General features: G+C 43.7%; 3 protein-coding genes and 1 long non-coding RNA gene across 5 annotated transcripts; 1 reads left to right on the top strand and 3 right to left on the bottom strand.

Moving 5' to 3' along the window:
* The first annotated feature begins 24,133 nt into the window (after positions 1-24,133).
* Positions 24,134-125,259, top strand: LOC122462365. 2 transcript variants are annotated; one of them, XR_006284868.1, is made up of 4 exons: positions 24,134-24,679; positions 98,156-98,318; positions 98,937-98,983; positions 123,006-125,259. It is a non-coding gene; the product is annotated as an uncharacterized LOC122462365 (long non-coding RNA). The 2 variants fall into 2 exon arrangements; XR_006284867.1 differs by lacking the exon at positions 123,006-125,259 and adding an exon at positions 113,898-114,108.
* Positions 29,096-42,952, bottom strand: LOC102947342 (inducible T cell costimulator). Its single transcript, XM_007071842.4, has 6 exons — positions 42,680-42,952; positions 35,613-35,657; positions 34,386-34,724; positions 32,576-32,688; positions 31,726-31,816; positions 29,096-31,179 (listed from the first exon to the last, which is right to left on the bottom strand). The coding sequence occupies exons 1-5, from the start codon at positions 42,735-42,737 to the stop codon at positions 31,727-31,729; spliced, it is 645 nt and encodes a 214-aa protein (XP_007071904.1). The 5' UTR covers positions 42,738-42,952; the 3' UTR covers positions 29,096-31,179; position 31,726.
* CTLA4 (cytotoxic T-lymphocyte associated protein 4) lies at positions 63,659-68,234 on the bottom strand. Its single transcript, XM_037913092.2, has 4 exons — positions 67,957-68,234; positions 66,212-66,562; positions 65,657-65,766; positions 63,659-64,617 (listed from the first exon to the last, which is right to left on the bottom strand). The coding sequence occupies exons 1-4, from the start codon at positions 68,012-68,014 to the stop codon at positions 64,519-64,521; spliced, it is 618 nt and encodes a 205-aa protein (XP_037769020.1). The 5' UTR covers positions 68,015-68,234; the 3' UTR covers positions 63,659-64,518.
* Positions 105,254-119,931, bottom strand: CD28 (CD28 molecule). Its single transcript, XM_007071843.4, has 4 exons — positions 119,699-119,931; positions 112,861-113,220; positions 112,463-112,581; positions 105,254-108,777 (listed from the first exon to the last, which is right to left on the bottom strand). The coding sequence occupies exons 1-4, from the start codon at positions 119,751-119,753 to the stop codon at positions 108,637-108,639; spliced, it is 675 nt and encodes a 224-aa protein (XP_007071905.1). The 5' UTR covers positions 119,754-119,931; the 3' UTR covers positions 105,254-108,636.
* Positions 125,260-132,966: the final 7,707 nt, after the last annotated feature.

The raw sequence follows: 132,966 nt of genomic DNA, 5'->3' as shown, positions 1-132,966 counted from the left end.
GAGGGCAGAGAAAGACTAAGGTCACTGGGCTTGTTTAGCTTAACAAAACAAAGGCTGAGGGAAGATAAGATTGCTCTCTATAAATATATCACATGATAAACACCAGGAAGGGAGAGGAGTTATTTAAGTTAAAGGTCAATAGTGACACAAGAACAAATGGATATAAACTGGCCATCAACCAGTTTAGGCTTGAAATTAGATGAGTTTCTAACCATCAGAGGACTGGAGTTCTGGAAGAGTTCCAAAGGGGGCAAAAAACCTAACTTGTTTCAAAACTGGGCTTGATAAGTTTATGAAGGGGATGGTATGATGAGATGGCCTACGGTGGCACATGGCCCATCAGCAGCTGCTAGTCGTAAATATCTCTAAAGGCTGGAGATGGGGAGCTAGATGGGGAGGGCTCTGAGTTACCACAGAAAATTCTTTCCCAGGTGTCCGGCTGGTGGGTCTTGCCCCCATACGCAGAACCTAACTGATCATCACGTTTGGGGTTTTGAAGGAATTTTCCCGAGGTTAGATTAGCAGAGTTCCTAGGGATTTTTCACCTTCCTCTGTAGCATCAGTGGCGGATCAGCCACTGGGCCAATAGGGCCTGCACCCGGGAGCCCTGGAAAAATGGGCGCCCCCGCTTCCCGACCCCCTCCACCTGCCCAGTGCTCCTGCTGGGGAGTGGGGTCAGGCAAGGGGGCCTGCCCTGGTCTGCCCACCCGCCATTCCAGCCGGGGCAAGCCCCCAACCCCCACGCCCTGGCAGGAGCACTGGGGGAAGGACTGCAGGTGGAAGGGGGGGGGCTCCCACTTGCTCTGCCCCATGGTCCCACAAAACTGTAATCTTGCTCTGTGCAGCACTGGTCACCTGCTGGTTTGAACTAGACCAAATGGTAGCTTCTCTGTAACCTGAAGTCTTTTTAAATCAAGATCTGAGGACTTCAGTAACTCAGCCCGAGGTTATGAGCCTATTGCAGGAGTGGGTGGTTGAGATTCTGTGGCCTGCGATGTGCAGGAGGTCAGACTAGATGATCGTAACCGTCCCTTCTGGCCTTAAAGTCTGAGTATGAGGTGCTCCTTGACCTAAATCACTTGTGGGTCCCAATCTGGTAGGTATGGTTAGAGGCCTCCTAACTCCACACACAACAGCCAGCAAAGGAAGAAGGACTAGCCTTTAGTCAAATGGTTAGAGCACCCACCTGGAATATGAGAGAGCATCGGTTCAAATCCTTCCTCTGTCTGATGAGAGAGGATTTGAACAGGGATCTGTCACCTCTCAAATTGGTGCTCTCACCACAGTTATAGGATATTCTGATGTAGGGCTCCCTCAGTCTCTCCTGGTGAAGTTGTTCCACTTTAATTAAATACTAATTAGGTCAGAGTGAGTGACTATAGCCCAGGGGCTAGAACATTCCCCTGAGAGGTGGCAGATCCCTGTTTAAATCTCTTCTCTTCCTCTGTCCAAGGCGGACTTCAACTGCGGAAGGGGGAGTTGTCTCACACCTCAAAGCCCTCATCACTGAGCTAAAGGCTCTGAGGGAACTGCTGCTCCTTCTCCCATTGTTTTGCCTGGAGTCAGGTGGCCTCTGAGCATGCCTATTTGATTGGGTCCCAGTGTCCCATGCATGACTTAGGCTGCTGAATACCTATCTTCTCCCCCACGCCCAGGCTCTTGGATCACTAGCAGAGACCGGTGCCTCCCTACAGCCCAGGATTAGGTGCTGATCTCCAAGGGAGAGGCAGGGCTTAGGACATGCCCCTGCTCTCAGCATCTCCCACTGGCTAGCTTAGGTGGCTCCCTGTTTAATGTGCTGACTTTGTGGATCGCTTTCTAAGGTGTGTCTCTCCCTGTTCATTGTGTATGGAGCCTAGGTGCCCAGCTCAGGCTTTGTGACTTTCTAGGTGCCTAAACCCCTTTGTGAATACAGGCCTTACTTCCCACAAATCTGTGTTTGAAGAATGAGCATTTTAAGTTACTGAGGCAGCATCAGTTTGCCAGAGGATCCAGTATTGGCTTGATACAGTAATCAGGGGATCTCGCTGCAGTATTCAAGGTCTGTGTGTCAGGCCACCGTCTCCCAACTGCTGGGATAGGACGGTGGTGTTGTGGGTAGAAGTGGAAATCAAGAGAATAGATGACACTGACATGGGGAGGTGTAGGAGGGAAAGGAACAGGTACTAAAATGTGAGACCCGCCAGCAGGTTGGAGTGAGAAGGAAAGGGTGTTTGTGAGGCCCACAAAGGCTGCGGGGGATGTGTTCAGGGTTTTGTCTGAGGAGAAGCTGGTGGCTACATATTTGCACACCTTGCTCAGACAAGCTAGCCTGGCAAGCACCTTCTCATTGAATGAATGATTAAGGCGGTGGCCATAATAATCTTCCCTAGCCAGTCCTGCCAATGAGCCTTATCTCTAATTTTAGAGCGACAAGAGCTGTTAAATTTCCATGTCTGTTCAAACCTGAGTTCAATTGCTACTAGCAATCCTCAAGCAATTGTTCCCTATCCCATTTCCTTCTGGTTCTGTCTCAGATACATACATAGTCACAAGGTGTGTGTAACAGTCTGGACCCTTATGTTCACCAATTTGTATGAAATTTATCATAGTCTGGTAAAAGTGTGCCTTGAGAGGTATCCTTTGCTGATCATTATTTGTTCTGGAAAAGTGTGTGACAACATTGTATGTAAAAGTGATAAGATTCTAGTGCATGATATTGCTAGCACATGCTCCAAGTTTACAAAAGCAGGTACAAAGCAGTTCCTCAGAGTCAAAAAGCAAAATGATGCCTCTGCCAGGTGTCAACATAATCAAATGGACCATTACCGGGTTAAGGGGCCATTCTTCAGCAGGAAGAAGGGTGTGAGTGAGAAATTCACATCTTGGCAAAGGAACAGCTGTGGTTTCCCATGCAAACAGACTTTGTCTCCTGAACCTCAGCTGGAGATGATTTTCAAAGAGGAAAATAACTATAAGGGGTGAGAACAGAGGACGCACCTTCTGTCTTCCCTTTCTTTCTGTGCACAACATACACAACACCTGAAAGACAAGGAAAGGCGTATTGGACTGAGAGGGGTCCTGGCTGAAAGGCATCTAGCCAGTAAGACTGCTAAACCATGTGGTGAGAGAGACCTTTGCTTTGAATTCATTTAGCTTGTTAAGTTAGGTATTAGTGGTTTTGCCTTGCCTTTTATTTTCTTGTAACCAAATTCTGACTTTTAGGCCTCATTACTTGTAATCACTTAATTAACTACAGAAGATTGATTAACTTGTTTTGTTTTATCTAAATCAGTGTGTTTGTTTGGGAACCTCCATTTGAGACAACAGGGTTTGTGCATGACACTTTCTATTAATAATAAAATGATGGACTTTCTATGAACTTACATTGCCTAGGAGGGTACTGGGTCAGAGGCGGCAGGTTTGTATAATTTTTGGTGGGGCCCAGAATGGGTCTAAGCCCTAATCCCTGCCTTGTAATAATGTAATGTAAAAATAAAATAAATGTAAAAATGGACTGGAAACAGAAAGCATTTACAATGTCCCTTAATCGCTCACTATCATCAGAAAAAAATATTTAAGAATATCAACTTTATTAATACTCTTTTGAATATAGAAACAACCAAGTGCTTTTGAGTCAATAACCCTCAAAGCAAATTTCTAAAATGAAAACATATATAGCCCCTTCTTTTACGATGTTTTTAGGAGGCAGCAAACACCTTTTGTCGTTGTTTGGTTCTTGAAATGGCAGTCCTCCGGGAGACTTGCAATGTCCAGTTCAGAGGTAGAGTTCTTACGATGTGCAGAAATGCCAAGTGATTTAGATGTTCTTGGTCCATTGTCGTTCGCAAATAATTTTTCAGTCTGTGCAGGCAACTGAGTGATCGCTCAGCGGTGCACACTGTAGTCAGAATTGTGAAGAATAATTTCAGGAGAATTGTAACTTCTGACAACATGTCACTCAAGCCTTCATTTTGTTTCAGAAATTGCTTCACTTAGCTCCCCAAATTAAGCTGGCAATTTCTCGATCTGCAAAGATCACTCAACATTTCTAAATGAAGAAATAGCCTCTCCATGTTAATGTCACCATGGAAAGATTCACTTATTGGGACAATGTCCTGTTTCGAGCCATTTGCTGCATCAGTGATATGCCTCTCCAATTTTACTGCAAATGTAAAGCTTTCTGTTGAAAACCTCTGTTCAATGGCAACTTTGCAAGCATCAATGATCCTGACCTATATCTGGTGAAAATACCTTCTGTGACCCCAAAGATTATGAGGAAGGCTTCCATGGTCAAGCCATCTCAGTAGCTTGCATTTTCTCAGGAGTGCAGGATCATCTAATTAAAGATTTCTTGCCTTCTCTACAGTTTCCCAGAAATGATTGTATGAAAAATCGGTGCGCATCCTGCTCAACACCTCTTGTAAGATGCCAGCTTTCTTCATAACGCTTGCCAATGACATGTTTGGGCTTTGAATCTTTGCATTAGCTTCTTCTGCAGGACCCATGGCTTTCACAAGAACTGTCAGTGTAAAGTACACTGAAAAAGATTGAAGTTGCTTCAAGAATCCACTACATTTTGAGCCAAATTCATCAGAAGAGTAACTACATTCATCTGAAACCTACATTCATATAGGCAGTTCATCATGGCCTCGTAGCTGTGGAGCAGTGATTTAATGGTACTGATCCTTAGTGTCCATCTTGTTGGGTACAATGGTCGTAAAGAAAGCTCCCCTTCACTCTGAAACTCATACACTTTGACTCCCTGAAGGCATCGATGAGATCTTTCACCATCAAAAACATATCATAACGTACTTGAATATTATGCAGGGCATCCTGTGTGGCAAGGTTAAAGGAATGTGCAGCACAGTGCACAAATTCTGCTCTCGATCCTTCACTCTGGCTTGGACCCCAGTAAATTTGCCAGAGACATTACTGGCTTCCTCGTAACACTGCTGCCGGCAATCAGAAAAGGGCAAATCACACCTGAGACACGTGTCTTCCACAATTTTGAAAAGAGAAGCAGCCTCCATCGTGTCAGTTCGGTAAAACCCAATAGACTCCTCATAAATCTGCCAGTCTTCACTAGAAAAGAACCTTAAAGGAAAAGCTTGCTAGTTCTGTTCTTGACAAATCAGTCTCATTACAATGGCATAAAACTTTGAAGCCTTTTTTTTTTTTTTTTGGCACAATTTGTCTTAGCGCCATTGTTGCCATTTTGGTTATTTTGTTAACCTCATATGACAGCCACTTGTATTTTGTGCGACTAAGCCACTATCTCGGTTCCTCTGAATCTGTACTGCTTGGCAACAAGAGCTGCATCAATTTGAATCACTGTCATTATGGCCACGTGATGCTATTCCTTGTTCACCTAGGTACTGAACACTGTTAAAAATGTTGTGTAGTGCATTCCTGGCTGATTGTGATTCTTTTCTGTAACTGGCCGACATTAGCGCAGAAACATTTACCTGCGATTGCAGAGCAGCAGACTTCACTACCACTTCCCTGTGGCAGGAGGATTTTTTTGTGTGATGTAAAGCCACGCAATGTGTCTCTCCCATCTTGAAATCCAGACAAAATAAACATTGGTTTGGCCTTCATAGAAAATACTAAGATCTTCTTTTAAGAACTTTTTTTTTTCGCAGACTGAGCAAAACGCTCTGTTTTAATTCGCTATTATACTCCAACCACGTGAATCTTGGTAGCCAAGATTGCTGAAAACTCCTTTTCTTATCTTGTAGATTTGCCACATCTTTCTTTTCTATAGCTTCCGTTTGAAAGCTAGGTGTTGAACTCAGGCTGTCACTTGATGAATTACCCTTTTTCTTTTTCTCTGGGTAACTTTATTAAGAATTTATCCATTGTTGATAATTACGGGTCCTACAACTCAAGAATTTGTTGCTGGGATAAAATGAAGTTACAACGCGCCGGTGCCACAAGATTACAAGGGCCAATTAAAAGTGGAAAGTCAGCATCAGCACTCGCCTACTTCAGTACATTATATTTTGTTGTACCCGTATACAACCAATTATATACTTCTTTTAAAGGGTATTAAAGGGTAAAGGGTATCAAGTATTGTGATAGATACGATCATGCCCCAAACTGACCGCCAAATTTTAAATGGTATGTTTTTTCCCCCAGTTGAGGGCTCTGGGGTGGGGCTGGGGATGAGGGGTTCACAGTGCAGGAAGGGGCTCAGGGCTGGAGCTGAGGGTTGGGGTGCAGGGGGTGAGGGCTCTGGCTGGAGGGGCAGGCTCCGGGGAGGAGGAGCTTGGGGTGCAGACTCCCCCCACCCCTCTCCCCACTGGCAGCAGCAAGCTCTGGGGGAAGGACCCCCCATCCCCCCGGCAGCACACTCACCCTGCCCCACTGTCGCTGTACGTGCTCCTAGGGCCTCTCTCAGGTCCAGGCAGCCCCCTCGCCTCCCCTATGGTGGGTGCGGGGCTGGGGGCTACCATCATGTGTGCGCCTCCTCCCCCTCCTCAGGTGCAGCAGCAGCCTGCCACCTCAGCCTGCTGCCGGCGCCACTCTCGTGCTGTAGCCTCGCTTAGGCAGCAGTGGCACAGGTGAGGGAGAGCAGCATGGTGCGGCAGGGCAGCCGCCCGCTTTCAATCAGGCAGAGATGCTCTGGGGCCCAGGGCAGGCGTGCGGGGGCGGGGTGGCAGGTGGGGCCCAGGGGATGCTCCAGGCAGGGCCGGGGGAGAGACAGGAACCCACTGACCCCTCCAAAAAGATAAGGATGACCATACATAATAGAGATGTTTTAATTGAACCAACGTGTACAAGGAGATAACTAGCCACATCAGGGGGGCCGTAACTATGTCAGAGGCAGTACGTAATTTGTTTGTATCAGGGTATGAAGCTGTCTCTCAGAGGGAGTATCTTTGTGCAGCTGGGGGGGGGGGAACGGAAAGTCCTGCCATTCAGTGAGCTGCATCCATTGTCACGGGCATACATGTCTTAGGCTCCTCGTAGAGTCTGCTAGGTGCTATAACCATGCTTTGTCAACAGTAAACTGGTCTGGTGCCTTCGTACCTTAACGGATCCTGTAGTCATTGGGCAGTTTGCTCGAGGTCTGCTGTACCAGCTGTCTGTGCAGAGCTGGGGCAGCACACAGGGAAAGTGCACGCACGCACACATACAGCCGAACTTCTAACCACCCTGGGCAGTTCAGGACACACATTTCTAGGGACAAGATTGGGAATTTGCTGATGTCACTCTGTAAGATAATTCAAGAGTGGCTAGCTAGAGTACTCATCATACAGCTTGGAGTGATTTACATGCTGAAGGCTGTCTGAGCAGACCAGGAGTGGTCGCTTTCACAGCGAAGCAATATAAAAGACACCCCAGTTTAGAGAATTGAGGGGACACAGCTGTTCAACAGTCCAGATCATACCATGGGTAACGTCAGTGTGTAATGCCAAAAAGAAATGAATTGACCTAGAAAAGTTTGAACCTATTTTTGATCTTACTTGAATCTTATTCAAATTTATGTAAAACACTTACCCTGCACACAATGCATGGTTACTGGCCTTGTGCCATTGCATTTGCATCAGTGACCTGTGGTTCCCTTGTCATCTTTCTGAGTCAACTCACAGGAAAAGGTATGATTGCCTACCTTGTTCTGATAATCTTGATACCACATTTTCCTGTTGCACAAACATCATGTCAGGGTGAGTTATCTAAAAGTGTTTCCTTTTTAGCTGGTTAAAATGTAAGTTCGCCACATTTGTTTTAAGTAATCTAGCACACCAAGTGGGCCATCCATTCTAACTGCTGTTCCCTAAAGTCAGATGACAGCAGCAGGGTGAGGGAAGGAAGGGTTTGGAGGCAGCAGACCCTCACATCCCTTAAAAACAAAACTGCTTGACTCCACACCCATTCTCGTAGGACACCTGATTGCTTACTTGGCAAACAATATTCACAACCGGTTTCAGAGGAGCAGCCGTGCTAGTCTATACCCGCAAAAAGAAAAGGAGGACTTGTGGCACCTTAGAGACGAACCAATTTATTTGAGCCTAAGCTTTCGTAAGCTACAGCTCACTTCTAGTTCATGAAAGCTTAGGCTCAAATAAATTTGTTAGTCTCTAAGGTGCCTACTAATATTCCCAACAATCTATCTTTAGGTTCTGAGCTGGTCCCCTTTACCGTCTTCTCAATGTGTTAATGAATTTATAAATTATATAATGAAATTATAAAAATGTTGGCATACTGTGGGGCCATGTGAAGCTCTCTACACCAACATTCCACAAAAAGATGGACTACAAGCCGTCAGGAACAGTATCCCCAATTAATGTCACGGCAAATCTGGTGGCTGAACTTTGTGACTTTGTCCTCACCCACAACTATTTCACATTGGTGGACAATGTATACCTTCAGGTCAGCGGCACTGCTATGGGTACCCGCATGGCCCCACAGTATGCCAACATTTTTATGGCTGACTTAGGGGACGAGAGCTGAGGAAGCCTTGTTCTAACACCCCTACTCTACTTAGGCTACATTGATGACATCTTCTTCATCATGTGGACCCATGGAAAAGAAGCCCTTGAGGAATTCCACCGTGATTTCAACAATTTCCATCCCACCATCAACCTCAGCCTGGACCAGTCCACACAAGAGATCCACTTCCTGGACACTACAGTGCTAATAAGCGATGGCCACATAAACCCACACCCTATACCGGAAACCTACTGACCGCTATACTTACCTACATGCCTCCAGCTTTCATCCAGACAACATCACGGGATTCATTGTCTTCAGCCAAGCTCTACCATACAACTGCATTTGCTCCAACCCCTCAGACAGAGACAAACACCTACAAGCATTCTTACAACTACAATACACACCTGCTGAAGTGAAGAAACAGATTGACAGAGCCAGAAGAATACCCAGAAGTCACCTACTACAGGACAGGCCCAACAAAGATAATAACAGAACGCCACTAGCCATCACCTTCAGCCCCAACTAATCATCAAGGATCTACAACCTATTCTGAAGGTTGTAGATCCTTCTCACAGACGTTGGAAGATAGGCCAGTCCTCGCTTGCAGACAGCCCCCCAACCTGAAGCAAATACTCACTATCCACCACACAACAAAAACACTTACCCAGGAACCTATCCTTGCAATGAAGCCCTTTGCCAACTGTGTCCACATACCTATTCAGGGGACACCATCATAGGGCCTAATCACATCAGCCACACTATCAGAGGCTCGTTCACCTGCACATCTACCAATGTGATATATGCCATCATGTGCCAGCAATGCCCCTCTGCCATGTACATTGGCCAAACCGGACAGTCTCTACATAAAAGAATAAATGGACACAAATCAGATGTCAAGAATTATAACATTCAAAAACCAGTCGGAGAACACTTCAACCTCCCTGGACACTCAATTTCAGACCTAAAAGTGGCAATTCTTCAACAAAAAAACTTCAAAAACAGACTCCAACGAGAGACTGCTGAATTGGAATTAATTTGCAAACTGGACACCATTAAATTAGGCTTGAATAAAGACTGGGAGTGGATGGGTTATTACACAAAGTAAAACCTATTTCCCCATGCTAATTTTTTCCCCTACTGTTACTCACACCTTCTTGTCAACTGTTTGATAATCGGGATGGCCCATTTCACTACAAAAGGTTTTTTCCCTCCTGCTAATAGCCCACCTTTAATTGATTGGTCTTGTTACAGTTGGTATGGCAACACCCATTTCTTTGTGTGTGTGTGTGTGTATTTTCCACTGCATGCATTGGATGAAGTGGGTTTTAGCCCACGAAAGCTTATGCCCAAATAAATGTTGGTCTATAAGGTGCCACAAGTACTCCTCATTGTGGGTTGGGTGTTTTGTTTGTTTGTTTTTTTGCTGATACAGACTAACATGGCTACCACTCTGAAACCTGTCATAAATGTTAGTTAACCATGGAGGGGGGGCACTTGACCCAATCATTGAATTTATTTTAAATGATAACATTTGATCCTGGCTCTTTCTACTGCTAATGACACCTGGGAGAAGAGTTACAAAGTTGTCACCACCATATTAAGCTCCATCTGAAGTAGTGACCAGGGGCACTTGAAGATTCCTTCTCCTCTTCTAATATCCAGCCTCATACTTGGACCTTAGGGATATTTTTAAAATTGAGCCCATAATATATACTCTCCTTTTGAAGGAGCTTTAATGAGTCTGACAAGACACCAAGAGGAAAATGGTAAGGTAGTATGGGCCAAGTCTTCCTTGCTTTACTCCACACTCCCCCCCCCCCCCCCCATTTTCCATTCTGCTGTTTTCATAAGGGTCTTAAGAAAACTGAAATCTATGTACAGATTTTAAATGTGAGGAAGATGTTGTGCTTGTACAGCTTGTGGACTGGGGGTATATTGTGCATCTCAGCATGCTGGTGTTATAACTGGTCTCATAATATAGCTCCAATACTTGATATGTGACTTTGCCACTAGCCTTTGGCCTCTTAGAAGCCGTATCTGAGCGGTTTGTCCGTGTAGATATACTAGCTTTGTGTCCAATTACACTTTGATAAAGGATGGGGAATGACTGGACAAATGGCATGCTGAAGGCAATCAGGAATTTGTAATGTACATCTTTCATGGAGGACTGGATATGCCTGGAAAAGCTAGCACAAGAACTGTCGGCGTTTTGCAGTTTCATGGTCAGTGAAGAGTCTAAAGAGTTTATGGGTAAATGTTATCTTGGTTTATTACTTTTAGAAGCAACCAGCCTGGTTATGTCTACATTGCATCGTAAACCAGAGTCTGTGGGACCCAGGCTTATGCGCTCAGTGTTTCCAAGTCCATGCTTGAGCGTCAACAGTGCATTGTAAACCTAGGTTTAAGATTGCTGGACCTGGGCCTCACAACCATGCTAATACATCCCTACTGCACTACGCAGATCTTCTGACTTATGCCTGGGGCTTGAGATGCAGCCACACTTCAAAATAATAGGGGTTGGACCCACATCCTGAATCAGACAGACTTGTGTGTGGCCAGTAGGGAGACCTGGGCTCAAACCTGAATCTGAGCCCATGTTTACAATGCAGACACTACTCTACTTTCAAATTTGTAGGTTTCTTTAATTTTTATCCTTAAAGTTGATTTGCTTTCAGGTCTAATGACTATATTTTTATCAGTAGAAAGCATTTAAGATTTTTTTTTCTGATCTCTTCCCATCCTTAACTCTAGCTTGACAAGTATTTTGTTTTTAAAATGTCTGACATACAGTGGAAGATGGGGAGTAGTAGATCTTACTCAGTTCTTCAGCCCCTCTTAGCACTAGGAATGGGGGCAGCCACAGGAGCTCAGAGCCAGGAGAAGGTAGGAAGCAGAGAAACCTATGGAGCTTGGAAACTCTTGCATGGTCCTTGTTTCCCTGCCAGCTATACCTTCTTCCCACCTTTCCCCCGCAGATTCCAGAGCTTGATTCCTGCTCTCCTTCCCCGTTTGCTCTGGCTTCTGTTGCCACAGAGTCTGAAGTCTTTAGTAACCTAGTGAATTGCTCACCTGGCTCTTTGGTTTCTATCAGCTGTGGCTCCTGTAGACTTTCAAAACTCCACTGGGAGGCAAATCTGGAACTGGCTGAAAGAATCAGGGTATGAAACCCAAGGAGGCAGATTTAGGGAGGTCCCCTGGAGAGTTGGCAAATCTTCACTAAGGCTAGAAGTTTACATTTGGTTATACAAGGAAAGTCTTAGGAGGCTTATATAGCCCTATGTAGTCTTCCCAGTCTGAGGGTTGGCTCAGCCATAGTCTCTTGCCCCTGGGTCCCCTATGGGAGTCCCTCCTCCTGGGCAAGCTCACTCCTGGCGGACTTTCTGGGTCTAATTACCTCCAGTCCATGGCACTGGTCCTCAGGTCCAGCTACTGGGCACTGCTGGAGAACAAACATCTAAAGCCCCTCTGAGGGCTCCAGTGTCTGTCTGCCCTAAACAATGTGTGTGCGGGGTGGGGGGGGGGATGGACGGATGAACACTTCAATATCTTAGATTCATTCTGTGCAGATCAAAAGCTTCATGTGCTTTTGTAAAATCTTCCTTTCAAGACGTGGGGGTTTTTTTTTGTTTGTTTTTTGTTTTTTTTCCTTTTGGTTAATTTAGTTTCTACAGTTTCAATTCCTGGAAGCTGTGTGGTTAATCGCTCATTTTAATATATCTACTTGCATCTTGCTAGTACTGAAATTAATGCCCTCAGTATATAGCTAGCCTTTCAATCTTGATAAAAGATCCTGACCTAATTGCTTCAGTGAAGATGGGACTTCCTGATGCTGCTAATCTTGATCCTGGAGTTGTCTGAAGAGCTGTCTGGGCTTATTGAGAGAGAGAATACTGGCGAAAGTGGCTTGACTGCTTTGAATGTACATAGGGTGATGGCACTTTCTCAACAGAGATGCTCTCAAAGTTATAGCCACATAGGGTATGTCTACACTGGAAAGAAAAATCTGTAACATCAAATCTCAGAGCCTGGCTCCGTTGACTTGGGCTTGGACTGCAGAGCTAAAATTGGCAGTGTAGACATCCTTGCTCCATCTGTTTAACCTGATGAAGGGGGAGGGTCTGACTCTGGCCTTCAGCCCTAAAAGGAAGGTCTACAGTACTATTTAGAGCCCTGAGACTCTGAGCCACAGGTTTTTCTTTACAGTGTAGACATACCCTTACTCTATATGGACAAATGTACTTCCTGTATTTCTTATGCTATTAGCACAGAATCAGACATTACTCCTGGGGGAATTCTGTATGCATGCAGAATTCATGTCCACCACAGATTTCTTTGCTTCCCTACAGAAAAATCCCTTTCTGATGGGGAAGCCACAAAAGCAGCCGTACCACCACATTGTTCCAGGCACCCAGAGCAGCCAGCAGAGAGGTAAATCACCATGGTCGGGGATGGGGATGCCTGGCTGCTGGCTCCTACACTGTGATGGGGCTCAGCTCCTCTTCTCCCACAAGGAGCAGCCAGGGCCAGGTCAGACCCACCCCCTGAAACCTCTCCCAGATGCAGGAAGCTCTTCACCACCTTCCCTGCCAGCTTCCTGCCTCCATTGCTCCTCAGCTGCAGGAGGAGGGCTCACTGTATGGGGAGCTGCTCCCTCATCCACTCAACCCCGATGCATCTGGACCCCCCTGCACCCAGACAACCCCCCAATGAGCCTCCGACACTCAATCCCCCTCATACTCTAACAAGCACCAGCCCTTGCCCCAGGACCACTCCGTTGAGCCCCCTGCACTAGGACCCCCACCCCATTGAGTCCAAACCAGCTGCACCCCGACCCCCTCTGAGTCCCAACCACCTGGACCCCTCCCCACTGAGCTGTCTGAACCCAGATTGCCCCACACTTGGATCCCCCAACACTAAGCCCCTCCACACTTGGATCCTGCCAAGCTGAGCCTGCCTGCTCACACCTGGTGCAGAGGGGTAGGGGCCTAGGGTGTTTCTGGGGCAGGCCCAGCCCTTGCACTGTGTCAGGGTCAGATGCAGCCTCACTGCCAAGTCCATGACCTGGGGGAGGAAGGACTTCAGGGTGACTTCCCACCTCCATTAAGCTAGTGCTGGAGCCTCCCCATTTATTTATTGGCAAATAAAATGTGCAGAATTTAACATATTGTGCACAGAATTTTGGCACAGAATTCCCTCAGGAGTAAGACGTAGAAGGAACATTCAGAGATCAAGTCTAGCCCCCTGCACTGAGGTAGGACCAAGTAAACCTAGACCATCCCTGACAGGTGTTTGTCCAGCCTGTTTTTAAAAGCATCTCATATCAGAGATTCTACAACCTCCCTGAAAGCCTATTCCAGAGCTTAACTACCACTAGTTAACAAGTTTTTCCTAACATCTAATCATTTGTCCTATCTCCACTGGACATGGAGAACAATTGAGCACCATCTTCTTTGTATGGGCCCTGAACATACTTGAAGACTGTTATCATGTCTCTCCCACCTCCACTCAAGACTAAACATGAACAATTTTTAACCTTTTTCTCATCATTTTTCTTGCTCTCTTCTGGACTCTCTCTGTCCCATTTGTCCACATTTCCTAAAATGTGGCCCTCAGAACTGGACACTGTACTCCAGCTGAGGCCTCACCAGTGCTAAGTGGAGCAGAACAATTACCTCCCTATCCTACACACAACGCTCCTGTTAATACACACTGACTGGTACTAGCTTTTTCACATACACAATTTGTGACCCACTATAACCTTCAGATCCTCTTTAGCTGTACTACCACCTCACCAGTTATTCCCCATTTTGCATTCATGCATTTAATTTTTTCCTTCCTAAGTGAAGTACTTTGCACTTGTCTTTATTGAATTTCATCTTGTTGATTTCAGACCAATTCTCCAATTTGTCAAGGTTGTTTTCAATTCTGATCCTGTCCTCCAAAGTGCTTGTAACCCCTCCCAATTTGGTGTCCTCTGTAAATTTTATAAGCAGACTCTCCACTCCATTATCCAAGTCATTTAATGAAAATATTCAATAATATCAGAGCCAGGACTGACTCTTGTGGGGTGCCACTAGATATGCCTTTCCAGTTTAATAGTGAACCACTGATCATTCCTGTTTAAATAAGGTATTTCGACCATTTGTGCACCCACCATATAGTAATTTCATCTAGAGACCACACTTCCCACATGATGTTCTCATAAGCAAAGTAGGGACTCCAGGGCTTAATTTGTGCCGAGGCTTGCCAGGGCTGAGCCCTGCACTTTTAGGCTTGGCAGTTCATAGTCCCGGCACCTCTGGGCTTGCCGAGTCGGTTATGAAAATAAAAAAATTTGCTTGAGCCCCAGCACCTGTTTCATTATAAAATTAAGCACCACGGGGCTCTCTCAAAAGCCTTACTAAAATCAAGATCTATCTGGTCTACTGCTTCCCCCTTATCCACTCAGCCAGTAACACTGTCAAAGAAAGAAGGAAATTAGTCTGGTTTGGCCTGATTTGTTCTTGACAAATCCATGCTGGCTGTACCTTTTTATAAGCCTATTATTCTCTAGGTGCTTACTTAAAGTATTAATCAATTTGTATCTTTACCAGTATTGAAGTTAGGCTGGGTGGTCTATAATTCTCCCAGTCCAGTCTTTGCTCCCCTTCTTAAAGATAGGTACTATGGTTGCCCTTCTCTGGATCCTCACCCATTCTTCATGAGTTTTTAAAGATAATTGCTGATGATTCTGAGATTACTTCAGCTAGTTCCTTAAATACCCTAGGATGAATTTCATCAGGCCCTGCTGATTTGAATACCTCTAACTTATCTAAATATTCTTTAACCTGTTCTTTCCCTATATTGTCTTGTGTTCCTTCACCCTTGTTAATATTGACTATCTAGTCACCATTCTCCTTTTTAGTGGAGATTGACGCAAACTAGGCATTAAACAACTCAGCTGTCTTGAGGTCATCAGTTATTAGCTCACCTTCCACTCAGTAGAGGACCTACACTTTCCTTCATCTTTCTGTTGCTCCTAATGTGTTTAATGACCCTCTTCTAATAGCCTTTTATGTCCCTTGCTAGGTGTAACTCCTTTTGTGCCTTAGCCTTTCTGACTTTTGTCCTTACATGCTTGTTGCTGTACTCCTCCTTAGCCATTCATCCATTTTTTCTACCTTTTGTTGGATTCTGTGACAGAAGTTCTGAGTTAGGAGCTGACTTGGTAACCTGCCACTCAGATCCCCACCAGCAAGGTTAATATGGATCTAAGTGGAAGACCAACTAACCAGCTGAAGGGCTAATTAGAGGGAGAAGCAACCCCAACAGCTCAGAGCAGATAGAAAGGAAGCTATCCCTGGTAAACAGGGTGTAGAGCCTGAAGGGAGGCAGAGCCAGTTGCTGTTAGTATTGCTCTTTCTCTCCCGCCCAGAAATAAGAGGGGAGCTGACTGGGACTTCTATATGCGTAAATAGTACCACAGGCAGGAGTCTGAAAGAACACTAGAATAAAGCATCGTGGTGGTGAAGGTGGCCTATAGTGAGTGTGGTCTGAATCTAAGGCCATGTCTACACTACCAGCGAAATCTGCACTGCTGCTATCGATGCAGCCGTGTCGATTTAGCGAGGCTGGTGAAGACACGCTAAGTCGATGGGAGATCACTCTCCCGTCGACATACCATGATGTAAACACCGCTGTAAGTCAACCTAAGTTAGGTCGAGTTCAGTTATGTAACTGAACTAGAGGAAGTCTATGATTCTATGAAAGAGATTGTCAATATATGAAACTTAAGTGACTTACCGTGTTAGTGTAGACCAGCCCTAAGGTGTGAGAGGCTCACAGGGGAACATGCCATGACATGCTTTTTGATTTTTCAGGTCACTAAAAAGCTTATGGAGCCATATTGGCCTCTTACTATTCTTCTGTCTTTCCTTCTCATCAGGATAGTTGGCAGTTGTTGTTCCTTGAATATTGTTACCTTAAACTGCCAGCTGTCCTGAACTCCTTTATCCCTTAGCTTCTCTTCCCATAGGAGCTTACCTACCAGTTCTGAGTTTTTTAATCTGCTTTTTTGAAGTCCATAGTCCTTCTGGTTTTCTCATGCCTTCTTTTCCTTAGAATCACAAAATCTATCACTTCATGATCACTTTCACCCAAATTGGCTTCCACCTTCAGATTCCTCTCTTGGTCAGAATCAAGTCTAAAATGGCTATCCCTCTGCTTACTTCCCCCACTTTCTGAAATAAAAAGTTGTCCCCAATACAGTCTAAGAACTCATTGGACATTTGCATGGCAGGACCAATGGCAGAATCAGTTAGTTGTTTTTTCTTTTGCTTCTGTTAGGAGAATTGTTAGTCAAGGGCCCGACACTGCAAACACACTCATATTATTCTTATAAAGCTGGTCAAATTTCCAGGTGAAATGTTTTTCTGTTAGAAAATACCATTTTGTTGAACGTGAAACTTTCCATGGGAACATGTCAATTCCCATGAAACCTTTTTTCACATTTTTGGAACAGAAAATTTCAATTTTTCATTTGAAAAAACTTGTTTCAATTTTTGATTTTATAATTTGTATAACTTTTATTTTCTATTTAAATATAAAAGGCTGAAATCAGAAAAATATTTTAAGTAAACATTTTGATTTATCAAAACAAAAAAAGCTTTGAAAATTTGTTTTTTGCAGGGAATTTCAAACATTTTTTTTCATTTTTGTTCTGATTCAGAATGAAAACAAAACTTGAAATTGCAGAATTTTCTGCACAAATGGAAATTCCAGTTCCTGCATAGCTCTAATGATCATTATTTGTCATTTGTTTTGTGCATTTCCTCAGTAAGCCATTAGCGGTGTCTGGCCTTTTTACTGTTGTACCTTAAAGGCTGCTTGTGGGTGCTTTCAACCTCAGAACATGTTTCAGTAACACATACAGAGCCAAACTCCATAACTTCACATACGACGATAGCACATACCATCCAACGAGATATTAATGTCTAGCAGATCAAGACTTTTAGAATGATACCTCGCAAGACATACTTTGTACAAAACATATCCTAATTACATGAATATTGGGGTGTCAGGTTGTCACACCCATCTTCAGCTCTATGGCAAATCCCCAGAAAAGATAATACAGATGAGGCCTACATTTTTTTTCTGTCCTGCTAAAACGTCTCACCCCCTACCCCCAAATGGTCCTGGGGGCAACTGCAGCCCTGATGGAACTGTACAGCCAGGGAACTAGGGTGGAGAGGGAGACATTGCTGAGGCACAGTGCTTCCACTCAGATTATTTGGGTCTGTCATAGTGAGGGTGGGATACTACTGCCTTTTCCATGGAAGGGAAAATCCTTCCCCCCGCCCCACCGCCCCAGCCCCAGTGGATGGGACTATACATGGAGACATCTGTGGGAGTTTTGCTGTAGAAGTGCATGATTCAGCCTATAGCCTCTTCTGCTGGTCATCAGGCATGAACCAAAAAGAGCCCAGCTTGACTCTCTTGTTTGTTTGGGCTCATTCCAATGAGTTACCTCCTCCCCTGAGTTTCACTTTTGGGGTTTGTCTTCTCTCTAGAGTTAACCCAGGTGGTCTGTACCCAAGTCAGCCTATCCTGACTGTGAGCAGCCACCCTGCAAAGCCCACCAGAGTTATTGTGTTCTCACAGGTGCTTTACTCTCATGTGTCTGTCATTAGGACTTTGGGGGCATATCCCATGGCTCTCTGTGCTACAGTAAGATGAGCCACTCTGATTCTTTTCCCAGTGAATTGTGGGAGAACTCATCTACCCTTTCTAGGTACATGGGTGGGGGGGAATTGTGGGAAGGCTAAGGAGGACTATCCACACTCGAGTGGCTTAGCCTAGGTCTATGCTGCAAAGTGGGCAGAGTACCAGCCCAAACAAAATGGAAGTTGGGTTCTAACCCATGCCCAAAGTTGTGCCATCCAGCCTTGGTTGAAAGCACCACTAAGCTCCCATGGGCTGTTTTTTATTTGCAAATGTGAAGGGGGGCTGGGGGTAACGCCTGAGTAAGATCTCAGGCTAACTCTGCAGTAAAGACATCCCCTGTGAGATTGGGATTTGAACCAATTATGGCTCTCAAAGCCAACCTAGTGAAAACCACAGACAGCGCTTCACCAGGTGCTGTGTCAAAGGAAAAGAAAAATGTGGGAACTGACATTTTCATGATTTTGATGTAACATCATAACTTTGCCAAGCTTGCTCTAAAGGTTCACAAACTTTTATGACATCTTCAGTAACCATGATCTGAGTCTCAGCTTTGTAACAAACCCCCTAAACCCGTGGAGTTTCATGTCATTGGCAGTTTGATCAAGACTGTCTGCATGGTTTCTGTAGTAAAGGAGAAGGCAAAAAGTATCCCTTAAATCCTAGATGGTCTAGAAACTCGGTGACCATCTCCAGCAAGTAGTAGGGTTGCCAGCCCTCCAGGATTATCCTGAAGTCTCCAGGAATTAAAAATTAATATTTAATTAAAGATGATATCATGTGAAGAAACCTCCAGGAATACAGCCAACTAAAATTGGCAACGCTAGCTAGTAGGAGAAGAGAAAACAAAGGAAGTGCTTACTTAAAAAAATTCAAAATGGTCCTGTGACCATGGGACCATGAGGTTCTGCCAAATGACTACATCAACGTGACTAAGTTTCTAAATTAAAAAATCTGCTGCATATTTTTCTTAATATTAGCTCTTATCACCACTCATTGGCTGTGAGTTATGTTGGCATGGAAGGGGAAATGGGCTATATTTCCTGGCACATAGCTCAGGTCTGCAAATGGCTTCTTGGTTGGTTGGTTGGTCTTAGTCTGACAAGAAGACATATATCCGATCTGCTATGTTCATTTAAGCAGGTGCTTCAGACGTAATTAAGGAGCTCCTTTTTGACTTAACCGAAAAGAGTTGAACTCAGTGACACAAGCGCGTTTAGAGTGAAGGAGAGGTTTCTGTTTCCAGACAAAATTAAGAATGTGATTTTATTACCTTGGGTGGAGGGTAGATATGGTAGGAGAAAACAACCTAAGTCCTCGGTGGAAACTATGACTCGTAAGTTGCAACAAACAGTGGATTTTTCAGATACGCCCATCTTTTCCAGTAAAGAGAATATTTTTCTTTGAAAAATGGGGGGGTGGAAAACTGTAGTTTGCTTCACTTTTGTCAGAGTCCTGGTGGAAGTGTGGTTTCTTTGAGCTTTTTGAAGCTTGCGGTAGGAAGTGCTCAATGCTACTCATGAAAGAGAAACAAAGTTTGCTTAGAAAAGCTGACTCTGGGAAAGGAGTTACAGGTGCCAACATTTTAATCAACAGCAGCTCCATTGCCCGGATACTGTTACCCACCTCTTGCAAACTGTGTTTGGAAGAAGCAAGTGTCAGTGGGTGGGATGGCCCCTAAGTATGCCCAGATTAACCAGTGTGCATTTGCAAGGGCCCCCAACGCAGGAGACCCTGGACCACTGGGGGAAAAACCAAATCCAAAACTGAGGGTACATCTACACTGGGGGAAAATACGTAGCTGTGAGTCTCAGAGCTTAGGTCAACTGACTCGGCTTGCAGGCTGTCACTGCGGGGCTTGCCCCCTCTCGCATGTATGGCATCTGCAGAGCAACATTCTATCGCTGAAGTTGTACGTCCAGAGGCCATTTCCAGGCCTCCTCTGTGACAGTTGCTGTCATCCAATTCACCTTTGAATCCATATTTGGGGCACTATGTTACATTGTGTTCCATGGTTTGGATGTTCTCACCGCAGTCGCACAAGGTGGAATCATTTTGATTTCTCTCCCCTCCCCCCGCCACTTGTGTATCAACTAGCCACGTCTTCCGTGGTTTGTTTGGAGGCAGTTCAGAGTGATCCAGAGCCTGCATGGCAGGTTGAAACTGGGAAGGCAGTAACAATTGGTTGGTTTGTTAGGAATAGTAGGTGATGACCTTCAAGCAGCTCTTCTCTCCCCCCCGACCCCCAAAGTTATGAAGGAAACCATGATTAACACCATCAAACCGGCAACCGAATGTTGATTGTTGACCTCCCAGTCAAAAGAGCAACCTCCCCTCTTGGCTAGGTTTCAGAGCCCAGACTCCAGCTGGAGTGGGAATGTCCACACTGCTGTTTTTAGCCCCATAGCACAAGCCTGAGTTTGTTGACCAGGGTTCTGGGACTTGCTGCCCATTGTGTTTTGTTTTGGCAGAGTGGTGCTGCAAGGCTATGTGCTAGGTTACAATGCCACTTACTCAGATTTGGCCTGGATGTGGAGTGCAGAGCCAGGGGTGCTCTAGTGAGTGGCCAGGAAGGTCCCGGGGTGGTGGGTGATGAGGGGCTGTGGGTGAGTTGTTGGTGGGCTCTGGGGTGAGTGGGGAGCGATGGGGTACTGGGGTGAGGTGTTGAAGTTGAGTGGGGGATATTGGGGAGGGGGAGTTGTGAGGGGAATGGTGCATGTTGTAGGGTGGTGGGGGCCAGGATTTGGAAGTAAGTCGGGGTGGGGGGAATGTATGTCGGGGCTGCTGGGATGTGTGTTGGCAGGGGTGCTGGAACAATTTGTACAGTGGGGGTGCTGAGAGCCATTGATCCAAACTGTAAACCTTGTCTATGATAAAAAGAACAGGAGTACTTGTGGCACCTTAGAGTCTAACAAATTTATTATAGCATAAGCTTTCTTGGGCTACAGCCCACTTCATCAGATGCGTAGAATGGAACATATAGTAAGAAGAGAGAGAGATAGGTAGGGGTGTGTGTGTTTGTGTGTGTGTGTGTGTGTGTGTGTACATACGTACCTACAGTTTGTATGGCAACTTCCACCTTCTCTGTATGTAAGAGGCTAATTAGTTAAGATGAGCTATTGTCAGCAGGAGAAAAAAACTTCTGTAGCGATGATCAAGATGACCCATTTAGACGGTTGACAAGAAGGTGTGAGGATACTTAACTTAGGGAAATAAATTCAATATGTGTAATGACCCAGCCACTCCCAGTCTCTATTCAAACCCAAGTTAATGGTACCTAGTTTGCATATTAATTCAAGCTCAGCAGTTTCTCGTTGGAGTCTATTTTTGAAGCTTTTCTGTTGCAAAATTGCCACCCTTAAATCTTTTACTGAGTGGCCGGAGAGGTCGAAGTGTTCTCCTACCGGTTTTTGAATGTTATGATTCCTGAAGTCAGATTTGTGTCCATTTATTCTTTTGCATAGAGACTGTCCGGTTTGGCCAATGTACATGGCAGAGGGGCATTGCTGGCACATGATGGCATATATCACATTGGTAGATGTTCAAGTGAACGAGCACCTGATGGCATGGCTAATGTGATTAGGTCCTATGATGATGTCACTTGAATAAATATGTGGACAGAGTTGGCATCGGGTTTTGTTGCAAGGATAGGTTCCTGGGTTTGTGTTTTTTGTTGTGTGGTTGCTGGAAAGTATTTGCTTCAGGTTGAGGGCTGTCACCTTCAGCCCCCAACTAAAACCTCTCCAGCGCCTCATCAAAGACTTACAACCTATCCTGGAAAATGATCCCTCACTCTCACATATCTTGGGAGACAGACCAGTCCTCGCTTACAGACAGCCCCCCAACCTGAAGCAAATAACTGTTATGCTCAAGGATTGGACCTAGTAGGCATTGACCTGCTTTGGGGGCCATGCAGAACCATGGCATCCCACAAGGGGAGCATTTTGTTGCCTTTCCACTTGGGAAGGTGCGATGTACACCATCATCCATAGACACCGAGCTCTGTTGGGGGTGGGAGCAGGATCATGGCACTACCTTATCCCCACCTCTCCACTCCTTCGGAGATAGCTTGTACCTCAACAGACAGCAATGCCACACTTAAGAGAATACAAGGACAGCAATTGTGCCTAGCCCCAGTGCAAAGGGGAGACCCCCCCCTTCCTTTGTTCCCACCTGCATGGGCCACGCACAGTCTGGCCCTTAACTCTAGTCTGAGAGACATGGGTGCACAATACTGGCTGTTGCAAAATCATCTGCTGCATGTGTGGAAGGATGCAGTAATTGGGGTGGGGCAGGGCAGGGGAGCAGGGTCAAAATACACAGCATGCCTGAATATCTCTGATTGGAATCACTGATTTGGGCATATAGAAATGCAGAGAACTGATGCAGGATTTACAGTGTGAAATATCCTTCAATATTTCAACGGTGTATTTTTTAAAAAACATTGTTTGCTCCGTGCGGCAGTTAAATGCTTCTCCTTGATCATCGGAGCTGATTTCTCTTGATTAAACCTTGATCTGCAGCCACATAAGATCTTATTACTCAGCTAAGGAGCTAACTAGCATAGAAATGCTCATTAGATGAAGTTTGACTCCCCGCACCCGCTTTTTCATATCTCCAGTGTACTGATCTGCTCAATTCATTTTGCTGCAGGAGATGGCTGAGCCTCTCTTCCCCTCTCGTGAACTGAGCTCCTAATCCTAAACCATAAATACACATCTCAAAATTTCATCTCCCAGGGAAATCTGAATTGAGAGAGAGCTTTGGTAGGTTACTTTAAAAATGATGGACTGGATAGCTCAGGGGACTGAGATGGGTATATAGAACCTTTCATCTCTATTGTCATCAGTTCAACTCTAACCCAACTCCGTGATTTAGTTCCAATTCCCCAGTGACCCCTACATGGACAGCCCCTGGGATCCCTTGTGGATACAACTGAATTTTTTAAATAACCTGCCTAGAGAGACTATGGCTTTGCCAAGTTTATTATTGTGACAACTGCTCCATAGCAAGATACACAGACACATGCATGCTGAAATCTCTGTATATAAATCTGATTGCAAATCATGCTGTGATGATACTTGGGTATAGATCCCAGTCTTGATTCCTTTGTTTGTTTCAATCTAGTTCCAGTCTGCTCTCCCCTACTCTTAAATACACATTGTAAGACCTCTAGGGATAGGAAACCTGAGGGAAATTCAAGATGACTCAAACTTTGAAGTTAATGAAAAGCATGTGCTAAGGAAGTGTGGCCCCTGGCATTTTATCATGATTAGCTGCAAACTTTAGATCCTGAATCTCAGCCTCACAAAGTGTGGGATTGTTCAGATTTCGGTTCATAGGCTAGCCCATTATGAAGGAAAAACTTGCAAAATTCGGATACAGGTTTGGGTTTCAAGCCCTTTTGAAATATGCTGGTGTTTAAATGGTAGGTGGGTGGGGAGAGGCTCTTAGTATCGTTTATAAAATGCATCCTTTTGTACACATTTATTGTTAAACTTTTTACCAAACCAGCTATACAGTTACAGTGGCCAGCCTTAAAGTCTTTCCAGTGTTTGCTTCATATAACTGTAAGCAAGGTCTGAATGAGTTCTCCCCTGACAGCCCGTGAGGAACTGGGGAGGGGAAAGGCTTCAGGACCAGACTGCATTTACATTTACATTTACATTTAACACACTTACTCTGTCTAGATATCCAGCAGACAGAGCTGTGTTGCCAAAGGGATCAATTTTGGCTGGTGTTGGGTCACAAATCACTTGATTATTGAATACAGGGGTAATGAAATGTTGTCCTTATTATCTGAGTGAAGGGCAGCAGAACTGTACTTGCCTGTCCTGATGAAGGGGGTCACCCTCAACTGACCTGAAGCAGGGGGTTCGGATGCCAAATCACAGTGAGAGGGTGAGGACAGGTGTCCCTGCCTGGTGGTGTGGGCTCTGCCTATGCATCATAAATAGCATTTGAGCTCCCCCTCTCCCCTGTTTAAAGATAAAGCTGATTAGGCTCCACTGAGAGTCTTTTGTTTGAAGTGACCACTAGAGCTGAAATCACTGATAATCAGGTCTAAATGCTTAGACCTGTTGCCGGGGCAACATTTCTGCATAGAAGAGATTGCCCTGCTTGCACTAGCAATGAGGTTCCCCCACTGAGAGCTGAGTGGCACCTCAAGAGAGCGACTCACAGAGGTCACAGTCGAGAGGCAGGTGGCAGCAGAAGGTCACAGTGCAGGGCCACCCGTGAGGGAGCAGATGGCGGTGCGGTGAAGCGCAGAGTGGCACAATGGACGACAGCAGCAGAGTGAACAACAGCGCAGCAGCGGCAACATGGAGTGAACAGCGGCAAGTGAGAGCCGGTGGTGGTGGCAGTGTCTGCATGGCTTGAAGTTTCTCTTCCCCACCCCCACCCCCAATGTCCGGTGAGAGGTGAACTCATGTGAATGCACCTCTGAACTCTGGGTCTCCACCAACAAAGGACAGCTGCTGTGAGTGGGATATGGCAGGGAGAGGAGTGGCATGCTAAAGGGATGTTTGTTCATTTGTTTGGACTTTCACACCGTAAGGTAAGACCCAGAGGCAAAGGACATTGCCCAATGTTCTCTGGAGCAGGAGTTTTGCTTATGGTCACACATATTTGAATCATGGTTGTGGTGTGTTTCCCAAATTTAATGCCAGGTTCCTTTCCTCTTTTTATTAAGTTTTCTCTGCTATCTACAGACTCAAGGCTTGCGAGTGGGGAAGTATTGCCTCTTAGAGGTACCGGGGCGGGCGGGGGGAGTGGTTAATTCTCCCAGATTACTGTGTAACCCACACACCTTCTGGGTGGGTGAGTGACACACACACACACACACACACACACCCCGACTGCTCTACAGCCTTAGCTAACAGCCAAGTGGCTTTTAGCTCATGCGGTAGAAGCTCATGCACTAAGCTCCAGAGATCCCAGGTTCAATCCCACCCACCAACAACCAGGGTCTGTCGGCGTTACAACTGCGTGGGGGCTCGAGCTGGTTCTGTGCTCTGCTATTAAGAGGGACCCCCCTGGATATTGACCCCAGCCCTTGCTGCTGCTGTCTGGCAGAAGGGTTACATAACACCACCTCTTTAGTAAGATTAAGATCAGCCTAGTTTGCTTGCCAGTTCTAAATTTCCATTTCAAGTGTTTACTTAATTTCCGGTGTCCTAGTTGTATCTAGACAATACTTAGCTAAAGATATCTAGGGGAAGATGTAAAGGGCAACCCCTGTATCAACTTAGAGTTTAAATAATGGGGGTGGGGTTCTCAGTAAACAGCAAGAATAAAAGCTTCTTTCTGACACTGGATCTTTAGTTCTTCTTTCATCATGTACAACAAATGGACTTGGTTTTTTACCAGTGCTATTGTCACTGAGGCAACTGCTGGAAAATTCAGCTTGATTCTACTGGAATTTCAGAATAGACATCTTCAGTGTCTCAAACGCTGTCCTCCTGGATGCTACTTAGCTGTATACGTAATGCCTATCTGATCTGAAAGAGAATTCCAGAGTAGAGCCGGTTGAAATTTTTCATTCACAACACTTTTTTTTCAGACTCTTCTCCAAAACTAAAAACTTTCACAGAGAGGCTTCCACTTTTTTTCAAATTGTTTTTCATATTAAACTCCCTCCTTCTTTTTTTTCTTTGATTCCTTCTTGTCACTGAGTACAATCGAACAAGTGATGTCTAGAGGATTATTTTCTCCATCTTTTCATTTTTCCTCTTGCCACTCTAACTTTTCAAAACTTCCTCAGCTGTGGAAAAGTTAGTGGCAAAAGGAAATGTGGCCCTGTTTCATTTTATTGCACTCACAGGAAAAAAGGGGAAAGTGTGTGTGTCTGTGGGAGGGAAACCAAAAATTCAAAACACTTCCAAAAATGTTACATGAAAAAATTCAAAGTAACAAAAATTGTTCCTTTTCAAACTCCATAAAATGGAAACCACTTCAAAATTCTGAAACATGTTTGTAATCTCTCAACATATCTTGACCATCTCTACTCCTAAGCCCATCTCTTTTTTGACTGAGACCCTGTGTGGGGATTGTCATGATTACTGGGCAAGATTCACCATTGAGATTCTCATCAAGTGCACCCCAACATGTCAGATCTCAGTCCTTCAGCTCTCAGGGGGGCAGGAATTCTGCAATTCACTCCTTCTTAGACTAGCACCTGAGAACCCCCCCCCCCCCCCCTCCACCCGGGGACCAACCATGACTACTTCAGCAGATAAATCTCTGCTCTTGACTTCTCTCCACTGGGTAACATTTTAAAAAGAGGCCTAACCATATGGCTCTTACGTAGGCCAGGTCTACACAACAGACTTACATCAGTACAATTACATCACTCAGGGTGAAAAACCCACCCCCTGAGTGACCTAGTTACACCAACCTAATCCCCCAACCTTCCGTTGTAGACAGTGAGTTCTCCCGTCGACATAGCTACCACCTTTCAGGAAGGTGGATTAACTAGGCACAGGAATATCTTCATTAAGCACTACAGCTGCACATGGAGACAAGCCCTTAGCCCTTTAGCTGCTCCTGGCCTAGATACCTAGGCTATGTCTACACTAGAGAGATTACAGCTGCACTGATGCAGGGACGCTGCTATAAGATCTCTCCTGTAGCTGCATCTCCCGCCAGCCTAGTGCTGTGCACACTACCACTTATGCTGGCGTAACGATGTCGCTCGGGGGATGTGTTGCTCAGGGGTGTGAAAAATAGAAGTTTGGCCGACATAAGGGGGTAGTGTAGACATGGCCCTAGGCATTGCTTAGAAAGACATGGCCTGCAGCTCTTACTTTTCCCCCAGTTTGTGTGTCAGCCTCCCAGCATGCTGACCTGACCACTCGCCTTCCCCTTTCTGCCAAGGGCACCTTTTAATCAGTCATGGTCTTTTGATCTTTTGTGTGTTGGACTTAAAAAAAAAAACAAAAAACAAAAAACATGTCCTAGCAGTGTTGTTAGCCCCAGGAAGTAACACCTGCCAGTGATCACCCCAATGTTCTCTTAGCTGGTTTGAAAGTGCATACCTGTGACTTTCTTCTCATCATCCTAGCTTCCTTTCCTAGGCCAGCCACCAGCTGTGGTTTGAATTAACTCCTTGAGTTCAAGTAGGCAGCAATACAAAATTGAACAGAGACACGGAGTCGCATGTAATATTCATAACAATAAAGCCACGGGAGGCACATGAACACCCCCTTTGGGGAGGCTAGGTCCCTGCCCCACCCGCTTCTGCTCAAGGCCGTGTCCCCAGCCTGCCCCCGCCACTGTGACCAGAGGAGCCCTGGCTGAGCCACCCTGGGCTGCCAGTCAGCCTGAGCCCCAAACTCCAGGTCGTCAGTCAGAGGTGAGCCCCACTGGCTTCTGGGGTAAGGGGAGTGAAGAGGGAGGCAGCGGGCAACCTCACGGGGTGGGGGGGTGGAGGTGAGGGAGGGATGCAGCAAGTGATGGGGACCTCTGGAGAGGGGCATGTGACACTGCACCCATATTCATAGTGATATTATGTTATGTATTTTATGCAAGGTAAGCCATGTGAGGTGTCCATTGGAGAAGTTATGATTATGATTATCCTATTTGTATGCATGTATCATTTTTGTATCTGAAGTTATAAATAGTGACTATGTATCTGTACTTCAAATGTAGTTACACGTGGGTAATGCCCACTAGACAAGATGCTTCTAGTCTAGACAGCTGGTTGTGAAGGGCCTATTCATGGTAATGGGCCATTAGGAAAAACAATAGGCCTTGGGAGAATCTTATCCCCCACCTGATGAGCTTTCCTGAGAAGGCTACAGACAGCCTGTTAGTAATGGCTGCTATGACTCTACAAGGACATGTGAACAGGCCACATGATGCTGGACTCCATCTTGTGATGTCAGTATTTTTCCACAAAGTAGTCTGGGAACCAAGCTTTGAAACAAAGAGTTCCTGCCATATGCTAACGCTGTATAAGGCAGGGAGTGACATCAGGGTTCTTCACTCCCAACATAAGAAGACTCCTGGAAACACCTGAGGACCAAAGACTGAACTGGGGGAAGGGTTGGATCCAGGCTAAAGGGATTTCTAGCCTGTGTATGAAACACCTGAGGATTCCAAGCTGCAAAGCAAGTGTAGCTTGTGCCTTAAGAATCTACAAATCTGCCTGTACCATCAGTTAGATAGGGTGAGAATCTGCTATTCATATCCAATCTAGTACACTAAGCTTAGATTGCGTTTTTGTTTGTTTGCTAGGTAATCCTCTTAGATGTGTTTGCTATCCCTTATAATCACTTAAAATCTATCTTTTGTAGTTAATTTATTTTATGTTTTAATCCAAACCAGTGAGCTTTGACTGGAGTGCTTGCGGAAAATCTCTTCTTGCTTACCACAAGTGTGCATTGCTCTCTTCACATTGCGGTAGAGGCGGACCGGGTGTTTAAACCCATATACTGGCCAGATTTGACCAGGGCAGGGGTCCAAGGCTGGGAAGCTGATGGTTAGAGAGCCTGCGTGTAACTGCAGCTGGGTGTGTCCCTAGCTGTGTGAATGCTGGTGAAAGTGCAGGCTGGAAGGCTTGGCAGCTTGTCACAGCAGCACTGTGTGAGAGGGAGCCCAGGCCCATGGGTCAGGGGGCTCAGTGGTACTACGGTTCCAGGTGACACCCCGGGTGGAACCCGTCATGGGGGTGGAGTGGAGAGGACTGAGTAGGGACTCAACAGGCAGTGGTGGGTGGGGGCCTCGGGGAGGGCAAGAGACAGGTGTAGGCAAGGACACCACGGCCCAGGTGTCCTGCAGCAGGTCAGCAGCAGCTGCGCCAGGCCCTGGCCTATTACACCTGTCACCCATAAATAAAGCACATCTCCCAGTTCATCGCAGGGATAAACTGCAAACACCGTCTTCCCTTTTCTACCTCCTCTTACGTGTTAAGCGGTTTCTTTCCTCAGGATGGTGTGCGTGAAGTTTCCCAAACAGTCTAAGAGCCACGTGGTGTAATAAAAACCAGATTTATTAAGAGCAGAGAGATCTCATACAAAACCAAGAAATGGTCTAGTCTAAAACTTTGCTAAGCTCATCAAGAGAGGCTCATCTCTGTAACAGGGTGTGAAAATGTGACATTTCTAGAACTCGACTATTTTTTTTTTTTCACCTGAGCCACTTGGGGCAGACCCGCATCTTGTCTCTTAGGTGTTTTCTGATAATATACAACCTCCGGTCTCTGTACCTTTCCTTTGGGAACTTGCTGTTTCATGAGATTCCTTCTCAGTCTAGTAATACGTTCCTTTGGACTCTCACAGGTATTATACAGGGCTCTCATAGTCAGCACATCGCACAGGTATGTAAGAACCTGGGATTGTTGTTTAGCATCTTTCATCAGTAGATCTTCAAGTGGTTTACCAGGGAAGGCAGTATCATTATCTGCTTTGTACAGAAAGGGGAAGTCCTTAGGTCACCTGGCAGGCCAGTAGCAGAGCCAGCCCTAGCACCCAGACCCGAGTTCTGGGTGTAGTGCTCTAGCCACAGATGTTCTGGTTTGCTATTTTATTATTAATTCATTATTTGTTGCTTCTCTTTCCCTCCATATACTGGTCTGAAAGTAGGTCAGCTCAGCTGGGGACTTTCAGCCCTTGTCTGCAAAACCACCTCATTCGGGGTCTGTTGTTGTGGAGAAGCCCTTCTGAGATGCTAACTGCCCTACTTTCTAAGGTTAACTGTCCCTGATCGCAGAAGCCACCTGGTTTTCTGTCTGTTAGAGAATGGAAGTATTTCTTACCAGTATTTCTGCTCCATATATTCCATATATGAATTAGAGACACTGGTTTTAATATGATGCTCTAATTTTAGAGTAACTGAGCAGTAATGTGCTGTGCACTGCCTGGCAGGATATTCAGGTTTGATTCCCTGTGAGCCATTTAAGGCATAGTATCGACAGACTCTGAAGGTGATCCAGGCTTTGAACTGCTCTAGGAATGTGAAGTACCGGTAACCTCCGACCCCTGTGGGGAAATAATAAAGGTCTGATGCAAAGCCACAAAAGCAAGATAGTGCCAAGTTAAGACTGAAACTTCATCTTCCTCTCATTCTAGGTGATGAAGGACTCTTGAATATTCTGGTCTTTTGTACCTTAACATGTATGTGCTGTAATATAGATAAATAAAGGGATGGGATAAAGAGGCGCTGCCTTGCTTTCTCATGTAGAGACTGAACCTGCAGCTCTTACTTATGTAATCAAGAGCCGCAGTCTTGGGATTTTAATATACAATATGTATACTGGAAGAATTTTGTTCTTCTAGGAAAAAACTCTGTAATTTCCCTAGCTCTACATAGAAAAGATGATCCCTACAGTGTGGGTTGTGAAGATGTAGTGAGAATCCAAAAAACTTAAAAAAAAAGATGCACAATAACTGAGATTCTAGATGACACTAGAAAGTACATTACACTCTCCTTCCATTGTTTCTCTATTGTCTGGAGTCCCAATCCAAGGGACAGAGACTCTGTGTGTGTGTGTGTGTGTGTGTGTGTGTGTGTGTACACTAAAGTATCCTAGTGTGGTGCTGTTAAGAAGTTTGAAGACCAATCCTGCTAAACTGTCCATAACAAAGCAGTAATATGCGCAGTAAAATGGCTGCTGTGCTGGCCACGCTGCTGGAGTTGGCTGTGGAGGTAGTTAGTTTTTTGTTTTTTGTTTTTTCCAGTGGGAGGTATCACAGAAGAAACCTTCTGCAGAAGGTATAATATAATCGCTCTATGAAGCACTGCAACAATATCCTTGGCAAGGAAACATTCTATATCTTTCAACTACAGCGTGCGGTGTGGGGGTTTGTTTTTTTTTATGTTGTCACACTGGATGTGCAGTCAATAGATTTGGCCATGCCCAAATTAACACAGAATATCTAGAGCAAAACACGACTGGAAATAGCTCTAGAGCTAACATCTCATTGTTGAGCAGATCGGTATCGTGTGAGTTCAGTCTGGGAAAATCTCTTTGGCTGTGAAACTGACATTTCACGTGAAGGAGGCTGAAGGTGCCAGGGAACTTCCTGTGCCACAGGTGACCTACTTGCAAGTTCATACCTGTAACAGAAATTAAGAATTTGTTGTAAACAAGCCTGAATCACTCCAGCTTCTAGCTGTGCTCCCCTTCTAACTTGTGGCTGATTTTCTGTATAAGGGCCCAAGTCAGGCGAAAGCTCCTGACAGCCTCCCACACCTGAGCCAACAGCCAGAGTCTGGCCTTTATTATAATGATCCAAAGTGTGATAAGCAGATGTACTTAGAGCTGAACTAGATGCACTTTCCCAGAGTCATTTTGGGAACGATGTGGTATCACAAGAGTCTGAATCAATTGAAGCTTCACATCAGTTCCTCATTCTTGAAGTTATTACATTGCCCTATTCTGAAGCACTAACATTTCTGGGGACTGGTCTGTTGTTCTGATCTGTAAGTTCTTTGGGGATTTTGCTTTTAGTTTGCCATTCCTGTTGGATGGCACTATGTACCCAGATAAATTATAACACAGCCCTCCTAAAGTCAGTTGGAGGCAGATCAGGCCAACCCTTCCCCACAGAGAGCCTGTTGCTAACAACGTAAGAATGATTCAGTAAAAAGACATAGTACAACCTTAGAATGCTGGTTTTCTAGCTGCATTCACTGCTGCCATGGGCATATATTCACTGTTGAACTCATGGGAGTTGGATTCACATTGCGTTGTCTGCAAAGAAAATGCCCTGAATTTAGTTGATAGTCTCTCACCCTCATTCACTCTCTCTTGCCTTTGTCCTTTTAATAGGGTGATTTAATCTCTCTCTGCTTTCAATGGATAATAAAGTCAGAGGCAGCTGGTGTTCGCCTCCAAACTTCACAAATTGGAAGAGGAAAGCAGACTCTGTTCAACAAAACTCTCTTCTGTGGCTGTTCTGTCCTTTTGTTTTTAAGAAGTTTTTGCTCTGGAACAGAGCTGGAATTCTCCAGTAATTTGTTTCCCCTCTTTGGAAGCAATTCACTTGATTATTTTCTTCAAGGTATTTTTGCTGACCTGTGCAGAGTTGCTCCTTCTTCCTATGGCTCCAGGCCTTTAATCAATAGGCTAGTCTGACTTGGAAAAATTAAATCTGAGCTGCTGTCCCTGATGACTGAATTCCACGTCATTGAAACACACTTAGCACATGCTGTGCGTGTGTCTGTAACTGACCCCTGAGTGAGAAAGTTGCAGCACTGTAAAGTGGCAGTGTAGACAGTGCACTCCCCTCATGGAGGTGGTTGGGTTTTTGTTTGTTTGTTTTGGTTTTTGTTTTCTTTTAATAGCCCTGGGAGAGCTCTCCTAGCATTGGTGCCGTGACTACACAGCCACATTAAAGCGCTGCCGCGGAAGAGCTTTAAAGTTGCTAGTGAAGACATACCCTAAATCTCACGAAATGAGGCCCTCGATGTATCCACTTTGGACCTAGGACTATATATGGAAATTGCTTACCTTCTTTCTTAAGCAACAGGCTACTATGCAGCAGATACAGGAAACCACGGAAAATGCAGTGATCCCAATAAGCATCCATGACATCATTTCTGATACAAAGCAGGCTTCTGAGTCTTGACCATATTAAAAAAAAAACAAAAAAATCACTGAGGATTAGCAATATAAGTTCTCTCCCCGCCCCCACACACACACTTTGTGTAGGTGAGATCAGTGCTTAGAGTGGTCTGAAAGAAGTGTGTGCCGGGGTTGGGTTGGGGTGGGGAGGGAGAATCATTTTCCAGCTTCGGTAAGATAGTGACCCAGTTGGCTTTTAAAATTTTTTTTTTCCAGGTTCACAACCCCATGCATTTTAAGTAGTGGGGGAAATGGCAGAAGTTAGTGTTTTGAGAGGCTCTAAATGATGTGAATGGACTCAAGGAAGACACACTGAGCATTAGGCAGAACGCAGCAATGGTCCAGAGTTTGTGTGAGGAAGAAGTGAAAGAGGCATCGAGGCTAGTATTGGTGACAGAGTGGAGGGGGCAAAGGACAATCTGAAAGGAGACCAGGGCTGCATCATGGGTGGGCCTAAAAGGCCCAAACCAGACTGCATATTAATTTAATGAGTAGCGCAAATGGGGAGTCAGTGGTCCAAAGGACTGGTGAGAGAAAGGAATTTGGAAGCAACATTTTGGATGAAATGGAGGGAGGCAAAATTAGAGACCCGAGGAGAGTGAAGTAGTCAAGGCATGAGATGACTAAGCCATGGCTGGGAAATCTAGCTGCCCAGACACCAAGGAAGGGGTAGCTTTTGGAAACGTTACGCAAGAGAAGTGACAGGATTTGGATCATAGATTAATATATTTTTAAGGTCAGAAGGAACACTAGATCATCAGGTCTGACATAACATGGGCCATTGAGTTTCATGGTTACCCTGGTATTCCCCAGATGCTGCGGGATGGAAGGTACAGAAGGAGAAGAGAGGGAAAACTGGGAGGATGGTTTTATTATCCATCCTAACAGAGAACAAAGGCAAGGGCTTGGACAGATAGATTATAAACTTGCAAACCAGCCAGGATGAGATATCACAGACACAATGAATGGCAACTCAGAAGATGATTGATGTTCGTTCGGTACCCCTGGGGAGTGCGGTCATAGCCCCTTTCAGGTAGACAGCAAAATGTCCTTTAGATTTTGATAGACTGTCCCAAGTTACTTAACAGACCTAGGTCCTGATTCAAAGAGGTAAGCAGCATATTCCCATTAGCTCCAATGGGAGATGTGAGTGCTCAGCACCTCTCTAGAGCAGGCCATAAGTTAGATTTATGTATTACTTCTGGTACAGATACTGATAACAAAGACTTTGCCTGCGACACATGCAGATAAATCTCAGAATGGATTTTTGTGCTAATCTAGAATTTATTCAAGGTTTGTGTTTAGTATCTTAGAGAAACTCTCGGGAGAGGCTAGCTCATTACAAAAGCAGCTTTGCCTCTCCTGGAATTGACACCTCCTTATCAATTATTGGGAGTGGACTACATCCACCCTGATTGAATTGGCCCTGTCAGCACTGGTTCTCCATTTGTGAGGTAACTCCCTTCTCTTCATGTGTCAGTATATTTATGTCTGCATCTGTAATTTTCACTCCATGCATCTGAAGAAGTGGTTTTTTACCCCCGAAAGCTTATGCCCAAATAAATCTGTTAGTCTTTAAGGTGCCACCGGCCTCCTTGTTTTTGTGGATACAGACTAACATGGCTACCCCCTGATACTTGACTCTCATTTATATATCTCTAAAGCTAGAGTAAGGAAAGAGGGGCTGTGAACTTACCATGGATATACAAATAGGTTTCATTTACCCTACATTCTATGTAGGGAGCAGGTAAAAGGATTTCTAGGCAGCAGAGATAAATGCCCGTGTGCTTGCTTTCCAAATTTTTGAGAATGAAGGACGTGCTGTTCCCCGAGTGCACTGGCTCACAGTAGGTGCCCTTAGATTCAGGTATTGCCTTCCCATCGTTCATGTGGATTGCACAGATTTCCTCCCTCTCATGCCCTTTCAGCAGTGTCATGCTGAATTCAGTAACGTTTTTAGGGTTGCTGAAGCTGAATTTGAAGATCCCCTTGTGAAATTCAACCATCACCTGGGGATCAGAGACAGTAGGTTGTTCTGCAGAGAAAATAATAATCTCCAAGTAATTATCAAACCAGATAAACATAGCTGTAGCACTTAAATCTACTGAAGCATGGGTCTCTAGCACTGTGTTTTTGGGGAGTAACCCACAATGAGCATTCTCCTGACAGCAGGAAAGAGAGATAAATATATCCTATATCACTTATGGACACCCTTGAATTCTCTTCTGTCTTGCTGCGGGGCACATTTAATATTCAGATGTTGAAACAAGGGGTAAAATAGCTTGTGAAGATGCTGCGGAACACATGTGCACTGACCCAGGGTAAGCTGGTGTAGGTCACTGTTAGTGTTTAGATACTGCATACTAGTTATTATGGTAGTGCCTAGAGACCCCCACTGAACCCAGCATTACAGATGGGTAAGTGGGTCACAAAGATTTACCCAAGGTTGCAAAGCGGTAGAATTGAATACAAATCTCCTATGTCCCGGTTCAGTGGCTTATTCACAAAACCATCCTTTCTCTATGCAATTGCTATTAAGTTTGACCCTAATAATTGACATGGTTATATCTCCTATCATTTGAAGCTTGTCACCCCATGCCCACTCGCACCAACCAAAATCCACATCCACTCTGGCCGCAGGTGCTCACAAAAATCCCTGAAAAGAGAAGCCATCACCTCATATGCAGCAAAAATTACTCAAATTTTTTTTGAGAAGTCCATTAAAACACCTGACTGAGGATCTCCTGGTACCTCCCGGTTTGGCTTTTGTAGGAGTCTTTGGGAAGATGAATGAATTGCAATGTCCCTTGTAAAGAAGGACATGTTTCCATTTCAAGAACCACCATATTGTGGTACAAAAAATATTTACAGCCCTCTTAAGACAATTTATGGAAATATTAGATGTTTTAAAAATGGCTCTTACCTATATTTTTGCATAGTTGACGTGACAAACAGCGGTGATCAGTTCCTGAAAAATAAAATGTAATTTGCTGTTTAAAATCACTAAAGGATCATAATGTGATGCTAAGATGGTGACATCATTATCTAGTGCTAAAAAATAAAATCCTACAATGCAATAAAATCATTGCAAAACATTAACATCAGAAGCTAAAGAGCATTAATTGATCCAGCATTAACATCAATCACTTATGTAGCATTCATTAATTCTCACAACACCCATACAAAGTAAGTATTATCTGTATTTTGCAAGTAGAAACTGAAAGTGAAAGTTAAGTAATTTGCCTAAAGCTACAGAGGGAATGTGTGTTAGACAGGATTCAAAATCAGAAGTTATTGGATCATTAACTCAGATGATAGTCAAGGCCTTATATTTCTCTTATCAGGGCTCCTAAGATCAGAAGGATGTCAGCCAGCCAGATAGAAAAGTCTGACTCTCCACATCAGACGATATTTTCAGTAAGGCTTTCAAAAGTCACTTGGATTGAAAGACTCACTTCAAACAACTTTATTTTGCTATGCTAGGGAAATAGAGTGAAAATAGTTAATTAAGAATTTTAATGAGCCAATATGTTGTTGTTTTGATATTCCAGTATTGTCTAGAGGCCCCAGCCAGACTTAGCCCCTGTTGTGCTTGGTGCTGTTCAAAGCTATTGTAAAATACAAATACAAAGAGCTTGCAATCTTGTCCTGATTCTACAGACACTCAGGTGTAGATAATTACACACTTCAATCTTTGCAGGGTCTGGCCAAGTATGCTCTGTTTCTAGACTCGAGCGGTCTTTCATATTCATGCTTTTTACTTCTTTGAAGTCTTGTTCACATACCAGAGAAGTGCCATAAGCAATTCAGCACTCCTGCACCAAGTATTCTTAAACCTCCTTATTAGCAAAGACATCCGAAATACCAGTTGTTTGTTAGATTAAAAAATCCTTGAAAACGTTAGTTTTTTTGGTCATGTCTATTATACATTATTTTTAAAATTGTTGTATTTTGACAACTAACTCCGTTCCCAGTAGTAAAAAGTATTAAGTGTGGGGAGGGGGGTGAGGCAGAACTTGAAGAAGCAAATGGCTGCAAGCTTCTCCCTACCTTACTCTCCATTAGACCTTAATGCATCCTGAAGAGAGAGAGCAAGAACGTACAGTCTAGTGAATGTACAGGGAGTAGGGAGATCTGAGTTCTATATCCAGTTCTTCCACAGACATGCTGAGTGACCTTGGGCAAGTCCCTCCATTCCTCAGTGTCCTCATAACATTTAGTAATATGTACATCCCTCGCAGGTGCCCAAAGACACTTTTATGTTGTTGAATATTTGTAAAATCCTCTGGGGTGTTCAGTTGGCAGGTGCTACAGAAACAAAATATTGTTGTCACCCCTGTATGACTGGGTCATACTCTTCCTCTGTTACCACACGGCCTCTGGTCCACTATGCAGTCTGTTGCCCTTGATAGTTCTAATAGTCTGTACCACTTCCAGGGCTATTGCCAAGTATGCTGACAGTCAAGATATTGGTGTCCCATTCCCACTGGTGTGGTGATAGGACAGATAGGTAAAACTCCCAGCTGGAGTATAGATGTCTGCTCCAGTGGACGAACTACAGACCAAAACTTGTTGTACAATAAAGTAACAAATACAGAAAGTGCCAGCAGCAAGAGAAAGAATGAACATTAAAATAATTCTTGCTGCTTGATGGGGGTGGAAAGTTGCTGTGCTACTGTTAATTATTTTAAGTAACGATTTTGTAAAGACTGTCTAATTGTAGGGGCTGTAGTGTGATAGTTAGTTTTAAAATTAGGCACCACATGGACAAATCAGTGGAGGGAAGAAAAAAGTTGAAAATGTATCAGGTGTAAAGCTTACAGTGTTTGCCTCGTATTTTAAATCTGATCTAATATTTTTGAGGAGTATTTAATAATAGTCTGGGGCTCTTTAGATTTGTGGTTCAATTGATTTGGTTAAATAGGGCCAAATTCGCTACACTTTCTAACGCTGAATCGCATCTCGCTCCACAAATAGCTCCACTGAAGTCAATGGGACTATGCAATTATGTACGCTTAAGTGGGCCACAAGCTTTATACAGCAGTGACTTTCATCCTAAAAACCTATGTAGCACACTGCCTTAGTGTGGGAACTCCCCCAGTGGCTGGTCCACATCGAGGATAGCAAGCTAATTTTGCTCCAAGCTAATGGAGTTATTCTTTTTGTTCAAGTGGTGGTGATCTGTCTTTTATGCTGAGGTGCATAGGTGTCATCCTTGCTGCTGACCAGCAATAGAAATGGTGGAGGAGGGTCATTAAGCGTACCATTCATGTGAGACTGTGGCCAACTGAAGGATGGTTTGTATCTTCCTGGGCCCAGAATTGTAACCACCCACCTTCAAGAAGACTGAGGACTAATAAGATCACTTCACTGAGTAAACATTTTGGTAAATATGATGCAATAATCAGTGGAGTAACAGGTGAAAATGCGGCCAGGCAGTAGTACGGCAAAAAAGTGTCTGGGGTTTGAGTGAGTCAACTGTAAATTGAGTAAATTGAATGAGTCAACATTGTGATGCAGTTGCAAAGATGGCCAATATACTGGGGTGTCTTAAAAGGAGTGTTCTAAGACATGAGAAGTAATGGTTCTGCACTGCTGAGCCTTCAGCTGGAATAGTGTGTCCAGTTTTGGTTGCCACACACTAAGAAACATGGACAAATTTGAGAGAGTCCAGAAAAGGGCAAAAACAATGATAAAATGTTTAGAAAACCTGACCTATGAGGAAAGACTAAAAAACTGAGCATGTTTAGTTTTGAGAAAAGATGACAAGGGGGAGGATGCTGCTCCTTGTCCTATGCTCTGTAGACCAGATACAAGCTAAATCTGCAGCAAGGAAGAGTTAGGTTAGATATTAGGAAAATCTTTCTATTTATAAGGATAGTTAGGTATTGGAATAGGTTACCAAGGGAGGTTAGGGAGTCCCTCTCATTGAGTGAATGGTTTTAAGAACAGGTTAGACAGATTCCTGCCAGGGATGGTCTAGGTATACATGGTCCTGACTCAGCATAGAGTAGATGACCTCTCAAGGTCCTTTCCAACCTTACCTTAATGATTCTGTGATGATCGCAGCATAAAGAGAGCAACTCTTGTGAATGAGGTTTTAATGATGTATAAGAGAATAACGAAAGATCACCAGTTTCACAAGCATACTTCATGAGCCCGAGTTAGCTTTGCCACTGAAAGCTGTGTTTTTCCTTGCCAAAATGGAGACTGTCATGAAGTATTGCAAAAATGTCTCTGAAATGTGCGAGATGATTAATATAGAAATTGTAGTGAATACTGTTTTCTAACTACTAGGTAGTATTGGGTGGAAATGAATTCCAAACTGTGCAAACCTCTGAACCTTTAAAGTTCTTGCCGGTAGCTAGTGGTTGCTTCTGCTGTCTTCACTGTCCCAAATGTGCAGCTTTAACAGGTGATACAGCTTTGCAAAATCCTGTTCCCCCAATCACCTGGAATGGGTAACACTTCTGACAGGCCAGTACAACATCATGAGCTTTTTCATTATCATCAGTCATTGTGGAGTGAGGCAGACAAGGAGATTTTTGTGTCCACACGGATAACTTTTCCTGCTTCCAAGACTGGATGTTACTTCTGGGACCCCATCAATCCTGGACAGTAACTAGCTAGATACGTTTGTGATGTCGCTCCCTAACATACACGTAGATGTTGTGAAGGGTGGGATGTATAAGCACTGTTTTTTATGCCCTCTTTCTATTCTGTATTAAAGCATTTGGAATGGTGCCATCTTTAAGGTTGTATTTTTTTCATTAAAATCAGGCTGACATAATGCAATAGCAATAAGAAGACTGTGGCAGGGGTTAAAATCTCACAAGCAGGTGTAACTCTGGACTTAAGTGGAGGTTCTCCTGGTTTAAGGAAAAGGAGACTCTGGCCACTTATATTTCTGGTTGCAATGTGGGACTGATGGGTACAAGCATGTGTGTGCGCACATGCGTGCACAAGCTATGTTGGCTTCCATAAGAGATTTAAATTCTGTTTCTAACTCAGTCCGGCCAACATGCTTCCTGAGTTAGAGCATCTTCCTGAGCATCTTCAGTAGAGTCAGTGGGCACTTTGGTGGGGGCTCATGGATTTCTGCACCAGTGGGGTTGGATGGCCAGTGACCAATAGGTGTTTTATTTGCCAGCTGACTACCAGCTGCTACTGGCTTTCAGACTGGTCCGTGACTCAATGCCATTTGCAAACAGCCCAGGTAAAATCGCATCTGGCCATAACAGACTTAAAAAAATAAAATAAAGTTTAACCCTCATTTTGAAACTTGGAGTTGAGGGTGGGATGGCTGGGTGGGAATAGTCTTGGACCTTTGGCGGGGGTGAGGGCATTTTTGTTCTGCGGTTTAACTCTCAGAACAGAGCTTTACTTGTAACGTACTTGTGAAAGTCACCAACGCAATCTCAGCTGCATGTGTTTGAGGCTGAAGATGAGCTTGGATTATTTTTTTTCTTCCAGTAGCATAAAGAAAATAACTACAGTTTTAAGTCACTGAAGCACTGACCCTTCCAGCCACTCTAAGCCGATGCACTCTGAACTCAGTTAAGCCACTCACATGTCTGAAGCTAAGTGTATGCACAAGTCTTTGTAGAATCAGGGCCCAGACTCAAAGAGCAGAGCTATCCTACAGGAAAAAAGGTGTTGGCCACAGATATACTACTTGCCTGTCTATGCTATAGGATAAATATAAGTATTATGGTGATCCCTATTAAAATGTCAGCATTTGCCATTCAGTACCTCCACCCTGGTATCTGAGATGAGTATGGTTTCTCCCTACACTGACAATAGGAGGTTTCTGTTGTAACCCATGATAACAGTTGGCAAATGTTAACTTTTTTAAATGGCTACAAGAAAAATATAGAATAGACAACTTTCCACAGCCAGAACCCCACCGCTGTCTGGTCTGCAGCCCTATGGCAACGTTACCATGACCTTTAGACAGGCAGTTTACGAATATGGAATCTCTTAGAGATTTTGTAGAGAAATGTGCAAGGGAAATTTGTCTGAGGGAGAATTCAAAAGGGACCAATATTAAGCCCTTCCAAGGTAAACTAAATGAATACAAAAAACTCACGTCAGATTGAAGGCCTGATGTTTTCGTTTTCTCCATTTAGTGCCTATTCCTGCATGCCTTATGCAGATCCAATTCCATTTAAATGAAGTCAATAGGAGTCTGGGTAGGGACTGGAACCTGAGGCTGCACATTCTCATAGTGATTTCTTTATCAAGATTATGCCACAAAGTCGCAAAGACCAAAATAAATTTTAATTTACATGGCACAGTTTCTGATCGGAAATATATCCATAGAGCAGGGCTAGGGCCTGCAAATTTGCATGCATTTTTGTTAAAATGCTGCTATGTTTTTTCCTACTGAAATTCTGCTAAAATGCTTGGAAATAGTATTTTATGGGGTAACATATTCCATAAATTCTTTGCATCCTTGTTGAGATACTCTAAACCAAACAGCCCCTTATTTCACCCGGTCTTGTCCTTTTTAATAATAATAGTCAATAATTACCGTGTTATATGTTGAAAGCAATGTAGAAAAACATTTCCTGTGAGATTTCATTTTTTCCCTCAGAGGAGCTTTTGAAATCACCCTCTTTTCTCTCCCTTTGCTCCTCCTTTCCCCCTGATTCCCAGCTTGAGCGTCAAAAAAATGCCAGTGTCTGAGAGAACATTCATTTGCAGTCTCCTTCTTTTCATATGAAATGTCCTTTCCAATGAGTCCAGCTACGCTGGATAAAGCATGTTAGCTGGATGTTTCTGCTAAAATGGAAGTGGTTAGTATTGATGATTGGTTTTCATTAATAGCTTTTTCAAGTTAACTCCTCATTGAGACAAGGGCCAGCTCACACACTACTGGAGATATTGAAATCCTCACTCCACTGAAGTCAATCGGAGTTTTGCCATTGCATTCCATAAGGCCAGGACTTCATCCATTCTTTCGATCTGCCAGTTTGATGGCCTAGGATGCCGGCACTACATTAGCTAACGTTCTGAAGCTTTTTTTACTTAAATAAAAGCTTAATTTCTGCATAAAACCCTGTAAGTACTAAAATTCCACAGAGACTTTAAACCTACTTTATATCACTGGAATTTCAGTACCATCTATTTCCAATGGCCCTAGGCATGACCTTCAAAGGAACAAATTTAAATGGGGCTTAGTAATAATACCCACCAAATCCCAAACTTCAGAGTACTGTTACTTAGGGCAAATCACACTAAATCCTACAACAGTATGTAGGTTAATGAGATTTCTTCTTTTAATCAAATATTGACTGAATTTCTGCACTGGACTAGTATGTAATGGAAAGTGGGTTTCAGAGAAGTTAAAAGGAAGCGAGTTGTGGCATACTTTGCACGCGATGCTGCGACAGGGTGCTGAATCCCATAAACTGCCTCGTCAGTGTTATGGTCCTGGTCAGCTCGATGGCATCACCCAGGGCTCCTTATAAATCACTCTGCATTTCCATCCTGCAATATAAATGACCTAAACCACTTCTCCAGCCCATATATGTTTTCCAAGTTAAAAGAATTCCCCACGTAAGCATGACTCCTCCTTGAAATCAATAGCTCAGTATGGATCTCCTTATACAGGCACCTGGTGCACTTTTACATTTCTAATAGATTATGCTCCATAAGGGAAGACAGCTACACTAGCTATATCTGAAAGGTAACTGGCTGTTTACGTTCTTCACTTGTCCGCTTGCAAAGTGCATATTTTTGTGGGTCTCAAAGACCACGCAAATGTTCTGTGCTGGCACAAATTCAGCTCAGATCAACCTCTTTGGTGGTGGTAAGGTTGAGGCTGACCTCTTTCCTCTTGGCAACTATTTTTCTTAATTGTTTCTGTTCCCCCATCCCCCCAACCCCATCCTGACAGTCATTCCCCATTTACACATCTGGTCATTGTGTGTCTTAAATGCCTTATGGATGATTATTGTAAGAAGCAAAACCCCAAACGCCACTTACCATAGAGGGATTCCAACTGAAAGCAGAGGAGACAGAACGTTAAAACTCCTGACTTCATACTTGTCTGACACAGACACCAGCCCCAGCCGTCTGTCTTAAGTTTTCAAAACTGAGGGAGAATTCACACTGTTGCCCCTTTCGTAGAAAAGGAAGTGGTTTTGTGGGCAACGAGTGGAATTATACAATAAATAAAAGGGCTCTTTTATTTAAAATAACCCATAGCAACATTATCGCTATGTCAGCAGGGGTTTTGTATGACATGCGTCTGTGTGTGGGGGGGTGTCTCTTTTTGGTTTTATTTTCCCCTAGCTCAGTCTTACTTTCATCTTCCCAGCATCGATAGTATCTGTGTCATTAGTTTACCTCATAGAATATAGGCCATCTTCGATATTCACTTTCACGAGTGGCTACTTCCCGCTTAATCCATCCCCTGCATGCACCACCATCACCTATCTAGTATGTGTCTTGCAAATAACCAGTGGCTAGCAAACCAGTTCTGACATAGATAAAGAACCAAAACAAATTTATGTCAAATTACTTTCTCACAAGCCACTCTCCACCATCAGTTTCTCTTAAACAACTTGTTGCTGTCTTTGTTTTAAAGTTGTTAGTGGATACAGTAAGGGAATGGCTTACTGGTCCATGCATTGGAATCGAAGCACCTGGAATTCAATGGAAACACAAAGTCAAATCCCAGGTGGTTCAGCTCAGCCCTCTATCTTTCTAGGCGCTCATTCAAATGAGACCTTCAAACCCGAGGTCCTGTTTGGCCTGCATGGACACTAAAGACCTCATGGCCTCTCTGTAAAAGTAGAGGGAGTGATGCAGTGTCCACAGCCAACGTTTTGTCACTCTGCTTTTGTGTTGCTGTGCTCTGGGCTGCTGTTCTTTGTCCCAAAGGCAGCTGCACAGCTGTGGTCTAGGGAATGCTTTAGGATCCTTTGGGATCAAAAGGTCTACATCCACATCCAAATGATTATTTATACATGTATATTTTTATTATTAGAGCTGGTGGAAGATGGGAAAACAACTTAAGAATCTAGGGGATTTGGTTCATTTCAGCTGTATTGGAGCCTGTTAGCATTTCTGAATTTACAAAGATGATCTGAATGGCATTAGTGTGATCTACCCATGGACATACTTGGATGACCCATTCAGACACTGTGCAGATATTCCAGAGATTGACCTGGGTTCACTTGGGATGGGCTTCTAATGTTACCAAATATCAAATAACTTTATAAATAACAGGACTGGCTTGCACATGCTTTGCAAAGCCAAAATTCACCACATTTTGTATTGGCTGAATACTTGTTTTAGCCATTAATTTACTTGCCCCTTTCTCAAAAAGTGCTTTTTCTCCCAGCACCATTGTCAGGCAACTTTTAGAGGGATACAGGCTCATTGCAGCTGAGCCAGCTCCTGTGATGGTAAGCTAGTGCAGCCTCTGATCACAAGTGGTATAACTTGCTAATGTGAGAGGCAGCCTGGTCTAGGTAATGAAGCACAGGATTGAAAGCAAGGAGCTCCTATATTCTAATCCAACCCCATACAGAATCCTTCATTGCCTCTAACCTTCCTGCCTTTGTTTTCTTCCTCTGTAAAATGGGGCTAATACTTTCCCACCTCATGGGGATATTTTTACTGAGAAAAACTAACGCCGGTTCCAGCTGACAGCTGGTGCAAACAATCTGTTTCCACAGCACACTTCCTATATCTGTAGCTATTTTTGGTCTCTCACACGTGTTTCCTTTTTCCAACCTACATTGGGCCCAGCAGCTCACTTCTCTTCCCCTGTCATTTTAATCTTTTAAAATTCTTCAGTTCCAGTCGTCTATCCAGCTATTCCTCTGACAGCTTGTTCCAGTCCACCTCTCCCATCTTGGCTTCCCCTGGTGCTCCTCCACACACCAAACAGATCCTCTTTCAGTGGCTCTGACTCGTCTCTTTGGGGCTTTTCCCCTTCCTCTGAGCTACTAAGTCACATCCTGTCTTTAAATCTTACCATAAACCCTACCATACCACTGAGATTTAAACCCCATGTGCCCCTTCCCTGTTACTGCATCTTTCCATTCGCCCCGGTTATAAATAATCTGGGAAAATCCTTACTTGTGACTTTGCTGCTTCTAAATAATAGAACACAACACACGCAGTTTAGCTGGGAAATGACCTCGCCAGCCCTCGGCCAATACAAGATTGTTTTCTACAGTGTATTACTTTCTCCTGTCTAATTTCAGATGGTGGTAGCACAGCCTAATCGAACTCACTGTGAGGATTTTGCTTCTGATCTTCTTCGCTCAGTTAAATTGCATCATTCCTGTTCTAGCTATGTTACTACCCTAAGCAGCTAGTTATCCATCATACACCCTTTATTCATCTTTTAACCGAGTTATACATTTTTCATTTCAGCATTCTGTTCTTTTTACCTGACTCTATATTCACCTCCCAGTTCTCTGCTTCTGCCCATAAATGGGCAACTGCCCACAGCTGTGCTCTGTCTTCTCACTCTTGTTAAGCATTTTGTGATCCTTTGTCTGAAGATGCCAAAGTCTGTCTATGCAAATTGTATTATATTTTCTCCTGCTGCTCCTCATTCTCTGCTTCAATAACTGGCCTATATTCTGGAGCCTCTACGCCAGCCCCCTCAGGGTCAGAGCACAAAACCTCCGCTTGGTTCCCCCCCCCCCCCAAAGGAAGGGGGGCACTGACTTCTGTGCTAGTTTTAATTTTTGTTGTGGCTTTCAACACTCCTCTCCTCCCCGTTGAGTGTGTAAACAGGTGACAGTCAGTCAAGGAGGCAGAGCCTTTGGCCTGAAATGCAGCTCATTTCTCTCTTGTTATTACTCCGATTTTTGTTCCCACTCTGTGGGACGCTGCACTGCAGGGTAATGGAAGCAATCAGGGCTCACCTCAGCTCAGCAGCAGGACAAGCACTTTTCTGCAGAACAGATAGGATGAGTTGGGTTTGTGGGGCGGGGGCCGTGTGTGGCTTTTCTTCTCAGTAAATGCTATCTAGCTCAGATATCTGATGAATCAGTCTCTTGAAAGTGTAAGATTAGTGCCTTCTGAGTATTTCACAGTCACTGATGCCTGTCATGCACCCTAAGAAAGAAAAACGGTGATCCATAAAATCCTATCCTATACTAAGTAATTAGTGTATAGACAGGGCTGGGTTAAGGCACAATAGGTACGTGCCTTGGGTCCTGCCTCCCAGAGTTGTGTTGTCTAAATCTATTTAAAAAAAAAAAAAGCTTAAAGGAAAGCTTCTTCCCCTCATCATTGGGAAGAAAAGCTCTAAAACGTGGCCTGATACGGGGACGCTGCCTGAGTCTGCAGACAGCCTCCAGGAGAGGGAAGAGCTGTAGCCATCAGAACCATGGAGGAAGCTGCCTGCCCCCATGTGCTGTTGCTCTGGAAGGACAGGGCATCCCTGGTGCTGCTGCAGCTCCAGGGAGGCTAACCTGTCACCCTGTGGGGCCTGCCACTGTTGTGGTGAGAGGGGGCAAGCCACCAGTCCAGCCTCAGCTTGAGTGGAGGCTGTGTGGAGCCCCCATGCAGGGATATGCCTAGGGACCCAGTTCACCTTTATCTGGCTCTCTGTGTAGACAGTGGATGATGACTGATGTACACAGGTAAAGTGTGTGACCATAAAATCTAACCCGTTGTGGGTTTTGGACTCAGAAGCACAGTGACTGTACGACACTAAACTAAACACCACTACAAAAATCTTTACACTAGAATTATTCAGTGTGTGTCAGTAGGGTGGAAACGCCCACCTGCGGTTATTTGGTCAACAGCACTTTGGATTGAAAGATCCTTTTGCCGTGGTGGGTGGGTTTTGTGGTGTGGCTTTATCTCACCAATGTTAGTGTTTACTATTTAAAGGTAAACTTTAGTTACAACTGCATAGGCTGGGTTTCAACATGGAGTCTCTGACAGTAGTAAGTTCCAGTGAGAAGCAAGCTGATGGCATGTTCATCTGGATCTAAGATGAATGTTGCAAATGGCAAATTTAAATGTGACATGAAACAAAGCAAAATTAAGGGTTGGATTTTCAAAAGCACCCGAGTGACTTAGGAGCACACATGATTCTGACTTTGCCCAGCGAACTTAGGCACTTTTCAAAATCCCAGCTTAAAAGCCCATCTTAATTTGGAGGTTTTTTCTGAACAGGCTACGCGGAGCTTTGCTATGCAATTCCCATTAGAGAGAGGCTTAAACAAGTGCTGCTTTTGTAGGAGTGACATATAAACCTAGAAGAGAGGAACCTCAGCTTATGTAAGAATAAAAGCAAGGGTGCTTTGCTTTGCATGCATTATGTTCAGAACTACGTGATCTATTTGTGCTCTATACATGTGCAAAGGGTAGGCAGAGGACCCCAGGAACTGTACCAAACACCACTTCCAACCTGCAGGTCAGAGAAAATTAAAAAACACATGCTCCTTAGTGTTCAGGGCCTGCTCCTTTTCCCTATCCCTTGGGTGAGGAAGATCTGACTGAGTACATTTTTGGGTGAATGATGCACCTGCTAAAGGAGCGTAGCCGTTGGCATGCAAAATTCCTCCTAGAGCCCCTCCTCCCCCCGCCCGCTAACCTTCCTCCGAGACAGGGCTGACATGGCTGAGCCATTCATAACTTACCAAAAAATGCCTCAGATCCATCCTGTACATTAACAGTAAGAATGCTGCAGAGATTTGAGACACTGCTGTAGACTGGAAGGAAGTTATTTTTAGAAGGGATGGCATGAAAGGGGTAGAAAAGTGTAGCTATATATGACTAATGAAGAGTAAGCCAAGTTGCTTCTGAGCAGTCCAGCTGCTCACAGAAAATTCTCTTCATTGTCACATGGATCTCAATAACTGTCAGTGATTTGTCACTTTATTGGACAGGTAAAAAAGCTGGTTCTAGACAGTATTCCCACAGGAACATACAGGTTGTATGTTCCCTTTCTCATCAGTATGTAGTAAGGGAGAAGGCATGTGCCCTACATTACGTACAAGCCTGTGTTTCCCATTTTGATTATAATGGGAACTAGGCTTAGCTGAGTAGTGAAACTAGGAAGTTTTGCTAGTGAAACTTTTCAGACAGCAAGAGAAACAGAGATGAATGAGGGGAGATGGTTTTTTAAAGAATCCATTCATTATGGTCCTTCTGCCTCTGGGGCAGTTCACAGCCTGGGCAGCACAAAGTAAAGGCATTCTGAAGACCAGGAGCTCCTAGCACTGCCCAACCTGCAAACAGACTTTTTGTCGCACTCTGTCCTGCTCTCCTCAGATACTCCTTTATTTAAGGGCTCTGTGGTACCCCACTGAACAAAGCTTCACATGTGGGCCACGCACTTTCCTCTGGAATAACATCACACATCAATATGCAAATGTATTCATGCTAATTGGTAATCAAACTTCTTTGGGTACTAACAAATGTTCACTGATTGCTGTGACTTCATAGGGTTCTCCTTAGACTTTACAGAGTCTGGTTATACTATTTTCAGAGTAGCAGCCGTGTTAGTCTGTATCCACAAAAAGAAAAGGAGTACTTTTCTCTAAGGTGCGACAAGTCCTCCTTTTCTTTTTGTGGTTATACTATTGTCATCCTTTCTGTTCTCCCAAACACAGAACAAATAAGATAAATGACATCATGCAATTGCTTGGAACTGCCACATTGGGGTGCTGCTGATCTATACTTTATCTCTTCGTTAGAAAGCTCAGCAGGAAATCGGTTCCTTGCTTTCGCCCCTGATGGCAGCTACGGTCTGAAAAATATCTCCAGTAAAAGCCTTTTAAAACAAGAACAATAAGGAGTCCGGTGGCACCTTAAAGACTTACAGTTTTATTTGGGCATACACTTTCGTGGCTAAAAAACCCACTTCTTCAGATGCACGGAGTGAAAATTACAGATGCAGACATTGTGCACTGACATATGAAGAGAAGGGAATTATTTCACTCCGTGCATCTGAAGAAGTGGGTTTTTAGCCACGAAAGCGTATGCCCAAATAAAACTGTTAGTCTTTAAGGTGCCACCGGACTCCTTGTTGTTTTTGTGGATACAGACTAATACGGCTACCCCTTGATACTTTTAAAACAAGAACAATCAAAAGAAACCCCAGAAGCTTCTCTTGTTCAAATGCAGTGATTATGCACTGATAAGGTTACAGGCAGCTCCTGTTACATCTGTGTTCATCTATTTACATCTTCTGATCCATCTAGTTCTATTGAAAGGCAATTTTCCTATAAGAAACAATACTCCATTGGTTCTATGGTTTTGTTTGTAACAAAGAGAAGTTCAGTGAAATGCAACTATTTTATGAGCTATGGCAGGGTGCATTGGTAACTCTCCTGCCCATCTAAGCTAAGTTGGGGACTGGTTTCCCATTTCATTTACACCAGTGTAAACCAAGCATAACCCATGACCTTTAATAGGGTTACTACAGAATGTAACTGGTGTAATGAGCATCAGAATCTGGCTGTAGATTTTATAGCCTTCAAAGCCTGATTTTTGCATGTTATTTCCCAGGACTCTGAGTTTAAATAATCGCAGCGTACAAATTTTAAAGAAAACTCTTGGCCTCACTGATGGAATTTGAAGCCTCCTCTGGAGATATCAGTGAAATATCTTTGTTGTCAGGCTCCAAGCTCACTGTTTCTGTTGGGACAATGGAGGGGTAGTGGGGGACTGTTCACCATACCCGGAAAGATTTGCTAACTCTCACTGGAGAGCATAAGGCTCATTTCTCTATGCAGGCATTGACACTATGTTGATCCAGGCTTATTGGTTGGATGACAAAGCACAAGCTTGTTAAAAACGTTTGAATCAAATCATGCTACAAAACGGGGAAAGAGCAAGAGACAACAGAATAGCTGAAATGAAAGTCATTACTCAAGATGACATTGCGTCACTATTGTTTCATTCTGAATGTAACTTTTCCCCTCCTGGAGGGGAACAAGTGAGGACTGTGATGCAAGACAAAGACCGGATTAAGCTATTAGTGAAATCAGAATCCTAATGGAAAGAGGACCGCGTTCACCCACAAAGAATAGAGGGCTTTCAGGATAAAATGTTCCTATATAGCCCACAATCTATATTAGGAAAGTATACTGATCTTCTAAACCATTTTAAAAATTGATTTACAAACTGGGAACATGGTAGTTAACTGATGGGTATACAACAGGTGCTAAAACACATGCTTGCCTTTCCATTGTCAATATTATTTCTAAGGTGATGTAGGGACTGAAAACAAATGCAAAGCAAGATAGGTGTTGAAGCAAGTAAGTAGTATTGCCCTGTCCACAGGTTAATTTGGAAAAGGGGAAGTTAAGAACTGAGGAAATGAAACATGGGAGGAGGATTGTGTGTAATGTCTCATCAAGGTAGAATAATTCCATCCTATCATGATAGCCCAAAATCCAAAGTCTCCATAAAAGGATTCTATAGAAGTACAGAAAATCACAGTAGGGAGCTGCCTTACAGAAGCAAAGGGTGAATTCTTCCCCTTTGTAAGCAATAAAGAGAATTTGGCATATTAATTAGAATCATAATGAACTAAACATAGAAATCAATAATGTATTTTCTCTAGAGAGTGCATATGATTGAAATGACTACCATAAAACATTACTTTTAACCACATGGATCACACATTTTGTTTAACTGGCCTCTTCTTGGGTTTCTGGTCTGTTTTGCAGATGATCTCTGGGTGTTTCTAACAATTTCCTAACATATACTTTGTTCTGGAGAAGGCACAATATGTTTTCCTTGCTTCTATCACTTGTATCCCTGGCTTTGCAGAATTTAACAAGCTTGCTTCCATCTCTTTGCCAGGAAGCACCTATTTCTCAAATTGAGTTCAGTAGGAACTCAAGTACTCTGCATCTTTCAGGATCAGCCCCTAATGATCTCTCTCAGCCTGGATTAATGGATCGATATGAGGGGAGAATGTATGCATTGTCTCAAATTGTCTGTCTTGTTGGATAGATCTCAAGCCTTAGCATTTTTAATCTTCTCACAGAAAGCCTGAAGGCTGACACTTCTGTTGTTAAACAAAATAGCATTTATATTGTATTAATACCTACAGGCCAGCCGCAGGGTCCCCATTGTGCTGTTTATGGTGCTAACTTCAGTCTCTTGTATGGAAGCTCCACTTTTACAGCCATCTTAATGATTGTGGGATGCCACCATTCCAGAAGTGGGTTTACATCAGAGCTAGCCTTTTTTCAAAGGCATTCCCGGAAAACAGATGATGGCTATACCTGAATTTTATCTTAGAGTTAGCACAGTTTAAATGGTAGCTGGTCATTTGACTAGCTTCAACAGACCCAATCTACTAAAAAATGTTCACACGCTTATTTTGTGTATCTTTTTATCTCAACTCAACACAAAGGGTTGACTCTATCAGCTTTCCAGTTATTGGCAGATATTCGTTTGTTATATTTTTACTTTAAATCTTGTCAGTACACAGGGGACTGACTGGGGAGGGGACGACAAAATGTGCATCCTTTTACTTCTGTCACTAGTTTGGATCCAGCCTATGTAAGTAACAACTGCAAGATTTTGCCATCAGAAGACTGTTGATGGCCTCTGTTCTGTAGTCTCTGTCCATTCCCTCCAGGACAGATGTCCATATCTCAAACAACAGCCTCATAGAATCGTAACTGACATTTGCTCTTTCACACTCAAGTACCCTCTCACCAGCAGAGCAGGTCGGGAATGAGGTGTGCTAGCAGTGGACACTGAGGAAGCTTGTATTGCTGTTGTCTCTCTCATACTTCTGAGTACAGATGGGCTGCCATCTCTGGGCCTGACACCTGAGCATCTCTTACAGCCCAGGAGTAATTAATTGTTGGTACAGTTGTTAGTTTTGGTGGTGCCCACAAAATGCACTAGGCACTGTACAAATGTAACCTATTAGTTAGTGTGTGTTACCAGTCCCATTCTGTGCCTAATCCCAGAGGATGAGAGTTTGTTACAGCTCCAGGCAGGGAGTCTTGGCTCATTAGTTCAATCTGTAGCAACTCATACTTTTAGCTCTGTAGATTCCCAGTTCAGTCACCTGAGTGTTGGCTCTGAAAGAACAGTGAGCTTGGAGATCTTTTTTCTTTTTAAAGGAAGTGGCTAGTCAAGAGCCATTTGAGTTTTCTGAAGCTCTCCCACCTCTGCTGTAATACCAAAGAGCTGATATTCACTGAAATTGACTTTGGAAGCAGACTGTAATTTTATTTGATCAATTTTGTCAAAGCTTTTGAAATGCAGCATTTTTTGCTCCAGTTGAAGCTTCTGGGGTTGTAAAGTGCTGCAAATTAATCTTACTATTTGTGAGGAATAGGACTCTCTCTCTGCCTTTTGGTTGCTGGCACAGGAGTGGGAGTATGAACTCTCCTCTTTGATCCACATGGCACATCTCTTGCTGTCTAGTCGGCTCTCCTTGCATCGCATAACCTCCCCAGTGGTATTATCAGTAGAAGCAGGTTCTGTGTACAAAGAGAAAGCAAAGCTAGCCTTGAAAAGAACTGTCATGCAGCTCAGTGAGCAGACTAGCCTGTGGTGTTTCTGGAAGGTAGTGTATTATCTCCTAATGTGTGTTTGTTGGTTAAGTACACAGCAAGGATGACCTGTTCCGTGTGGGTCAGGGTTCCATTATATACATTGTAGCCTGTAACTCTCCAGAAAAATGGATGTTTGCATCAATACTGTTCCCTAAAATATGGTAAAGTCCCTAATATAAACCTTGGGACTGCAGATACTTTTTAAATGTGAAAGTTCCAGCAAGGGGAGGATAGCCCCTGAGTGGAATTGCAGCCTTACTAGAGTAAGTGCAGCAGATGCTGCACCATCCCCTGTATAAACGCAGCCTTGCCCATTGTGTGAAGCTCTCTTACACATTTCTGCCTATATGTAAAGTGAGGGCTGGATCCTGGCCAGGCTTGACTGGCTGCACACGTGAGGGGAGAGGGTGCAAGGTGAGAACTCCACAAAGACACACTCTGTGCCTTTGTAGTGGGCAGCCTGAGTTTTGGAGCTTACTCATTCTGGGCCTGTGCACCAAGGGGAATGTTAGCCCCACAACAGAGATCCCAGGGGGAAGGGCCTCTCTGCTGCACCTACTGTGTTAGAGGCGGTCGTAGTGGTAGCTCATTTTACTGTTACTTCATTCTTCCACCCCCATTCGTATGTTTCTTCCTCCTGTTGCATTTCGTCACAAACCTAGATTGTGAATTCTCTGGGGACGGGGCGGTCGTCTTCTTACTTGCTTGTACAGCCCCTAGCACAACAGAGCCCCGATCCATGACTGCAAGACTTTCTGAAAACCAGCTCCCTTTTAGGTGTCCCAAGATAGGTGCCCAACACCATGAATCCAGAAATCTTGGCCAGAATGTGCGTCCACGCACATGCAGACACGCCACGTTCTCAGCATGACTCTGAGTCCCCTGCTGGGTAAATTGTCATCAGTGGGGATCAAACCCCACAACCCTGGATCTAAAGACATGACCCTCTACCACCCAACATGTTAGCTCAAAGCCATTAGCACACTAATCAGGCCTAGCCACTGGAAGGGGACAGAGCACCAGACTGTGTAAGTGGGGCTTACAAAAGAGCCTTACTGCTAAATAGCTACAAATAACAAACCTGTGTCTTGAACGCTACCATGTGACTCTGAAAGGTGAGGAAAAGACTGAGCGCTATTCTAGCCAAAGGCAAAGCCCCCACTGGGGTGATACAAAAGAAATTTGTCTGCCTTTAGTGGTATGAGCCCCCATATGACAAGATACCAGTTGCATAAGCTTTTTCAGAGGAAAGATCTTTCTTCTCTGTAGAAACAGAATGCAAACAAAAACTTCCATGACTCTTTCCTTGTTTGTCAGTACTGCACTTTCAAAATACAAACATTCACAGTCTGCCCTCCTAAAACTCAAGTTAGTCAACCCATAAACAAAGCAGTATTTAACTTTCCTGAATCCTGCAGAGTCCATTTGTCCTCTTATAAAAGAATTATTGTGTGAGGGAGGTGTCTTGCCAACATTTCTGGGTGTTTGACAAACCGTTCATCGTATTGATGTGTCAAGATAGATAAATATATCTCTCAGCGAACAGAGGTCTTTGTCTTAACCTTATAATCTCGCCAAGAGCATACCTCTCTGGGAATCTCAAATGCATTAAAACATTAAAAGAATTAAACCCTACACCATTTCTGTGACATGGGCAAGTGACTAATATAGAGATCACGTCACCCACCACTGAAAGTAGCAGCTGTTTAATGGTGCACAGCAACGCTAAACAAATTAGGACAGGAATGGAAGACTAACATGTCCAGTTGAAACCTCAGGGTAACTTACAATTGGTGAGCAATATGTCTTGGTTTGAAATTCAGCCAGGACATTTGGTTTAACACTCCACAATTATGAAAAGTGCCTTGGTATCTTTAATTGACCACAAAAGATCAATTTTACATCTCAGTCGTAACTCCTGAAAATAACATTTCAGCAAAGAATAGAGACTTCTATAGCAACTAGGGGAAAACCAGACAGCATTTCATTTATCAGCCAATTTGCAGTTCCTATGTCAAGACAAATGAAATGCAGTGTATTTAAGGGAAATGATTTATGGAGCTGTAATTCTAACGAGATTCTGCAGATGTACCTGTCATAAAACATGGGCTCAAAGCCTGAGTAAGTTGTGTACTCACCAGAACCACTCAATACATAGCTGCATTTTGAAAGCAGAGCTATTTTTCATTGTATATAACTAATCCACCTGAATCCAATCTCTCAACACTACCGACTTCCCATGGTTTCTGCTGCTGCTTCTCTGATGTAGCTGCGGGGGTAACTTTCAGGCCATGTCTACAAACTACCACTTATGCCAGCAAAATTGATGTTGCTCAGGGGTGTGAAAAAAACACACCCCTGAGCGACCTACATTTTGCAGGCATGAGTGGCACATGCACAGTGCCATGTCAGTGGGAGAGGCTGTCCCGCCAACACAGCTACCATCGCTCATTTAGGTGGTTTTGTTATGTTGACGGGAGAGCGCTCTCCCATCAGCACAGAGCAGTTACACAAGCGATCTTACAGTGGCGCAGCTGCATCGGGACAGCTGTGCTGCTGTAAGCTGGCTAGTGCAGACGTGGCCTCAGCAAAACGCCAAAGCAATAGAGAGCCTCATACTTTGTGGAAGTGAAGTCCCTCCTGTTCATGTAATAGGGTGAGATTTTGTGATTTATTCCGGCGCCTCATGCAACAAATCTGATTTTTGATCTGGGTTGTTGTATTTACCTGCATCATCAATGTTTAATGCTGCAATCCGCATACTGGGCTGCAGTCAAATGGCAGATATTGAGAAAAAGAGACTCAGTTTAACCCGTAATCAGAAACACCCATACCGAAAGCTCTGGACACCAAAGAATGAATTTGATTAGATTTACAGTCACATCATGGTGACCACCTAGCAGCATCAAACGAATCACATACAAGCAAAAATTAACTGAATCAGCCAATACACCAAAGCAATAAATCTCATCCCCAGAATACATCCTTCAAAGATTTCTCCCCCCCCCCGCCCCCACCAAAAAACTAGAGCTGGTAGGGAAATTTTTGAGTAAACAGTTTTTCATCCAAAAACACCCATTTCCATGACCAAAACTTTTTGTGGGAACACACCCATTGCGATTAAACTTTAGTTAGGAAAAGTTTCTCAGGTCCAGCATGGAATGGCACTCTGGAGCACCTCACACAAAGAGGCCTGTGGAAAGAGAAGAAATTACCCACAGCTACCCAGTGTAATTTCCTACTCCAGTTCAGGAAAGCATTAAACAAATGCTTTTTTTTCTGAATCAGGGCATCTGACAAAGACAAAAGAAGCAGCTTTGTCCACTCACTTCAAGGTCCACAGGCAGGTCCACAACACCTCATGATCAATGGCAGCAAAGCCGTTGATGACATTCACTGATATCAGTGTGGATGCCTGGTCTTAGTTCATCATGTTAAATGGCAAAAATAGAGTAAACAGAATGGAAGTGAAGCAGGAAATTACAATATAAATGATCCCATGAATATGAAGGATTTTCAAAGTGGAGGGGAAAGCGAGTCCCACAATTCCAGAACTGGTGTTATGACATCTGATTAGACCCTTTGGGTAAAATGTATCCACTTCTAAATAAAAAGAAAAGGAGGACTTGTGGCACCTCAGCGACTAACCAATTTATTTGAGCATAAGCTTTCGTGAGCTACAGCTCACTTCATCAATGCATGCAGTGGAAAAACACTACGTGCATCCGATGAAGTGAGCTGTAGCTCACGAAAGCTTATGCTCAAATAAATTGGTTAGTCTCTAAGGTGCCACAAGTCCTCCTTTTCTTTTTGCGGATACAGACTGACATGGCTGCTACTCTGAAACTACTTCTAAATGTAATTAGTTCATATATATTAGAGAGATTAAGAGCAAGAATAGCCCAAAAATATCCCACCTGAATAATCCAGTACTTCAAAGTAAAGGAAACTAATCATAGAATATGATATGATGAATTGATTTGAAAGTGTTGTAAAGGAAAGGAAAATATTATTAGTTCACAGGGCAGAGAGTCATCTTTTCAACAGAATAAAGAGACAGAATTCTCTTATACCCTGTGGGCAGCCATTTATAACACCTACCCAAAGCTTGACTATGAAACCAGCTTATTCTGCAGAGAAGTGCTGATGTGGACAGCTTTCCTGCATGTAAAACGTGAAATCAGCAGGTTATGATTGCTATTAAATGTTTCCAGAGTGTCACTTACCAGAAGGATTTGATAACTTATACAGAAATGAATTGTTTTTCTTTCCTATCTTGTTTAAGTGCTGCTAAGATACCACATTTGGACACCTTCAGATGTGAACCTTTGGGGTTCCCCCCCCCCCATGTTATCTGTAATTTTTGTGCAATTTATTTCAAGTCTCTCTGATCAGATGTATTTTTATTTTACAAATACATTTTTGTATGTTCCCATAACACACACTGAAAGTATTTTTGTCATTGGAGTAGGGACTTATAATTAAGCAGACATTTTATTGTGTTTATTTCACTTTAAACAAAGGAGAGGTGCCAGTGTTAGAATCCAGGGGCCCTGACAAATAGTTAAGAACATAGTCCAGGATTAGAAGCAACAGTCTCAGATGAGTGGATAATCCCATCTAATTTAAAAAAACAGCCCATCACAAATCTAACCAAACATATCCATCATGGCTTCCCCAGAAACCACACCCCCAGCCTTCCCCAGTACCCATATAAATAGAGAGGGCTTTTCTGTCTGCCTAAAGGCCAACAGCAATCAGCTTTTTAAAGAAAAGTTTCACAGTGAAGCCTTTTCAGCCCTAAGTGTCCTGGGAAGTGCAAAGTGCAATGTACCAGTGCTAGTAAGTACAAATCACCAGGGTAGGAGAATGTGACTTACCCATTCTGAAACAGAGAGAATTTTCAAAAGAGCCAACCCCACTTCACACTGAAATAGTGCATCTCCACCTGGGGGTTTGCACTGGGGCAAGAATCCTTCCTATCGTGCAACCCTGAGGAAGAGTTCTAAAAGAAGGGTTGGGAACTGTCTAAAATGTAGGAAGCTGTGAATAAATGGGGAGCAAATGGAGAATGATTTCATGCACAGGAGAATAAACACACTGTTGTCCCACTGCACAGCAATAGCAGGTCAGATTCCATCTGGTGGTAGAGAAATCAGAAACTTAGATTTTCCTAGTGCAACTTGTTTTATTTACTTCAGTCCTTGGATAGAAAGGACATGCAGGCAGTCCCCTATTTCAGAGCTCTTAGCCCAAACACCAATACCCTGTTCCCAGGGGGCAGCTCTGCCACAAGCACTGACCCTAGTTAGAGAGAGCCCCCCTCCCAACAAGAAGAAAAAAGGGTCCTGCATTGCTAAACCAACAGCAGCAGCATCTCTAAATCCTGCCCCACCTCGCTGCACAACAGAACCACATCAGTGTTGCCAACTCTCGTGATGTTATCATGGGTGTCATGATATTTGGTGGTTTTTCCTAAAGCCCCAGCTGCCGGAGTCATGTGATTGTGTAAAAACCTCAGCTTTCATCTGGAAAAAAAACAAAGCCCTTTGGGGAGAAATGCTTGAAAACGTGATTCATAAAGATGCAAATTCCAAAAATAATAATAATAATAAAAAAGAACCCCACATGTATTATTCTTAAGCCAGTCTCATAATTTTTGGGAGGCCTCACTCATGATTTCTGAATACTGGGACCTGGCGATACTGCTTCCTTCCCACTGGAGGATTTGCCCAGCTGTGCAATTACACAGAGTTATCACTGTAGCACCACACACCAAATAAATAATATTAATTATTTGTGGAGACAATCTTAAAAAGAGCTAGTCAATAAGAAAAACAAACATTCATCAATAAATTATTTGCCATTTGATAGAATTGACTGTTCAGCTCATACATTTTGTAGCTAGTCAATAAGAAATTGTTTATTAGTTCAATTTATTGGAGATCAATAAAAAGACCCAACTAAGTAGTAGGTGACATCTGGTTTGCAGGAAACTTTGCCTGTGTATGAATATTTAGATAAAATGAGGGACAGACTTTAACCAGGCTCTTTAATCTTAGTAGTTGACTGCTTTTGTTATATGTGCACTTATACTTTTCAGTATAGTTATATTGAGAAATATCTCTGTCTTGTCACTCTTTCTACAACAATCTTACCCACAGCTGTTCGTGCTATCTGGGGGGCAGAAAGAGATGATAAAGTTTGGCGCATCAGTTGTATCACATGGAAGAAGCAGAGATGTCATGTATGAATGTTTTACCCATGGGCAAGAAGTGGACTAGCCCAAATTTACTGTGCTAAAATAAAGCAAATTAACAACCAGGAAAGAGCTGGAGGAAGTAACAGTCCGTGAAGAAACTGAGACTGTCTTGATCAAAAATAACTACAAAACCATGGAGGAAACCCATTAAAACATAGCACTCTGTGTGTGCATGGTTAAGATATGTGACTGTGGAAAGAGAAAAGCTTCTCTATTTTAAAAGTTAAAAAACAAAAGCATAATCAAATGCAGAGAGAACCTATCATTGCCCACTTTTTTGGAGTTAGCTGCTAATTCACAGTACCGGTAAGTACTGAAAATTCCTGGCCTAGAATACTGTATTCTACCCAGACTTCCACCTGTTACCTCAAGCTTTAGAAGAAATGTCCTGTCATTACGTGGCTCTGGGAAGAAGGATAAAGGAGTTTGAGGTGCAACTGGTGTTCTCATCCATCCTCCCCGTGGAAGGAAAAGGCCTAGGTAGAGACCGTCGAATCATGGAAGTCAACGAATGACTACGCAGGTGGTGTCGGAGAGAAGGCTTTGGATTCTTTGACTATGGGATGGTGTTCCAAGAAGGAGTGCTAGGCAGAGATGGGCTCCACCTAACGAAGAGCGGGAAGAGCATCTTCGCAAGCAGGCTGGCTAACCTGGTGAGGAGGGCTTTAAACTAGGTTCACCGGGGGAAGGAGACCAAAGCCCTGAGGTAAGTGGGGAAGTGAGGAAGCACGATCAGCAGCGCGCGAGAGGGGAGGGCTCCTGCCTCATACTGAGAAAGAGGGACGATCAGCGAATTATCTCAGGTGCATATACAGAAATGCAAGAAGCCTGGGAAACAAGCAGGGAGAACTGGAAGTCCTGGCACAGTCAAGGAATTATGATGTGATTGGAATAACAGAGACTTGGTGGGATAACTCACATGACTGGAGGACTGTCATGGATGGATATAAACTGTTCAGGAAGGACAGGCAGGGTAGAAAAGGTGGGGGAGTTGCACTGTATGTAAGGGAGCAGTATGACTGCTCAGAGCTCCGGTATGAAACTGCAGAAAAACCTGAGTCTCTGGATTAAGTTTAGAAGTGTGAGCAACAAGGGTGATGTCGTGGTGGGAGTCTGCTATAGACCACTGGACCAGGGGGATGAGGTGGATGAGGCTTTCTTCCGGCAACTCACGGAAGTTACTAGATTGCAGGCCCTGGTTCTCATGGGAGACTTCAATCACCCTGATATCCGCTGGGAGAGCAATACAGTGGTGCACAGACAATCCAGGAAGTTTCTGGAAAGTGTAGGGGACAATTTCCTGGTGCAAGTGCTGGAGGAACCAACTAGGGGCAGAGCTCTTCTTGACCTGCTGCTCACAAACTGGGAAGAATTAGTAGGGGAAGCAAAAGTGGATGGGAACCTGGGAGGCAGTGACCATGAGATGGTCGAGTTCAGGATTCTGACACAGGGAAGAAAGGAGAGCAGCAGAATACAGACCCTGGACTTCAGAAAAGCAGACTTTGACTCCCTCAGGGAACTGATGGGCAGGATCCCCTGGGAGAATAACACGAGGGGGAAAGGAGTCCAGGAGAGCTGGCTGTATTTTCAAGAATCCTTATTGAGGTTACAGGGACAAACCATCCCGATGTGTAGAAAGAATAGTAAACATGGCAGGAGACCAGCTTGGCTTAACAGTGAAATCCTTGCTGATCTTGAACACAAAAAAGAAACTTACAAGAAGTGGAAGATGGGACAAATGACCAGGGAAGAGTATAAAAATATTGCTCAGGGATGCAGGAGTGAAATCAGGAAGGCCAAATCCCACCTGGAGTTGCAGTTAGCAAGAGATGTTAAGGGTTTCTTCAGGTACGTTAGCAACAAGAAGAAAGTCAAGGAAAGTATGGGCCCCTTACTGAATGAGGGGGGCAACCTAGTGACAGAGGATGTGGAAAAAGCTAAGGTACTCAATGCTTTTTTTGCCTCTGTCTTCATGAACAAGGTCAGCTCCCAGACTGCTGCACTGGGTAGCACAGCATGGGGAGGAGGTGACCAGACCTCTGTGGAGAAAGAAGTGGTTCGGGACTATTTAGAAAAGCTGGACGAGCACAAGTCCATGGGGCCGGATGCGCTGCATCCGAGAGTGCTAAAGGAGTTGGCGGATGTGATCGCAGACCCATTGGCCATTATCTTTGAAAACTCATGGCGATCCGGGGAAGTCCCGGACGACTGGAAAAAGGCTAATGTAGTGCCTGTCTTTAAAAAAGAGAAGAAGGAGGATCCTGGGAACTACAGGCCAGTCAGCCTCCCCTCAGTCCCTGGAAAAATCATGGAGCAGGTCCTCAAGGAATCAATTCTGAAGCACTTAGAGGAGAGGAAAGTGATCAGGAACAGTCAGCATGGATTCACCAAGGTCAAGTCATGCCTGACTAATCTAATTGCCTTCTATGACGAGATAACTGGCTCTGTGGATGAGGGGAAAGCGGTGGACATGTTGTTCCTTGACTTTAGCAAAGCTTTTGACACAGTCTCCCACAGTATTCTTGTCAGCAAGTTAAAGAAGTATGGGCTATATGAATGGGCTAGAAGGTGGATAGAAATTTGAATAGATTGTCGGGCTCAACAGGTAGTGATCAATGGCTCCATGTCTAGTTGGCAGCCGGTATCAAGTGGAGTGCCCCAAGGGTCGGTTCTGGGGCCGGTTTTGTTCAATATCTTCATAAATGACTGGAGGATGGTGTGGATTGCACCCTCAGCAAGTTTGCAGATGACACTAAACTGGGAGGAGAGGTAGATACGCTGGAGGGTAGGGATAGGGCCCTAGACAAATTAGAGGATTGGGCCAAAAGAAATCTGATGAGGTTCAACAAGGACAAGTGCAGAGTTCTGCACTTAGGACGGAAGAACCCCATGCACCGCTACAGACTAGGGACCGAATGGCACGGCAGCAGTTCTGCAGAAAAGGACCTAGAGGTTACAGTGGACAAGAAGCGGGATATGAGTCAACAGTGTGCCGTTGTTGCCAAGAAGGCCAATGGCATTTTGGGATGTATAAGTAGGGGCATTGCCAGCAGATCGAGGGACGTGATCATTCCCCTCTATTCGACATTGGTGAGGCCTCATCTGGGGTACTGTGTCCAGTTTTGGGCCCCACACTACAAAAGGATGTGGAAAAATTGGAAAATGTCCAGCGGAGGGCAACAAAAATGATTAGGGGATTGGAACACATGACTTATGAAGAGAGGCTGAGGGAACTGGGATTGTTTCGTCTGCGGAAGAGAAGAATGAGGGGGGATTTGATAGCTGCTTTCGACTACCTGAAAGGGGGTTCCAAAGAGGATGGCTCTAGACTGTTCTCAGTGGTAGCAGATGACAGAACAAGGAGTAATGGTCTCAAGTTGCAGTGGGGGAGGTTTAGGTTGGATATTAAGAAAAACTTTTTCACTAGGAGGGTGGTGAAACACTGGAATGCGTTACCTAGGGAGGTGGTGGAATCTCCTTCCTTAGAAGTTTTTAGGTTCAGGCTTGATAAAGCCTTGGCTGGGATGATTTAGTTGGGGATCAGTCCTGCTTTGAGCAGGGGGTTGGACTAGATGACCTCCTGAGGTCCCTTCCAACCCTGATAGTCTATGATTCTGTGGTACTCCTTTCAGCCATCTTTACCCATAATTCCTCAACCAAAACAATTAAAATCTTCCACAGAACTACTTACCCCTGTAAATTCACATGTGCAGTGAGCAGCCCAAGTAATTCATCACCCTTTCTCTTTAATGTAGAAAGATACTGTTGCACAGCCTCAAATGTTGAGCTGACCAGCCACGTTCTGCTTATTCATCAAATAGCCAGGGATGGGGGGAAGGGAGACTGTGATGAGAGAAAGAGGCATATGGTCACTGCTTCACCTTAGGGTTGATGCCCGCCACTACAGGTTAGAGCAGCCTTCCCGCTGGTCTAAATTAGGTAAGGGAAACAGCTGGCCTCTCTTTTGTGTTGCACTGAACCTCCTCCAGGTTTGAGGCTGATAATTTAAAAATGCCTGAGGGGCGGAGAAACAATCATATAAGAGCACATAAGAAAAGTGGAATCTACACTGTGGTGCATGCTGGGATCAGTGGTGCAGATAATAATCATATGGATGCCCCATCAGGGGTTGCCAGAGCCTCACTGACTCTGGTTCTCAAATAAGCCAATGCATCAAATCAGTTTGTGGAAAAGAGCAGAGGTGGAGGTGCTGTAGGGCAAGACAATGAGTGTCACTGGAATGGAGATTCCCTGAGAACTGAGCTTCGCACTTTTCAGAGAGGGGCCGCTACTGTACATACTGTATAGAGATAGACATAGATAATATTAAGTCTGGGCTTTATACTGTATTCATCACTCCGGTATCTGATGTAAACTAAATGAACATTATTGCAAATAAAAGCTGAATTGAAATACCATTTTCTTCTATGTTGCTATATCAGCTGATTTCGGTCTGTTCAATTGTCTGCTTGAAAATGTGCAAGAGCAGACCCAGCTTAAAGGGATGATGATCATTTGTGTACATAACGTGTAGCTCAGTTGCTGGAAGAGGAAAGATCATGGTATGGCAACATCAGCAGGAATGATTTAAGTACTGGCGTGCAAGTACAAAATACTGCCATTGATGTCCACCTTTGTTTTCCTGAGCTGCTGAAAAGGAGAGTGTTGCTTCTCTTTCCCACACTGGGGATTATTCATGTGATATGTTTAGAGCATGTAATATGAAGATGACTATCTTAGCCAAACGGATCAGAGTGGAGAACTTTGCCCTCAACATATCACATGATTGAGAGAGAGCTTTTTTCAGAGATGGAAAAAGGAAATTATGTTCTGGAACTGGGACCAGCTTTTTGTATTAAGATCGACAAAATGTGCCACACAAATCCTTACAGTCCCCTTCTGCATGTAATTTACTGAAAACTGCCTGTGACTTTAAGTAATGCCGTGGTAACATTAATTAGGCAAAGGGACCATTGGCCAGATTTTAACGGTGAGCACTGAATACTTGAAGGAGGAAATCTGAAAAGAGACGTGATTGTGAGCACACGGGCAATGCCCGTGTGTGGGCACCAGAGTGTAAAAACACAGAGTTAGAAGGTAATGGGTTCCTTTGGCATTACTGCTTTCTAACATGTAGCCACTTTCTGTTTCTTCTGAGAATCGTGAATGAAAAATTAACTTGACTTCAGGAAAAGCCTTAAGGTTTTTATTGAACTGTACATAACTAATAAACAAACTTATACACTTTCTTCATTTTCATGGAAAATAGTCTTTCAATGCAGCGCCAGACTTTCTGCCGTTAGGATTGATGCTAATTTAGCATTTCGTAAAAAGCAAGACTCCAACAGAGCTGGAGCATTCTCACAGCAATAGGCTAATAAGGCTCCTGCCGTGAGACCTTTTCTCTTGAGCAGCTCAAATGCCATCCGTGGTCACTCCTGCACAGCATTGCTGTGACAATGGCAGAAAAGTTGCTGAGATCAGCCCTTCCCAGCAGCAGTGTCCTCACCAGCCTCAGCTGGCGCTTCCATGGGAATGCTAAGCGCTGACGCAAGAAATGGCACCAAATGCACAGCGCTACATGGAAACACATCAACACTCCTTTATACCTAAATGTATCTCAGGCTCACAAATACCTATGTTTAACTTTGCAATGACACACAAGCCTCTGCCTTAATAGTGTTTGATTTCAATTGGTCAACACATATGCTGAAGTTTGACGGCAAGACATTTGAGTGCAACAGTAATAGCTCTTAATGCTACATATAGGCTACCTGATGGTACAATATAACTCTCAGAATCAACAGCCAAAAGGTAGTCATATTTGTGTGACAGGCGTATCCTTGAAATATTAATGCATAACCTTCTCATTAATCTATTCTATTCCAAACTGTAGACATTCTGTAGAAATTGTAGGGTATGTTCTTTTCTCCCCCTCCACCTTTTATATTAGGAAATCTTATTTTATTTGTTTATATTAGAAAGCCAAACAAGTAGAATCTCCATCACAGCTAGAAAATTGCTCTGTGCTGTTTTCTTGTGCTTCAGCGAATGACGATGTGATATGGCTTAACTTTCTTCTCCTCTTCCTCTGAAGTCATTTTCACATAGAGCCCAGTAGTGAGATATTTCCTCTTCCGTATCTATAAAATATGTGAAGAAAATAAGATAAATCCAATGTCAGACTTGACAACGAAGACAGACTCTTAATCAGTGACTGTTGTGTTCTGAAGAATAGTGATAAGCAAAATTTGTTGGCGTGCCCACACTGTCGGGGTGCGGGGGGGGGGGGGGAAGGGGAATCTGTTCTAGCCACCTTCCCTTAACTCTGTCTCTCTGGTAGGGTGAGATAATTCTGCACTTGTCAGTGGAGGGAAGAGCAGCCAACATAGAGGAGCATTAGGTAACGGTAGCCAAACCTTCCCTGAATTAGCACTAAAGAGGTGTTCAAGCTGCAAAGTTCAGTTCTGTACCAAAATTGTAGGTGTTCGGATCTAGGAGTTTGATGGGGCTCAAAAAGCCAGAAACTAGTTGAAAAGGATGGATCTGGATCTGAGTGCCCAGTAGTTCTGGGTGTTTGGATCTGAGGTTTGGGTTCTGGTCCATTTCTAACTGACAGTATACACACGCCCTTCTCACCAGCTGAGAGACAGGGAAGGCCAGGGCTCTGTCCCGCCATTGCCTTCAATTTGTGCCATTTACACCTGGGGAAAGTAGGTGTAACATACTGCCAGGTCAAAGTTCTCTACTCTCACCCCTGGTCACCTTTTACATTCACTTTGCACAGAGGTGAATGAGGACAGAGTGCCAGGCCCCAGACAGTGGCTGAGTCAGTGATGTGGAACGGAGTACGTACAAAGACTGATATTGTCTTAGATCCCAGTAATGGTTGGTGCCCGCTGCTCAGGATTCCAGAGCAGTCAGGTTAGTGCAGAAACTAACCAAGGGTCAGATTCACCAGTATGATCTGACTGCTTTCTGCCACTCTAGCAATACAAAGCAGCCATAAACTGCCTTAAAAGCAAGGTCTGTGGCTGCTTTTCAGCACTGGAACAACAAACAGGAGCCAGAGTATTCCAGTGACTCTGTCCTTATCATTTTTTTTCTATGATCTGATCTTTCATTCTGCCATATTTATGCAATTAAGTGTAAACTGTATGATGCTCCAGCTATGGCACTTACCGCTTTGCTCAAGACACAGGCTGTGATGAGGATACTGTAAATAAACAATCCTGAAGCAGCTGCTCCTAATATCCAGAGATACAGGTCAGTGTCTGGGCAGGGCTCTGGATCTGAAATACATCAGATTAAACGTGACATTGGGAAGGAAGCTGTCACAATTCATTAACCTTTTTGGGCACTGCACCCCTCCGTAACAGAACTCAGGGCTAAATCCTCCAATCCATACCCTCTCAAAAATCCAATTGACCTTAGTGGGAGTTTGACCTGGGTAATGACTGCATGAGTGGCCTTCTCTGGTTATGTACTTATATGCATACATCCATCTACACACACACGTACAATATGGGGCATTGCTCTTACAGCCCAAGTATGCACCGATCATTGAATGCATCATGTCTGCCTTAGCTCTACAAGTGGTTCTTAAAGAGAGAAGAGCAAATAATGGTTCTCAAAGTTGGAAACTGATTTTAACACTGACTCTTGTTTCAACAAAATAGCAGCTTACTAAACCATAGATCAGAGAATAATGTAGTATAGTCAGGGTGCTTTGCTCACCAATGACAAAGAGCTGTGTTCCCTTTCCTGTGTTCATATAATAGGGTGGTGGGTACAGCCGCTCCATCTTGCAGATGTATAGACCAGCATCAGTAGCATGCAGCCCCATGAGAGTGAGGGTCACATTGTTTTGGCTGGGGATGACATGACACTGAATGATCTTTTCCACAATGAACATCTCGTACTCAGTTGTGTAGGTTGAAGCACAGATCTCGGTGTACTCCTTGCCTGTCTGTTTTAGCAGGGTCACTCGGATTTCCTCTGCATTCCCAGTGTGCTTATATTCACACACCAAATTGGCAACTCCTTGCCTGTTGGCCAACACCACTGCTGGCTGGGTCACTTCGATAGCTGTGATCAAAGGCAGAGCATGATGATCAATTAACACATTAAAGAAATGCGCTTCGATAATATGTAAGCTCTTACTTAAAACCTATAAAAGCAAAGAAAGAGATTCCACCCTGAAGATCCTTCATCCCTGGACCCAAACTGTGCCGGATCCTTTTGGAAGAGATATGAGATTTCCTTTCACTCCCAGTATGTAGACTTTTTTTTCAACACCTGCATTAATGTACTAAAAATCCTTAAGAAGGAATTCTGCAGTTTCTGAATGCCCATTGTGATAGCTGATTTGGAGATCTCCGCTGTTTCTCATTCTTTAAATAGCATATGATATGGACCCACATAATGGACTGTGTATACTGCAGACTTCCTTCTTTAAATAAAGCATTTTTAATATATCAGAAGGCATGAAAGGGACTTCAAATACTAAAACTTTGTGCATTATATGTTGGGGATTGGTCCTGCTTTGCGCAGGGGGTTGGACTAGATGACCTCCGGAGGTCTCTTCCAACCCTAATATTCTATGATTCTATGATTGGGGATTGTGGAAATTTAAACCAAATTGTCTAAAAAGTAGAAATAAACTCCTAGGTTGATAAATTTTGACCAGGAATACACTTGATCATTAGGGTTAACAATAGAGCTGGTCTGAATACTATTTTGCAAAAAAATTCTGTTTTTTTTTTTTTTTTTAATCTGGGGCAGGGGAGGAAGAGTTGCTCACATTTCTTTTCTTTGAAACCTTTTAACCAACTCTACTTGCCGCTGGAGTTACATTGAACAAATTCTGATAAAACACAGCAAAACATTTGAAATAAAATTCACAAGTTAAAAAACATCTGCTACACACATCTCTAGCTTTACAGGTTGCAATGTACCACTGCTCTTCATAGCTCTGTAGTTTTCACTTTCTATATGGAAGTCAATGGATTTTGCGTGAGTAAGAACTGCAGGGACTGACTTGTTACCATGAGCTGGATTCAAGTTTGGATTATTCCCTGCCAAGGGAGGGTTTATTTTCTCTGTGGCTGCCAGTGCTAGAGAAGGGGAAACCAGAAGCTCTTTGTCCACTCAACTCCTATCTCTACAGTAACAATTTAATGCAGAGGATCTGATTTAAACAAACAAACTCTTTATATATTCCTGATCGATACAGGAGTCTTTCCTAGCACCTCTAATAACTCTACTGCTCTGGAATCTTTGCCTGTTTTCCCAGTAAAGTTGCAGTGCATTGTATTGGACTTGTCCACCGAGAATCCCTTGACTTTCCCAGCCTGTGCTCTTCAGAGACCCCGCCTCAAATATGTCCTCTCCTTGCTATACTGAATCACTGTCCTGCAAAGGGGTGAAACTGAGAAAATGTCAACACCCCCAGACACCTTCGGTCTCCTTGATCTACCCACCTTTGGTGATGCCAGTGGCTGTGCTGAGAAAGCCAATGGTGGTCAATAGCGTGAGCATTCCAGCGAAGAGACAGCCGTTAGAAAGTTTGAAGTTGCCTGTTGCCCTCTAACGCCAAGTCCAGATGGAATTAAATCAGATTTATAATCAGAACTGCAGGGAAAAGGGCAAGACCTTTCAGGATACTGAACCTCGAAATGTTTGAACCCACACAGATTCAGTGTATGTATATATACCTCTGATCCCAAATACACACACACACACTATACCCGAAAGTGCATGAGACTTTGTTTTGGTTTTACAAGAAGGGAAGTAGTGGGTTTGATTAATACGTGCAGAGTTAACCTCAAACAGCTATGAACAAAACAACGATTCAGCAAGTGGAAAATGTATTCAATCCGAAATCTGTCATGCGTTATACTTTAAGAATTGGGGGAGGAAAGAGAATGAAAGAATAGTTCAGCCCCTCCTTTGGCAATGCAGAGTTGAAGTATTCAAAGTTCCTGAAATCACCAGGTATTTCCTTTTAAGGAAAAATACCTTTTAAGAACATACCTTTTCAAAGTGTCTACCTGTTTTAAGGTTATGTAAGCTTTGAAAATTATCTTGTGTTTTTATGTGAGAGTCTGTCAGGTCCACAGAAAAGTCACTGTGGATCATTGGCTAAAGAGGTTTTAAAGTACTATAAATATGTGTCTACATAATAGGCCATTACTTTTTCTTTTTTTCTTCAACCTATTAAGCTCTTATATAATGTGCCTAAAGGTATATAAATGGACCACCACAGATTCAGAACACCCATGAATTGGTCTATGAACTAGAAAAAACTAATGAAAAATACTGTAATTTTTTATTAAGATGATAGACTAATGATTGATATATATATATATATATACTACTAATGATATATATATTAATGATATATATAGTGGCATAGTTACACAAGAGCATTTACTACTGCATAATTTAGGTGGGATGCCCATATAGCAATAATGATAGCATGAAGAGAGCCATAATTTGCTCTTACCCATGAGCACGCAGTAAATAAAAATAGTGTATAGTAACTCAAAGTTGTGTGAAAATAACTGGTTGGGCCTATATCATACTGTTGGTTGGACAAATTAAAATCAATTCATAAATAAATTCTGTCATACTATCAATTACCATGGTATAAATGAGCTTTTAGAGGTGAATTACTGGCCTATTCTTGACCCTGACTTATCCAGAGTAAAGATAGAGTTGAGAACAGCATCTGTACCTTGGATTTTACATGTAGTTAAGTGAATGATGCCTTTTAGCCCTCATCAACCATAGTTTAATCTGCTGGTGGCTGATGGGCACTGCATATGGAGTATGCAATTAACTGATAAGCTTTTGGGGGGAATGCATTACAAAACTCAATGCTCATTGCACAGACACCTGTTGTCACTTGGTATCTTGCTACAGTAAGGATAGGAGATGCCATGGTCCTACCGTTGCTCTGGGAAATATTCTGCTTAATGATACCAGCTATGCTTCCGTACTGTTTCTTTTCTGAGGGTGCCTTTTTGGAAGAAGAAGACACTTTTCTGTGTTCTCCGCTCCGCAGCCTTATGCTGGAATGACTGTGGTTCCACCTAAGTAAGGCTGAATGTGGCTCCCTGTGAAGACAACCGATGCTGCTCCTCTTTTCATTGGCAGGAGCTGATTGAGAGTAGCACAAAACTGTCCTCTCCAGGGGTGGAGAGTGCATACCCCACCATGCGGCCTGCTTTTGCCAGCCTGGAAAAGAAGGGCCCAACATTACCTTCAATCCTGAGTGAGAGGATTCTGGTGCAAGACTGATGGGCCAGTTGCTTTGAGCTGATGAGCCTCCTACAGACCAAGACCCTGTGGGTCTACACTGTAATAACACATCTACAGCTGGCCTGCATCAGCTGACTCGGGCTCACAGGGCTCGGCCTGCAGGGCTATAAAACATCTAGGCTCAGGCTGGAGCCTGGGCTCTTGGAGCCTTCCTTGTGGTGCAGTCGCAGAACTTGGGCTCCAACCCAAGCCCAAACGTCTACACTGCAGTTTTATAGCCCCACAGCCCAAGCCCCAGGCAGCTAAACACAGGCCAGCGGTAGGTGTTTTATTAGAGTATAGACTTACCTTAAGGGTCTAGGGATGGTCCATCCACCCCCATTGTACCACAGAAACTCCCTGTGGGTTACACCAAGTCCCCTGATCCAGGCTGTGCTAAGCCATCAACCCCATGTACCTAGCACCACAGATTCCTCCAATATTATCTCTTTACTGCCACGTGTTTTTATGGCTACCCTTTTGTTTTCTCCTCACTTCACCATACCACCGGCACCATCACCTGGTCTTTGTCCTTCCTCTCCCCTCTCCCGTGCCTGTCCCCACCCCACCACTCCTTCCCATCTCCCTGCCCATCCCCACCCTCCAACTTCTGCTCTCCCCATGCCCCCTGCTGTCTCCCTGACCCATCCCTCCCTCTGAACTCCCTCACACTTGCCCTCTGCAATCTCTCCTCTCCCTCCTCACCTCAGTTCCACCCACACACACACAGCCAATAAATGGGCGGAGAGGAAATAAAACAAAGAAACTGCTTCTGTACATTTAATGGGACCGTACAGCTTGGCAGAATAGCCTCATGATCGTATTACTGTAGCCCATATTCTTCCTTCTCCCATGTTCCTATTCATATGTTCTCTCACCTACTGGCCCTGATTCTCAGTTGGTCCGTTCCTGCACAGGAATGGGGCTGGGGGTGGAAGAGATAGTGAAGGTAGGTGGCGTTAAGTCCCTCTCTGTTTCCACATTGCATTCTGACGCAAGGAGGAATCTGCCTGACCTCTGGTTTCACTTAGAGCAGCCGCAGGCCTGTTCTAAATTAAACTCCGTTTCCTACAGGCCTCAGTGCACAATGCACTCCAGCCCTCTCACCTCAGAAATCTCCCTTCCCTGTCCCTGGACGCCTCTGCCACTGCCGATGCTGTGCTACTCAGAGAGGGGTCCAGGTGCTAACTTTGCTTGTGATGACTTTGAGGTTCAGAATTCCTTCACTGGTGGTATTCCCAGAGGCTGTCATGTCTAAAATGAAAATGTAAACTCTTTGGGGTGGGTGGCTAGGTTTTATTTGTTATGGAGCCCAGCATATACATAACAGTATTTTTTCCTTTTTCCCCAGGGGCCACATAACTCTCCAAATAACAGGTGAGCCTTTCTACTCCACATGTGCTACTCTAAGTACCATCATCATGGTCTTCACTGGGTGACTTCCCGAGCTAAATGCCTTAACAGCTTGAGCTAAAGAATCAAACTATGAGCTTTTGCAGGCTTACTCTCTCTGTAGACCAAGCACAGAGAGGGATGCACAACTCAGACTGAACAATGTGCAACACTACTATAACTAGGCGTATTCGGATGAGGTAGATAGCTAAGTTTCTCAATTAATTGAAAAGATCTGTGTCATTTTGGGTTGATATCTGACACTTGAAGTAACTTTACTGGCTTTTCTTTTGTTTAATAATTAGCGAGGACAAATTATCAGCTTCCATTCAGTCAAAATTCCCATTACAAACTATTGTTGTTATTATTCCACAATTAATTTCACACTTTTAAAAACATCTTACTTTACCCTAATGCTGTTTTTCTTCTGCATTGACAGGAACTAAAAAAACCATTGGGTTGGTGAATAACTACAGATGTAATGGGGAGAAGAAAAGTTTAACATTTGCATAGCATCTGGTTTCAGGATATCTTGTTAAGCTCAGGCTGTGAGATCATCTCTAAGTATTCACATTTTTATCACATTAGTTCACCACAAAGCTATTGAGGTTTTGAAATGCACTGTTATTTTAAAAAATAATTCAGACCTCTATACAAAAAGGCTGAAGAAAATTTTTTTTTCTAAAAAAAAGCTAAGTAAAGAAGAAAGGAAGTAGCATGGTGGCTGGAAAAATAATTGATTCATTACCATTAAAGGACTAAAATCTGATTGCAAAGCCCTATATATGGCCAAGTTTGGTGGACTGATCTGGGTCCCATGGGAAACCACAATTCGCATCACACAGTCACTTAATACCGGATGTTTCAGAACTCTAGACTTTCTGTCCACCTTTAATGTGAAAATAACAAAATGGATCCCAGAGGTGCGCTGTTTACCAGTTTAAAATGAACTGAACTGGAGTTCTTAATAAGGCAATGCCTGCGTCTCGCAATGTAGGTGATACAACTAACTAGAATCTTTTTTTCTGAATATTTGTCACTGGGCACTGACTACACTTCTTGTGTATCGCAAGGGAATATTGACCAATGGGCAGGGGCGTGCACAGGAAGTTAAATTTTACCACTCGGGGGGGGGGGCACTGGTGAGGGACACAGAACTCCTCTGGGGGTGGGGAGTGAGCAAACTTCTCCAGCCCCGGGGCCCTGCGCCTGGGCTGCAGCAGGGAGAGCGAGAGAGCTCCTCTTTTGTGGGGCTGAGACAGAGTTCATTCTCTCCGCCACAGCCCAGGGGCTGGAGAAGTTCTTCATCCCCAGCCTATTATTGCGGGAGGGGGGGTCCATGCCCCTGATTGCCCCCACTTGTGTATGCCCCTGCCAATGGCTTGCACAGGTATAGATAGGTAAGATTCAGTGGATATCTTTTACCCTGAGGTTGTTGGTAACTCCTTCTTTAGACCTCATCTTTTTTATTCACCCCACCCTTTGGAGCCACCACGGACGTTGACTCCATAATTCTATTCGATGAATGGCATTTGCCACTCTCTACTGGGACTCTGAGGTATCCATGGCTAAACTAACATGGAGAATGAATCATCTCTTAACGCTAAAGACAGTAGCTCAAAGGTGCACAACAGAACATACATTCTACCTTGCAGCTAGATATCATCCTCATTTATTATTTGTTTTGCAGAAGTGGCTAAGAGCCCTAGCCATGAACCAAGACCCCTCTGTGCTAGGCGCTATACAAACACAGAACAAAAAAACCAGGCCCTGCCTCAAAGATCTTATACTGTAAGGGCTTCTCTAGACTGACAGCACTGCAGTGGCATAGCTGTGCTGTTGTAGCCCTTCGTGAAGATGCAAGCTATGCTGATAGGAGAGCTCCTCCCTTAGGCATAAGTACCCCATCACCCCAAGAAGCAGTAGCTATGACAATGGGAGAAGCCCTTCAATTGATATAGCATCATCTACACTGGGGGTGAGGTCAGTATAGCTACATCACTCAGAGGTGTGGAAAGTCCACTCCCCTGAGCGGCATAGTTGCACCGACACGAGTTGGTAGTACTGTAGACCAAGCCTAAAGCTATGTCTACACTTAAACCAATAACTCTTCATCACAGGCACTCACTATGGGTTCTCCCTTCGCTGTAGTTAATCCACCTCCTCAAGAGGCAGTAGCTAGATGAATGGAAGAATTCTTCCATCAGCCTAACACTGTCTACACTGGAGGTTGAGTCAGCTTAACTATGTCACACATGGGGGTGGATATTTCACACCCCATAGCAACTTAGCTGGGTCGACCTAATTTTTTAGTGTAGACCAGGCCCTCAGGATAAGACAAGAAACAACAGGTGAAAACAGACAGACAGGGGAGCACAAAGAAACAGCAAGACCATACTGGTCAGCGTGATAGGCCGTGCTCTCAGCACACCAACAGCCAAACTGGTGTCAAGTGTTCTGTAGGCATCTTGGGAACAGAGAGATTTAAAGGAGGAGAATGAGGTGGCTTTGCAGACGTTTACAAGGAGCTCCTCCCAAGCACGAGGGGCAGCCTGGGAGAAAGCACGAAGGTGCTTGTTTAAAAATGTAATACGTGATTAATGAAGGCTGGCATCGATCGGAGGGAGGAGTCGAGAGCTCAGTCGTGAATGAGGGGTGATAGGCTCGGAAGGGCCTTGAAAGTTTCTTTGTTGCGATGGAGAAAGGGGAGTCAGTGGAGGGATGCAAAGAGAGCAGCAGCACAGTCAAAGCAATGAGCTAGGAAAATCTTTGCAGCGGCATTCTGACTAGACATGAGTGGAGCGCCATGGCATTTCTCAAGGCCAGCAAAGAGGCTGTGCAGTGAGTGAGATCTGAGGAGAGGCTGGATGAGAGATTTAGCTGTGTGTTCAGTTGCATTTAACTACACCCTGCATCTGTGGTTATTAGCTTTCCGAACTGCACAACTGGGGTGCTTTCCTTGAGGTTGTCACTGGAGATTGTTGGGACGTCGTGAGGCAGAAGCATGTATTGGAAGATTTTGGCAATGTAGGAGAACTTCCCTTAGATATTAGGAGTGGGGGGAACGTGACTAACAAGTGGATCGGGAGGGATGGTTAAGGGGAAAATAGGAGTGGCTGGACCAGGGAAGGACCTTATCTCCCCCTTTAATGTACTCAGACTCATAATATGAATTTAAAGACACATTCCCAAACAAAAAAGGTCCCTGAATAAAAGTATGTTTCAGCGGAGTCCACCTACTACTCTGCCCTCCCCCCTTCCCTCCCAAATTACACTCTTTCAATAAAACTACACGTTAAAAATAATGAGGTTTTAAAAGTCTGGAAATAAACTGTTAAGTGATGCAGACAATCCCCTGCTGCCATAGAATCATCCTTCACTCACATCCTGCCCTCCACCCAACCTTAACTTTACCCCCTTGGAGTTTTGATCTGTACTGGAAATCTGCTGTTAACTGCATACTGTTGATTTTACATATTGCTAATTAAATGCACAGTAAGGCATACAGTGCCAGCGTACATTGAGTTATGTCAGTCTGTGAGCGCTTATCAAGTGATGTGCTGGTGAAGCAGAATGATACTTTCATGAGTAAACTCGGCCTGATGGATCTGTTTGGTGTAAGAAATAATGGGCTTATTACGTGGTATTGAAGGTTTATGTAGGTGTGTGTGTGTGTGCCTTGAACGTTTGTATTTTATTATATAAGGACTAATGTAGGTAAGTTTTTTGTATTCAGGCTCAAGAGTTTGAAAGTTGATTTTGGGTGCTTCTGTTTTTGCATAACCAATTTGAAACACCTTAAGAGGGCTGGTTTTCATTGACTGGGTACAGAGTACACAAGGCTCCTTTAGGTGTCTTTATCGTAAAATGTCCGCAATCAATAGTCACCTTTGGAAAGATTGGCCAGCATTTGTAGTGTATCTTAGTTTACGAATATTGGAAGTGAATCCCTTGAATGGGATATAGGATTTTCTAATCTCTTATTGATAATGTTTTTGTGCATATATTTTTGTCAATGTTAGATGGACGTTTTGGGGGCAAGGTAGCTCAGGTAGGATAACACTGAGGGATGAAGTCGTTTTTAGTACCGGGGAGCTGGATCAATCCCTTTGCTGTTCATTTCCAGACTTTTTAACGATCGTATTTTTTAAAGGTGTAAAAAATGTTTTGGAAAGAAAGTGTAATTGTTATCCTGTGACCCCCATTTCCCATAGCTCTTTGTACAGCTAAGGAGGGAGTGGAGGAGGCTTTTGCTGAGCTTGGGATTGGTAAAGGATGTGTAGGGCTTGTCGCAAGTCAGCATAGGCAGGGCCCCACATATTCCACAATTTCTCAGTCAAGGAATTTGTAGCCTGTGATGCGGTGTCTACCCCACACAAGGCTTGAAAGGGTTACAGTGGCCAGATAGGTCAGTTAACTCCCCAGGCTGCACCTGGTGGAGGAGTCAGGGAACAGGGATTGATTAAATGAGGCTCAGCTGGTCAGGAACAGGAAGGGCCTGTATAAAGCCCAGGAGCTGAGAGCAGAAGCAGGCTCCAGGGAAGTACGCTGCAGTCACTCCCTGGGAGGAAGAAGGTATGTTGGGACTACAGATGGTAACCCACAGTTACACCCTGGGAGGAGGGAGTTAGGAGCCTGGCAAACCCAAAGAGGGGGAAAGCCAGGAAGGTAGGAGAAGGCTCTGGGGGAAAGCAGCAGAAAATAGGAGTGCAGATCTTGCCACTGAGCTGGAATCCAGAGTAGAGGGAGGGTCCGTAATCCCCCACCAGCCACTGGGGATGTGGAACCAACCAGGCAGAGGACAGTAGACTGCCAGATTTCTTCTGGAAAGACTTGGTTACATAACCCCATGGAAGGGGGAGCCACATAGCCACCTAGCCAGAGGGCTGAGTTATGAAGAGGAGGCTGCAGTTCCCGGAGCGAGAGGGGCCCGCGGGGTGAGAAAGGGTGACGGATAAGGACACTGCCAGAGGAGGGCAGCACCTGGCAGAGCTAATCCCCAGGATGGCCAGGACAAGGTGCCATCGGCGGTGAGTGGAGCCCATGACCAAATCCACTGTTTGCCACATAACTGTGCTCCGGGATCTATATTTTCATTCATAAAACAAATCAAAACTAGCTGTTGCCGTTGTGAACAACAGCTTAAATCTGTAAACGGAGGCAGCGTTGTCTAAACTTCTCCTCCTGCATCTACCAAGTGCCCGAAATAATAGCTCTGAGAGGTGTGAACCCACAGGGATAAATCTGACACCCCAGATGTCCAGTGGTTAACTTTCCCTATGGATCGTTTCAGCAGAAACATCCAACTCATGTGCTTATCCCACAATCGCAACTGGCCTCCCACTTTTCCTCAGGTGCCAAACCCAGCTGGGAAAGCCACCGGCTTGGAATTAAAGTCTCACTTGCCATAGAGTGCACAGATCCTTGACATAAAGACAAGCTGATATCGGGCAGTAAGCTAGTAGGGTAGTGTAACTGGTAGCTGCGTAGGCTAACAGAGGCATGCATAGGAGAAGCAAGCAGAGTTCTTTTTACAGATGTTGAGTATTTAGGGTGAAAGAGCTTGTGAAGCAGGACTGCTAGATCATTAGGTGGGGAGAAAGGAAAGGGGGGCTTGTGAGTAGCCCCTCAATATGTTTGTTTGTTTTTGTTTTGAGGGGGGGAGCGATAGCTCAGAGGTTTGAGCATCGGCCTGCTAAACCCAGGCTTGTGAGTTCAATCCTTGAGGGGGCCATTTAGGGATCTGGGGCAAAAATTGGGGATTTTTTTTGCTTTGAGCAGGGGGCTGGACCAGATGACCTCCTGAGGTCCCTTCCAACCCTGATATTCTATGAGATTATCTGTCACAGGTTATGAAAACCAGTTAAAATCAGGCCCTAACCAAAGATGGTGGAAATCTTTTTTGAATTTTGTAACTTTGATGAAATGTTGAGTAAAAAAGGAAGGGGGAATTTTGCAAATATTTTTTCCGATGTTTTCACCAGCTTCAGCCCCAAGCGTCTGCATTTTATTTTTTAAAATATCAGCTGTTTAGCAAAAACAACAACAATGAAGCATCTCCTACTTTATCGAAATGACTTCTTCACCAATGTACTGCTAAGCCTGAGCGAAAAATGTTAAAGTTGCATTTGAGGTAGAAGAAACTGCAAGTAGATAGACATCTTCCTTGCTAAGGTTTTATCTGCGAAAATTTTCCCTTTTGTTGGCAATTTTAAATGGCCATGATATTAGCCCTCTTTTTATGATTTTCAACTGACAGGAAAACGTTGTCTTGTAAAAATACAGAAGTAAAAGTCCTGATTCTCGTTGACACTAAATTCTTTTCTCCACACGAAAGCTGTACCATTTCAGCTATCCCAGTACAGATAAAACCATACAGTCCCCCGATGTGTGGGTGTACTTTGACTGGTATAAATGTGCTTTATCCTATGTAGCGACCCTCATGAGGGAAGGGAAATAACAGCATTGGTCTGTCAGTTATCCCAGTATAACTGCATCCACACTAGGGGCTGTACTGGTGTCACTCTGGGTTTAAAAAAAAAAAAGTCGCATCCCTATTTAAAAACAAAATTTAGGTGAGATCAGGCCTTAGGCCACACTGCTCTGGCAGGGCAAAGGGACCTTAAAGTGAGTCCAAATGTAATTGACGCTCACGTTAAGGCAACCTTACAATGACAGGTCGGTGTAAAATGATTTTAGTGTAAATGAGAATGGGAGCCAATACATTTTGTCTCATTGAGTTAATGAGATACTGTGGCGCTGGTTGCCTGCATGTGGTGAGTATGGGTACTTGGAAAATGTTGCTTCTATACTGAATGCCCTTCATAAAAGTCCTGAAGCTGTGCAAAGTGGTCGCCTTCTGGGAAATGGGGTGTAGAGCATTTTACAGTACATGCCTGCAGTGACTCAGAGCAGCTCCCCGTACAAACTGTAACCATCTTCACTCATTTGACTGTTTAATCATTTTCTAGCTGTATTACTTTAAAACCATTCCCCCTTTTCTCCCCCAGTTTTCTCTCTGCTGCGTTTTCCTTTTGTTCACTTCAAAATGTTCCTTATCTTCAGAAATATCAGGTTCTCACTGTGGTAGAATCAAATTGTGCCATCCTGTGTGGTGAGATCGGCGAGGAAGATCGAAATGGTTAAATATGCTTGCTCATGACCAGAATTACTGGCACTGCTCGGCACACAACGCTCTGACAATTATTTTGTCAGCAAAAAAAGTGATGAGCCAGCAACCCCCCTAATGGCTGCAGCGCGTGAGCGGCAGCAAAAAAGTGCATTCTGCTGAGGACAAACCAGTGAGCCACACTGAGGACACTGCTCAGCAGCTGAGGTAGCCGAGTGCAATTAAATGAGCCAGACTGAGGCCTGGTGTTCAGCTGAAGTCAAATGAGCAGCACGGCAAGCACCAGGGCTTTGTTCAGCCTCCTGCATTAGCTTTGCTCCATAGTTTTACAAGCACATCCATTCAGCACCGCAAAGGAGGGATTCTTACGCGGGGGTTGGGATTCCAGGGGAGTCGCCAGAGGGTGGCTGAGGAATTGTTACAAAAACAGTTTTACAAAAAAAAAAAAAAACCCCAACCCAGCAGCTGCTAAGATCCAGTGGCTCCAAGCTAATGGGAGGGATGAAGAAGATGTGCTCCCTCCTCCTCCGGATGCTGCCCTCCTCTGTCCCCACTGCTGCTCCTCATTTCACTGCTGAGTGCGCCCCCATGGCTGCACCATAGTCAGCGTCATGGACGGGCAGGGGGAACCAGCTGCTCACAGCCTCCCCCATCCCCTTGCCATGCTCAAGTGACACATCCCTGAGGCAGATCACAGCGTCATTGGAAAACGGGAGGAAACTCTCCAGAGCCCACCTAGCTGCACCATCCACCGACAATCTACTAGACCCTTCAGCTGATCTTAAAGAGCAACACCCCTGCCTCTTGTTTGTAGTATTTACACTTGCCACTTCCATGTGGAGCTCCAAATTCTCCAGCTACTTGCCTGCATTTCTGTAGTGCCTATATGACCAGTTTCTAGGCTATCGTGGGCTCGTCTGTCTTTGGAACTCATATCATTCCCAAAGCCCTTCATAATAATGGGTGTTCCTCATGTACACCCAGTGTTTACCTTTTTCCCCCTTTGTTTGAAAGGAAGGACATTGCACACATCATAGTTGGCTTGTCTGGATTACTATGCCCCTTCTAGCCAAGTGTATAAATTGTTTCTTGGAAATCATCATCTGTGGTTGCCCAAGTGCCATGGACTTCTGCCACAGTAAACGTGTTTTATGGGAAATATTGTGTAGCACAGGAGTTGATCTGTATTAACTCTTTTATAGGTAGAACTGTGCTACTCACCTGCAGCAATTCCTTAAACAATTGTTACGTGTTTTCTTCTCATTTATAATTTCAAGTTTTGTGTGAAAAGTATTCCACCAAATGAAATAGTCAAGAAAATGGACAGCTGATTCCAATGTACTTCTACAAAGCTACAATCCTTTCTGGTTCTCTGGAGTTCAGGACGTATCCGTCCTCTGGTCCAATTAACCTGAAGCAATGCAGGAATCACGCAGTAAAACAACAGCAGCATCTTACCACCTGGGCCATTTGTGTTCACTTCAGGTGCTCTGTGAAGCTCAACCAGTCAATCAGCAAAGAGCTTTGGACAGAGTCCTATCTTGGCATGCAGCTGAACTGCCCTCAGCCCATGTCTGGGTGGGGAAGGACTCCTCATGTGGCATAAAGCTCCCCTTTGTACTCTGCAGACCTGATCACCAGGTGTAGCTTACAGCAGCTTGAGGGCAGCTCTTACACTAGGTGTCAATAGACCCAAAGGGCCAAAACTGCATGGGAGCAGAGCTGTCTAGCATCATCCTGGTCGCACGTGTGTCCTAGCACCAGGGGAAGGCATAGGGACTGCTGAGCTGGCAGCGTGTCACAGAAGAATCCCACTGTACCTGAGTGGTCCTCCAGCGGGTTGAGATTTACAGCCGGAATCTGCCGATGGTGCGGCACTGAGTATCCCCAGCACAACAGAGGATCTGACCCTTTGTGTCCAAGCTGTTGTTACACACAGCGCGCAACTGGCAGGACTGCCTCAGAGTCCATCAGATTAAAAAACCTGCAACTGGATCACCTGCATCATCATTTATCTAGCAGCAGAAAATGATTATCATGGTACATTACATTGACATTAGCTCTTAATCATCCTTTTATCTCATTAAATGTCTGGCTATTGCTGTATGTATTCCGGTGTGACCCCAGAGCAGAGAAGCTGTAAAATGTCTGAGCTTTGTGATGATACCCAAGAATAGAGAAAAGACCCTGATTTGCAACTACACCGAGCAAAAGAATCATGTCAGTCATGTGCATAGCACAGTCTATGTGGAAAAACAAGACAATCGGACAGGATTAGAAGATGCCTTGAGCTATTGCATGAGTCATCCACATTTTGTTTGTATTTAAGTCCTTCAGGGCTTTGGTTCGCCAGTACACGGTGTGTATATATATATATTTAATTTATTGTGCATGTCATCTAATACTAAACATTTGAGTTATGATATGGCTGAGCTGAGGAAACTGAGATGGCTCCAGAGATAAATCAATGGAACAAACCTTTGAAACTGAAATTTATTTCTCGATAGTTGTATGGCTGGGCACGGGAGATTTACTGGGCTTTGACCTCAGCAGCCTCAAGCAATTATTCCAGTATTTAAGTATAGGAAAACGCTACATTCACTCCGACAGCAGAAAGATGAAGACAGCGCCAATTTGGCAAGTACCGTGAAATATATCTCTTGAGTTTAGTAAGGCTTTGACACCGTTGCACATGACATTCTCATAAGCAAACTAGAGAAATGTGGTCTAGATGAAATTACTCATGAGGTAGTAGACTGTATCCAAAAATAGTTATCAATGGTTCACTGGCAAAATCGGAGGGCATATCAGATGGGGTCCTGCAGAAGTCAGTCCTGGGTCCCGTATTGATCAATCTTTTCATGAATGACCTGGATAATGAAGTGGAAGTGTTTGCTTATAAAATCCCCAACTGACACCAAGCTGGGTGGGGTTACAGGCAGTTTGGAGGACAGGGTTAAAATTCAAAACAACCTTGACAAATTGGAGAATTGGCCTGAATTCAACAAGATCAAAGTGCAAACTACTTCACGTAGTCCCCATTTTGCCTTTGGTAGTTCTGCTGAAAGGATCTGGAGGTTATAGGGGATCACAAATTTAACATGAGTCAATGATATGATGCAATTGTGAAAAAGGCTAATATCATTCTGGGGTGTATTAATAGGATGTAATTCAACCTCGGCAGGGGTGCAGCCTCAGCTGGAGCACTATATCCAGTTCTGGGTGCCACACTTTAGGAGAGATGTGGATAAATTGATAAAAGGGTTGGAAAACATGACCTATGAGGAAAGGTTAAAAACTGGCCATGTTTAGTCTTGAGCAAAGAAGACTGAGGGGGGAAGCTGATAACAATCTTCAGATATGTTAAGGGCAGTGATCAATTGTTCCCCATGTCCACTGAATGTAGCACAAGACATAATGGGCTTAATCTGCAGCAAGGCAGATCTAGGTTACATACTAGGAAAAACTTTCTAACTATAAGGAAATAGGCTCCCAAGGTAGGTTCTCAAATCCCCATCATTGGAGGTTTTTAAGAACAGGTTAGACAAACACCGGTCCAGGATGGTCTGGGTTTACTTGGTCCTGTCTCATCGCAGCGGGCTGGATTTGACGACCTCTTGGGGTCCCTTCCAGCTCTACATTTCTATGATTCTGTGATAAGTAATAGCGATGTAGAGCTTGGGACAGGAACATTCTTCCAGAGGCTGGTCAAGATAACTGTACATGACCAGTTTGTACATATGCAGCATTACACAGTTGACACCATAAGCTGGATTCTGCTGGATCTCTTTGCAACCATACAAGGGTGATAGGGAGGTAGATGGGGAGAGGTGGATGCTAACCACCCAAAGGATTCCAGAGCCATTGTGCCAGCATAGTACAGGATCGTTCAGGGCAGCATGCTGGGTACTCACCTTCCTGCTGCTTTATAAAGAATCAGTGTTCCCCCCCCAGGCACCCCCTCTGCCCCACATCTGTGTGGAGCAGCTGTCAGTAAGGATGTGGGGTGTTGCCGAGGGGCCGAAGTTCATCCTCCATTTTGGAAAGTGGGGCTCTGGCTCTGGTCAACACCAGGCTCTGGCTGTGGTTGTGCTTGCGTTAGGTGGAGTATAAATGAAAATAATGTGTTAAATACAAACCCTCTGTGCCTTAATGAGGAGACCAACACAGCCCGTCCTGCCAACCATAACTGATGGTAGTTAGACAGGTAGTTAGATGGCTACATCCCTAAGCCATCAGCCCATCCCACTTGCAGCTGTGATGGACTGGGCAGGGTAGTATCTGGTCCCCTCTCACCTAGCACACTTCTAGTGCTGCCTTTCTAGTGCCGGGGGGAAGGCTCCCTGCATCCCTTTCTCCCTACCCAACATATTAGTGCCACATGGAATAAATCCCAGTATCATCAAATTTCATATTGTACATTATATTATTAACCTTTTCCCAACATTATACCATAGCATGAGTATCACAATTTCAGAGTGCAATCATGAAACAAAAGCACACAGAAACACACACCCCAGCATTAATGATTCATAATTCTACTGCTGAACTTATTTCTAGTACAGTTAGTTCTCTAGCAACCTCCATCAAGAGGGAAATGCGCATCATACATTTTCTATTCCGTATGGCTTACTTTCATGGCAGGCCCCTCCCAGCTGACATGTCAATGCACACCTATAGATGATAGTCTCGTTTTCACTGAGCTATGGGTTGACATATTCATGTAACCCAGAACTGGGGCCCACAAGACTCGCTCTGTTGGTGGTACATAAGTCCAGGTCTTCAATTTCATTCTCCACTGCACAATTAGATGAGTGGACGAAATAGTGCACTTCGTTATTCATACAGCAACAGTGTAATTGGGCCAACTTCTTCTCTGTTGCCCTGGTGAAATTTCAGTATAAAAATCAATGGTGTTACTCAGAGTTACACTGATGTAACGGAGCAGATTCTGGCCTGGAGGCTCCAATATGTCAAACTGAGCTGAGTTAAGTCATCCTTGGAAGGAGACAAGCTGTCAGCTAGGTGTGCAAGCCGACAGAGGACTGCTTTTAAGGCCATGTTCAGACAGGACCCAATCCCAACCCTTTAAAGGAGTCTAATTTTCTAATAACTGTGTGGGTCCTGTTCCTGGGGTTCTTTGAACAGCCGAAGTGGTGACACCAAGAACAGGTGTAAGAGGGACTGAAGAGGTGATGGGCAGTGTTTAAACTGAAGTGGAAGATGGGAAGGATTTATTGTCCTGGGAGAAGAGCTCATTCATCACCCCTCTGGGGTGGCCTGAGTCTCCTCACACCCTGGTGTAAATCAGGAATCTCTCTACTGAAGCCATAGGCATTGCACTGGTGGATGTGAATAACCTGATGTGAGATTAAAACTAGCTTGGCTCTGTCTACATGTGGTGAAATCATACCTCTGATTGCCATGTACATATACCCTCAGTGTCAGTGGAAAAATACTCTTTCACAGTCAGTCTCCCTTGTCAAAATGTAATGCACAACGGTGACCAATAGATGGGGCAAGGTGGCTGTAAATAAATGTGCTAATCAGCACAGAGCGGTAAGGGCAGTACACCGGTAAAGTGCCGCTGGTGTTACGTCAGTGAAATACAATATAAAATCCTATTACTGCCCATGCTTGTATTTACAGAGATCCCCTATGTCGTTACGTTTCATACAATAAATTTTTACTTTGCATTGATACAAGGTAGCGCCCTTTTTTGTCCAATGATCTCATAGCATTTTACAGATATTAATTAATTAAGCCCATACCATCCCCATGAGTTTGGTGGTCTCCCCTTTTTACTGATGGTGATTGGAGGCCTGGAGATTCAGTGAAGGCCCCAAGGTCATTCAATAAGTCTGTGGCAGAGAAGTGACTGGAAGGCAAATCTCTTGTCTCACTGTTCTAGAATTTAACCACAAGATCATTCTTCCTCTTCCTTCATTAACATTAAAATGAAGAAGTTAATCCTTGGAAATATGTCCAGTGGCTTGTGTCACAGATCCTAGCAATCCACTAGGACTGCTATAAGGGGAATCCAAACCTCTTCTGCTCTAGATCCCTAGGTGTTCCAGGCCCCTGTAGCCTGAATGGAGGCAGTGCCCTAATCTTGGGGTCCCCAAGCACACTCTCTGGGTGCAGACCTCCTATCTGGCATCCCCCTCTGAATGTTGGAACCTGCTGTCCAGCCACCTAGCCCCTCTGCATGCAACACTGACCTTTCTTCTTCCCAGGTAATTAAACACACTCTCTCCCAGAACTCCACCCCAAAGGTATAAAGCTTCTGGTCACAGTTTATCTCTTCCAGGACCACATAGTAGTTGTAAAGCAGTCAGCGCACACACTTCTCACAGTCTAACACCTTTATGCTCTTTTATACTTAATCAATAAAGCACAGGAGAGTATAGATCATATGCAACAGTAGATGCCACGCTCATCCCTTTCTATCTCACCCCTTCCTTGGGAATCCTTAGGAAGTCAGGACCATCAGTGTCCTCTGCATGCGGACTATCACATGGTGCCTGGTCTCTCCCTCATGGACGGAAGAAAATGACTCCTGAACAGACCAGCTTCTGCTCTTTTAAAACCTCCAGCCCCATGCATCAGGCGTCATGCCCTTGTCAGCTTTCCCACATGTGCACAAACTCCTGCCAGGTGACTGTTGCTAAGGTGGCTTCCCTCGGGCTAATCCAGTTCCCCTGGGTTGGGAGCCCGTCCTTTTTGTAGAGCAATTACATTCAATAGTCAAAGCACTGAACTGCAACAACTCTCCTGTTATGTTTGCCACCACCCTCTGAAACCTCAAGCCAACACAAAAGCAAACAGACAGACCAGAGAGAAGGCAAAAGGCTGCACATTCAGAATGGAGTTTGCAACCTGATATAGATACACAGGATTCACAATCTCACTCAGCATTCAGAAGTCCTACAGAAGTATCCCTAGATCATCACAGCTTGGAGAGAAGGAGAGAAGAACCCAGTTCTACTGATCCTTGAAGGACAAGAGCATGGAAGGGTGGGGGAGATGAGTTGCTGGATGTGGTGAGACCATGCCACCAGGATGCAAGGATGGGCTGGTGGCCAGTGGCTCATCACTACTTATTAAAAGGACAAAGAGTGGAAATTATGTGTAATGCCTTTATACCAGTTTTGGACGGTCAAGGAAATTCATGAAAATCCAGAGTTTTTCTTCCTATGAACCCCAAATATATCCAGAGTTTTCTGAAGTATATTGATTTTACCAAACTGAAATCTTTGAGGAGAAAAACTTCATCTCTGTGACTACAAATTACATTTCTTATTTCATTTCCACTAGTCTGATGTTTCTGTTCAAGAACGCAGCCTAAAGTTTTTGTCCAGTTATGCTGCAGAAGAATATGAGGTTTCAAGAAAAAAAAATTGATCTGGGGAATTCAAAACAAAAACAAAAAAGCTCCCTTCCACGTAAATCAACCTGCCTTGTGTAGAGTGACTTACAATTATTGAAGAAGTCAAAAGATCATGGACATTGGTGCAAGCAGGGAGCAATTTAAAAAGACGACGGTTCTCATTTCATTCGGAAGGCAATGTGAGGTCTCACAGGAGAACGGTGAAAATTCAGGACAGTATTTTGGATATTTGCATTGCCAGTATTCTTAATAGAGGCCACGCTTAATTCTTGAAGCATTTTTTTTCTGAATCACCCTACACCGCACAGGCTGCCCAGGTGCAGAAGCTCCGTTTGTTTTATAATTCTAAGAGGGTTTTTCCTTTTAACATTTCATAACCAAAAGTACATCAGCAACACAATAGTTTCTGCCTTTCACCAAATGTCATGTTGCCTGAGCCTTTTATTTCTGTATTTAAAAGTTCACCAGAGCAAAATCTGGTATATTTTGACTTTTTTCCCCCCCTCCAAACATTTCTGCACTACCAAAATTAGCAACTGAAATTAGCAACTGACCAGACCAGAACCCCTACTCTGAACAAAGTAAAGGCATTCTCCACGTTTTCCAGTTGGATTCTATGTCTATAACAGACCAACCAAACCCATGGAGCCAGACAATGTTGAGATTTTGGATTCTGGATCTCAGTTTTGCACTTAGGTACCATTTCTATAGTCAGAACCCTACTTAGTTTCCTGAGGCAATGCAAATGTTGCATTTATAATCTATTGACTGAGAGTCAAGGGAGTAAGTACAAGTTTTATCTGTGCCCTTCCCACCCTGAGACTAGATTACTGGGCCAACGCCTTAAACTCATCTGGGTATTGTAGTTAGTGCAGCATGGTTAACACCAGATTGAGCAATGTTACCCACAGAGAACATATTATACTGGGTGCTTCAAGCGTAGCACTGTCAGCTGATTTCCTGGGTCGTTTATGTTGATTTTGTCCTGTAAAACACTAAGGATCTGATTCACTGCCCACTGAAGCAGGCTAAATGGTTTGGGTCCTGGCAATTTGTCAGATACATCTCTGTTTATGTAACATCTGTAGGCCATCTAAGTCCTGTGGGAGACCAGTGGTGACAAGGCATTCTTGCTGTGGACCCCTTAGCTGCTAGACTTGCTTTCTGCCTTGGCTTGCCAGACCAGCATTGGTGGCCTTCAGAAGCAGGCTTCAAAAGCCACATGTTCTGCCAGGCTTTTCCTGAGCTGGCTGGGGGAGATGTTTGGGTGTATCTGAGACTTGGGGCTAGAGTTTGGAGGCACTCCATTTTGGGCTAGGAAGAAAATGTTCTAAATATTATGGGGCAGATCCTCAGCTGCTGTAAATCAGCACAGTTCCGTGGAGTACATCAGCTCAGTTCTCTGATGTCAGTGGTGTAAATCCAGGAGCAGCGCCAGTTCATCAGTGGAGCTATTTTGATTTACACCAGAGTGGGATCTGTCCCCCTGCCCTTTGTTTTAAATTGGCTTGTGGTGGGTGTTTTAAGGAGATCGTGTAATGCATACTGGGGCTGTATCTGCCCTTCAAGAAAGGTCATTAGCATTTTGATTTGTTTGGATAATTGCATGTTTTTATGCTGTGAAAGTGCCCACAGCGCTGGTTGATAGGCGGAGTTAAAAACTGTATTAAACAATTACACAACCACTATAACAGAGCAGATGTGCTGCTATGGTTATGAGTCAGCTGGCATTTCCATTATAAAAATCTTATTCTGAGGACTGACTAGCCCAACCCATTCCAAAATACATCTTGGCTGAAGGGTGCAAGTTACCCATTCAGGGGCTTCTCCATGTTACAATCTCTTCGTCGCTTGTTAGTTTGGCATTTGAACATCCAAAATAGTTTCTATCCAGATTCAGACACTTTTAAAAATCAACTTCTAGATAAAAACAATTTAAATGACAATAAATGTAGCTAATCACTGATGTGGGCAAGTCATTTTTGTTGTTAAAAAAATATGTTCTCTTTTGATGTCATGGAGACAGGATGAATTTAGTAGAGGGAATTACTTCATTGGAAAGGGGCAGGTGAGTAGGCCTGCTCCATCCAGCCTTTTCATCTCTGCCAATCTGGCTCTATGCAAGTCAACCAAAATCTTACACCTGTGATAAGCCCTTGTCCTGATAGCTAAATTCCCAAACTCATAGTTCTGAATGACAGTAGATAGGAGCTTCCTCTTAGAGACCCTCTGATGAGGGGGAAGAGGCCCCATCACCACTCTGATCTTTGGGGGCAGGAGCTGTCCAGTCACCATGTTAGTTGCTGGGGGAAGGCACTTCTAGTCTCCGTTCCCTAGTTAACAAGAGAAACCCCTGCCCCTTTACAGGACGGGGTCAGCAGTGATGTTTCTCTTGTCCATGCCCAAGTCATTTTTGGGTTTCAGCCCAACGTTAGAGGTGAGGCCAGTAGGGGCCATGAAGTGTGTTTAAGCCCAAGGAGCTGTAAGATCTCATATGGACCACTCAGCCCTAGCAGGAGAGACAGGGATGAACCAAGTGTAAGGTGACAGGAGGAAGTTCTTCCTCTGGCAGCTCTCTGTATCTATCGTGTACCCATTAGTGTGGTACTTCAGTCACCTTAGATGGAGATAGCATGACATGCTTAATTATTGATATTTTCAAAAGCAATTCCTATATGCTGAAATATGTCTAAATCTATCAATGAAAATCTACAGTAGCAGACGTAGCAGACCCACCAGGGCAGCCTGGGTGACTACACAATGTGAACGGGACAATGCAGAAGTGGATAGGTATATGGTCGTTGTTGGTTGATAACAAAAGGACTATGGATTTCTAAAAAGCCAACCACTAACCAACAAGAGAGTGCAGGAAGAGAGTGGGAGTGGGGTGGACAAAGCAGCAACTAAGAGCACACTGATGTTTTTTGGGGAAAAAGTTTATAGGAACAAGAGGCCCAGGTTTAGAAGAGAGCTATAACATGAGGAAATGAGAGAGCCCAGAGAGTGTGCCATGTCCCACAATGTTTTCTTTAGCCTTTTTAGCCCAGATCCTCAAAGCTATTTAGGCACCATTGATTTCAAAAGAAGTTAGTTGCCTAAAAACTTTTGAGGATCTGGCCCTTTGTATTTTCATTGAGAGCTCTTTGCCATTGGATCCTGGTCCATGACTAGGGCTTGTAGGTGCTATGGTAACACAAATAAATAAATAATTTCATCATTTTTGTCACAGCAAATCTCTGATTTTCCCAGCCAGGATGTTACTTAACTGTTCACCAGAGGACAGAGATACGGGCACATGCACCTTCTGAGAAACAAAATTCCCAAAAGAGGAAAACAGTCTTTTTCCTCCTCCCTATCCAATGTGAAAGCCGGGGGGGGGGGGGGGGCGGAAATTGTGCTTCATCCTCTATTACTCTTTTTCTTTTAAAAAAAGGCCCATGTTTAAATAATCACTGAGCACCAGAGGTTTAATGTTTCACCATACATAGGGCCCTACTAAAATTCACGGTCCATTTTGGTCAATTGGATTTTAAAAATCATAAATTTCATGATTTCAGCTCTTTAAATCTGAAATTTCATGGTGTTTAGTTGTAGGGGTCCTGACCCAAACAGCAAGGTTATTGTAGGGGGAATTGTGGTGCTGCTACCCTCACTTCTGCACTGCTGCTGGTGGCTGCCTTCAGAGCTGGGTGGCGGGAGAGCGGCGGCTGCTGGCCAGGAGCCCAGCTCTGAAGGCAGCGCCCTGCCAGCAGCAGTGCAGAAGTAAGGGCGGCCTGGTAAGGTATTGCCACCCTTACTTCTGCGCTGCTGCTGGCAGGGCGCTGCCTTCAGAGCTGGGCTCCCGGCCAGCAGCCGCCGCTCTCCAGCCACCCAGGCTATGCAGAAGTAAGGGTGGCAATACTGCAACCCCCCAAAAATAACCTTGCAACCCCCCTGCAGGACCCCCCGTTTGAGAAACACTGGTCTCCCCTGTGAAATCTTTATAGTATAGGGTAAAAGCACACAGAAGATCAGATTTCACAGGGGGAGACCAGATTTCACAGTCTGTGATGCGTTTTTCATGGCCATGAATTTGTTAGGGCCTTAACCATACATCACTAACAGCTCTGTAGTGAGGTTCTGCCTCACTGGAACTGCCTGGTACTGCCAGGTTAACTCATCATATGCTACAATAATACACTAAAAAATTCAAACAGCCCGTACATGCGTGTGGGTTTCCACTTTAGCTTTAAAATAACGCAGAAACTTCCATTTGCCTTCTATCATAATTTACGTCCCTCCTTTCTTCCCCTCCTCATTTTCATGTGATGGACGTCCAGAAGCAGGCCCTCCACTAAAATTAAGTGACTTCAGACTGTGCTCTTAAAGACTTCTTAAATAAGAGCTTCTGCAAATGATTTTCTCTATTCAGCAGGGAAATACAGGATGATCCAGCATTTAAGCCCCAGCTGGGCCTCTCTCAGAGTACATAAGGAAACTCACTAGCTTTTAACAGAGTCAATGTCCTGATGACTTACTTAATTATTTAGGTGCTGTGCCCAGATCTATCCCTTTAGCTCTTTGTATGGTGCAATGGTTTCTGTTGGTAAGCTTGGCTCTGATTGGTGCCTGTCTTATTTAAAAAAAGAAAAGGAGTACTTGTGGCACCTTAGAGACTAACAAATTTATTACAGCATAAGCTTTCATGAGCTACAGATCACTTCATCAGATGCATGAACTGAGCTGTAGCTCACGAAAGCTTATGCTCCAATAAATTGGTTAGTCTCTAAGGTGCCACAAGTACTCCTTTCCAGACTAACACGGCTGCTACTCTGAAACCTGTCTTATTTAAATCACTTTCAGTTGCTTGTCAGTTGGGAATTAGAAGTCCATATTGATTCATGTTTTGTTGCTTCACAGTATCTGATCCCTTGAAGAGTATATTTTTTCCTCTGCTGTAAATGAAGTTTATTCTTCAGACACAGATGCTCTATATGTATCTTTCCACTCTCTGTTAGCAGTTTTATATTTTCTCAGGGCCCATACAGTAGCCAAATGGGTACTGATGGGCCATGTGGTTTATTTCACTCAGAGGTTAGTGTGTTTTGGAACTTCATCTTCACCACATACCAAAGAATGCTTTACATCTAGTGGTTGTCCAACTGAGGTATATGTACCCCTACGGGTACGTGAGCTGTCATAATGGTGGACAACACATTTTTATTTAGTAAGACTTGGCAATCTAATCATAGGCATATGATGACCCTATTTCAGATGGGGTATGCAGTAGATTACATTATTTGGAAAGGGGTATACAGCCTAAAAAGTTTGAAAACCACTGCTCTACATCAAGTGGATTGCTCACTTTCTTAGTAGAGAATTTGGACTGGAGAAGAAGGGAATTGTTTGTCAGGCTCTGTGATTTATATTTTATAACCCAATTAGTGAGACCACATTACTTTCATCGAGGTGTAAACACTGCTACTTGATATTTTTCAGACTCTTCTTTTTGCGATATCAACCCTTGCAAAAGCAGAGCACAGGGCATTATACCTTCTGTTTTAACTCAGCATCACAGCAGCTGATCTCCTTATACTGTTGAAAATATTTGAGAGCACAGTATGTGTGTGGATACTGATGTGCTAAAAGAAAGATGTGTTCCTCTCCATGGTTGCTCCAAAGAGGGGAAGTAATTTGAAATAAAAGATTTTTGAATAACTGAGCATCACTGAGACAACATATCTGATACTGAATTAACAAGAGTCTATTGGCAAGGTTCCCTATCACTGAAAATAGAAGCTAATTAAGCAGCAGCCTCTTCTACGGATGGGTTCTGGTTATGAGACAATGGATAACAACATGAGTTAGAGACTACAGAACACAATGCCATTAAGATTCATTATTCCCCAGTGCAGCCTGCAACAAAGGGGACTGTTACTATCAGAACACTCTATTAAGAAGAATCACTCATTGTGGCCAACGGATAGGCCATGGGCACTGCTGAATGAAGTCAATACAATCCTAAAATTAAGTTCCTTGTAGGACATGATGGGAACACAGACCTAAATACTGCCCTTCAGTCACACTCCTGCAATTCTTTCGAATTCAGCCTGGCTTGTGAAGAAAGGAAAATTCAATCAAATTTCCCCTTCTGCGACAGTGGTGCAGATCTATTAACAGTTATCTATTTACCTCTACATACAATTTAGCTGAGGAGCAGGAGGCAAGGAAGGGAAACAGGTTTATTTCAGCACTCAGCTGCTTTGATTCTTTTCCAAATGTTTGCCCTCAGATTTCCTGGCACTTGCTGTATCAACCAACAGCTTAAGCCTGGAGTTTTTACCTTACGCCTAGTAATTAGTTTAACAACCTCCAAGCCACAGACGACTTTCCTGAAAATCTCACAGCAACCCAGAAACTATTGCCATCATTAAGTACAGGTCTGTCGTCTTTGCTCACAAATGACTGCTCAATATGAAAAAAAAATTCCAGAAGTGAAACAATGAAGCAGTGAAGAAGTTAATGGACGTGCCTATGGGAGAATGTCTAACCAATTAACCAAAAGCTTGAGGAATTCTTCTACAGAATGCTAGAGATGGAGGGAAAAAATAATTACTATGGAAAAACATGTAACCTAAAGTCTAAATTTTGCACTTATTTACACCACTGTAAATCCTAAATAACTCCACAGATGTTGGGAGTTATTCCAGTTTTACAGTGGTGTAACTGAGGCCTGGTCTACACCTGAAGTTTAGGTCAGCCTAGCTATTGTCTGACGGCTGTGAAAAATTTCACACTCTGTGTGATATAATTAGATCAACCCCACTGTAAACTTGATGGAAGAATTCTTCCATCGACCTAGCTAGCACCTCTCTAGGGGGTGGATTTACTACAGGGATACAAAAACCCCTTCCATACTGTATTGTCTACACTACAGTGTCTTGGCTGCAGCTTTGCCTCCATAGCACTTGTACTGTATACATATGCTGAGAGATGGATTGGGCCCCTCGTCCTATGGATTTCAAGTTAAACTTTGACTTGGCTGAAAAATCAGTGAGCTCAGTGAGAATCAATAAAGGGATTAGACATTTTCTACACACATTCATTCCCTGCTTTCTTATTCTTTACCCCCAGTTAAAAAAAACAATCCCACAATACATACAATTATTATTATTAATCATCTTTATTACAGTTGTGCCTAAGGGCCAATCAAAAATAGGGCCCCACTGTGCTACAAACACAGAACAACAAACAGTCCCATTCCCAGGGCAGGGGGAAGGGACAGAACACACCAACAGAGTGAACAATGGGTGGCAGCAAATAGCAGCTTATTCTATCATTTTGGGTGGCGGGGGAGAGGGGGGGTGTGGAGAGGTTACTTACGAGGAGATCAGTTAAATGGAAAGAAAAGGGAAAGAAAGGGGGGGTGAGGGCCAGGGCAGGGGAGAAGAGGAGCAGGTGTGAAGTGAAGCAGAGGTCAAGTGACTTGGGGAGGGGGGCAGGGAGTAGAAGCACACAGCCAATCAGCGCAGGGCAGGGGACGTCCAGTCAAAACTGTGGAAAGTTCTCTGACTGGTCACAGCTCCCTGCTTTGGCTGCTTCTGCTCCTACCACCTGGACTCTCTGGCTGACTCCTCTCTGCAGCATCCCCCCGCAAGGCCACAAGAGGGTGGGGAGGGAAAGCACCACCTGGATACATCCTAGTGCTCCCAGAGAGTGGGGTGGGTCTCCCCCTGAGCATCTCTGCATCCAAGGAGTACTGGGGAAAGAGGTGGAGGCCCCCCATCATGCCCCCGCTCCCTGCCATAATGCAGCAGTCCCTGCTTTGGTGGCTTCTGCTCCTATTGACTGAAGTCAAAGCCATGCCAATTCTTCCCCAAGCTCATGTGCTTCTGTGTCATTTCCCCATCCCCTACCCTTCGTCTGTCCATCTTTTAGACTGGAAGCCCTTCAGAGCAGGGACTGTCACTTTCCGTGTCTGTCCAGTGCCTGGCACAATGGGGCCCCAATCCCCCTTGAGTCATTGGGTGCCACCATAATATGCATATTTACTGCTAATAATAATTTATTGGGTTAAAATTAGAATCTGCAGTTACGCTAATTCTAAGAGCTACATGGTATGCCTCCTGCTGAAGAACAAAAGGTGATCACTAGCTGAGGAGAGGGAATCATTTCATCCATGCTGGAGTCCTGCACAGTTAAGTGCATGGTGGAGGTTTTATGCCTCCCTGTGAAGCTTCCAGGAAACAGGAGACTACTCCAGATGGACCATTGATCCGTGTGGCTACATCAACCCCGCTGGCTTTATGTGGAAAACCTCACTGTTGTGGGCCTCCACGACAGAGCCTGCAGAGGATAGTGACGGGAGGGCTGACTGAAACACTGGAATAACGTGTCTCCTCACGCATGATTGTTCCGTTAGGCACGGCTAGGCTTGTCCCACTCAGATCGGCAGTTGCTGAGAACATCCTTTATTATTTGTTCAGTGTGGAGGCCTTGCACTTAGAAAAGCCAAGAGAAATGGGGAAAACATATCATTGAGGCTAAAGTCCTCATAGACTCTGATGGTTGGCTGGGTATTGTAGCTTAAAAAGTAAATAGGGAGAAATTTGGGGATCATTTAGAGTGAGATCATAGGTCCGTTTTTATATATTGTCCATACATATGAATTATGTATAGGGCCACTCAGTTCACAGACATTCTAGCGACTATGCTCTGCCTCTTTCTGGCCAATTCCCTGTTGCTGTGGGGGGCACCACTGACTGAGAATAGGCAAACCCAGCTATTCCTGCAGCACGCCAAGAGAGCATCTGCAAGCTTGCAGTTCCTCCATGGGTTGCCTCAGAGGAGACCATGTCATTCTGCTGCTTTTCAGGGCTGTGAGCCTTACACAGTCGGGAGCAGGATTTTCCCCGTATTCGGCAGCTGGCAAAGTATTGGTTTATGATGGATCAATAGCACTGTTCCCTCTTGACTTGAAGATACATTTGACTGTTGTATGGCACATATGTTTGGACCATTAAATCACCCCCTAGAATCCCCCTCCCCCCTAAATTACTGATGCTGCAAATGTGCTCTGGGCAACGGCTTTGGTGAACTTTGCCCCTCTGCTAGAGGCAGTCTAGAATGCTGCTGCACTGGACGAATTCAATGAGAGGGGATTTACTTGTGGTTTCCAGGGCTTGACATGAGGTGCATGGGTTACATAATGCTCCGCTCAAATTGCTCTTTTGGCTTTTCTTTGAGGCTGCGTAGTGTAGCAATAAAAATAAAGTAACAAAGTTAAAATAAGCTGTTGTGAGACTAAAGCAGTTAAGGCCAGATGTGTTTTAAGTGGTAAATAAGAGGCCCACCAAAAGGGAAGTAAAAATAGCACAGAGAGGCACTCAAAGATTTTTGTGTTTCCATCGCATCTGCTGCAATAACACAAGTGCATGTTCCAACCATACGTTTTCATTGCATGGGTTCTCAGTGCAGGAATAAAACTGATGCTAGTTTTGAAAGGGAGAAACAGCCTGATCCAAAGCCAATTAAATTCTTGTTTGTATGGTAGTAGTTCCTAGAGGCCCCTAGAGGCTGGGATCTTACTGTGCTAGCTGCTGTATAAACACAGAGTAAGAGACAGTCCCTACCCCAAAGACCTGACCATCTAAATAAATGAGACAGATGGGAAGAGAAACAGAGAGGTGAAGAGACTTGCCCAAGGTCACACACAAGTTCAGTGGCAGAGCTAGGAATAAAACCCAAGTTTGCTGACTCTCAGTCCAGTGCCCTGTCCACTATAAGAACATAAGAGCGGCCATACTGGGTCAGACCAAAGGTCCATCTAGCCCAGTATCCTGTCTTCCGACAGGGGCCAATGCCAGTTGCCCCAGAGGGAATGAACACCATCCCTGCCCATCCTTGCTAATAGCCACTGATGGACTTATCCTCCATGGATTTATGTAGATCTTTTTTGAACCCTGTTATAGTCTTGGCCTTCACAACATCCTCTGGCAAGAAGTTCCACAGACTGTGCGTTGTGTGAAGAAATACTTCCTTTTGTTTGTTTTAAACCAGCTGCCTATTCATTTCATTTGGTGACCCCTAGTTCTTGTGTTATGAGAAGGAGTAAATTTATTTACTTCCTTATTTACTTTCTCCACACCAGTCATGATTTTATAGACCTCAATCATATCCCCCCTTAGTCATCTCTTTTCCAAGCTGAAAAGTCCCAGTCTTATTAATCTCTCTTCATACGGAAGCTGTTCCATACCCCTACTCCGATAAGTCTTTCCATTTACTTTAATGGGCTTTTGGATCAGGCCGGTAATGAGAAAACTACTCAATGGTACAAGTTGCATAGGGCCAGGTACTAAGCTAGGTGAGAATAGTGACTGTGTGTACAGTAACAGAGGAGGTAGTGCTCATTCTTGACCATGGCATTGGGATCTTCTGGGTTTGTTGGTCAATATCCAGTGTATATATTTGCAAGAAATCGGTGATTTTGAAAATTTCTCTCAATCATGGCATTCTTTTTGGTATGCAAATACTTCCAGGTTGAGTTCCCCAGGGCACAGACAGTGAGCACACACACAGGGACACACTCACTGTTCACCTGTGTGCATACACACACTGCACGAGGACTAAAACAGATTAATATATTCAGTTCTTCAGCTCCTAAGCCAGCCACATCTCTTACCCTGCCGTCCCTGCTCTTTTTCAGGAAGCATCTTCCCGATCCTTCCCCAACAGGTACTAGGGACAGTCAGTCTTGGCATGTTCTAGGCCCTGGGGCACAGACACATTCTGACTCAGACCTTTGAATTTCCATTGTCTGCACTTTACCACTCTCCCAGAACAGAAGACACCACAATGCCCGCTCACTTGCCCACTAACTTCTTCACTCCCACTGGAGCCCATGTGTGTAGTCTCATTTATAAATTAAGACATGCTGCCGGGGTGCCAACTCTTATGGCAACCCAGAGTTGTCTAATGAATGACAGAGAACCGTACGTCTGTGTAGCTGTGGATCAAGTGCAATGAATATTATCACAAGACCTACCCCCAGGAACACAAATGAATTCTGTTATGAATTATTCTGTGGGAGTCAAAGGGGAGATGATTTTCTTTGGCTTCCCTCCCCCTGCCCCCCACTGCCACTTGTGTTACCTGCTATAATTTGCATGTGTGTTAACATCCCATTGCTCCAAGCCTGGAACAGCTTTCCATGTCTCATCCTCCAAGGGCCCTCAAGAACCCACAAACGAGGCCTAGTCCATCGGTGCCTTGGTGACTGTCACAAAAGTACATTTAAAAGGGGAAAAAAAACAATCTCTGCAATAATCCAGGTGGTAACGCTGTGCATGGGGCGAAATGAGGAGAACATAGAGCAGGAAGGCGGCACTGAAGTTCTGTAGGAGCCATCTCGGAAGACCATCCTCAAGCTGTGAGCAATGGCAAAGGAAACAGCAGTAGTGTGCTGAGTGGGCTTGCCAGGATCAGGCCACAGATCTGTCCCTTTTCCTTGTGGCGCATAGCTCACCCCTGAGGAGCATTGAAGCAGTGTGATCTAGTAGATGGGGCACTGGATTGGGTCTTGAGCGGCCTGGATTTTATTCCCTCCCGTTGTCCTGCCCTGTGACCCTGGGTGAGTCACTTCCTCTCTCTTTCCCCTTCCACCCTTTGTCGGTCTTGTCTGTGTGTGCAACAAGCTCTTTGGGACAGGGATAGAGTCAGGCTCTTACTATGTATATGTACAGCACGGGGTGCTAAGCTGGGCTGAAGCACGTTCTAGGTGCTGCTCTTCTACAAATAATTATTAAAGAGTCCAGTCTGAACAGACTGCAATGGGCTCACTGATCTGAGGGGAAAGAGGAAGGATAACTTAAGAGATGTCACCCAAATCAGTGTTCACAGTGACCATGAGTCATGTAGGCAGCTCTTTGGGGCTCCTTTTCTTGCAGAGTCCCTGCTCCAGTTCCAAACCCCAGTCTCCCTCCAGAGAGTTAGGCCTGATGGTCCCGCCATACTTCCTTTCCCTCTCTCTTGTGCCTCACTATTTTTTGCAGTTGAGCTACTTGCAAGACAGATACTAACACTAGAAAGGAGTTGTTTGGTTTCTAGGAAGAACACGCAGCCAGTCCTGGAGCAATCTAACCATAAGGCTCTGATCTGACAATGTTACTGAGGATTTGAGAGCAGAGATAGAGGCTCACGCCATGCAATCCAGATCCAGATCCAGACTGTTTGTGGCTGTTTGGCTCTGATATTTTGATTTGTGCTGATTGCTCGTTTGTGCCGATTGTTTGTGTTGTGTTGTGCTTGGTTGTGCTGATTGGTCATTGACCTAGATGAGCAACCCAACATTTACATGAAGGAGAAAAACGCTGTACAGAAACAGAAAAGGAGTATTTGTGGCACCTTAGAGACTAACAAATTTATTTGAGCATAAGCTTTCGTGAGCTACAGCTCACTACAAGCCCTCCTTTTCTTTTTGTGGATACAGACTAACACGGCTGCTGCTCTACGGAAACGTCGCCCGCAGCCCTACAAAGACTTATGCACAGGTGTCGCTTTTCTCCTGGGAGTAAACCCATCAACTCCAATGGGATTCCTTCCATTCCGTGAAGTCACACATTTGTAGAAACCATTGCAGGAGCAGGTTCTTGGTGAGTATTGAACAAGAGTGTTATGTGCAGCCACCCAGGAAAAGGGGTGGTGATGGTGATCTTTTAAAGAAAACTTCATTGTCTGGAAGGTGAAATCCAGATAATCGGCTTGGGTGAAAGGGATTATTGAGGCACTATGTTTGCTGCGTCTAAACCTGGGGATCAAGAGGACCACAAAAGTAATCCTTGTTTCTTCATAAGGATGAATCATTTGATGGTTCTAAATGAACCACAGGAAATTCTTTCCACTAAACTGCAATAAAAAAGAAATTGACACCAGCATTTCCATTTTGCTAAGGATAAAAGGGAAACTATTGTTAATATGCCTCAAAACAGGGGTACAGAGAGTTCGGCAAATTGGGGGAGGGGGGACAGAAGGAATCCTCTTTTAAAATACTGACACTATAAATTCACTGTTTTTCAATCATCTGGTACTTCTCGAGTCTCAAAAGTTGGTGGCAACCTAGGAGAAATAAACAGTAAAGGTAAGTCAAACATCATGAATTTTGTGGCATTTGAGACCAAATGTACACATTGTGGCTAATGTTTGGAATCCAAGATGGTGAATTAACAAGGGTTTCTCTTCTCCCTCATATGCACACGCTAACCCTGTGGAAGGCAGCGAGAAGGCCCACAACTCCATGAGTGCGCGCACGTGCAAATACGTAAGTAAAGAACCTATCATCGGTGCTCAGAGTAGGCAAATGCTATTCCTGAATTCTCCTAAATGTGACAGGTCCATGCTCCGAATTCTGAGATCCATATGTACCCATACTATTCAAATCTGGTTCTTGGACAGCAAATATTTTGGCTTCATTTATGTCCAGGCCCGTAGTCCTAATTAATTTAAAATATGTTATAAAACTGAAACATATATGGAAAGGTACCTGAGACCTGAAAAGGTAAAAAGAGAATAATTTCCTAAATAGTAAACATTTTTTAAAAATCCTTCTTAAACTATTTATAGGAACCTTTGTTTCTTATCATATTTATGCAGAAAGCAAATTGTAAGTGTGTGTACATATATAAAGACTCCCTCCCACACAAGAAATACATCTCTGAGGATTCATAACCATCAGTAAGGCCTTGTGCTGTAGTGCATTGACCCGTTGCTTCCAGTCCCTGCTAAGTATGTGAATAACAGTCTGAACAGAATGTTTTTTCTGTAAATTGATTGCACTGGAAATAGCTTTTCTTGCTGCAGATCCTCATAGATGAGCAGGAGTGAAGGGGGAGAAAGGGGAAGAAAAATCAAATTCCATGTTGTGGGAGCCAACACATTCTGGAGATTTACAAATGACCTTGACACTCTGCAGTTGTCCTAGGCACTGGATGTTGCTCAAGTCTCTCTCTCCCAGTAGGGTAAAGCTAGGGAAATCCAGGGACTAAATTCAGTGCCGTAGGTCAGCGAAGGGAAGGAAATTGTCTGAATTAAACAAGACCATTTAGTCTTCGCTGATCTTTGACACTGATACTTTCCTTTTGGAAACAGAGCCTCTTTTTGCAGGTGACACCCACACATCCCCTTTCGTTACCGCCGATGACAATAGCAGCGATAAACCACTGGAGCTCATGCTGCTTCACTTAATCTTTATGTGTCATCGTCACCGTACGAAGCCACAACAATGGGAAAACAAAGCTGTTTGCTGCTGCTCGTTTCTAACTGACATTTCCCCACAGACCGTGTGTTTTGTGTAACCTAGGGACTCTTTGAACTTATTTTTGTGACTGCTCTGTCTGCGTCTTTCACAGTAGGTAGTTCAGAAGCACAGTTCTCTATTTATATTCTGTCCTCATTTTGCCTCTCTGCCTTCATGACTTAAAGTCAGGCTACAGAATTACAACAGAAAGTCATTAATTAAAAAATCATTTTAAAAAGGAAGAGTCTGGTAAAAATGAAACCAAAAAAACCCATTTCATTCAGTAAGAAGAAAGGGCAGAAATAAACTTGCCTCCAAAAATATGGCATGTTTATTTTAAGTATGCATATGTGTGTTTGTAAGCAAAAATAACCCGTTCAGGAGATATCCCTCCACATTTTTAGAGGTATTTAGGTGTCTGCCGCTGCAGATAGGTGTCCAGTGGGATTTTCAAAAGTGCCTACTCTCCTAACTGCTATTAAAAACAACTAAAAGTTCGATGCCGAGGCACTTCTGAAAATCCAGTGAGGCACCTATCTGCATCTTCAGATGTTTAAATATAAACATAAAACTCCAGAGCTTCCCTTCCAAAGGCCTCGCTTTAATAGACAACACTCACTTGACCTGAAGCTCAGGATAACTGATTTGCCCAGCTGCTTGAGACCAGCTTTATAGTTCTTTGGCTGAAACCAAAAGAGGTGGAGCTAATCAGCTCCCTCCACCTCTTCAGGAGGTGTTTCCCACAGGGTTGGGGTTTTTAAACTTTTCTATACATCTTATTTTTGTTTGCTTGCTTGTTTTCGCTGTTAAAAGCAATTTGCTGTCTTGGCCTCACCTCACCGGAAGGAAGGGGCTGGTGACACCTGCCACCCTGGGAAGACAAAGACAACAGGCAAAGCGAAGAAAACAACACACAACCAAACTCAGTGCACCTTCCCCTGCCTCAGGGGGAAACTGCCATGCTACATACCTACCACACAGGGTGCTGAGGAGGGCTCTCATTTGAAATCAGCAGTAGTCCCAAGCCCACATAGGTGATCTAAGATGACTACCACCACCAAGTACAGTTGGTTTCTCATGGGTGTATAGGAGCCCCATAAGGGTAAAATGTACTCCTTGAGGTAAGAAGGTTTCTCTCTTTTTTTGTAGCATAGTGGCTGGAGAAAGAAAGAACAGCCTGCCTTATAGTGCGCACCTTACAGTTGATTTGTTCTTCTCTGTCCCCTGAAGGATTGTTATAAGGTTTCAGTTCCATGTTTTTTAAGATTAGGATACCTTTCTGCATTAACCCTTTACTAGCTCTCCCCTGCCCATTGGTCTCTCTCATCCCCAGTGGTGGATTGCATAAAAACATAGGCTGGACTCAAACAACGTCAGCTAGAAAAAACTATTTCTCCCCTTCCTAGCTATCCAAATTAGTATCTTCATAATTTTTTTTTTTTTGGCATTACTTCAGCATGCTGCTAATGAGGAAAGAGCAAACAGGGTAAACGCTCCCAAAGTCAACATTCTGCCCTGGAATTCAGCCCATGTCTCTGTCCACCGGGAGTGGATGAACTGCTCAAGTAAAGACAGAAACTTCCTCTCTGCAGCCAATTTTCATGTGTCTGGGGAAGGCTGAGAAGCCCAGGAGCAGTTCAGCTGAATTTCAACAACTTACCTTATCACTTTCATGAGCAAAAATTCAGCTCTGAGTCTGACCACTGGGGCTGGAGATTAATGTAGCCCAAAGGTTGTCATGGACAGCAAGCACCGTAGAAGCACTAGTTTATTTTGACTCACAACAGGGAGAGCTAATTTAATGGGGCGCTGGCAAGGCCTGTTGGACTTAAATTTAGACCTGTTATCTTTCTTTTCCTTGGCAAGCTGGGCAGAGTACAGTGCCTCATCCCCTGCACTGAACCCTCCATTTTTGTTAGCCAGCAAATTAATGATATTCACAACAGCCCCATCAGAGAGAGGAATGGTTCAGTGTGTATTCATTCACCTAGCTGCTGGCTTCATCAAAGGTGGGTTAGCAAGCTGACAGAATGGGGATGTATCCCAGGTGCCGCTCTTGTTATGAAACGCTCATATCTCCTTCAGAATGGGGATTGTTATTAATATCTGAGCTGCATTTTCAGTTATGCATCAAACCCGCTGTCTGAAAGCATCCTAGGCCTCCTGTCATATTCCAGACATCCCCTGCTTTATACGTGGGTAGGTTAGCGTATGTCTAATTAGATACAAAAATCACATAAAAAGAACTTTTATTCAGACTGTAAAGTTAGGGAAGTGCCAGATTTACAGCTGTCCATGCAGTCTTCACTCTGCCCCGTTGTGCACCCATCCTGTGCCATACACTGAGTGAGCAGGTGTCCTGTGGAAAAAAGAGCATGTGATCATGTAATTAAAGACTGTATCATAATCATACACACAAGGGGGCAGGATGAAGGGTGCCAGGCAACTGTAAACTTGGCATTTCCTAAATTTCAGTTCTTGACTCTGCGACTGTAAATGTTCTTTAAGGTATTTTTAATATTATTTCCTAGGGCTTTGCTATTTTAAAGGAAAAGTTCAAAGAACTTCTATTTGTTCTGCCTATAACGTTGAGCTCAATCTGTGAACTTCTACAAGCTGTTGTACTGTTGCAGGTTGTTTGTTTGGCTCCTTGTTTTTGTATTATGGTATCATCCAGAGGCCGCATTGTGCAGGGGGCCGTACAAACGTAATGCCACTCCTACCCAGAAGCATATGCAATGTTGTCCTTGGTTATGAAATGTACGTGAAAAAGCAGCTTGTGTAAGTGTTCCAACCTATGAGAATGTATCAGCCTGATCCAAAATAGGTTTTTTTAGAAACAAAAAGCCAAGCAGGAAAAAGCCACATGATGATATAATAACTAGAAAACCAGCTGTCTTTGAAAACTGTCAGCCACTTCAATGGTCAAATAAAACAAATAAGACTAACTTGATTCCTCACCCCTCCCCCAGTACTGAGCTATTAGTTGTAGGCTTATGAACTCTGGAAGGAGAGCTATGTTTCATCTTTCATTTTAAAAAATGTACGAAGAATTAGTGCCCAGATCTTGGAATGCATGTAAAAATATGAACGACACCATTAGGCTTTTTTATCCCTCTGATAATGGGTTTACATGAAATTGGCAGCCTCCTAATACCTCATCAATCAAATTGGCCACATCAGACTATCCATGCGCCCTTCAGGCTGGAATAACAACACACTATAATGTGATGCTCTCGCACAAAGTTCCTAACTGTGAAAATCAATCCACTTGCATCCAGATAAGCCGTTTTCAGAGTTTCCTTCCCTTTGTAACTCCCAGACTCTAAATAAGGCTTGCACGTTGCTCTTCTGTATTGTTTTCCAAACTCATTTCTAGTCACTGGCAGAGAAGAAGAATAGCCTACTAGTGTACTTCCTACCATAGTCTGCTTTCTGGGTATAGTGAGTAACAATCACACCTCTATCAGTGATTCATCTTGAATAAACTTTTTCCAGTAGCGCAGCAAAAAACCTTGCAAAAGTGGAAAGATTTGATCTTTAGCTTTGAAGTAGATTTGTGCGTGTTTCCTCATACTCCACTTTCTTACTGACATTTGTCAATAACAAACTTGCTACTCACAGGTCGGATAGCTCCAGCTGCAGGGACTAATCTCTACAGACTTAACAATTTTGCAGTGATCCAAAACCTATAGTATGTACGAATTGAAAGGTAAACAAATGAAAGGCAACAAGAGAAGCCATGCAGAGTGTGTGGCTGCCGGGGATCAGTAGTTTAGGGAGACTCAAAATCTGAAAGGATGCAGCGTAGCCGAGGGATGGGGTAGGGGAACCTGAATTTTTCAAACCTAAAACAAATGCATCTCAAACTTCTGCAAGGCTTCAGTCTTCAAAGGCTACCTGGAACCTAAAACTGGAGAGAACCATGGCACACAGCTATCTTTGCCACGAAACCAATGACATATCAGTGGCTTATACAGAAAAACATAAAACGGGACTTTCAGTTTGCTGGAAAAGGTTAGCAGGTTGGGTGGGCACTTGAACTACAGAGCTTTGCATAGCAATTAATGAAAGTAAAAGAGCCAGTACATTAAATAAATTAGGCAGAGACTAAATGATTTAGCCAACATGTGAAGATAGTGTTGACAGTCCTAGAAGAAACAACAGAAATTCTGGAGCATTTGTTAATGGTGAAGAATATCGGGATTCTTGGGATTCAAATGGTTAGAGAAGATCTGGACCTTTTGACTTGGCAATCCAGACAATCCCCATTCTGAAGGTTCAGGGTACCTATGGAGATACCACGAGTCATCTCATCACAGTAGTATAATAAAGAGAGAATCCTTAGAACAGCAAAAACCAAGAAAGATATTTCACTGATTTCTGATAGGGTTTCCATAGGTGAGTGGGTTGAGGGAGCAGGCAAGGAGCCTTCCTCCCATTCCCTGTGTCCGCCTATGGGTAGAAATGACAATTTCAGCCCCTGTGTTCATTAACATTGAAATCCAAGTTCCAGAGGGGTGTTCTTGGGGGGGCAGGGGGGGACTAGTGAAATTGCAGTCTAGCTCGCTGGCGTACGTGATTGAATTTCAACCTCTCTGCAGGGCAGATGACGCTGTTCCCACTGGCCTGTTATCCAGTCCTGGGCAGCATAGCAGGGAGCATTCTCTTTTTGCCTCACACTTCAGCCAGCTGACTTGCTGAATGTAGGGCCAGTAGAAGCAATGGCTGCCCTGGCATGCTGCACACTGAGTTAAGCCAGCGAGTAGCTGGAATCCGTTAGGAGTACATATAAACCAGGGGATACTAGTCACTATTCACAAAGCCAGTCTGTGGGCTTAACGTGCCCACTTCTCCAGATACAGTAGCCCTTTAGTGCCCTGCACATCACCAGTGGTCGATAAAACTGGTATTTCAGCCACACAAAATGCATTGCCAACAGCCTGTAATTTATGGCCCCACAATACTTTACTATTATGTTGATGTCCTTTTCAACACAACATCAGGGCTCATGCACTTTCCTTCCCGGTCCTCCCCACACATGTATACTTTTGTTGTGTCTTCATTAGTTGTGCCCCTTTTTTGGTCACCCACATGAATTAACGTTTGTTTGGAAACGGGCCCGTAGCGTTCCAGTGTGTAAATACTGAGGATGGGTTCACTTGTTTATCAAATACTTACTGAATACATGAAGTACAAAGCACTGTGCATTAGAATACTACACGGCTACTGTCTGTACATGTAAACTGAAATCCAATGAAGTGTTAGTGGAGAGAAAACAAATAATATTAACAATTGCATTAAAAAGTAACACTTGTCTTTTACTGTCAGGCCTTACAACGTATTCAAAATTTAATTTACAGCATCTATTTAACAGTTTTAAAAGAAGGTTATAAAAGTACAGTAAAAACTCCAAGGCATGGGGACACAATGAAATATACACGCTTCTCGCGTCTGGAAATGCATATGCAATTTTAAACCAGAAATTTTTGCCCCTGTGTATTTTTGTTTTCTGTACATATTTGTCTGCTATACTTGTGCCAGAGTAGAAGACGTTATTTTCACAGTATATTCTGATTGCAGCACTCTGTTAAATTACAGGATGAAATCCTTGGCAGTGGTTTGTGGCTCAGAAGGTCAGTAAGATGATGCAGTCGGTGATTATATGATGATATCCATAAAATTGCCATGGAGGACTCACGTATGAGTTCTGCTGCAGGGGAGTAAGGAATCCCCTTACTCCGCTGCACAGGCCACCCAAATTGCTAGGCCCTAGACAGTGGGGCAGGTAGCTGCCACTGGCCTGCCATTCCCCCCATCCATGCAGGGAGTGGACAGGCTGCGAAGGCAGGGGGTGGGCAGCGCTTTGGCTCCACCCCTCCCAAGGCACCAGCCACTGCACTGGAGCTAGGTCAGAGAGACAAAGTAGGCTGTGGCAGCAAAAGGAGCGGCACCGCTCACTTCTCCCATGGCACAAGGAAGAAGCAGGGCCCAGACTGTGACGCTCAGCATCTCAGCACAGTTCCTGCTTTGCGCCCAGGACAATGGAGTTACCTGCTTCCTGCCAGAGATACAACTCCAGCCCAGAAAGGGAAGAAGGAAAAGCCCCGTTAGGTCTTCCTGTGCACTCCCTTATTAACACAAGATTATTCCCTGGGGCATACTCAAGCACTTAACCCTGCACAGTTTTCAATTAGATAGGATGGAATTAAGTCTGATCAGGAATCTTCTGTCAGAATGATTTTCTGACAGGAAATGCAATTTCTGCAAAAATATTTTCAGTAGGAAAATTTCAGTTTTCCTGAATTTCTGATTTTTTCCCTTCCCTTTGGAACCCAAATCAAAATATTGAGCTCAGGGTTGGTTCAACCTCAGTTGGAATATTTCCATTTATTAAACTGACCAGAAATGTTTCATTCTGAGTCAGTTCAAAATTAAACTGCATTTCCCTATTTTGCTGCATTGGCTCATGGGACTTGGAGTTTGCCTCCAGCCTCCACTCCGCCCCACCCCCCATGGATTGGACTCCCTGCCCTGACTATATTTCCCATGATGCAACACTGTCTCCTCTCTGACCAAGCTGAGTGGTCTGTCATGGGACTCACATTACTGCAGTTGTATCATGGGAAATGTAGTCCAGCCAGAGAGCCTGGTCCATAGTTGAGAACAAGGGCATCAGACTCCTGAACTGAATTCCCATGAGGCAATGTGGCTCTGTAAGAAAACGCAGTTTAATGTTGAACTGACTAAAACTATGCATTTCCAGTCAGGTCAACAAAATTAAATGAAACATTTTGAGTCAGGAATGTCAAAACATTGCATTTCTATTGAAAATGTTGACTTGGACTGTTTCACCATTTCTGAATCAAAATTTTTTGGAATTTCTGTTCTGTGAAAAAATTTGGTATTTCAAATTTTTGTCCTTCTTCTTCATATGGCTAATGTGTAGCTATAGAGCAACAACTATAATTTTACATTTAGGTGGTTGTCTGGTAATTGCATCAAGAGTGGCGGAGTATATTGCTGTGATGCCTCCTCTGTATTTGTGAATCAGGCATTGAATTGTTTTATGTTCCATGGACTGTTCTGGGTGACCTCAGTTGCACACTGGAGAGTTTTTAATGTTCCATTAGTGTATCAAGTATCCGCATCTGCCATGGTTTGTGCGGAGGTGGTTTAGGGTTGCCCGTAAGCTTTGTGGAAGATCGAAGCCAGGGATCTTTTTGTTCTGGTTCAAGACGAAAACAAATGTAGAATTATCAGAATTTTCACACGGACAGAAATTCTGTCTTTTGCTCAGCTCTAGAAGGAATGGAGAGAACCAGTAAAGGAACCTCTTCTTCTAAGCTTGGGAGTAGCTTTTGTGTTGAGCTGACCCTACTGCAGTTTTGGAGTCATTATTAAAGGCAACATGCCACATGAAAACCACGGAACGAGTTTTATTCTAGCCCTTGTTTTACTCCTCCATGGAACATCCCTAGAGAAAAGTCTATATAAGAACAGTAAGCCCCAGTTAGAGCCTGATCCTTCAAGGTACTGAACAAAGCGCTGAGCTTTCAGTTCCTCTTGACTGCAGTGGGAGTTGAGGGAGTTCATAGGGTGTTTAGGAGCAAATTTTCAAATGATCTGATCACTCAGCATTGTGGCCAGATTTTAAAAAAAGCTCAGCTGCTATGTAGGCATCAGACTACATGGACAGATTTTCAGGAGATGTTGTGTGCACACTGGGTTCTCAGCTCAGCTAAAAATCGGTCCCCGATTGTGTGTGCTGAGCACTCAAAAATCTGGCCCGCTTTTGAAAATCAGCCCTCAGTAAGCTCTAATGAGGATTTTCTCACCTGCTTCTCCTATGACTTTGGCCAAGTCCTGGTGTTTCCTTGTTGTAGGCCAACATAATGCAAAAGGGTTCTCTTCATGATGACTGCAGATCTTTCTTCGTCCCTTGTTGTTCCAGACCTGCCTTGCAGGTTGATTGCCATCTCACTGTATGCAGTTGTTTCATAGGGGATCCTCTCCCCTTACAAATACTACACAGTTACCAATTTAAGAACTTAAGAATCACACATTTAATGTATAGTGGATTTCAAGTGTGCTGGATCTGTCATTATAGCCCACCTGTGGAATAATCTAATGGTCCACATGGCTCGCAGCTGACTTTTCCCTTCAGCTGAAACCCTCCCCTATTCTTTTAAGCATATGTTTGGAACTTGAAACTGAGTTCTCCTCTTTGAAGTGAGAGGGGACCAATTTTTGCATCAACAGTTTGCTTGGTACCATATTTAATGGTAACCAACTAGGGCTGTGATTCAGAGATTTATAATTCTTCAAGTCAAACATACTTCTAAGTAGAAATTAACGTTCAATATAAGGCAAAAGTGATTGGGAAAGCTCAGTAGTTGCAACAGTGAACAATATACCCTGTACTGGATCCAGTGTTATCTTTCCCCCTTACCCACCATCAAGCGTGAACATGAATTGTAGCTAGTTTTCAGCCATCAGCGAAAACAACCTGCTTTTACACAGCATCAATTAAAGTTTGACCGGTACTTGCTATGATGTAGAGATGTCATCAAATATAACAGATACGACAAACTAATGGCAGGCTGTCCTTTCACGTCCAAGTGCACACGGCAGAGTAAAAGCACACCAGGGGTATTAGCAGCTTGGTAAGCAGATAGTCATGGTTCCCAAGAGCGGTATTCAGTGTGTATCCGAGTTGGCGCGTAGGGTTGGTAATGCTTGTTCTTTGGGCCAGGAGGATGGCGTGGCGTCATGTTCATGTAGTCACTCGTCAGGATTCTGTTCCTCTTGTTTTTCCACTACAGGGGGGAAAGTATGAAAACATTTCTGCAATTAGTTTTTCCTCCACAGGCTAAATAATTTTTTAAAAGCCTTTGTGCAAGGAGTCCAGAGTGTTTGTTAAAGCTGCGCTCATAATGAATAAAGGACTTGATTCGTTTTTCCTCCTTTCCAATTAATGAATTGTCCAAGCAGGTCATGATATTATCAAACATATTCACCACTCAGAATAATTCCCCAAGGCTTTTTCAGGAAAGCACTGAAGCAAGTGCCTAAAGTTAAATAAATTCATCTAAACAACAGCATGAGTAGTCAGATAAAATGTTCTGCGAAATTTTCCCTCCTCTCCTGTCAGTGGCCGAGCAGCCCACCTGCAGAGAAAGCTATGCTATTAGAGAGATCTCCTGGTAGTGAATGCTCTAAACTAAGATTGTGTTCTAACTTCTCTTCTAACCACCTTCTTAGCTGGAGGAATGACTCAGCAGAAGTAAAGCAAGTGCAGTCAGCAAGGGGTTTTCCTAGCTTCTAACTAGAAAATTTTTAAAAATTGCTAATGTAAACAAAATAAGAGTGACAGAAAACTCCTCCTGCCTGTATGTAACTGTGAAGCCCTGTCCTCCATCTCCCAAACTATCTGCAGTCTGCTGGTTGAGGGGTGAAGGAAGCAGAGGTGAGGTTATTCTCATCTATCTGGCCCTGAGTACTATACCTCACACTCATTAATGGACTTCTGCCTCACAGTAACCTGTGCAGTAGGAAAGCACTGTCCCTATTTTGCAGATAGCAAACGGAGGCACAGGGTAGATTACGCGACTTGCCTGAAGTCAGAGAGGAAGTCTGTGGCTGAGCAAGCAACTGAACCCATGGCTTCTGCAGTCTAGTTCAGTGTCCTATCCTCTAGGCCATTATTCCTACCTAGGTTAATCCCTTGTGAATTAGCGACTGTGCAGTGGGCCTCCCTTCTATCACACCTCTATGGCTGTAACTTGCTAAAAACATCTTTTTGCTGAAATTTCTTGCATTTGAAATATTTTCAAAAGCTTGAGCAAAGTCTGTATTTTTTACTTTAGTAAGGACTAAACATACAATTTTTCCAAAATACTTGTGACTCTTCTTGTGTGTGCATGCATGTGCCCACACGAACAAACACAATTCAATCTGCTCAGGTTTCCAAATGGCTAGTCCTCGCTGAAGGCCAGTCTACAGAACAATTTGCCTGAAAAGCACGTAAAGTGTGTATGTATGCCTATTTATATATACACACGTGAGAGAGGCCTTACATCTGGAGTTATAAGCAACTCAGCTGAGCAGTAAATGTCAGTTCTATAGAATAACATACATAAAGGTTAGTTACATATTTTATGCTGGTATTTCACTGTGGAGTTCCCCAGTTGTGTACTTCTGACTCTGCAGTAATTGAGGTGCACAGGGAAGCCAGTAGGAAGACTGGGGTTTCAGAGTTCTAATCTCCTTTTTTATTTTTTATTTTTTTTAAAAAAAAAACACTCATATAAATATAATGTTAAGGAGATTATTTTCCCTTCTTTGAAGTGAAGAAATGTTAAATTTCACCTAGTGACAGGCACAGATGGAATATTTTGGATTACTAGCTTTACTGCTACATAATATTTTAGAATACAGTGAGTGCAATTCTACCCTCAGATATGCATGTGTTAATCTAACTGATCTGGATGGCAGTTGTACAGATATCCCTGGAGGTGCAAAATTGTGTTCGATATGTGCAACATGGGGGGAATTAAGGTTACTTTAACAACTTTAATATTTCCTGACTTTAAAATGGTGACCAAGTTTCATTCATTCAAGCTTGGAAAAGTAAATTATATTACTTATCAACTGTGCAGTGTGTATCTAAATTATTAGATACATACATGTGTGCTTGTACATGTATATAATCTATAACATAGATATATACTTGTGTGTGTGTGTGTGTGGATAGACAAATGTACAATTTTAAAATCCTCTAGCTAAGTCTGAGTTATTTTTGGCTTATTGAAATATTCAAGTAGCATGAATAAATGCCTGACTGTACAAAGATGAAGGTGTAGGACTGATGGTTTTGGAGAGCAGAGCTCTTTTTCTCAACAGAAGTCAAAAACTGTGTAAGAACACAGAATGAATTAGGGTTTGGCCTAGCTGAAACTGTCATTATGGGTAGCTTTTTTGGACCCATAATCTTTATTAGCCAGCTCTATTTACATCCAACAGCACTGTAAGTATGTCAGCACTCTGAATACATGTTATTCAGAGGATACCAGCGGCAGGTAAAAATGGATGAAGCAAGCACAGCACAGAATCAGAATGCTACACTGCCATTGTCCGTAGGAGTGTGTGTCATCTTAGTAAGAATCTGTATCTGAGATGTAAGAGCGAGAAAATCCAAACAGCAGAGAGAAAATTGTTCAGACTCGAACTTTTGGATCTGAAATGACAGTATTTCATCAAGGCACAGATGCTACATAGCAATTTCACCTATTGGTTGTACCATTTTAGCTTTCCTATGATAAAATCAGAGCAAATCTCCTCAGTGGGGGTGGGGGAGAAGAGAGCGTTTACTGGCTTTAAATTTGTTAATGGCCATGCCTGATCCAGCTTGCATATCATCAGGGATTCTCATTGCAATGAGCTTTGGGCCTCTGTATGACAATGCTGATGCAATTTAGTGACCTTGACTGGCAATGGGACTGGGTTTCTGTACTCAAATGTAGGGTTTAATCTGAAGGAGGGGTCAGGGAATTGCAGGCAGATTACCTTGTAATTCGTTGACAATATATATTTTAAAAGAGAGAGAGAGAGACTGGAAGGAGGAGAGTTCTCCTATATGGTCACTATTCAAGCCTGCACATGAGTGAAATAATCTAGCTGTACTCTATACAATATGGGGATCAAACCCCGCCCCCACATCCATGCACAGAAGAGGACGTCGGCTGCCTCCACACCTGCATCTCCTTTCTCCCTGGACCTGCAGATCTGTGTGTCCAATCAGGCAGAAGAGGATGGAGCCAGGGTGTGTCAGGGGTGTGTCATTGCTCCAGAGATATTTTAAAAGAAAAGATTCAGAGACAGCATTATCTTTCCTATGCCACCCACTCCATGGTAGAGCAAGGGTAGTGGCCAGAGGGAGTCCAGTGGAGTCAGGCTACCAGGGAGGGTGGGGAAGAGGGAGAGTTGCTGCAGAGGCAAAAGGAAGCCCTATGGAAGGGCTTGGCTAACTGCTGAGCCAGAGGACCTGTGCATATTGTAGGTGGGCTCCATGGTCTGTCGCATCCTTCTAGAGAATAACCTAGGAAGTAGTTCACAAGGGGCTTCTTGCTGGTTTCCTGCCTCTGCCCCCTCTCCTGTTGGTTTTATTATGAGCGGGGACAATCCAAGCCAGTGTTACTAGGGGCGGAATGTGTGAGAGCCTGGAGCTCTGACGCAGTCAAATCTCCAACTCAAGCCCCAGCCAGAGTTCTGCAGGGTTAGGACTCTGGTGTGGAGCCTTGTTACTGATGTGAGTGCAGCGGGCAGTCAGATTATGTTTCCTGTGAATGGATGAGCAACCAGAGTGAAGAACCATCGCTGATCTTAAACTGAAGATGCCAATAACTGTGGAAGGTGACTGTATAAGCTGGGCAAAAGCTGGTGGGTGGAAGGGTGGGGGTGTACCTGAGTCACATAAAGCAAGGAAAAAAACTCATTTCTTACCCAGCAGATAACAAACGCTGCAGTTATTAGCACACTGTAGAAAGCCAGAAATCCAAGAGTCACCACCAGAGCCCAGAAGGGTGTTACAGATTCAATTTCTGGTGATTGGAGGAGCATCTCTTAAAGAAACAGAATAGAAAAAAACGTCAGAGAACATAAAAGCAATAACTTTAATTTCCATTTATTGACTCCTTGCTCCAACACTCTTCTGTAAATTCTGTGGCCATCAGAGGAAAGTGGCAGGTTGCCAGACCCATTATTTGGGGGAAGAGGAATTTTGCCTTTCACTGAGAAATAGTCATTACGTACCTGACAGGGAACCTCAATGCTGTGAGCTCTAGCGTTAAGGTGTACATGTAAGGAAAAGGATATTGGACAATTATGATTTTGTGTCTTACCTGTCACATGAATGACAGTCCCATTGCTCTTGTCATTGTAGATGTAAGGAGGTGGAAACATGACCTCAATTTTGCAGAAGTAAATATCTGTTTGTTCGGTATTCAGCTTCCAAAGACTGAAATTCACTTGCTTTGTATGGCTATCAACTGCCACAAGGCAGTTGAACTCTTTATTTGAATGATGGTTGTGGAAGGAACCATTCCAGGAAACAGAGCAGACTTCAACCGCTCTGTCTGTTCCTTTATTCAGTGATGCTCTGAATTCGTTCCCAGTTCCATTATAGGCATATTTGCAAGCCAAGGTAGCATTTTTATTAGATGCCGTGATTCGAGGCGGCTGTTCCACCAAAATCTTGTTTTCTGGGAGGGAGGATGGAAAAAAAACACTTATTTATAAAATACATTATATGATTTTAAAAAAATATCACATCCTGCTTGTGCAATTGCTCAACATACCGGTACCCACTGAGACTGTGTGTCTACCAGTGTGATCAAGGGTATGTTGGATTACAAGTGTGACATTTAATACTGAAGCTCTAACTTCTGTCCCAGTTATAGACACACCAGTGTATTCATTCCTTAGCATAGAGTGTCCTAGTGGACACCACTAAAGTTGAAATATATATTTAATATCTAGCTTACCAAGCAACAAAAAAAGAGGACCACTGTTATACATAGGCCTTCTGTTCCAAGAACAACCTTATTAAAAGGCAAATAGCTTGATGGTGTAACTGACCCCAGTTGGGCCATCACTAGAATTTGACCCTGATACCTTTAGCATGGCATGAGCCTCTACAACTTGAGTTAAAAAAAATTCCTCTCGCTAGGTGCTGTAGTAACCTCTTAACCTCTTAACCTTCTTATGTGGACCAGCCATAAGATGGTGACAAAGAGTTCGTTCCATAGCATTTAGCACACTAATGGCCTGAAGATACACTTCCTATAGAGGCAGAATCCTAGTTGATCTAACTGGCCTGATACATAAGAACAATGTGGTTTTTGTCTCCCACATCACTGGGGTCTCTCTGTACTACCAGGTGCCAAAAGGAGTTGAATCGCTGAAATGGACTGCATAGAAGGCTGCTTATTTAAGTGAGACCTTACACTCTCTTGGAGAGCAGAGAAAAGAAGTGAGAGGGAGAACGACTCTCACCAACAGCAAAGCTTTCACAACAGTGCAGGTGTGTGACCACACAAGTCTTTGTGCAGATCTTTTACATTAGGCCTTTGTGGGCTCTATCCGGCCGAGCCATAGGCACAGTCACAGGGGATGCTGAGGGGGGAAACTGTTTCTGCCCCAGTTTATGTCCCCCTCCAATTTTCTGCTTCAAAACCTTCTATCCTTCTCCTCAACCTCTTAAAAGGGCTAGGGAATAAATGGAGTGGGGGCAAAGGTCCTTTCTAAGCTAGTGGGAGTCTAGAAGACCTTGTCCCCACTCGTCAAATGACTGATTGGAAGAACAGAAATGAGTGGAGCACCAGTGGCTTAGCAGAAGAAGGGGTTCAGAAACTGCCCTCAGGAACTCTCTGTTCACTGGCCTAACAGCAATTGGAAAGCATCTGTTGAAAAGGATAGGGGGAGCAGCCGGAGATGGGGAGGAAGCATTGGGGGAGGGGGTAGAGCAAACATGGAGGACTTGGACGGAGAGAAACACATGCAGAGGAATCTGGGAAAGGAAGGTGCATGTTGGCCAGTAACTGATCTAGGGGAGGATAACAGAGACAACCCACCAACTGGCATCTTGAATATATGTAAGACGGGTGCATCTCTACAGCCAGCATTAGTTCTTTGATTGCCAACTTAACTCACTACTGCAGAAGCTAGCCACTCTCCCACTCCAGGAACTGCTTGCTAACCTCTGGTTTTTTTGTGTTCTCTGAGGAAGAAGAAAGAGAGCAGGCATTGCATACTGGCTTTGCAGAACCCCCTCTCTAGCAAGAGAAGAATGCAAGGGAGAGGAAGATTCCAGTCATTTCTCCTGAGGCCCCTTGCTTCAGCTTGATAGCACTGTGTGTACTAGTGCGGGGGAGACAAACTTATACATATTGCTGCAAACCTTGCCTACTTTCCTGTGTCTGCAAAACCCAGGAGAGTGAGAAACTAACTTAGAGCAGGGAGTTCCCTTACGCTGGCAGAAAGTGGTCCAGATTTTGGATTCTGTCCCATTGTCCCAAGACAGCTGAGAGCACTATTTGGCTGTCTAAGGCCTTATCTTCACTAGGGGAATTAAATGTTTGGTTCATTTGTCTGCTTTTGAAACGTGTTAGCTAATCTATTTTAATTAAGTTCTGTTTTAAAATATTTTTTCTCTGACTGTAGCCTCGGTTTAACACCTTTTCCAAACATGGTAGCTGGAAGTGGTTCAACCTAGCAAGAAAATCAATACATGACCTGGGCTGGAGTGTGCAAGACGCTAGCAGAATTCTTTTATATGTATCATGTTTGGGGCCTATGAATCCTACTGGGAGTGAGGGTTGCCTAGTGTTTAGATAACTGGAGAACGAGGCGTTGCGGGTAACGTGTTCTTATTGGTAGCAGAATTGCGGTGGTGCCTAGAGGCCAGGGTCCATGCTGTACACATGTATAACAAAGAGCTGCTCCCTGCCCCAGTGAGCTCCCAATCTAAGTAAGTGTCCTTGATCAGAAACTTCCAAAAACATTAGCAGATTAGAGAAACGCCTACAAAGCTGTCACAAACACTTATGAAGAAAAACCAGATCCTTTTGGCCAGCCCTGCTTAGGGGCAAAGGGGAACCCTCTGAAGTCTCATCACTGAGGCAAGCCCCTCAAGGCATTGTTTAGACTCTTCTAAGGAGCCCAGTAACCTTCCCCGGTGCTTTGCTGCCATAGGCTGGTCTCTAATCTCAGATGTGCAGTGTGTAACACCAAATATCTTGAACTCCCCTATTCAACTGCAGTATCGGATCATTTTTGCACCCGCAGCAATGTGTTGCTGACAATATGAGATTCAAATCTATTGGCCTTTCTACCCAAAATTATTTCCTGCTTTCTTGGCCATGCAGCCAAATCTGTGAGCCCTCTGATGCAGATTAGATGTTAGCATAGGTTCTTGTTCTTCATTAGCCAAGCATATGGAAATACAAGATGCCGTAATAGCATGAGCAAAGTGTATTGCATGGGTCAGTGGATGAGGACTGTTTACAAATGTTTTGTTCAAGCTGAGAACCAGGGTTAGCTTTGTCAGGTGGCTCTGCTATATTAAATCACATCACCACCTAAACAGATTGAGCGGTTTTGTTCTTCATTATGTGGAACAAATTATTCCTCATGAAAGCTATGTGCATTGATGGGGGCATAATGCAAGCAAGCGTTGTGTGACCTCAGCATGCAGCTCTACCAAAGCACCCGAGTCCCAGCCTCCGGCAAGGCCTCTTATCCCTCTCTTGTGGTTCTGTCTGTTGGAGAAAATCAGTCATGCCAAAATGTATATTCGGTCCACAAGACAATAAGATTAGCCCATCAATCTCTCATGTCACCTGTGACCAGAACAGGATTTGAATAAATCCTCAACAGGAGCTGAATCTGGGCGAGTAAATAGAATTTGAACCTCGGTCTCTAAGAGACTGGTGTACTAACACACTGCCGAAGCATAGTTCAAGTTTATCTTGCATTCATGAAAACACTTTTCTTATAAATGTCACTTGGGCTTTGTTAAAATGGTAAAACATTGAAACATTTAGTAGGTGTTTCCATTTGTGACTCGTTTCCCATAAATAGGGCTATGATTGCTATTTCCAAAGGCGATGTTCCGTTGTAAGTGCTACATAATAATAAACATCTATATAGAGCCATGACTGCACCTGACCTTACCCAGCCCAGAAAGCAACAGTTATGAGAAATCACTGTCTACAACTTCATAAAAGTCTTAAAGTCTGGGGTGGGAAATTAAGCAAATTAAGCAAATTAAGCACATGCATAAGCTCTGTAGCAAATTAAGCACATGCATAAGCTTTCGCAGGATCGGGGCCTTCAGTTTTATAAGCAACTGTTGCACATAGTCTATGTAAGATCTCCTTGTCATAAAGCATTTCACAGCACATTCTTCATATTAAATTTATATTATAATAGAATTTAGGACTTTTCATCACGAAAAAATCTTAACCATCCTTAATAACTATAAAACACTGACGTTCTGATCTCATACACCTTACGCAAGTAAAACTCCATTGAAGTCATTGTGGCCCAGGAAGAGAAACAGAGAAAACATAAAAGTAAGGAAGAATAATTGTTTTTCCAAAATTTTCCATGCATAGCCAGCAAGTGATTAAAAACGTCCTGTGCTTGATTGGTAGACCAGAAAAGCAAATAATTTTATTCCCTCTTTTCTCCCATACAGTACTTATATTGAAAACAGTAGTTGTTTTGCCTTTGTTAGGAGTATGGGATGATGTTTTGAACAGCTAAACTGTTGTTCTGCATAAACATAATAGAGAAAAGGCCCATTTGAATGCCTCGGGAAGGGAGGAAACTGAAGGGGGCTAAAAAACCTATAAACAGAAACATACACAGATATGGTACCAAAAAAAGCAATTCTGACTTAAGGCTACCAATTTGTGCTGTTCAGCTACTTCCAGTCTTTTTTAAGATGCTCAGAAGGGTCTTTTCTCTGTTACTTTTGGGTTTTTTTATTGGCTAATTCAACCAGCTGTCTATGATATGCAGCTTCCCCTGAAATGAAACATCCTACTCTGATCCACTTCTCCTGATCATGAGAGTCTCATACCCTTGCTAATCTCCCCTTCCTTACATTAAGTACTGTGTGAAGAAAGGTAATAAATGCCAGGAGATACACTACTGGTTTAGTTAAGCGCAATTTCTTAATTTGCAGGGCCCAAGAGTCTGTTTAACTTGTTCGAAGAAGAGGAAATGTGTTGATGTCATCCTAGTGTCTGGTAAACCACTGCTCACCTTGCATACACACCAGAGATCATTCTACGGACTAGTAACCTGGGTGGGTTACAGGTCGGTTTTTAACCCAGAAAAACCATGAGCCAGCAGATTTCCTGTAGTACAAGGGTGGGATCATTTGCTACACCATATGCGGAGAACCCACCAGGATTGGTTATGAAACACACACTGCAGACAGAATATTCTAGCTGCCTCTTAGATTACAGTAAAATAATTACTCAGCGAGAAAGACAAGCAAGAAAAAAGTACCTTTTTGTCAACACTAATGCAAAGATTGTGATTCAGGTCAACATACAGCGTTCTCTGAGATAGTGTTATAATACCATAATAATAATGGGACAGTCTTGTTGGCCTTAGTCAGGCAATGTTCTCATTGACTTTAATGGCCATTTGGATTATATAAGGACTGCAGCATTCGGCCCAACAATAATAATGTCCATTTATTAAGCATCTCTGATCTGGGGATCTAAATATAAAGACAAGGTGGAGAAGAAACCTATGGCAAATGCTCATTTAAGCTCTCATCCTGCAAGCTCATACACGTGCTTAACTTTACACATTTGAGTAGTCCCTCTGAAACCAATGGGACTCCTCAAGTATTTAAAGTTAAGCAAGCATGCAAGTGTCTGTAGGATCTGGGCCAACGGCAGTGTGTCAGAGCATCATTAATATATACTGCAGTTCAAAGGATTTGCTTAAAGCTGCTGGCACCTCATTGATTATTCCCCCACTCCCACCCCCCACACTGTTCACCTACTCCTCTTGCTTATCCCCACTCCTAGAGTAATAATCATCTGTTTGTGACAACCCCATTGCCTGCTGTGGAAATAATTATGATGTTACAAACAGAGAATTATAACTTCAGAGGAGGAATAAGAAGCGGAAGCTGAGGAACTCTGAAGCAATATCGATCTTGATTTCATGCAAATTACAATATCCTTAACCAGGGGAAGAGAACTGCAGAAAAATGTAAGAACTGTTTCTAACTCCTTTTTTCTAATTCTTCTGCCAGGCAACAGCAGCAATGTAAGAATGGTCTACATGTGACTAGTTCTGTTAGGAGGACAGGTTTCTGTTCCTCTCTTTTCCTGTAAATATACAAATGCTGACATTTAGAGAAGAGCTGACAACATGAATTCACAGGCCAATGATTTCAGCAATACTTTGACTTGAGATTATCATAGCAAAAACGATCATTCCCTGCCTTGCTTTGCATTCTACTATGTCCCCTTGAAAGATGTGTCAATTATGAAGCTACTAAAACAGCATAGGAGAGGTGATTACAAGACATAGAGTAAACTAAGCAAGAACAACTGAAGATTTAAAACTTTCAGTAACATTTTAAGATTCCCACATAGACATTTTTTGTTTTCAGAGGGAAATTGATTATTCAGTAGGGAGCAATAGTTTTTTTTTTAAACCAACCATCAACAACCCATTGATTGTCCTAGAAAAAATCCCTCTATTTTTATCCATTTTACATATTTGTTAATTCTCACTCAGTATTCTTAGGGCTCAGTCCTGCAGCCCTTTAGACAGGGTGAACTTTCAATGGAATATAAGCTGCACATTGGACACTCTGGAGGTGACAGAAACATATACACTGAAAGAAATGGAGTCATCAAAACAGTCTGGACCCTAAAATAAAGAGAACCCACCAAGGTAGCAGTAGTATGTTCAAAACTGATATATGCCAGGGGACAAATCCTGACTCCAAAACATACCTAAAGAGAAGTCAAATAAAAAAGCTCTTAGGCTCCAATTTGGAGAAGATTGCAATTAAAAAAACAAAACAAAACAAAATCCATTTTATCAGCCTGCAGTAACTAGTCACCTACATCGAAATACATTCTCCTGCATCTTAATGATGGTCCAGAAAAGTAAATGGAAAGGATCAAAATGGTTTACCTGTTACTTCAGCAGCTTGAATGAAGCTGAGAGCAGCGAGTATCCAGACTATCATGATGATAATGGTGGGCTGCAAATTTAGATGCCACCCCCACAAAGAAATCTGAAGAATGAACCACAAGCCAACCTGGTGGGGCTAGACTGTTCAGTCACTCACACATTCTCTCTCTCCTCTCCTTTCCCCCTCCAGAGCACTTGATCTACATACTGACTGAAACCACTGTGATGGCAACATTTCAAACCGGAAATTAAGTTGTTTGATGACTTCAGCTTTTTATCTTTAGGAAGTCTCGTCTCTGTTGCTTAAAAGGAAAGTTTGTCCTTGGTAAAACTGTATTATGCTAAAGGAAATGAAAGCCCACCTTCCAACATTCAACAGACTGCCCCTTTTGGCTAGCCAGTGTTTGGGTGGGGACTTGTAGACCTGTTTCTGTTACGAGCAGAAATGGATGAAACAAGTCAGGTATATACACTTTGGTGCAATCCTGTTTATTTATAAAGACCGTACCCAGAGTCCAGTCTCACTGAACATAGTCGATTAGAAACAAACAGCAAGTCATTCCCTTGCTTACTATTTCCAAGTCTGTCCCTCCAATGAGTTGTGTGCCAAGAAGCTCGGTTTCTCTGCCCGTTTGAGGGCCGCAGTAACAACTATTTCTCTTGGTGGATTCCTGCCTCTAATGCACACACAGCTTCCCAACAATGCCCTAGCATCTAGGTTTGCCCAGTTCAAAAGGAACCCTCTTACAGCTGAGCCTGGCTCAGGCTTTGCCAGATGACCCTGTGCCTATGGTAGTAGCCTCCTATTGTTTCCGGCTATCGTGTCATAAAGGAGTATTTAACTGCTCCTTCCATTTAATCTGAAATAAGGGTCTGTGATTGTCTAATAGATCAAAGACCTGCTTGATGGCAGCCATTAATACCCTCCAGCATAATAGTAGCATGGTCAGGCTGTTTGAGATCTTTACTATTAAACTATTTCCTGCACTCAAAAGGAACAAATCACAGAGCCAAACTCTACTATGGATGAATGTGTATGGCTCTCATTGACATCTATAGGAGGTGAACATCTGTATCCATGGGTAGAGTTTGGCCCACGATGCCTTGACTTCCCTCTCAAAACGCCATCAGAATGGACTTCAAGCTACAATATTTCACTATTTAGGGAGAGAGAGAGAGAGAGTATATTTTGGCAAAAAGTAACATAGTGCTATGCCTGTTCTCTTAATCAAACTGATTCCTGAGTTCATATTAAACTTTACATTAAGCAGCTGACCTAGTATGCGTTCTACCATCCTCCATAAAGAATGTCTGAAATTCCTTAGATGTGAATTTTGGAGTGTCCTGTCCTGTCCTGTCCTGAGTGCACGCCCCTCACTGTGGGCTGGCAAAACCACACCCCCATGGCCCTACTGGGCATGCTCAAAGTGCAACACCAGTATAAGAGGGAGCAGCCTGGCTCAGTCTGGGCTGACTGCTGTAGGGGAAGGAGGTGTGTTGCTGGCTCCTGCTGAAGGCATGTGGGCACTTTACAATGCAGAGGCCAGCCAGCTGACAGCAACCCTCAACCCCCAGGCTCTGGACATTACCGAGGGAGAAGGAACCAGGGAAACTAGGAAGCCACAAGATGCGGCAAAGTGGGTAGGCAGTAACCCAGGGAATCTTTGTAGGGGGAGTTGGTTGGACAACCAGAGACTAGCTTGGTGTGTTTTGGCTGGATCCCTGCCGAGCTGGTGGCAGGTAACCCTGCCACCAACAGGACTCTGGGTTGGGACCCACTGGAGAGGGAGGGCCTGGGTCCCCCATCCTGGCTGCTGCCCAGCCTGGGGTGGCTGCTCATCCTGACAGTAACTGGCTGCTAGGCTGCACATCCCTGAGCTGGGGGCCAGTGACTGACTCTGGCTGCTAGGCCACACTGTCCCAAGCTGGGGGTGCACAGGCACGACTGCAGGCCTATCAAGACTCATGCCCTGCCCCAGGAGAGGACCTGACCCACAACATGGAGACTGATGTCTGATGTGACATCTAAAGAGAGTGAACATGCAGAAAACAAATTTCTCAGTTACTTCTATGCTAGAGGTCATAATATTTAGAACCATTATCATCAGCTGTTATAATAAATGCTTGTTTTTTCTCTGTAAATTAGATTAGAATCTTCTCTCTGGATGGCAAGATAGAATGGCAGGCATTTCATGGCACATATGTTGTAATACACAGTGACTTAACTATTTCAGGGTGGTTTCCCTGTAATTCTGGCAGATGTCGGGCTTGCAGGGATATTTATGTAGTCCTAAGGATACCCCACCATATACAGTCTGCTGCCATTTATTTCATCGTCAATAGGGAGAGTGGTTTCCAGCCAGGATTTTCTGAAAAATCGGGTTGTGGATTTTTCACTTTTGATAGCCGCTGGGGATGATAGTTCAACAGTGCTTCTTTGGTGTATAGATAGCATGCACCCAAGATCTCTTGGATGAGACGCTTCATTCAGAGCCCAGCTCTGTAATCTGGTAGCTAGTTCAGCTGCTCTACCCACTTCCAGTCCAAGAATTTTAACAAGAGGCTTGTGGTCTACAATCTGTGTGGAAACTCATGGAATTTCATGACGCTAGACCCAGGCTTTTCTGTCTGAGCCCAGTTTTTTGTTTTTGGGAAAAATGGAAAAACCCAAGTGTGACGTGTTCATCCCCCCCATCCGGGATGCCACCTGATGTGCTGCGGTCCCACTGGTTCCACCCATTCCACCAGCCTGGGTTTCCTCACCCTGTCCTAGCTGTGCCAGGCCCTCAAGCCTTCTCTAGCACACACACAGGTAAGGCCACACCCAGCTGCAGATGGACACAGAGACACTTAGATTAGCTCTGTATGGGGGGAATCAGCTCAGGGAGTGCCCAGCATTCACATGCACACTTCCTTTGGGGTATAAACCCAAAATAATACTGTCTTGCGCTGTATAGAAAGATCCCTGGATATGAATTGCACAACCTGGGTTTTGAAATAAACAAGAAATAAGTTTATTAACTACAGAAGGTAAATTTTAAGTGATTATAAAGGATAGCAAAAAAACAAAGCAGATTACCGAGAAAATAAAACAAAACACACAAACAAAGCTTAATACACTCATGAAACAGAATTGCAAACAGTTTCATGAAACTCATGAAACAAATTGTAATTTCTCACCCTAAATGTTGTTTTAGGCAAGTTGAAGAGTTTCTGTAGCTGAGAGTTCCAGTTATTTCTCTTTACAGACTGGACCCCTGTCTCAGCCTGGACTTAACCCCTGCCTTTCTCTTTCGGTGTTTTTTAGCAATCTTCCTTCTTGGACCGGGAGGCAATGAAGACGAGTCTTGATTGATTTACTCCCCAGCCTTAAACAGAATTTGCATAAGGCGGGAACCTTTTGTTTCCAGTGGAAAAATACCAGCAGTGTCCAAGGTGGTACTACATACCAGGTGATATCATCAGATGACCCTGCAGTGTCAAAGCAACATCCCAGGAAGCTTCTCAGGAGATTAGTAACTCCAAAGTTCTATTGTCCTTCTTAAATGTCTCATTCAGGTTGATTGGCTACTATCTGGTGGGGGTTCCCCCAAGGACACACACAGTTGTAATTGTTACATAGTCAATATTCCTAACTTCAGATACAGAAACGAATCATGCATACAAATTGGGTAAACACATTCAGTAGATCATAACCTTTCCAATGACACCTCACATGACCCATCTTGCATAAAATGTATCTTAGTTATGCCATATTCATATCATAACAATATTTCTATGAAGAATATAGGGTGTAACATCACACCAAAAGATGGTTTTTTTAGGTGAGATGACTAAACCAGTTCCTGTTGATCCTGTGTTACAAGCTAACAGGAATTGTAATTTGAGCTCAGAGTTTCTAACACCATTGAACATCTCAATGAATTCTTGGTCTCCCTAAATGCCTTGTTAACCAATATTGGTTTCGTCTTGCAAAACTGTGCCATCCTATCACTGGTACAGGCAGATGAGCCTGCACACTTTGTATCAAACCCAATCCAGGCCCAAACACATCAATGTACTGTACACATGATGTTGCCTGGGTATTGGATACTTTCTATACTTGGAATCAATGCAGACATAGGTGATTTAACCTATAATGGCTCCAACACTGATGGAATTGACCCCTTTGTCAAAATCAGATTTGGACTGTGTTGTTTAACACAACATTCTGCTTTTACCTTAATTTTTCCCAAAGCTGAAGTCTCTGTCTTGTGCACACTGGATAAAATGGTGCCATTTAGGCACATCCCTAAGTGCGGGAATGTTGGCGAACCCCTGGGTGAGTGCAGGACGGGGTTGTGCCTTAGAAAGTACTATCCCTTCCCTGGTGCACAGTGGGAATGCATAGCCTGCCCATTCCGCTGTTGGCTGTGGTTCAGCCATGGCCCTGTACCTACCTGCCCTCTTTTTTGTGCCCCTCACGAGGCTTGGGATGGGGAAAGCATGGGGAACTAACCTTGAACAGTCCTGAGCACAGAGACGGTAGTTGTCCCAGACCCTTTTTGGAGGAGGGGAGGGGAGGGGGAGTAAGGCTCCTTGTCCCATTCCCCGCCTTCTCCAGTAGCACTCAGAAGGGTCAGGGACAATCTGGCGCGTAGTATTGGCGCTAAGTGCACTGTTACCAAATTGTGTTTGCGACAATCCATGTGCAATTTGAGAAACTGCATCCATAGCGTGCAGGCCCATGCAGCTGCCCAATGTATTATTTTCTCGGTGCTAACCAGCAGTTCCAGTGCTGCCTTTTCCAATTCCTCATGTTCTTCAGTGAGGTATTTAGCGCTGCCTAATGGCTTTCTCTTTGATCCCTGCTGTGGGGTCCAGTGTGAAGGGCATGCTCTTCAGCAAGCTCGCAGCATCCTCACTTCCAATCCATCTCGCCTTTAACAGGAGCACGAACCACTGTTCTGTTTCCAAGGACACGCATCTTGCATTGGCTCCCTTTCTCCTCCAAACTGGGACCATGCTGTTCTAATCACTGGTTTTTAAACTGTTTACTTCTAAACACTTTAGAAACTTCCCTTTGTCACTTCAGCTCTATGGTCCTTCTCCAAAGCCAAGGCTCCTCTGAAGGAGCGGAGGGGTGGGAGGAGGGTTGTACAAGTGCTCAGGTCTGCTAGCTCAGGACAAACCACAGAAAAGCCTGTCAGAAAACATCTAGAAATGGCCCAGAATGACAAGTCTCTTTCTTTAATTTTCCCAGGTATTCAGACAGTGTTCCCCTTGCTAAGCAATAGCGAAAACATAGCTGGTAGTATTCTACAATAAAGTTAATTTTATGTCCTAAACCCATTTTTAACTCAGATTTCCATCTGACTAGGCCGTCTGGACTCTGTCTGGCAAATTCTGTTTGGAGTCACATCAGTGCAAATCTGGAGTCATTTTGCTAGTTTCAGTGGGGCTACTCCACATTTGCACTGCTGGAAATGAGAGTGTCATTTGGTCCTGTATTGGGAGAGGTGGATGTTTCCTTTCCTCTGCAGTATAATGTCCCGGTCCCACTAAAATAAATGGGAATTTTGCTGTTGACTTCAGGGGCCACTGTCTTTTTCTTTGAGTAACTCCATGAGACATAAAATACCACTCCAGATGTTCAGCACAAAGCTGAAAATGCTGTTCATTTTCATCAGAAAAGTCCCCTGCTACACCAATAATGGCTGGGACTGGATTTTTTGGCAACTTTCTGAATTTCCTCTCTTGTGGATGTGATCCACTGTGATTCCTCTGAGACTAAATCAGGCACCTTTTAAACAATCCCAAGAAATCATAGAATCATAGAATATTAGGTTTGGAAGAGACCTCAGGAGGTCATCTAGTCCAATCCCCTGCTCAAAGCAGGACCAACACCCACTAAATCATCCCAGCCAGGGCTTTGTCAAAGTGGGCCTTAAAAACCTCTAAAGATGGAGATTCCACCACCTCCTTAGGTAACCCATTCCAGTGCTTCACCACCCTCCCAGTGAAATAGTTTTTCCTGATATCCAACCTAGACCTCTCCCACTGCAACTTGAGACCAGTGCTCCTTGTTCTGTCGTCTGCCACTACTGAGAACAACCTAGCTCCATCCTCTTTGGAACCCCCCTTCAGGTAGTTGAAGGCTGCTATCAAATCTCCTCTCACTCTTCTCTTCTGTAGACTAAATAACCCTAGTTCCCTCAGCCTCTCCTCGTAAGTCCTAGCCAGAGGATCACTTTACCCGTTGTGTGAAGAAGAATCAGGAAGCACTGACTTGGGGGTCTCCTCCAATGTTCAACTTCTATATAGCACAGAAAACAAACTCAAAAAATGGAGAGAACAAACTAGGAGCCTAATCTGTAAGGCTGGAGTCTAAACTGTAAATGGAGAGGTTCCCCTTGACTTCCGTGGGAATCGCCCTGCACCCTAGCAGCTCTCAACATGCACTTCTACACGCTCTGTTCTCAGACTAATAAAAACACCGGGGCTTCCTAGAACATTAGTTGTGACATTATATTAGCATTAGCTTGTCCTACCCAGGTCAATCCAATAGGAAAACAGCAGGTCATCCAGATGCCCATATAACTTATGTGCATACACTGTGAAATCATTGACTTTTTCAGTTACTGAACTAAATTATAATACTGTGCAAAGAATCTATTTAATATTGTCTTATGGAATCCACTTCCACCATATCATGATATGGATCATATGTGTCTGAGCTGTTTTTCATATGGACCTTATTCTGTTTATTTTGTTTAGTTGGCTAGTGCTCCGCTGATCAAGTAGATGGGCTCATTACACCACCTAAAGAGCTCAAAACAACTTCATTCTTTCTAAGCAACTCTAAAGAGCCATTTCGTAATGAATAGTGCTAGAGTGCACTTGTTAGTACTTTACCTTTCTTTTGCCTAAAAATCCTCAGTAGAAGGAGTGTGTGTATGTAACCACGCACTTTTTGAGAGAGAGAAAATGCATAGTAATATGGTGTGATATAAAGGGTTTGATGAAGGGTCACATTATTCATGAGGCACTGTGTGAACTATACAAGTCCTCCCCCCAAAATGTCCACTCACTATGCAAGCTTGTGCTTACGGGGCACTTTTCATCTGGTGGTCTCAGAAGCATTTTACAAAGAGGAGTACATATAATTCTCCCATTTTACAGAGTGGGAGACAGGCAGAGTGACCATGGACAAGTCACCTCCCTGATGGTGAAGCCAAGAATAGAATTGATCTCCTGTGTTCCGGCCCATTCCCCTCTCCATGAGCTACACTGGCTTCCAACAAAACCATTGTAGCACACCACTATAAATATATTGTGTACACACATATTTTACAGAAAAAAATGTTACTAAATGTTTCAAAGTCCTTAAATGTATTGGGGTTATCTTTGCATTCTTCTATCTATATAGAGCCTTCAAAGAGAGGAAAAATGGAAATATATTAAAACACCTTTGAAACGTACCTTAAAGGAATGTAGCTGTACAATACCCATTGACATCAAGGGTAAAATTTTCAGAAGCAATTTAAGTATTCATGACCTTAAATCCCACTGGCTTGCAATGACAGGTAGACTCCATGGTGCCTGTTACTTTTGAAAATGGACCTTAGGCTCCTGAGTCACGCAGGCACTTTTGAAAATCCGACCCGTTCTCAGGGTATGTCAAGGTTAAGGTTTTTATAGTAGTCCTGAATTAGCCACGCTGCATAAATACAGGGGCAGAGCCTCAGCTGGTGTGAACTGTCAGAGCTCCATTGGCTTCAGTCAGTGCTAGCCCTAGACCAAATGGCACCCCAGGCTAGGAGCATCATGTGCCTTCTTATCTCTTGGGTTTCCTGAATTTTTTTAGGGTTTTTTTTTTTTAATATATACAGCACCCGTCTGACATACCTTCCCTATACAGCTCTCCCCCTGTTTACAAACTCAGGAGCAAACAGTCCTCTTTATGAAGTCAGAATTTGTTGTGCAATACAATTACTGTCCCCTTTAAAGAAATATCTGTGGAGCTGGTAAACAGCCTAGCCTAATAATACAGTGGAACATTGTCCTTGGGATTACCTCATGCTGAGTGTCCCTCACAGGAAGTGATTATTTTGTTGACACTAATAAAGAGTAACTTGTAGAATAAGCACTTTCACATGAGTTCTTCACCTGAAGACAGTGGCTTCCAAAGGCCTGGGCAAACCTAGATGATGTCCAAATTCAACAACTTTCTTCCAAAAGAGTGACCTTTTCTCAGACTATGGTTCTGCCAAAGCCAGCCTGCAGTGTCATTCTCTGCCAAAATTCGATGAGAAACAGAAGTTTTATTGTTTTCCTGTTGCAAAAAAAAAAGAAAAATACTGAGTCATAGTAAATTAGAAATGTTTTCTGGGATGGAATATTAAACACCATAAATATGCTAGCAACAGCTTCAAACATTTCCACTCGGGAACCAGCAACCAAAATTCTGGGAAGTCCTTCTTAATTTTAAACTGGATGCTTCTTAGAAAAATGAATCCTGCCTTAACTCACCATATAAACATTTCTTTCAAAATATTCCTTAGAGGAGAGTGTACAAAAATAAACCCTACCACCCTGAGAAATCTGGATGGTTTGGGGAATCCATACTAGTTTTTTAAAAGCATCACATACACCGTTTTAAAAGTGCCTTCCTTTCAAGGAGCTCAAAGCATTTCACATGCATTAATTAATACCCAGATGCCATGTGAATGTGCATAATAGAATTACCAAGACAGATAAGTAGGTTCACAACACCTCTAAGAGGTGGCAAGACATTGTTAGGAAGAGAAACCCAGGTCTCCTGATTCCCAGGCTTGGTCTACACTACTAACGTATGCTGGTGTAACTATGCACTCAGGGATGTGGAAATTCACACCCCTAAGCAACATAGTTATATCAGCCTAATCCCCAGTATAAACAGCACTATGTTGATGGGAGGGCTTCTCCCGTTGACATAGCTACCACCTCTCAGGGAAGCTTGCCCGTCGGTGTAGGTAGCGTCTTCACTAAACACTACAGCTGCACCATGGCAGCCCTGTAAGTGTAGACAAGCCCTCAGTCTTCCATTCTAGGCAACGCTGCCTCCTTATAATGTTTAAAAAATTAAGTGTCCCGTTTCTAAACACCAGCTAACCCGTATTATTTGCCCTTGTTATGTCAAATTCTCAGATTAAGCTTTCGTCAAATGTCCATGGTTAGTTGCCTATGGAGTTTGTATTATGTGTTCTAGTCAATTAAAATCTTAATTTTTTTTCAAAGTAACCTTGCAGAGATGAGACAAATTAGTAAGCAGCAGCACTGGTTTAATAATAGATGAAAGTGATTCATGACTATATTCATGATTAGAGCTCTCTGCTGGCGTTCTGGGGTCATGTTTATTTTAGGATTTCGATTACCAGTCTATTTATGAATTCTAAACATTTTGTAAATTTTAACACAAATTATTATTCATCTGGTAACTCATAACAGAGATGCATTAGCAGCTGCTCATTAGCTAATATGCTTCATACATTATACTCCTGTTTTAAAAGTTTCAGCTATTCAATCAGAGAGCAGAAACAATAGCATGTGAATTAGGCGACCCGCTACACACCATTGGGGAAAATAAACAAACAAGGGTATTTGCAAAGACAACAGTTTATGAACAGCCCACCAGTTGAGGTGTATATGTATAAGCTGTTTGGTGAATTCTCACGATTAACTCCTAGAAATCATGATGAATTTGGATGTTGTTGTTGGCATCCTTTTGTCTGCAAGAGACGGTGGGAATTGGAGCTATGATCAATTCATGAGTAGAAAAAGTGGGATAAATTAGTCTGATCAACCAATAATTCAACCCACTCTGGCATATACAGAGGTATATACGGAAAATATAATCCACTACAAAGATGACTATAACACATCCCTCTTCTTCTCAATAGCAAGAGAAGAGAGTGAGGAAGGCAACCCTGGATCAATAATTCCGATATCTTCGAGTCTCTCTGTGACAGCCATGTGGTAAAACAAAACCTCTAGTAGCTCTGCATTAAAAGAAAGGGGAATAAATATTTAGTGTCTTCCTTGACCTGTATCAATTGAAATACAATCCTTCTTTTCTAATATTTCCAGTTTTTAACTGGTGTCTTTTTCTTTGATATTTTCACTTCTGCTTTTGGCTTTTCTTTTTAGCCCTGATCATATGTTACATTTTGGTTTTCTTGTGTTTCCACATTTATTTTCTTTAAAACTATTGTTGAGCCCAAACTAATGTCAGGGGGAAGGGTCCAGCATCAGGACTGGAGAAACAGAATCCCATTAACTTGCCAATAGAAGGAAAGGGGTTAGATGTGCCTGGATTCTCTCTGCCACTTAGCAATAAGCATAGCTGGGCCAGGAAATATAAAGAATAATAATCTGTCCCATAAGAGGTGGTCTTAAGAAGGACTATATGGGGGTCTAAAGTGAAGTTCGTCCTGTAACTGTGACATTTGGTATTTCGCATCATCTCATGAAAAATTTAGCACCCAGGCAAGTGGTGTAGTGTTTTATTGTAGACACGCTCTACATAGCTGGGAGCGGTTCTCATGTCACTGTAGTTAATCCACCTCCCCGAGAGGCAGTAGCAGGCAGCTGCTATTTGCATATGTGCAATACAAGCACATCTTGTGTGCATGAAGCAAGACATCAGAGTGCAGAGCAGGGTGGGGCAGTTCGAAGAATTAAAATCAGAGGGTAAAAAGTGTCTGGATTTAAAAAAATACTAAAGGCTTCTCCAGAAATAACATTTCCAGTACATGAGAAGAATTAGAATTTCTCAATCTAGATCCGGCTCACCTGGGGTGAGTTTAGATCCAGGTTTTGCCTTAGGCCTATCTCTGTAAGGCTTAAATAGCCCTTGGCTAACTAGGTGGAAGTGTGCAAACAGTTTGGTATTCAGACACTGAGGGCCAGGTTTATTTGGGGTCTGGTAAACCACAGTGCTGCATTCATCTGCCAAGAGACCTACCCTGTCATACTAAACAAACTAGGGACCTATTTTCTCATCAATGAATGTGTGTAGTTCATTTCTTGCTTACTGAGAATTACAGTCAGGAATTCAGAGGAGCATCTACCTCTATGACACATTACACTGGGAATCACATGAGAAGAAAGTCTCTCTTGAGATTACCTTCACTGCCATAGTCAATCCTAGCCAGAAAAACTACATAGTCTTCTTTCCTCCTTTCATTTAGCTAATCTTGGTTCCAGTCCTAAGTAGACAATGGAAGTAAAATAATAAACATATTGATGCCAAAGATAAATCGGAGCTGCGTAATTTTAGATTTGGATCTGTACTTCTCCAAAGTTTGTGGGTGTCCAGGCCCAGTGCAATGCATACAGGTTTAAGAACAGTGGTGAATGCGTGCAGTGACAGCAGCACCTTTTAGGAAGGGTGTAGTTGTAGATGATTATTTTGTTGGTACTTTTTTTACTTGCGGTTGTTCCATTTGGCCTCGTAGTTAAATGAAGACGTGATTCGCTGACTGAATTTTGATAATTTCCAGGGTTTGGGTTTGACCTGTTATGAAGGTGGAACCAAGCTGCAAAGTTTGATCAATTTCCAATCCACACAATTCAGAAACTTAAAAAAGGGCTGAGTTTGGTTTTAGAAACTGGTGACTTCTTATTCTGTCACAACTGGCTCACTCTTGCTTTTTACATACACACAAACTCACATCTCCCGTCTTGTTGTTTACATTTTGAATGCTTTCTTTGCTATTAAGCACAACTGTGCTCGGATGGACTAAACTTTCAGAAAGACGTGCTTGTGTTGCACATATGCAAATATTACTGCCTCTCAGGGAGGTGGATTAACTACAATGACATGAGAACCACTCCCAGCTATGTAGAGCGTGTCTATAATAAAAGACGACACCACTTGCCTGGGTGCTAAATTTTTCAAGAGGTGATGCGAAATACCAAATGTCACAGTTACAGGACGAACTGCACTTTAGACCTCCATATAGTCCTTCTTAAGACCACCTCTTATGGGACAGGCCTGGCTCCCTGTACCTGCCTCTGGGCAGAAGCATGCAGTCCAACAGCTCTGGGACTGGGTGGCTGGGCTGCAATCCCTGTTTCCCAACCATGGTAACCCAGCTGCATTTGTTATGTGTGAGTCCGTTCACTCCAAGGACCTGTGACCAGTGGGGTGGTTAAAGGGACTCAAAAATAGCATCTTCCAACCAAATCATTCTTTATTCATTCCCCCAGAGGTACAAAGCACATAGAGCAAAGGGTAAAAGCAATAAAGGCCTATATGCATGGGTCTTACACTTTGATCTTTCCTTGCTTGCTTTTGTAAGTTCCCCGCAGCTCAGCTAACTACCATCTCCGGCTGGGAGAAACTGACTGTCCTTGCAGCACGCTGTCTGTCTGCATGTTTCCTTGCCAGCATGACGCCCTGGGCAGCCTAGGGCAACTCACTCACCCTCCTCCCTTTTCTAGGGCCAGGGTCCTATAATGATCTGATGTTTCCTTTGATCTCTCTTTTCTCAGCATTGGCAAAACCGGAAATGATTGGGCTTGAGGAGTCACCTCTTCAAGGCTATAAGCCTGGCTCCTCTTCTCCTTATTATTATTTGTATTATCGTAGCACCTAGGAGCTCTAGTCGTGCACCAGGACCTCACTATGCTAGGTGCTGTACAAACATAGAACAAAAAAACATAGTCTCTGCCCCAAAGAGCTTACAATCTAAGTATAAAACAAGAGACAACAGATGGATGCAGACAGACCAACAGGGAAGTTTAGCTTGATAAAGAGATAAATAACAGAAAATGTGTTATCCCAGGCCAGGTAGAGATGACTATGTTCTGGAGAGGTTTTGTAGTGGTGTTACAATTACATATTCATATTCTTTTTTTTTAGGTAGTAATGACTTTTGGGTACAATAGATGATAGATTGGTTCACAAGTGGGCACCACTGTTAAAAAGATCAAACATAGTGATGGACATGTCTGCAATCCTTTTATGGGTAAAGTATACTTGCGTCACTGTTGTATTTTGACTGCTGTTACTTAAAAAGTAACCCTCAAATAGCGGTATGGGCAGAATCCTGCCCAAGGAGGAACCAAATAACAGATTTTCCTTTGACAGGCCATAGATCATGCACTCCAAATTACTCAAGTGACAGATAACATTAAAAATGCTACTTTTCATCATATACAATGACTATAAGGTAGGGCCCACCAGAGGCTGGAATGTTTTGATGAAGACTAGAGAGACAAGGTGGCTGAGGTAATATCTCTGA

Source organism: Chelonia mydas, chromosome 11 (assembly GCF_015237465.2).
Source record: "Chelonia mydas isolate rCheMyd1 chromosome 11, rCheMyd1.pri.v2, whole genome shotgun sequence".
NCBI classification, from domain to species: Eukaryota; Metazoa; Chordata; order Testudines; family Cheloniidae; genus Chelonia; species Chelonia mydas.
Note: the sequence above shows the minus strand (reverse complement) of the source record. Positions and strands in the feature narration are given on the sequence as shown.

Bases quoted from the DNA above. Each gene is read 5' to 3' on its own strand.
- CD28 (XM_007071843.4), bottom strand. From the start codon at position 119,753: ATGATAGTCTGGATACTCGCTGCTCTCAGCTTCATTCAAGCTGCTGAA. The intron at 113,221-119,698 runs GTAAACCATTTT...CCTCCCTCCCAG, and splicing joins TCAAGCTGCTGAAGTAACAG to AAAACAAGATTTTGGTGGAA. The intron at 108,778-112,462 runs GTAAGAAATGAG...TCCCCCCTGTAG, and splicing joins CAGCGTTTGTTATCTGCTGG to TGGAAAAACAAGAGGAACAG.
- CTLA4 (XM_037913092.2), bottom strand. From the start codon at position 68,014: ATGCTCACGCTATTGACCACCATTGGCTTTCTCAGCACAGCCACTGGC. The intron at 66,563-67,956 runs GTGGGTAGATCA...CTTTGATCACAG, and splicing joins AGCCACTGGCATCACCAAAG to CTATCGAAGTGACCCAGCCA. The intron at 64,618-65,656 runs GTAAGTGCCATA...CATATTTTATAG, and splicing joins CCTGTGTCTTGAGCAAAGCG to ATACGGAAGAGGAAATATCT.
- LOC102947342 (XM_007071842.4), bottom strand. From the start codon at position 42,737: ATGAAGTCAGGAGTTTTAACGTTCTGTCTCCTCTGCTTTCAGTTGGAA. The intron at 35,658-42,679 runs GTAAGTGGCGTT...TTTATTTTTCAG, and splicing joins TCAGTTGGAATCCCTCTATG to GAACTGATCACCGCTGTTTG. The intron at 34,725-35,612 runs GTAAGAGCCATT...TTTTCTCTGCAG, and splicing joins TCAACTATGCAAAAATATAG to AACAACCTACTGTCTCTGAT.